Genomic DNA, 121,896 nt, shown 5'->3' on the forward strand with positions numbered 1-121,896 from the left:
GAAAATCTAAGTAAAACCTGCAATCCAGTATTTCTGTTCAAAGGGAAGGAATAATGTCTCCAACCTTGCTGGCTACACCCTTTACATTACCACCATTTACAAGGCTACCTTGCAACAGATCTGAATAAGCATTTCCTCCTTAATATCGAAGTAGTTTACCGATTATGAGAAGAACCCATTTTAGCAACTATGAGGGAAGAGACAGAACTGGCTGTTGCTGCTCCCTCTTCTCCTACTTGTTCACATGATGAAGCAGGATCTGAACAGTGCCTCTTCCTCCTGCACTGCAACCTGAACTTTCATCTTTTATTGGTATCAACAACATACATCTCTAAAAGAAACATTTCTGAGTATATTTTACAGAACAGTTTTCCACCACCACATCACACGCAATTACCGAAATGAAAGAAACTATTCACTTATATACTGAATGCTCGATTCCATCCAGTGACTGTACCTGTTGTCTGAGAGAATCTCCTCAGTTACTTTCTTCCCAGTGAACTTGTGCCTGTTTCCCATCTTGAAGTTAAGAGTTTTACGGAGCCGCCTTAGCCTGCGGGAGCAATAACCCCTAAAGAAAAGATGATCACAGTCAGTTTGCCCAAAGAACAACTTTGCTTCTGTTTGCTGCTTTCTCCCACCAGAAAAAAAAAGGACTAAAGGCTGTGACAGGCAATGTTTTAACAACTAAGAATGCCATATATGACATACAGGTAGTTTCTGAACTACCTCTTACTGTAAGCCAGCAGCTAACAGAATACAAGAAACATAATAAGACATGTAATAATTTTTAATCTGGAAAAATCTAATTGCTTTATGTATGTTTATTGAATGCTCAGTTCTGGAAGAGTATAGCGATTATCTGTGAGGAGTTAACAAACAAGCTCTTAAAAGGCAATAGAGAAACAAGAGCCAGCCTGTACCCTCCTAAATGGAACAGTCACAGCACATCACATCTAATGAAAAAAAGCATACATTGCTTCACACAACGCACCCTATGAAGGGGTATTTACTTGGCAGATCATTTTTGTTGCCTGCTACAGTGGATTTGCATTTTATATGAAGTTAGCCAAGACACACCAGTGACTCCAAGACACGCACACTGTTTACTAACCTGTACCTCTGGAAGTCTCCGTGTCTTAAACCGTGCTGCTGCTGAGACTCCTTCACAATCTGAAGGACTGCAATTTGTGTTAAGGCAGATAGACAGAACTGTAACCAGTTCTGTTATTTTGGCGTAGAATGAAGAAGGGAACCCTATAGGTTCCATTAAACAAATGTACTTCGGACAGAGCAGCACCCAAAAACATCATAAAAACAAAAAGTTGAGAGAACTGATGGTCCTAAAAGACCTCATGCCTTCACTGCTTACTTCAGAGCTTTATGACTGCCAAGGCCAGGACTAAAACATACCACAAGCACTTCATCTTACAAGCCACCATTAGAATCTTGCTGTTGCTAGAGCTCGTTTCAAGATAAGCTATGCCAACAGACACATCTAGGCTAACAGAACTGACTACCCTAGCTACACTATACCGCCTCCGCAATCACACTTGTGACACAGTTTTGTTGGCAAAATTGAAAGAGAGAACAGCTTTCCAGCCCTTAAACATCCCATCTCTCAGGAAAATAAGTACACCGAACAGAAACACTGCTGCCTTCCTGACGCAGCTTCCACAAACAAACTGCTTTCGGACAGAAAACCTCATAAAAGCTTATGGGAAGTATTCAGGGGGCTTATTTTCTACCCCATTTTTCAACACATTTCCAGTCTTCCTGCGTATTACTGTAACAAGTACCCTCTGACAGAATGCACTGCCCTGTGACTTGCAGTAGCATCCCTATCCATCCAGTATCTGCATGACTTTCATCCAGTCTCTACAGTCTTTAGCATATTTGCTGATTTCCGAGCATCCTGTACTTACTTTATTCACTTAGTTATGCTACCAAATAAAATCACGCTGTATTCTAGTAAGTCAGCTGATGTTTTTAACTCAGTTTACAAGGCAGATTATTTTGTAATACAAAATCTCCATCATAAACAAGAACTCTCTGTGCTGTATGCTTTATACCCGAGAATTTCCCCTTTACGCTTTACCAAGAAGCCTTAAGAAAACCCCACAAAACCAGAACCAGACTATACAATGACCCCACCAAAAGAAATACTATTTCTATACCTAGAGAAAAAGAAACTACCAGACTTAAAGTTTAGAAGAGCAGATGCCTATTAAAGTGTTTTCTTGGAATTACACCTAAAAGAAAGTCTCTTTAGTTTAAGTACTAAAAAACTGCATTCACAGTTATCATACTGAATTAGTTTGCACTTGTAGAAGAGAAGTCATACTGCAATGTCTCAACACAGCGATCCCTGTTCTTGCTGTCTACCTAAGGGTTTTTTTCAGACTGTTTTTTATCCTGTGCAACTACTCGCTGAATTCATATCCCCTATATTACTTAGTTTTTCATTGACCTAGGTGTTCCTAACATTATCAGGGCAAACGTCCACATCTCACTCAAGTTACTAACTTTACAACACCTGCTACACACTAAATGGAAAACTGCAACCTTATTTCATTTGGGTTTTCCTCTTACCCAGAAGATAAAACTCAGCTCAACCACAGCTGTGCAGCTGGACTAGTTTCACATGAAAGTTTCACATGCAAAAATGCCACTAGCTTTTACGTGCCGCATCAGATTCTAGAAGCGCTAAATCTGAAGGAGCCAGTTTGCCATCTCAGCATATTTGTTAAGATTTATTTTACCCATTGTTGCCCACTTCAGCCATTAATACTACCACCGGCAGACTGCTGACAGCCTACTCTCATCTAAAGCCCGCAGCCTAGCACAGAGTTCTGCTTTGAAGGCTGACGACAGCTGCCACACGGTTCGGAAGAAACTGCAGAGGTAAAGAACAAACCCACAGTTCGGAGATGGACAGCGGACTCCCCTGTTTCACCCAAACCAAACCCCCACCGCCAGGGCCGGCCGGGACCGCGGGGCTCACAGCCCGGCTCCGCCTGAGGCCCCGCGGCCTGCGCCCACCCGCCGCCCCGGCACAGGGCAGTGCAGTGCAGCCCCACCGCCCCCTCCCGCAGGGAAGCCGAGGGGGCCGTGCCCGCCCGCCCGCGGCCTGAGCCCCGCGCTCCCCACCGCGGCCGCCACATCCCGCCGCCCACGGGGCCGGGCCTGCCACGTCCCCCCTCCGCCGCCGCCGCGGCACAGGATACTCTCCAGGCCCAGGCTGTCGCCGAAGTTACCGGCCTGCGGCCCGGTCGGCCTCTCGTTCTCCTTGTTCTCCTCCGCGCCGCCGCTGCCGGCGCCGCCGCCACCTCCCGCCCCGCCGCGACCCCCGCCGGCGCCCTGCCGCTCCGCCGCCATCTTGAGCGCGAGCCGCCGCCGCCGCGCTGCATCATGGGCCGGGGGAGGGGAGGCGCGCGCCGAGGCCATGACGAGCGCGGCCGCCGCGGGGGCGGATGGGATAGGGGAGGATGGCCGGGGGGGGGATGGCTCCCGGGGGGGGTGATCCGGGGGCGTGCTCGCCCCTCGGGATCGCACAGGGTTTAGTGACATTCCTCGGGATCGAGCCCTCCTGCCCCTGCCCCCCTCACGCGCTCCGGGGCTGCCCCCCCGCCCCCCCCCCCCCCAGGATTGGGGTCCCCAGCCCTGTCCCCCTCCTCTACCTCAAGGCTGAGTCACCAGGATAAACCCCCCAGCCCTGACCCCCTCACCCACCCGGAGCTGACCCCCCCAGGGTCACCACCGGCCCCATGACCACCCCCCCCAACCCTGACACCCTCACCCACCCTGAGGAAACCACCTCCCAGCCCCCTCCTCTGCCCCAGTGCTGAGCCCCCAGCCCAAACCCATTGCCCACCCTGGGCTGACCCCCCCAGGCTTCCCCTTATCCCTGCTGAACCCCTGGCTGAAAGGGCCGGCTCTGCCCTGCTCAGCATCAGCCAGGCAGCTGAAACTCGGTGAAACTGTCTTTCTCAGTAAAATAAGCGTATTTTGGGGTGTGGGCTTGGAGGCCCTCAGGAAAGCTGCTCTGCAGGGCTGGCTCTGAGGCGTTCACCTCCCTTGAGCTGGCTGAGCCACTGCAGGAGGCTCAAGCAAATGGCGGCACCATCATTAGCCAAAGCATCCCAGGAAAGGGCCGAGGACGCGCCCGTGGCTGTGGGCTCAGCATCAACCAGCATCAACCCTGGCAGCTGGGGGTCCCTGCAAACCCAGAAACGGTGGGTCCCACCAGGCTGCTGTGGGGTAAGGGGGGACATGCACACCCCGGTCCCCAGCCACCCCAGGCACCTGTTTCTGGGAGCAGGGACTCGGTCTGGTCCCTGCGGAGGGATGCTGTGCGTGGCCGGTGCTGAGCCACCCGCACTGCTGCAGCAGTCCCAGGGGAGCCTCTGCTGCCCTGGGCACCTTCCCAGGGCACCGGGGGAGCCTCTGCTGCCCTGGGCACCTTCCCAGGGCACCGGGGGAGCCTCTGCTGCCCTGGGCACCTTCCCAGGGCACCGGGGGAGCCTCTGCTGCCCTGGGCACCTCTGCTGGTCCGGGCAGCCCTTTCAGAGAGGGGTTAAACGCCCACAGGCCAAGCATTAGCCAAAATCTCCCACCTTCAGCCACAGTACCTGCAGGGCAGCAGGGAACATCTTCACCCCTGTATGACTGTAAAAGAAGAGACCCTCTGTTGTTATTTAAAAGCACCTCCCTGCAGCTATTTAAAGGTATAAACCTGAGCAAAACAGTTAAGACCAGCGTTTAAATATTAAATATTTGAACCAAGCTTTGAGATACTTCTTTAGGGACAAACACCAAACTGTGGGGTTTTTTAATACCTGCTATCCTAAATACTTAAATTGTTGCTCTTCTGCCCTTCAGAGGGCTCAGCTATGACCTCTTATTTCTGATTTCAAAGCTCTCCTTCCCTCTCGCGGACCTGAAAGCTCAAAGGCGAAAAAGAAAACCCGAGACCTCAAGCCATGGCTTTCCACTGCAAACCTTTTAAGCCGTTTCTGCCTGCTCTGGGTTTCCACCGCATCTCCCAGGGATCCCATCTAAACCAAACCGTGTTCCAGAACGATGCTTGAACCCAGCAGAGACATTTCAACTGAAGCATGTTTTACAAACAACAGCTCCTCTCTCATGGCCGTGGTGGTTCGGACAGGCTTGATTTAGGTTGGCACTGCAGCACCCACGTTCAGATGCCCCAGCGCAAAGACGTGGGCAGCACACACTAAGGGACCCGCTCCAACAGCAGGACAGCCGTCAGGCTTCACTGAAGGCACGTTGCTGCTGTGCCACCTTCCTCACATGCTGGCACGAAGCTTTGCTGTTCCTCTGGAGTTTGTAAGTGGGAGGATAAAACTGTCAGCTGCTGGCTCGGTGCAGATTGCTGCTGCAGAGCTGGCTCTGCTCTTCTCCCAGGGCAGAGAGAGAGGAGGACAGCACAAACTCGTGGCACCACGTCGAGCAGAGCCTTGCAGCAGGGCGGTGGGTCTGAGTTGCCTTTGGTGTCACACGGAAAGCTGCGGGGAATAAATCCACTGAGGGTTACCAGCTCCAGAGACTCACACCATACAGACCGTCCCTGTGCCACCAGCCCCTGCAGCTTGGGACCGTTGGTAGCCTTCCAGTGTGCCTTTTCCTTTTGCTTTCAGCCACCCTTGGATGCCAGACCCCCAGCCTGCCGCAGCCCTGCCCAAATAACCCATCTGCATCTCAGGCAGCAAATTTATTTTGTGGTTTCTGGATGAGGGGGGTCCTGCTGCTGATCGTTGTGTATGACACTGGGAGTTGCACGTTGCACTGGTGTTTGGAGAGAAACTGGGTGTTTTCCCTCATCTTTACTAAAAGCCTCAACTCTGCAGTGTAAAGGTAGACCTGTCCTCTCTGAGCTGATGGCAGCTCAAGGGAGACCAAAGATACCACCAGCATGGATCAACCCAAACACTAATGCCACGCTGCGAGTATCTGAGGGCACAGGGAGCTGAGGCAGCTCCCGCAGGGTGAAAGCTCCCTGGGGCTGGGCTTTCCCCACAAGCTGGCTCTGCAACCTCCGTGGCCATGGCTGGGGATGATGCCCCTTGCCAAGGGCAGGAGTGAGTCCCTGATGGTGTGTGGCTGGGCTGGGATCAGGAGAGGAAGGCAGAGCGGTGCTGCTGTGGCTCAGCACCTCCTTGTGCCCTGCAGGATAGCCGGCTTTCCCCTGGGCTGCTCCCAATTGCCTTACACCAAGGTGGGGTGCTTGCTTCCCCCCATACCTCGGCTGCATAACTGAAGAGGAGCCGGTTTGGTGGGGGGTGCTGTGGGCTGCCAAGGGGGAAAAGGGCTCTGTATCCTGTGGCAGCAATGTGACAGGGCTGTGACTGTCCCCAGACCTCCCAGCACTGCCAGCAGGCTTAGATCTGAACATCCATTAAGACGATTGCGAAGCTGTGCAGTGGGTTAGTTATAGGAGTAATCAATACATTAAATATTTCTCTCTCCACAGGAACAAAGCGAGGCAGCCTGGGGGCTGGATGAAGTGGCCTTGGAAAGCTGATTGCACCGGCTAGTCCCGAGACTTCCATCTGCAAAGGCTCTGAAGGAACAAAACAGGCAATTTTGCAGGCAAGAAAAGAAGACGGATGGGGAAAAGATTTGTTCTTGCTGCAGTGAATGACCCTGATGCCCTCACCCCTGGGGGAAAATACAGATTCTCCTACAAAGCTGAGCTCACTTCCAGGGTGTTTGGGTGCAAGGATTGAGCTGTGTGCTGGGTAATTTGGCCACATTCGCAGTCCGAGTGGACCCCCATTCCTAAAAAAATACAGCCCCGAAGCCCCTGGGATTAGACGAGCCCTCTCCCGGTGCTGCTGCAGGGGGAGCAATCAGAAAACCACCCGAACACCCCACTTTGGGTGCCCAGCTCCCTGCGGGTGCCCAGCCCAGCTCCCCCAGCCCCTTCCCAGCGGGTCACGGCACCGAAGACCATTTCACGCCGCCGGATTTATCCCCCCCACCCCCGAGCAAACCGGCCCCGGCCCCTCCGCCCGGGGGGCTCCTGCGGCGGTCGCTGGGGGGGCCGGCATCGACCCGCGGCGCCGCCGCCCCCAGCCCCCCCGCCGCGGCGGCAGGGGGAGCGCCCAGCCGCGCCGCGCCGGAGCCGCCCCGCAGGAGGCGAAGGGCGCCCGGCTGCCGTGCGTCCCCGCACCCCGGCCGGCTCCCCGTGCCCCCCGGCGGGGCCCCTGCACCCCCTTTCCCGCGCACCCCTTTTCCCGTGCAGCCCCGGTACCTTCCCCGACCTCCCTCTTCCTTTGCATCCCTGCCGCGCTCCCACTGACCCCCCCGTGCACACCCTTTCCCGGGCAGCCCTGCTGTGCTCCCACTGACCCCCCCGTGCACCCCCTTTCCCGGCCTCTCCATGCACCCCCTTTCCCGGGCATCCCTGCCGCTCTCCCACTGACCCCCCCGTGCACCCCCTTTCCCGGGCATCCCTGCCGCGCTCCCACTGACCCCCCCGCGCACCCCCTTTCCCGGGCAGCCCTGCTGTGCTCCCCACTGACCCCTCCATGCACCCCCTTTCCCAGGCATCCCTGCCGCGCTTTCTGTGCACCCTCTGTGCATCTCCCCAGCACATACTCCCCGGTCCATCCCTGCTGTGTGCTCCGTGCGCTCCCGGCCATGAACGGCTCGGCGGCAGGCTCCGAGGCGGGCTGGCAGCCCGAGTCGGTGATCATCCCGCTGGTGTACCTCCTCATCTTTCTCGTGGGCACGGTGGGCAACTGCCTGGTCCTGGCCGTGCTGCTGCGCAATGGGCAGGTGAAGAACACCACCAACCTCTTCATCCTCAACCTGGGGGTGGCCGACCTCTGCTTCATCCTCTTCTGCGTCCCCTTCCAAGCCACCATCTACACGCTGGAGGGCTGGGTATTTGGGCCCTTCATGTGCAAGGCTGTCCACTTCTTCATCTACCTCACCATGTATGCCAGCAGCTTCACCCTGGCCACCGTCTCCCTCGACAGGTAGGAAAATGGTTGGGAGGGGCTCCCTGCACCCTGAGGCTCCCCCTTCTCGGGATCACACCCCGGGCAGGAGAGAGGACAGAAGCCCCTGGAGCCAAACCCTGATTGCTGCAACCTCCCAGGGGAATCCAGGAATATTTCCCAGTTCAGGTGTTCAAGGAAATGCAGCCACTGAGGATGGGGTCCAAGCAGCGAGGGTTGGGTTGGGACCCCTGTCCCCAGTGCCCAGCTGGAGGAAGCTTTCAGACCCTGAAGCTGTAGGACTGGGGTTTATCCAGTCATGCCAATTTATCCAGAGGCTCTGGCAGCTGAAGGGGGGATAGAAAACCAGAGAGAAACGAAGCTCAGTCCCAGATCTTCCTGGGAAGCATGGAGAGAGCCCCTACCCCAGCAGCCCACAGCAAAGCCAGCAAACCTCAAGGAGGAAAAGACATGGATCCGTTTGGTCTGGGACACTGCTCTTCCTACTCTCCCCTTTTATTAGCAAGAAGCCCCTTTATGTCCCAGTGCTGTTCCTTGTCCCAGCGCCCGTCCCAGGCTGGCCCAGGGTGGGTTTTGGCTGGGAAGCTCTGTAAAGGCAGCCGGTTGCTCCTGCCTCGACTTTACCCCATGCTAGGTCAGCCCCTGCCTCTGCAAGGGCTAGTGAGTTACCAACCTGCAGCGAGAGGCAGGGAGCTCCCAGTACTGCTTTGCTTAGTGCCCAAAACCTGTGAGATGGGATGTGGAAAGTCCCCATGAAAGTTCCCTGGGAAGGGCCACGGCAGCCCCAGAGCAGGGTTGGACGTGTCCTGCCACCCTGGCACGACACCACCCTGGCTGCTGCGAGCCCCCCGGGAGCTAAAACACAGCCGGGGGCTGCCTCCCCTCCTGCATCCCACACAGCTGGGAGGAACAGCGGTGTTGAGTAAATAGGGGCTTGCACAAGCCCCCAGGTCTGGGCATAATTAAGGAACCAGCTAATTGCAGAACTGAAAATGGGTGATGTGCTTTCACGGGTGCCAGCATGAGGAACACTGTGGCTGGGAATCCTGGGGACTTGCTCCTGCCTTCGTATCCTCACTGCTGTTATCATTTGTGCCAGCCAGACTGATGATCAAGTAAGGATTTGCTGGATTAGGGAGAGGGACAGAAGGGGACCATCCTCATCTTCCCTACAAGCACTGCTGGGAACAGAGAGGGTGACGGGACAGGTCAGGGGAGAGGATCTTCTTCACTCCACTGTGCTGCACAGGGATCCCGAGAAGCATGAGGGAATCAGCTGTGTGACTAATTGCCCTGGGAAGCTCAAATCCATCACTTTTTCCCTTTCTCCAGTCTGCCCCTGGAGCTGCTCTCCATGCCCTCAGGACTGCAGTCATATCCCTCTCCTTTTCCCATGCAGGTATTTGGCCATACGATACCCCCTGCACTCAAGGGAGCTGAGGACGCCCAGGAATGCCCTCATGGCCATCTGCTTCATCTGGGGGCTTTCCTTCATCTTCTCGGGCCCTTACCTCAGCTACTATAAGGAGTTCCAGTTGGCCAACCTGACTGTCTGCCATCCCATCTGGGAGATCTCCCAGCGCAAGGTCATGGACATCTGCACCTTCGTCTTCAGCTACATCATCCCAGTGCTGATCCTGAGCCTCACTTACATGCTGACTATTCGCTACCTGTGGAGGTCTGTGGACCCTCTCCAAGATATGTCAGAGTCCAAGAAGGCCAAGCGGAAGGTCACCAGGATGATCATCATTGTAGCCGTCCTGTTCTGCCTCTGTTGGCTGCCCCATCACCTGGTCATCCTCTGTGTCTGGTTTGGGTACTTCCCCCTCAATCACACTACATATGTGCTCCGCATCCTCTCGCATCTCCTCTCCTACGCCAACTCCTGTGTGAACCCCATCGTCTATGCCCTGGTCTCCAAACATTTCCGCCAGGGCTTCAAGAAGATCTTCATCTGCCTCTTGCACAAGAAGGCAGCCAACAAAGTGCACATGGTCCAAGTGACAAACACCGTCAGCGCACTGGAGGCGGAGCTCAGCGAGGTGACCCACACCAGCGCAGCCCTGCCCAGCTGCTCCTCCGTGCGCTGCAAGGTCCCAGCCCAACCCTGGGGGGAGGCAGAGCTGGTGGGACATCAGCAGAAGGCAGATGGTGGCTCCATCACCTTCAACATCACCTAGCAGAGCTTCTTCCCACCCCATGGCTTTGCAGTCTCCCATAGCATCGCAGGCCTGGGGACGGGCTACCTTTTGGGTTGAAATGCTTCAAATCGTACCCTTTTTCATTCAAATGCACCCAGATAGCATAACTGCAATGCCGTGAGCTACAGACTCAACCAAGCAACTGACCCAGGATCGAAGGGCAGGAAGGACTTACTTCCATCAAGCACTGGCTGAGAGCAGAGAGATCAAGCCACTAAATCATCTCTCATGCGTCATCACCTGTTCCTCTGTCACGGATGGACTTACACCCTGTTGCATCTATGTCTGGAGCCTATTGGAAAACTCTGGTCCCTCCAACCAACGCAGCACCTGGCTGGAGTTAGCTGGGTGCACTTTTAGGGACATCTGGGAAGCCTTGGGTTGTTCTGTGTCTCCGTTCAGGAGCTGTGTCCCAGGGCAGTGCTGGCCACAGCCATGGGGGTGCAAGCTCAGCTCAGGTAGGAAAACGCAGGAGAAAAGCGTAGAAATCAGGAGACAAACCTCCCTGGTGCAGCTGGTGCTGGCTGGGCTTTCCTGTCTCCCTGGGGCTTGTGGCTTGCGGGAGGTTTCCCCAAGATGGAGCACCGCTGGAAGCAGCATCCATAGCTGAGGCAAGTGCTGTGGCCCGAGTACGGGACTGCCAAGGGCATGGGGCACCATCCTGCGCTGCTGACTGTGGCTCGTGCTGCCGTTTTGGTGCGTGCGAGGCTTTGCAGAGCATCCAGATGTCACCAAGGCCTGGCGGGGAGGGAGACTATTTGCCAGGGGACCACAGCCGTGACCTCACCGGAGAGGGTGTGCTGCCAGGGGAAGCAGAGCGGGACATCAGCAGGTCAGTGCTGGGGGAGGATTTAAATGCTTCCAGACCGCTTGGGCATGGCTCAGCATCTCAGACCCGGCGAGGTGCCCGTGGAGGAGAGCAAAGCGGAGCACTGGCACCGCTTTCCTGCAGCTGCAGCATGGGGCTGGACAGTCGGGGCTGTGCGAGTGCTGGGGGACCCCAGGCAGCTGGGGAAGCCTCAATAAAGCCCTTCTCCATCCCGTGTCCCGTGTCCTGCTCCCTTGAAACACCCCACAGTCTGCAGCGGAAGAGAGGTGGGTGCTGGAGGGGTGGTGGGACCCGCTGGTGTGAGGGAAGCCGTGGCAGCGGAGGGGGTGGGTTATCAAGATGGTGCGAGGAGCAGCACTGCGCTCCCCTTCATGCACAGGAGAGGCTGACGTGGCTTGTGCACCCCCACTCAGCACTGCAAAGGGTCCACAAGCAGCTGAGCCCTGCAGCCGCCAGCGGTCCGGGGCTTTATTTAAAGACCCGTCATTTTCTGTACGAGAAGAGCATCACTGGAATAGGATCAATTAACTCTCTTGAAAACCCTGTGGCAAAGCACAGCCAGAGGAGCTGGTGAAAGTGCACGGGAGCTGTGCCAGGCTGTGCTGAGCACCCCTGCAATTCCCAGCTCTGTACCCTGACAGCACCAAGCACCTGTGAAGATCAGATTTCTATAAATTACCATTACAAAGGGTATAAGTCTGTCTGCACAGATTTCCCTCCTTGTGAATCCCCGTGGCAGAGCTCCCCAGGACCGCCACGCGTTCCAGGAGGCTATTTCTGTCCAGGACACTGGCTCTTCCCAGGGGTCTGCTCCGGGGCCCAGGTCCCAACACAGCCCTCCTCCGCACTGCGCTGCCCTCCACCCACCCCCAGCACTTGGCCTTCCTTCCCAGGAAGCTTTTGGCTGTAAAACGTTTGTTTTCCCCTGCTGAGTGTTATTATAACCAGGTCTTCCTGTCCCCACACAGAGGGTCATAAATCAGCCACTGCCTCCTATCAATAACCATTATATTTAGTCTAGGCGCGCTCACCCATAAGTCACAAAGAGCGAGTGTATAAACAGCTCCATTACTTACATCTGTATTTATCTCCCCTGCTCAATCCTTCCCAGCCAGGGAGAACATTGAATCAGTCATGCAGACATGGCCAAAACCTTATCTTCCTCCTGCCCCCATCCCCCTCTGCTTGGAGGGCCGCAGGATCTGGCTCTGATGGGTCCCCCCACACCAAGGGGTTCAACCCCCTCTCCCGGACACAGTTACCACCTTGCCTTAGGGATGGAGCTGTTGTCCCACCACCTCTGCACTGCCCAAGCACGGGGGTCCCTGTGCTGCCATGGCTGGAGGCGCAATGTCCCCTGTCCCTTTGTGCATCAAAGAGGAGACACCCACCAACCCTGCTCCTGTTCTTGTCCCCCCCAGACCTGGTTTCCCATCACACCTGCCTGTACCCACGTATCTCAGCCCGAGATGCTGCAGGGCATCACAGCGCCAGCACTGGGGCCGCACCACAGGAAGCCCCACGGAGTCGGTGCTCATTTTTCAAGCCCAGGTTTTTCCCTTCATACAGGGCTGAATTCCCAGAAAGGACAGGAGTTGCTCCCAAGTTCATCTTTTTATAGCATTCACAAGAAAATAAAAATAACTAGCTCACAGATGTCCAAACCAGCCAGCAAATCTCAATCCATGCATCATGCCCCTGCAAGGGGCTTGAAACCCCCCAGAAAGAGGGAGACTTTGCTTTGAGCCCTGAAGGGTGGGGGGGAAGGAACTAGGCTGGTACCCATGTATCTCATCTCACCGAAGGACCCAAGAGGAGAAGCAACCCCCCAAGGCTGTACTGGGGCTGCTGCTGCTCTTGCTACCGATGCCCACAGTGTGACCCAGCACACAGTGCCTGGCCCCAGGGGACACACAGGGAGCAAGGCCAGGCGGAGAGGGGCTGGCTGTGCCCCAGGCTCCTCACCCAGCCCCAGGGAGGCTCCTGGTGCCCCCCCCCGAGCTGGCCGTGGGAAAAGCTGGGGCCACAGACCTCTCAATCCCCCAGTGCCAAGCTGTCCCCCAGCTGGGGGATGACTGAGCGGCAAAGCTGGGTCTCTGGGGACGCACTTCTTACAGCCATGTTGGAGCCTTTGGCAGCAGCGTGGCCACCATGAAACAGCCAAAGAAGAGGGTGATGACTGACGGGTAGCTCTGACTCTGGGTGACGGCACTTGGGCTGAATCCTGCAATCTCACCTGGCGAAAGCAAGCTCACAGCAACTTACCAGGAGAAAAGTGCTAAACTACCGTGGATTTTGTAAACTCGGTTTGTTTCCCAAGTATGCTGGCATTGCATGGGAAAGGAGGCTCAAAACAGCATCAGCAGCTTAGAGCTGTGACTATCAGCCAGATGAGAAAAGGGAACAGGTCACCTCTTCAAAGCATCTCATCAAAACCATACCCACTGCAGCAACCCCGCTGCTCCCTCTCGGCTCGGCTTTGCCGCAGGTCGCTGCTCAGTTCGCAGCTTTGGGTCTTTCCAAGGAGCCTTGACCTTGCCAGAACACCAGCACAGCAGGTGCCGTGGGATGCAGGCACTCTCACACCACTGCAAGGCTCGCATCCAGCCCTAGCAGAAATGGATTTAGAAGCAAATAATAAAAAAGAAACAATGGGAAAAGGGGTGGGGGGTGTTGCAAATTGCAGGGTCAGGGGTGCAGGCGGTGGGGCACCGGGGCAGCTTTGCAAACAAGATGCTGACTGCTGCAGGTACGACACGGCTGGAGCATCCCACAGCCCCTGCCACCCGTATCCGACAGCGGCAGCCTGGATGCTGGGAGAAAGTGCCAAGGACAAATAACTGCGTGTAAGAACAAACTAACACCTATGCAACAGCCTGCCCGTGGTGCCTCCTGCCCTAAATTACACAGGGGCCATGTCCTGCACCACCCCAGGGGACACCCAGCCCTGGGCATTCTCCTAAGTACACCAGCCATGCATCCACCACTGTATGCCATGGAAGCAAGGGCAAGGCAAGAGGGCCAAATGAGAAGGCAGCAATGTGATAATGAAGCAAAGCCTTTGCCAAAGCTTGGCAGAGCTGCTCCCCCAAAGGAGAGGCTCAGAACTGTCTTTCTGGACAGTTGGAGACACACAAAAGCAGTGCTGTGATGCTGCAGTCGAACATGTAGAATCGATGGGAGCGTGTGTGTGGACATGCAAAAAAGCCTGGCAAAGAAAGGACAAGCAATTTTCTTTTAAGCATCACAAGGAGTAATTTTATGTGAACAATAACAATGGTTTGCAGAAGCTTCCAGCACATCCACTAATTATATTTAGTACAACCCCTGCAAAAATTGACTTTACTGACTCTGCCACCCGTCTCCCTCTCACTGCCGGGTGCCGGGTGGGCACTAACAGAGTTGGGAGCAGCACTCCAGAGACACAACAGATCCCTGGGGAGTGACACCCTGAGAGGGTCTGCAAGACAGAGCCTGGGAGGACACTGCTGCCCTCCACCCACAGACATTTTCCAGGGTGCTGCTCATGCTGGGGCTCAGCAGGGTCTGGGCACCGAATGGGGACAGCTTCAGAGAATGGTACAAAACCAACATGCAAAGAAAGGAGTTTGGAAGCACAGTTCTGCTCTGCACAAAGCTGTCCCCAGCCTCTCCGACAGCCTCCCAAGCCCATGGCTGAGCCCTGCCCTACCTGGCTCTAGACCTGCCCAGCCACCCCCACGATCGCTTTGAAGACGCGTCCTGGGACACCCCTAACGCAGCTCTCCCAGCCCAAAGCATCACTGTGCCCCCTCTCCCTGGGCACCACCGACACCAGCTCGTTTCTAGTCACCCTTCAGCAGCAAGAGCCCAGAGGGTGACAGTGAGCTGGTGGCAGGCTCTGCACAGCACCTAGCCTGGGGGGTCTGCACCTTATTCCTGCCTCCAGCACCCCTGAATCCCCTCTGGCACGGCCCACGGCTCGCGTGACTGCTCTCACCCTCATACAGGAGCAGCAAGGTCCAGGCTTTCCCAGCTCTCTACGGTGTGACACATCCAACCTGCCCTCCTCGTTTATGGATCCTCACCCATCAATTGGTACTTACTTACTCATTCCAGGCAACAAAAATGAAGCCTAGGCCAGCTGCTGGGTCATTACGCCATTTACAGGATACTACAGAAATAGAGGGGGAAAAAAAGCACCCTCCAGCTCACCTACCATCACCCCTGCTTGTCTGGGGATGGAACCATCACCCGCCCACCCACCCCGTGCCTCAACGCACCCTTCAAGGGCAAGCATGAGGCTTTGCTGCCAGCACAAAACCACAGTGGGAAGCGATTTTCCCCTAAAAAAAAAAAACCAACCAAAAAAACCCCCCAAAAAACCATATCAGGCCCAGATGGAAAACACAAGAGCATCACAACCTGCTGCCACTCAGCACCCTCCCAGCTGAGCAGGGACAGGCTCACAGTCTGTTGGCTTGGGAGGTTTTATCTTAAGCTTAGGGAGTTGCAGTGGTGTTCATTTATTACAAGCAGATTCAACTGGAAGTGGAAAATAAATAGGCTGAACTCAGCTCCCATCAGACCCAACAGTGGGCAGGGAGGCGAGGGGCGCTTGGCTGAAACATCAGGTTGGTGCGAGCTTTCCACCACGTGGATTCATCACTGGTGTTGAAGAAGCTGTTTTGATTCATGGTTTTGTTTTGTTTTCAAACGCTTAATCTGCCAAGTTTGCAGTCTAGTAAGAGGCAGCAGCCAAGGGGGTGGGGGCTGAAGCTTTTGAGCCTCCCACCCTTGTCTCTGCTGGACACAGCTCCCAGCTGCAAACCGCACCAGTAGTGACCCTGGGCGGCTGCAGGGACCCCAGAGCCAGTCCCTGTGCCAGCAGGGTTTGGCAAAAAAACCTTTTGCTGCCCCAAAATAACCGTCAGTGCCAAGGAAGCCATGAGAGCAAGTAGCACACCCAGACTCTGGCACCTCCCTGCAGCCCAGGCCATCTCAAGGGGTAAAAAAAAAATGAAAAATAAAAAGGCAAAAAGCTAAACCCCACCCACAAAAAAAAAAAAAAAAAACCACAAAACAAAACCAAAAAAAAACCCACCACGGAGAAATGGGGCTTTAGCCCCAAAGCAATGAGAAGCGGACACACATCCCCCAGCCTGTCCCCGTCTGTGGCAGAGCAGAACGGGAGGCGAGGGGAGCACGCTGAACGCCACAGGAACCTTGGGAGAAGCAGAGGGGGGCAGCCCCGGCGCCGGGTGGCAGCCCCAGGTCAGGTCTGTGGTCCCTTCCCAGGTCTCAGCATCACCCGTGGCTCCATACTCAGCTCTTGAGGGGGATGTGAAGTGCTGAGAGTGTGGGGACGGTGCTGGCTGCCACGATCGCTCTTAATTAACATCTTGCGAAGACATTCCTTACCATAAAAAGCCAAGGAGCATGCGGAGCCATTCCCCAGCACTAGTGTCGGACACAGCTCAGACACTGAGGTCAGCCCGGAGGGAACGAGCAGCTCCCCCCACTCCCAGCCCAAGGAAGGGTGGCCCTGGCCAAAGCTGCTGCTGCTCCTGGAGCAGCTGTGGCCGCTGCAGCAGGTGCCCAGTGAGGCTGAGAGGCTGTCCACCTCCCCATGGTCATTCCCTGCACAGGGGAGAGGCAGTGTGGGAAGGGTTAGCGCCAGGGCAAGTGGGAGGGTGGATTTAGGAAACTGGGACTGGGTGGCTTTGCTTTCCCTCTAGCTCAGGGGAAATGAGTCTTGGACTCCCACCCAAAAGCCATACACCTGGGAGCAGCAGAAGCTACCTCTGCCCTGCATGCTCACCAACTCCAGCTCCTCCTTGCTGCACAGTGGCCACCACGCTAGGCTCTCAGCCCACACCAGCCTCTTGCCCTCCTTCAGATGTGGCCAGGGCATCCCCGGGGTAGAAAACAACCCAGCCAACTTCTGGTGCTGGTAACTGAGAGACCAGGGTATTTTGCACCCCATCTCTGACTGCATCTCTCCAACTCTGAGCCAAGCTGGACCAGCTCTTCACCATCCCCAGACCGATACCACTTTCCCAGAGGAACGGGCTGACAGCAAAGCCCAGGAATGCCTCTTTCAGCATAGGCCATGCAGAGGCACCCAGAGCCTTTGGAGAAGAGAACATGACCCCATCCCAGACCCTGAAGAATCTCATTCATTTCCTTTGGGCTCCGGTTAGCACAAGAGCATCAGCACAGGGAGGGTACCAGCTCCTGCACACTAAAGCTCAGACGCTCCAGAAATGCTGCAGACAAAGCTCCCCCTTCCCTCCCCTGGCTTTGCCTGCAACTGTTCCAGGTGAATGGCCTCATCCTCAGAGTGGCTGCAATAAAAAAAATATTTTACAGACTCAGCCCGAGTGCACCAACAAATTCCACCCACTGTCCTGGAGAAAGGAATTTAGATCAGACTGCTGTGGTGGCAGAAACGGATCCAGAACGGTGAAAAAATCCATCTCCTTCTGGTGAGTGTCTGCACGCGTATCCACCAGGCTCGACACTGCATGTAATGCAAGCCAGCAGTGCTTTGCTTATGCTTAAAAACACTCCGTCCAGTGCCTGCCAGCCTTCAGAGACTCTTGGAGCTGGCAGAGGGACAGCCAGCCAACACTGATGTCTCAGGTTTCCTCAAGCCTTTGAGGTTTGAAAGCAGGAGAGAAGGTCCCTACAGGAGAGTTCTCCGGTCAGTGCTGTAGCCTGCGTGGCCAGACACATGAAAGACAGCCAGGCAGGTGTGATCAAGACTTGAACCCACAAGCCTGTCCAACCTGCTGCGTTTCAGGCATTTGCCACATCGCTGAGAGCAGGTGGTGTTTCAGAGCATGCTCAGGTCCAGGCTGAGGAGGAAGGTCAGGGGTTCAGAATAACCAGGAGCTACCTGAAAAAAAGCTGTCTGTGGAGACAGCAGCCCAAGCAAGCGGCTGGGTCTGCCACAGCAGGACCTGCTTTTGCATCCAGGCTCTAACATCCAGCTCCCGTGTGACATGGGGCAAGACAGGTTGTCACCTCTCTGCCCTTTGCTACTCTGTCTCTCTTATCCACTGGCATTGTAACTGCCGGGGGCAGACCTTCCCCTGGATGTGCAACCCTGACTGCCCCAGGGAAACAGCCCATCTCACAGCTGTGACACTGCACAAAGCAGCCTCCCCTGCTAGGACAAGGCAGGGTCGGTGGACACACAACAGCAGAAGGGTTAGAACACAGCTCTCCACCCTTCTGCCGTTCCTTCTCACCCTCCTTTTCGTGCCAAGGTCTGCCTGGCCCTCTGCACCTCCCAGCAGAGGTGCACACAACAGCTCTTCCACTGCTGGGCTAATCAGACACCAGCGTACATTCACTCCTGTAAACACAGGCTCAGGTGAATAATGGATTTGTTCCAGATTGCAACGTAGCACCTACTGCGAGCACTCCTAGCTCTAAATCCTGTATTTCAAGTGCTACCATGGGCAAATAACGCAGAAGATCCCACAACAGAGCAAGCAGCAGGACTAAGTGAGGTGGGGGCAGGAGGTGCCTTGCTAGAGACCACAGAAACAACATACGAGCGCCAAAGCTCTGAAAGGTGTTGCTGTGAAGATGGCAGAGTCCCGCTCCTGCAAAGCCTGCTGGCATCACCCCAAGGCATGCGGGAGAGCAGCACTTGTTTCTCATGCGATGCCCATGGGTTAAGTGAAGGGAATGGACTTGGCTTGCAGGAAAGAGATGCAAGACAAGACAGGAGACAAAGAAAAACAGGGAAGGAAGAAGGTGCTCTGCAGAAATCAGCATGGGAACACTTCTACACATGCTCTGCCCCAGGTCAATGAGGAACAGCACCTAGTGAGGACGCCACCCGATTCTCACTGCTCTTGTCATGACTCCAGCTTGCCATCACCCTGTCTGCTGTTGCCTCATGCAGGCCAGAGAACTGCTACTAGGATAGCTGGTGAAATTTTGGGGTAAAACATTCCCAGTACACAACTAGACTGCAGATCTGCCAGGCACCACCACATCACAGAACCTGCATCTCGCCCTATCATTGAACTAAAGGACAGTTACAAGTAACTCTGTGTGACAATCCTTTGGGATCCTACAGGACTGAGATTCCCAAAACCCATCAGGGAAGCAGGCACCACCATTTGGAACTGACAGCCTCCTGCCCTTAACAGGAGAACCGTGCTCATAACAGGGTTTTGTTTGTTTGTTGTTTTTTCCCCACACTCACCATTGTCTGCCGCACATCAAAGCATCAATATTTATACCCGCGCCTGAAGATTTGCAAACCTAAGAGCCCACACAGCAGCCTTTGCTCCAGATCCAAAGGAGGAGGCAAAACCAGCCAGGAGGTAGTGTTTCCACAGGTTTATAAATCTGATAAATACAAGTATAACACCCTGCCCACCACAATGGGGCAGGGGAGAAGGGAAGGGAGTTCCAAAGGTTGCTGAGAGAGTTCTGACTTGTACTTGGCAGCTGGAGAGTACACAACAGCTGGAGATTTATGCCGATGTGTCAAACAGCTTCTCAATCATCTCCCCCACCTGGTCGACCTGGTATTTGATGTACTTCTCTGGGTTCTTGGTGAAGGGCACGTTGCCATATCTGCAAAAGAGGACAACCCACAGGTGACGAACAACAGGAACACAACAAAGAGACCCACTGACCCCTCCTCTGTCACAGATCAGCTCCACTCCAGCACGTCCCACTTGAACCTGAGAGGGTATCTTGTAGAGAGCAAGTGACCTAGTTACAGCTGGTCTCCCGAGTTCTACATGAATAGCCCAGGGTGGCTCAGAGCTTTGCGCTAGCTAGAACATCTGCACTCACCTTGACCAAGGAACCAGGGTGACAGCAGATGTCTGCAACTAGTGGAGTTCAGCTTGGGGATAGTTTCTCTACCTTGCATGGTAAAACAAGACAAGACAACAGAAAAGTGCCCCAGCTCAGGCTACTCTAGGCCCCAAAGACCTCAGTAAATCCAAAGAAGAGAGCACAACGCTGCAAGAGGTTCTCACCTGTTCAAGAAGGCACCATAGGTCTCTTTCACAATGGTTTTCTGTGCCCGGCGGATTTTGTCCCGTTGCTCCATGTCTGGGATTGCCCAGGCCTTCTGAATCTTACATAGCTCCTCCAGCCCGTCGTTAAAACCCTGTCCGAAGTAAAACTCAGTGAGCGCGCTATCTGCAATCGTGTCTCTATACTGGGTCTGATGTTCTTCCCCTCCACTGCTGATCACCAACAGGCAGTCATCTCCTTCAGCAGATCTTTCATCTGACTGCCTGTCCCAATCAACCAGGGGATGTTCTTAGGCCATCCAACACCTCCTTACCTTAAACCGTTCCTTTATCATCTGCCTCTCCTTATCCTTGAGCTGCAAAAAGGAGGGAAAGGATTTTATTTAATCTCCAGAAATAAAATTTCCAACATCAATGTTTGCCCACAAATCCCCATCCAACCTAAGTAATATCCTACCTACTTGGCCTGAATTCCCTCTCCTAAAGGGAAGAGAGCTGCAGCGAGCAGCACACCCTACATTCAGCAATTGGCTTTTATCTGAAGTAGGTTTAACAAGGGTAATTTTCAGACAAAACAGACATAAAAATAGACCTCTTTTATGCTTCCAGCCCTTTCTAAGGGGAGGTTCTGAACATTCTGCAAATCCAAAATAGAAGCATCTGCTCAGGTGAAAATACAAGATTAGAGGCAGAGATTAAAAGACTTGTATGAATCTGGGGCAGGGAAGATTACAAGGCAGCGCTGCGCTCCATCTTGTTCCAGCCACAGTAGTCATTCTGCAGAGCAACACTGGCATGAGACAAAGGAGTTTTCTGGGATTATTTTTTTTTTTTTTTTTAATATGACAAAGGAAAAGTTTGTGGCAATTTCTATTATCTGAAAACCATCCTTGCCCATCCTCTCACCTTCACTCCTGGTTGAAAGACAGGTAGATTTCTCTCCAGGATGTAATCTGTCACCTTCAACCAGCTGCAGGTGAAATGAGACAGGAAAGAGGCAAAGAGGAGTTACTCATGCCTCACTGGAACATCAGTCTTCACCCATGACCCAAAGGCCACCCCAGACAATACACACCCCAAAACTTTCCACAGTAACCCCTTCAAGTCAGATTAATCACTTGGAAAGCAAAATACTTTGGGTTTAGACAAGTTTCTGGTTTAGGCTAATCTCTCCCACTGCTCCAGCAGCATTGGCTCCCAAGCTCTCAAACCAACAAAACTAAGGGAACTGGAGAGGATGTCACCTGACCTGCGCTGGTAGGTCTGGATCTGCTGTTCAATAAGCTCCCGGTAAGACCTCTCAGCTGTCTTCTGTGTCACAGCTACCAACTGGATCAGCTCAGATCTGAAAGAACAGAAAACCTGAGGAAGCACCTGAGCCAGCTGCTCTCAGAGCTGCTTGCAGGATGGAAACATTTCAAGCCCTTATAACAAATACTTTACTGCCCTTTACAATAAAATGGACCTTGAAATGCACAAACTGGGACAGAGAAGCTACTCTAAGTTACTTTCCAAAGCTACATCCTCAGTCCTCCCAAGATCAAAGGATGCTCTACAGCCTAAGGCATCTCTGATGCTTTTATCTTCTGCTCTTGTGCAATGTAATGGTTATAATAGTGCAAAGCTTTCAAAAGGGCAGTTTCAAGAATGGAAGAAACAGCAGAGGTGAGACAGGCCAGCAAATAAGTGCACTCAATGCAGAACTCTGCTCCAAAACCACGCTTAGAATTAGCCTGGACTTCAGGGAGATTTGCCCAGATACACACTTACTTTTCCAGAGATTTCAGAATGTAGTTGTAGTTGTTGTGCAGAAAAATAGCACTCAAAGCTGGGTCTTCATAAACCTTAGATTTACTAAGAAGGTTAAGCTGCAAGTTGCCCAGTACTTTGCCTTAAAGAGGGGAAAAACAAAGAACAAAAAGTTTTGCACTGAAACTTCTCATTCCTGACAATTCAAACTGAGAGCTCGGTAATGTTGCGGTGGGCCCACAGCAAAGTGAACAGCAAGCCCCAACTGCACGTGCAGACAAGGGTATAATTACGTGTACTTAAACCTGTAACGAGCATTACACTGATCTTTACTCAGCTAGTCACCAAAACTGGTGACAAAAGCTCTGCAGCACAGCAAGTTGCTGCACTGTGCTTTGTCTTATCTAACTGTAACAGTCTGAAACTTGCAGTTTGATGCTTTTTTTTTTTTTCATCCCTCCCATCAGACTCCAGCTCAAACATGGAAAGATCACATGGACTAAGAGACACAGCCTGTGCTCTTCACCCAGGAAGAAAACAAGGGAAAGACAGCCAATGGGGCAGAAATGGGAAGGTGTGCAGAGTACTCACAGATGTAGGTGCTCAGCAGACGCCTACTGAACTCCAAACTGTAGCTACTAGCTGAAGAGCTGGTCTCTGAAAAGAAGAGAGTTGTAGGACAGTTAACACAGCATGGGGAAAGGGGGTATGTGTGGTCAGCCTGCCTCTATTCAAACAAGCCTCATCCCCGTTGCTATGGAGTTAGTGCAGAGCTTCCGTTGACAGTGAAATTAGCTCCCTGCTTCAGTGCTACTTGTCAGCGGCTTATCCAGGGTGAGGGTGCAAGAGCTCTGCACCCCTCAATCCTTCTATCTGCATCCAGTGCTGAGCACCCCAGCAGAAATCTCTCCTTTCCTTCCTAGTGCTCAGACTACATCCTCTTGATCAGAAATAGAGTCATTAAACACATCTTCCCCATCCCTCCCCCACCACCTGAAAAGGGTTTGTAAGCACTAGAAACTGGCAATCAGAGAACAAACGAGCTGGAGCTGTTAACGGCAGGCACGCAACAGTAACTGAAACAAGCAGAAGGGCTCTGGAAAGCTTCAGCCATCCCCATGGTTGCTGACAGGCCCTGCTTGGCTCTCTATGAGGGACTGTGCCAGCATGGGAGCCTGCCCTTACAAGCAGCGACTCCATGCTGGCACATGTCCCTCTGTCTATGCATAAGGGATGGCTTTCTGCCCTCAAGGGCTTGTGGGCTTGGGTCCCACAGGACACATCGGGTAGCTATCTCCTCCTCCCCTCATCAGTTTGGCAGCCAGGCCTAGCTCGGGTGGTCCAAGTTCATAAGCACCCCATGGGAAAGGCCTCCAGGCTCCTGTTGCTGGGAGTTGGACAATAAGGAGCCAAGCACACATGGGATAAAGCACGATACCAGCTGGGCCAATTTGCTACCTGTGCCAAACGGATTCAGTGCCATGAGAGTGTCTTTAGCCTGTTTCAGCTCATGTGGCATCCCTCATTGTCTGCTGATGACAAGCCCTCCCTATTCTCTCCAGCCCGCTGGCAGGAGTTACTCACCCTCCCCTTTCTCCCTTTTCAATTATGTGTTAATTTATTTACCACTCCTGGAGGATAAAGAATTAACATACATCACCAGAGTCCGAGGCAATATGAACAGGTATGTGTGGGTAAGTCTGCTTACCTCTGGGATCTAAAGGAATATTGTATGTGTCCCCAAGAACTACAATTAGGCAGAGAGACAGGGGAGGGAGGAGAGAGAAAAAGAAACGCAAAGTGCAAAAAGACAGGTTAGAGACCACCATCCCTTTGAGAACAAAGCAGATATTAATACAGAGCAGCCACAGACAGCTACACAGGAGAGCAGGCAGGAGTCCCTCCAAGGCCACAAACAGAGTGCAGATCACAGAGGAAAGGCAGATTCTAACCTCCTTCCCCTGCTAGAGACATTTTTTGTATTTAGCAAGACACCTCATTCCAAATGAGTTCAAACTCACTTTCGAGGGAAAGCTTCCCCTCATGCCAGCAGCAGTTTACTGGTCCCTGAAATAAACTGCACAGCCATATATAACCTTCCCAAGAACCTCAACGAAGCCATCCCACCCTCACTCTGCACTTTAGCATCCCCCCATGGCTATACAGGGCCCTACAGAGCCATTCAGCGGACGGCAGCAAGGGATTGGCATCACTGCATTTAACTGATCAACTTTCCTTGCCTTCAGTGGTAGCAAAACCATTACAGAAAAAACTCCATGTATTTCCCACCACTTGGGATCACTGCAAGAGTTATCTAACCCAACTCCAGATACCCACACCTGAGCCAGTAACTGGAAGCTATCATTAGAGATAGTCACCCTTGGCACAAGTCAGCATCCCAGAGATGCCTCTGTTTGCAGAAGCAACTCCCCTCTTAAACTCTGCAGACATAATCACCTGTCATCTGATGATGCTTAGTGATGTTAGGTCCAGTGCCAGACAGGGACCACAACTTTACCAACATTCAGTAACCAGTGTCACTGAAAATGAGAACAGCTCTGCCCTGAGCAGGTGCCCTATGTTGGGTCAGGCCTAGCTCTCAGAGCAAGCGACAGAGCTGCTTCTGCACGAGAACAACATTGGCAGAAAGCAGGGAGCATCTGGCTGCAAATGGTCCCTCCGGCCCAACTGCAGATGGAGAGAACACAATTTACAGTACTTGAGTTGTGGGTCAAATCATGCATGGTTCTGAAGTACTACATGTCAGCCCAAGTTACCAGATCTGTTACAATTACACTGACTTCAAGCTTTAATAATTGAACAGACAGCAAAGAGGCATTTTTCTCAAGCTGTCTTTACACAGCAGGACCCCTCTATACTCAATGGGACACCCAGTCACAATTAAAAAGAAAACAGCTTGTGTCATGGATATGGTTACATTTTGTTATATGACCGATATAAAAAATAAAAAAGCCTATATGCTACCTTTTGAATCAGCTCCTATAACTGACCTCTATAGCATGACAATGTATCAACACTTTGAAACCACAGCGCTGACACCACCACACAGGGAAGCACGTGGGAAACAACTGGTTTCTCCACGAAAAAAACGAGACCACCTCTTTGACCAAGGAGAGGGAGTCAAGGCCTGGGAGGCAGACTCTGAGCGCACTGAGCTTGCAAGTGGAAAGGGCGCAAGACAGTGGCTAGAGGAGGTGTGGCAAGAAGCAGAGACATCCCAGCTTGAGTTAATTTAGAACTGGCAGAATTTTCCAATCAGGAACTGGAGATAACAGTCTGGAGGCAGCTGTAAGCTTCCCTCTTCCCCTGCTCCTAACAGGCTCCCTAACCCTCACCAAACACCAGCTAGTGGCCTGTGGCCCCTCAGGTCCCTGTGGCCCCTGAATCTCCAGTTCTCCACCTCTCCAGCCTGCTCTATTCCAACCTACTTGAAAGCAGGAGCTCTGCCAAGCCTGAGGGCTCACTACAGAGCTGGGAGCTGCTGCTCTTACGGAACAAAGAACCACACTCTAGCCAGTACGCAGCAGCATCCTGTTACATGAGGCAGCAGCTCTCAGCTTCCGATCTAGGTATTTCCTTCTGGAATCAGTCTCTTTAGCGTTCCGGAGAGCAGAACTAAAACTTGTCTCTCTGTTAGGGCATGTGGCACACTAATAACTCATGAGTCCCAGCTTGACCATGGCTAGATGCTGAGAATATTCTTGCTGCTGCTGTTATATGCTGACCAGAAGATGTGGCAGGGAATTGTTGCGACAATTCGTCAACACACAGCCTAACTAAAGGTAACTCAGCTGGATCAACCGCCCTCACTCCAGTAGAGTCACAGAGGACCAGCCCAGTGTCAGATCCAAAGCTAAATGACTAAGGTATCCTCTCTTGATACCACATAGCGGATCAACAATAAACATCATCCCAAGTACCTGACAGGAGCAAGGCCAGCAGGGAAGCTGTATCCCTTGGAGTTCTCCAGATAACCAACTACATGGTCATGGCAGGTTGGAGGACAAGACAAACCACAGGGTGAAGGACAGGAGGAAAACAAGCTCACAGTGCACATTAAGGTTTGATCTTTTTAGGGAAGATGTTCAGACGATTTGGGGAAGGAACTGCATGCCCAAACAAGCCCCATGCACGTGTGTACCTTGTGATGCCAGCATGGCACCCGCCGTCTCCTGGAAATCCAACAACTGCTGTAGGAAAAGGATAGCCTAGAAGCAACGGAGGGAAGTTACAAGCAACTGACGTTGTGTTTCCTATGGTCTGCTATTAAGAATCATGAGGGACCACTTGTCCCCCCAAACTTAAAAGCCTTAAAGAAACAAATCACTACATTCCTTTGAGTTCCTGGGTTTCACCCAAACAGTCACATCATGGCTTAGCAAGGACAGCTAGCTAAACTCTCCACGGAAGCCGGTTACTTGCCCTTCCAATACCAAGACAGCTTAACTTAAGAAATTTCCCCACTGCTCTTTATAAAGGTTCTTCAGAAACTGTTTTTCCACAAATAATGGTTTAACACATACGTTGCTGGTGAGTTCATGAACTGTCCCGTCTTTTGGCATGTTATACTCCTTGTCTGGATCATTCTAAGAGGGAAGAGTCAGATGTAAGGTAAGCACATGCGGAATTTGAAGGCACCTACAATATAACTGCTGCTGCAAGTGAGCCACATCCTCAGACCTGGCTCTTGCAGTGCCATCTCCTGGTGCTCAGAAACCACAGCTCCTATGCACCAGCAGCTCAGAACCATAGGGGTTTGTTCAGCATGCGACCATCAAACATTCAGCCCACCCACCAGGCAGTGCATTCGCCAAGCCAGTGATACACAGGGACAGTTTAACAAGAGTCCTTCAAAACTTTAAGTCAGCAATTTTCCTTTCTTTTTGAATAGGATTAAATTCAGAGATCGACTTGATATCTGCAGAGGGCTGGAAGTTTATGTCAAATCATTTGTTGTATGCCTGTTAAGGCTCTTAGGCAGACACCTCCTGTATCTGAAGTCAGTACCAAGCATTTGATACATGCAGCTGACCATCCAGATCAATCCAACAAGGTCCTGCTCTAGATTCAGAAACTATGTGTTCTCATGGAAAGCTGAAAGCTAAATTGGGGCTTCTGCTCAGAACCCCCACCTTCCAAGCCTGCTGGTCTTGCCAGAGAGAACATTGAGGAGAATCCTACCTTAATGTTGTCTGCAAACTCTTCCAGTGCCTTCGCACCAGTGGTCTCCATGGAAGTGATCAATCCTGGCAGTTTGTTCTTAGTGCCTGCTGCAGTTCCCTGGAATGGTTCCATAACAGATCAGAGAAGGAAAACAGTATGTGAACTTTCACCCAGCACCCATCCTCCCTGATGCCCCACCCCAGCATCTCATTCTCAGTTCTCTGTGTGTCAGGAGAATATTTACAGTGCTACCACCAACACATGAAATCCTGCATTCTTCTGCCAGCCAGAAAAGGAAGATGTTGTGACCCTAACGGTGACCAGGACTTGCTACCTCTCATGTTTCTTCTTACACAGTACCTGATATAGGAGGATGGTGCACCACAGTCACCAGCTGGAAGCAGATGGAAAGGAGCTTTGCTAAATCTGGATGCCATATCTGATACCTGGAGAACCTTGTGGCACAGTCCAAGCAGGCTTCCTTCAGAGCAGCCCATTGTCCAGGCATCAGCGAGCATAGTCTAAGCTAAGCTCAACAGTATCAGAGATGAAACACCTCAGAGGCTATGTACGCAGCAGAATAATGTAGACTGTCCATCACTGGATCATGACTTGAACTGAACAGAACTGCTGCTGAGATGCTGAGTTGCTGGCTGACCATCACAGAAACTAGAAAGCTGCATTTGTGTCACTTCCAGTCCATGCTGGAGAACAGAAGCAGCACAGCTTTGTTCAAAGCCACTGTGATAATCCCTTTCAAAAAGTTCTCCAGACAACCCAAGCCACAGGACCCTCTCCAATCCCGTCATGCTTACCTGCAAGACCTGGTCAAATTCTGGCTTCATCTGCTTAAGGTGCTTAAGGATGGGGAAGATTGTGAGCACAGCTGAATAGTCATGTCGGATGATGGCTTTCCGGGCAGCTGAGACAATGTTATCCCCCTCCATGATCAAGTTATCTAATGATTCCTGCAACAAAGCCAAAGTGTCAGAAGGAAGCAGCATGATTTTTGCCCAGGCAGCACAAGGGGCTTGATGCAGGATACCCACTAAGGATGCCAATTTAGCTGATTGGTCATTTGCAGTACCCAGTGACTGACTCTGAGCACAGGTTCTCCAGGGCCTGGTGCAGGCCCCAGTTCCTTAAACAGGTCCTGAAGGACAATTCTAGCAGAGGTGGTGCTCTTGGGCACCCACAGCAGGTGGTGGAATCTACATCCTCACAATGAGGGGAAAAAGACTTTGTGCATATTCTTCACAAGAAAAGCCAAGCAGAGGTGCTCAACTGACCTGGATGAGAGAGTCAAAGGTCTTCTTTTGGTGGTGCTCTGGGACAATTTCTGTCAGGAGCTGGTATTCACTCTGGGCCAGTTTGACAAAGGCACTAACGCAGTGAATGTACGCATCAATCTCAATGTCGAAGACATCATCCCTCCCTGTAAGGGCAAGATGGCTTTAAGAGAGAATTCACACTGAGCTTCCAGTAGCTCTGCTCACTCCAAGGCCTTGGTTTACACAAGGAGCACAAGGTTCTTCTGGAAAAGGTTCTGGCTTTGCAACCATCCTTGCGTGAGAACAAGAGTCATCTCACCAAACCTGCCCCTGGGTTTGTGCATGGGAAGCTACACATACCCTGCAAGAGGCATGCAAAATCATCTGCTGTTCAAGAAACAGACACATCAGGACACCAGCTCTTCCCAGCCTCATGACAGAAGGCAAGTCTGGAGCTCTTCTGGGATACTAAATTTAATGAAGGGCTTGAACACAGAGTACTAAACTCAGGAAGGTCTGAGGTAAATTCTTCAACATCTCTGCTTGTATTTTTAGAATTCTTTATCTCCATCCATCATGCAGATGAAGAACTGCCATTTTGCATCAACATTCCTGGGAAATCCAGGCTGTCCTAGAAAGCAGCCTCTTCCCACAGGCCAAAACAGAAGATAAACAGGCAGATGGACATTTAAATCCTATGAAGCAGGACTATCAGCACAGCTAGGTGAGCAATCTGCCACACAACGCTGCATACAAATGCAAATATTCGAATAAAGATCCCTCAAAGAACCTAAGTGGCAGGCATGAGAAGTGCCAGTACGATACAAGGGCCCACACCAACTCATGCCAACAATCATCTGGATGTGTCAGCAGGACAGACACAAGCAGACACACAGCATCCTGTATTACTCAGACCCCTGTAGTAACCACCGCAAGACAGTAAGATTACACAGAGAGGCCTTCTCTAAGCCACAGACTGCTGCTCCTCTCCTCCCAGCAGCATATGCAGCTTTTGATGGAGAAAGAACCAACTCTTCTCTGCACTGACAGGCCCCTTGGGTTGATCTTTTAAAAGGTTATGGTCAGCAGGGACACACAAATCTGACGTGGTTTTACAGGCCGCCTGCAGTGGGGAGTGGCCCACTGTATTACTGCATGTCGCACGTGGTCCCTTTCCCGTTTGCTTCACTTCAGCATCAAACAAGCCAGTAGCGACCTATAGGAAAGTGCCCCTCAGCATGGTGGCCACCAGTCTTTGGTTGGACAAAGTTGGGGTTCCCTGTTTGAGGGCTTGGGGTGTGTGTGATTAGTAGGAGTGAATTCTACTGAGAAGAGCCAGAGCTTCTTAGTCAGAGAAGGCCCATGCTCCAGGACTGCCCACACAGACGAACAGCCACTGGCTACAAAACTACTGTGAAACATGCTGAAAAGAAGGGATGTTAGCCAGCTTGTTATGAAGTGACAACATGGTACTTACCCGCAGCCGGCCCATGCTTGTCGCTCAGGGTATCGGAAAGGTGTTTAACTCGTAAATCATGCTCATGACCTAGTGAGATGTCAGCCGGCACAAACAGAAGGCGCAATTTATCCAGGGTGGTTACAGCACGGATGCTCACACTGGCTGGAAGCTGCTTCAAGCTTGGCTTATTTGATCTGATGGACACTTTTTTTCCCTATACAGTCCCAGGAATGCTACCTGACCAAATCCCTTTGTTGGGCTATGTAGCAGTAGCAACCCTTTGAAACCTGATGAGAAGTGAGAGTTATTTGTTGGGCCACAGGAGTCCCTTGAACCTCCTGCCATAAGTTCTGAACGGGACAGAAATCCAATTTTTACTCACAACCATTACAAATCCAAAAATCAAAGCCCATCTCCTGCTCAGCACAAGAATTTACACACACACACCCCCAAAAAAAATGAATTGTGTTGATCACCTTGGATTTAGTGGACTACAGTATAGGTGCTGAAGAGATCTACTTTGGGTACATATGTAGCAGGAGGCAAAAAGGTCTTACAGATGCTTTGAAGCAAGTGACCCCTTCTCCTTTATCTGGTACAACCTCTATAAGCAGAGGAGATTAGAATACGGAAGACAACCACTTAGGTAGGTCTCCACGAAGATGACACACAGGCACAATGCACCAAGCTAGTTGTGGTCTGACACTTCAGCATCAGGTTTGGAAAGGTCACTACGAAACTGAATGTCTCAAAGTCAAGAAAAGGGAACAGAAACACCACAAGCAGATGTCATCACAGGAGAGCTTCCATTAGCCAGGGGGCTGTGGTGGGTCAACTGCTTTAAGGTAACATCCTTTCCACCTGTATTCATGTTTACAAAGACTTTGAAATTCAGACACTAAATTCAGAAAAATAATTTGGCCCTCCAGCATCAATTTGGCTCCCCAAGAATAGCTGTACCTATCCAATGCTGTCCACCAAGCATGAGGCTAATGGAAGTCCCACCTGGAAAAGCAAGGCTGATACACAGAGAAAGTCAAGAGTGAAGTAGCCAGAGCTGTGATTACCTTCCATAGGTATGAGGTTAGAGGCCCCCTTTTTCCCATCTAGACCATGCTGAGAGTACTGTTTCAGAAGGTTCTGAGCCTTACGGATCGTGCCTGTCACCAGAGCCAGAGAGAAGAGACAAGAAGACCTAGAAAATGAGTGAAAGAAAACAAACCCAGAACACCAGCCCTCCACCAGCAAGTCACCTGGGCCCAACAAGAGGATGCTGGGCACCAACGGGCATGCTCAGTACAGGAAGGTGAACCCCAAACTCATGTCCAAGTGTGCAGATACAATGGCATTTCCAGACTGTTTCCCTGCTTTGAGGGTGAAGGCGTGAATTCCAGCCACCATTACAGAATCAGGGAGCGCTCAAATCAGTTTCATGAAACGGTATGGCTGGGTGAGAAAACGTGATCAGAGAAGGGAAGCAGTGAAGCACCCTTCCCTCTAATGAATTTATTTAAACCTGTACTCCGCATCCAAGCGCACAAGGTTTGTTGCTCTTCCTCAGCTGCGGAAGCAGGGCTTTGCAGTACAGACAATTCCTGTCCAGCAGTACGTTGCCTGCTCCCCAGAGCCACAATCACAGCCACTTGGTTAGAGCTGCAGAAAGAGGTGCCTTTCTGAGGGGTATTTTCAGAGCGTAATCAATACAGACCCATCAGGAGCCCCATAGCCAAGACAAGGAACGATCTCTGGAAGCAATAAAAGGGTGACAACCTCTGGGCTCGAGAAAGCAACTGCAGCAGCAATTCCCATCACAGCAATCACAGGATAATGAATGCTGCCCACCCATGTCTAACTTGCATTAAGTCACCCTAATCCCCAAGACACTTCTCTTCTAAGGAACTGCAAATCAATTAAAACCATGGAAAAAAAAATAACACTGGGTTAAAAGATTTATACTTAACACACACAAAAAACAGACAGAACTGAACAAAAGCCAACGCTGGATATAGAGCTAGAAAGCACAAAACAAAGCATTAATGTGACAACTGAAGACTAAGCAATGTTTCCACGTTAAAAGGTTAGTCGTCATGCAACAAGCTACAATTATCACAAGCACATGGACACCCTCTCACAGCAGAGCTTTGCTGTTGCCTGCACAACAGGGAACAAAGTTTTGGGAAGGTAGAAAGAGTTTCTATAGGAGATTCAGATGAAACAACTGGGCTGAGTAATTGAAGAAGATTCCAGGAAATAAAAATGCTGCTGGCAAAATTAAGAATTGTTCTTCTGCTTTAAAGCAACAAATACTTCAGACACACACAAAATCCCTACTTCAACCAGTAACTGTGAGCCACACTGCAGCCTGGAAATGAGTATTGGCTGCCCATATGCTGAGGATCGCTGTCCTGAGGGGAATCCTAAGTACACACTGCTGGAGAACAGCATCCCAGGGTGCAGGACAGCTTCATCCCATGAAGGGATATGCAGCAGAGGGAGGAAACTTCACACCTCCCAGACTGTGCATCTCTAATGGGGGAGAACAAGAGAGAGAAGTTCCCACTGAATTACCAAGCTGCCTTAACCTTGTGCGCTTAACAGAATGTGGTTCCTAAAGAATGTTTCACTGGCAACATTTTTCTTCTATCAGTTTGGAGCGTACTCAACCATTTAGTGGAGAAAAAAAAAATCATATCCATAAACCACATTCTTCTAGGGGGAAACTTCTCCCCTACACACCCACACCAGGGAAGGTGGGAAGACTTAAGACACCCTTGCTGTGCTGATGCATTTGCTCCTAGCTTCCATCACATGATCAAATGAGAGGACTATGCCTCTTTTTCTAAGTTTCCCAATACTCTTCACACCCAACACTTCACTTGATTCTTAGCTATTTTCAGAAACCATAAGAGCTTGGTCACAGCAGCAAGTTCCTCTGAGCAAACAGGGCTGTAGCAAGCTCTGGAGATACACACTAAACTCTTCTGGCTGTTACTGTGGCCCAGCTGATGTAGAGCAGCTCAGCCCAGGTACTGTTCTTATCAGTTCTTATCATCTTTCCCACTTTCAAGCACCCGGAGAGGGGGGATGGGGAGAACAAAAAAACCCCAAAAAAACCCAACCAAAAAAACCACAAAAAAACCCTGTAAATTGATGTGAAATCCAAGCAGACAGTAAACTGCTGCTGCTGTCAGTAGGACCTTGCTTCACAGGTATGCAGTGCACGTCTCCACAGCCCACCCTGACAGCTTCTTCTCAGAGAGCTGAAATGCCTCTGCTGTATTTTATTTGCACAAGCACAATTACCTGTGTTTACAGTAACACACACCGAGTATTCAGTGTTCATGGGCATCACTTCAGTGCTGCTCTATCCCTCTTACTTAGCATTGTAATTAGGCTTTAACGGATTCTAGTGGAAGCCAAATGCTTTTGTTCCATGATTGTTTTCCCCTATTAGGCAGCTCACGAACCAAATGGGACTGTGTTTCAACTGCTAATGAAAACATCACATTCAAGCTAGGCAGTGACCAATATGGGAAGCTGGAAACAGGAACCAGGAACAGGCTCTTTATTCTGCCACACAAAGCCTCCACAGCCTGCCTTCAGGTAGCACCTCACAGCTAGGTCAACTGGAGCATTAAGTAAACTGGAAAAGGGCTCTCCTATAGCTTGAGGAGAACCCCCAATACCCCCAAATGTCAAAAAACACCTGAAACTTTTGCTCCTGTTGCCCAATTGTTAAATAAAGCAGCTTTTGGGTATACATGTGGCAGTTTTCCAATTACACATTTTTCTCCTGTTTCTCTCTTCCATTAGGCAGTTTTTAACCAAGCAGAAGGGCAACACGTCCTTTTGTCTTAAGTATGAGCTGCAGGAGTTTCTGTAAAACTGGCTAAAGCTCGCTGGCTTTTGCTTGTAGGCAGCCAGGCTGGGTGCCACATCTTCTGGCCCTGTTCTTCCCTGGCAATGCAGAGCTTCTGAACTACCTGCTGCTCTCCCGTCAACAAAAGAGCACTGGGTCTATGGGCATCACAAACAAGTGGTATTTCACGTGCCTGTATTTGCAGCAGAATGATTTGGGAATCTGAACATGCTTGCCCTCTAAGACAGACTGCTGACATTTCAAACAGCAAACTGCATAAAACAAAAAAGACCACAGATTTGCTTCATCAGTTCAACTTGACAAGTTTCATTTAAGAGAAGACAACTCTCCTTTTTAAGCATCTCCAGCAGTCAGATTTTCAACTGCATGCTCTAACAGGAGACAGCACAGGGTACACCAACAAATGAAACAAATGAATTTAAACCCTCTGAAATGACATATGGGTATGGAGCATGTTCTCCAGAATCCAATACAGTACCCAAGGGAGAGGGGAGATCTCTGCCTTGTTACCCTATCCCTAATACCTCACCTTCCCTTTAGCCTCTCTTCCACTTTTCTTTGTGGGTAAACAAGTTTAGTACATCAGATTTAGTTTGTTATTTATCCCTTGCATCAGGTTAAAAGTGTACATTGGGGTGTGCACTGGGATATTCTTCCTTAAGGACTAAGGATATCAACACACTTGTGGGAGTTGTGAGAACCCCCTTGACTGAAACCCAAATTGGCAGAACTTGACTTATTGAAGCAACAGCACAGAAAAATATTTTTTGTCCATAATTGAACAAAGGTTAAAACCAGGGGAATCAAACACCACAAGAAGAGTATTGCTATGAAGAGGGCCACTGTGCCAGTGTGAAGAAGGTGTAAGACTTCCACCTCAAGAGCTGTCCTTGAAAGCTGATGGAATTGCAGAAAAAACAGTGAATACCTGCACAAAGACTATTTTTTCCCCTCCATTTTTAATTTCATTTAAGTACAATTTAGTAGCCATAAGAGATGGCTGGTGTATGAGGTTTAACCACCCTGTTCTTCAAGAGCTACAGTCTGATTCTCTGTCCTTGTTCACGGAAGACTGGAGACAAATTAGCCACCATTTTTTCTTGAGATCAACAATACCCCAATAGATCATCTGAAATGCTCTTTCCTTCATACACCGTCAGCTCCATAAGCGCATTCAGACTGTGCTCTGTGCCTTCTACCCGGCCCATCTCACAAACTCCAATTAAACTGGGCAAAAAGACATGAAAATCTCCTGGAAAATCCACAGCCAAGACATTAACGGTAAGTAATTTTGTACGCCCGTACGCATCCATTTTGGAGGATCACTGTTTGCTTGTGGTCTCAAATGTGTGGGCTCCTTTCCATACTCTCTATGGGAGCATCCAAGATCTCATCCAAGAGACTCATTAAAAAAAATCCTAATTATTTTTAATCTGCCCATGAAAAAAAAAAAATCTCGATCCCTGACTATTTACCTAGAGCATAGGGGAGATGTTATCATTTGGCAGGCTGCTCAGAAACGCCTGCTGACGGTGCTGACTTCACAGCAATCACAACCCACAGATCTTTTCAATATCAGGTAGTAAATGAGAACTGTGGGACAAATCTGAAGCACCCACAACCCCAGTTCCCTACAGCTCAACTACAGATCCCCAGCTGGCATCTTTCCAGTGGAGAGCCACTGAACCACACAATTTATTTTTACCTATTGTAAACATGCTGCTGGGCTGTTCAGGAGCTGAACACAAGTGACTGCCCGCATGCTTAGGAGCGATTTTAAACACTGTTTTTCTGCCATCTGCAGCATAGCTAGTTCTCCTTAGCAGAAGGATACTGTTCTGCAACTTGTACATCAGCTTTCAGAAACAGCTCCAGGGCACAGCAGCAGTGGCACAGACCGATTTTAAAAGACCAGAGGGGTGATCTCCAGATGTCAGAGCCTGACCCGGGCAGCCCTCCCTCTCCAAATATCCCAGGCACACCCTCTGCTTTAGCAAGAAGAGGCCCAGCAAAGCCTCTCCACAAAGAGAAGTGAAGAGAGTGAGCACCAGGGCCAGCACACGCACACATAGACACACATTACCTGGGATGAGGACTGCATTCACATCAGGATTATAAAAATAAACACAACACAATTAAAATGGGTATTTCTTTTCTTCCCTTTCCCCACCCCACCCATTCCCAGCCCCTACTCACATTTCTTATTATTCTCCTGAACCCAGTAAGAGTAATTGGACAACACAGGGAAAAATACTAGGGTGGGAGCATATCAGCCAGGTAAACCCGCAGAAATCTAAGCTTTTCTGGCTTTCATCGCTATTACAGATGAGACAACAGGGTGCTATGACACACAGAAGGACAATATTATTGCACTGCTGTGGGAGGTAAGTGGTAGCTCTTGCTGGCCCTCCTCCTGGCCCTGCTCCCACTAGATGGCACATTACAGAAATGGGAACTCCAGTCTGCACTCCGGTACACTGGAGTGACTGGACTCATCAGCTGCAGAAAATGCAGCAAAACTCAATTATGTGGAGAGGTGAAATAACCCACCAGCCACATTCATAGCTCTTCCAAAGACAGGCTGAGGCAAAAGCTTTAACAGCCCTTCCAAAATTCAGACAGCTTTGAATCTCATTTCTGTAGGCACCTGCCTAGTCCCTATCTTAACTCCTGACAAGTTCTTAGTTTCCTAGCACAGTAATAGTTTATTCATAACTAATGACTAAAGTGATGTGGCTTATGACATCTGAGTTTTCAGTTTTGCTGTGGCACAGTCTATATTCCATATGCCAAGGCTGAGGACAGGTGTTCTCAGATCATATCCTTTTATAGCATTCTCGGGTCTCTTTTATTCATTTCTTTGTTAAGGCAACAGCTTTTCCTCTCCCTCTCCTCCCAGAGAACAAACCTAATGACTTGACAAACAAGAGACATAGCATCTGTAATCTCAGTGCTGAATCCAGGGCAGAGAAGAGATGCTTATCTCCAAAATCTCACCCCTGTTCCTGTCCTAAAAGCACGTTTTAGACACAGAGGCTACCTCAGCAGTGACAAAGCCTGCAGATATGTATTCAATATGCAGGCAAGATGATACACAGTACAGTGATCCCCCCTTCAGGGACTCACCTGGTCTCTTGATTGGCTTCTTGGTGGGGGTATCCTTCCTTTTGTTCTGAATGGCAGGGGAATAAGGCACCCCTGTGGAGGAGCTGTTCTTACGAAAATGGTCTTTCAGCCCCTTTATGGAGCGGTCAAGCTGGACAGAGCGAATTTGGAAGTAAACAGTCATGAAATCTAACGAGACAAGATAGAAACAAGGTTATACGCAAACAGGGAACACTATACAGCAAAACAAACCTTTCCTGTAACACTCTGTGCCCCTAAGAGCACTTACTAGCTTTGATATGGGACCCCAGGTAAGTGTTTTTCCCTCCCAGAGCCTCTCCTGTTTTCTTCAAAAACTTTTTCTTCCTTCCCCTGCAGTATTCATTCCAGCCCTCCCACCACATACAACATTAAGTCTGTGCACCGCTAGGAAGAGCACATCAGCTGTGAAACTAATGGGAGACATTTGTGCAAGACATTGTCAATTTAAGTGCTCAGTTTCTAGCATGAGGGACTTTACACACTTCTCAGGATTCAGGGCACTCGGGAACCTCAGGAACGAGGTGTTCACCATTTGAAAGCAGAATACAAACTGACTAACAAAATACACTATATATGCTTAAGTCATCTTTGATCATGAAAAAATTCTTAAGAAGCTTTTAAAGATGTTCATCGTGCTTGGTCAGCACAGTAATTCCCACTCAGAAGTAAATCATTGAGGTGGAGGGGAGGGTGACTCTAGTAGCTATGTGTCTGTGAAAGCACGTTTCCTCTAACAAGTCCACAGTCATTCACTCCCAACAAGAAAGTTAAAGGAGTATAAGGCTGTAGGCACACAAAAAACACATGGACCTGTGGGAATGAGTCCAGAGGAGGGCCATGAAGACAATCGGAGGGCTGGAGCACCTCTCCTGTGAAGACAGGCTGAAAAAGTGGCATTGTTCAGCCTAGAGAAGAGAAAGCTCCAGGGAGACCTTACAGTAACTAAAGGGGCTGGCAAGAAAGCTGGAGAGGGGCTTTTTACAAGGATGTGTAGCAATAGGACAAGGGGGAATGGTTTTAAATAAAGGAGAGTAAATTTAGATTAGGTGTAAGGAAAAAATTCTGTACTGTGAGGGTGGTGAGACACTGGGCTACTGGAAGGTGTCCCTGCCCAGGGCAGAGGGGCTGGAACTAGACAATCTTTAAGGTCCCTTCAAACTCAAATCATTCTAGGATTTTGATGCTGCCGAACAGGAAAGAAGACACATGCAGACTAAAAGTATTCTGTGCTGCCTTCCCCCAACCCTTCATCACACTTAATGCAAAGTGTTCTGTTCATAAATAGTTCCCAAGTAGGAGTAAGTGACCACTGTCTTGCATATTTATAACACCTGAGCACTAGATAGTTGCAGCTCCATCAGAAGGCATTACAGATGGAAGTTAAATGGATTTCTGCTTAGGACAGACTATGCATTAAGATAATTTGTGCTTTATTTACAAAGCTCTTCTCTTCATCATATCCACCAGGAGATCATGCTGTTCAACTGACAAACCATCACTTCAGCCTCACTACAAACACTGTAAGAAAAGCAACATTTTAAGGTGACTGAAAGGAGACTGAACTACTCATCTAAAAGGTGCCACTAAAGCAGTCACTAGATCTGCTAGCGCTGCCGGCTACCAGCAGCAGTGTGACTCGCAGCCTGTTAGCCACAGCAGCACCTGAGCAGAGGCTTCGTGGCTGAAGGCGTGTGATCTACAAGGCAAGCTGTGCAGCGCTACATACAACCCTCAACACCCTACTTTTGGTCCCAAACACGTGTGAAGTAGCTGGAAAGCACTCACCCGATACAGAACTACAAGGGAGCAACACACAGCACTACCAACCTTGATTCCTGCCGTTTTCCACCAGCCAGCCAGAAATGCGGATTATATCATGCAGGACATTCTCCGGGAGGTGCTCCAGTGACATCTCCTCCTGCGTCTCCATTTCCTCATCCCCACTGATCAGGTCCAGGATGAGGATGGGTGGGACCGGCTTGGTGTGTCGTGTCATCAAGCTGCGGAACTCTGATTCCAGGGACTCCTTGCCCCTCTCAAAGAGGGATTTCTGGCACAACACAACAGAAGGACAGAACCAGCACAGGGCTTCTGTGATCAGTCATTCATGATTATTTCTGCATAAGAATGTACTTCCTGCAGCGTTTCCAATCACTGTCAAGTATCACATCCTTCAAACTCCAACAACACTTACAACTAAGAGACTTTTAAAGTGAATTAAACAAAAAAAATGCTTGGGAGTTGCTCAGTCTTCAAGTGGGATTTAAAGAGATCTCTCATTCTGCTCAAGCAGTTGAAGGACTGACAAGAGCTACTCTGGAAGAGGTTCTATGAACTCCATCACACATGCAACATATGCTTTCAGAAGTCCTACTGGCACAATGCATAGAGCGCACAAGACACCACAAGCAGAAATACTGCTGAGTGCACTTAAACGGAAGCCCAAACAATCACTTCTTCAGCTGTGTCCATCCTTCACCAGGCGGCAAGCCCGTCAGCCTCCCACAGCAAGAGAGCAAGCACCAGGGCTACATCTGTCCCTCTCTCACCCATATGAGGTTCTAGAGTTCTAGACCCACAACCTACCACACGGTTCAGCTCCGGGCTGTCTGGATTGTTGTCCTGGAAGTATTCCACTGCCTTCTGGATTTTGTCCATGCAATTCAAGTATTCCTCCAGCCTCCCAGTGGGGCTGAAAATAAAGACAAAAATAAAATGCAGTGCCCCAGAAGCTAAGAAAGAAGATATCAAAGCAAAAAGTAACAAGGAAAATTTCAATTCCCTTTTCTTCAACTAGGAGATCATAGGATTCCCTTTTGCCTCCACTGAGCGCCACAGCAGAATACCCAATCCACCAGCAAGTGCAGAAGTACTGATGACTGAGCAGCACACAACTCTCAGCCTTGCCCTCCTCTTCCAGTCAGGCCCTGATGGGAAGGTAGAGGAAGCTACACATTCTACCCCAGAGAATGGCCATCACAACACCCTCCCCGAGACTGAAAGCAGGGTCCAGAACAGTTCCAGTTCATCCTGGATGCACCGACAACATCAGCAGGACAGGAAGAACCTTTGGGAAAAGGGTGGATTAAGAAGAGAAGTCACCAAGGCTCACAGGATTCACATGGCAGCATGTCTGCAAAACCTGGAAGAGACACCAGTGTAGAGTCTGAGCAGACTTTGCCCTCTGGGGATTACTGAAGGTCAAGTCAAGCAGCTTTATTGTAGACTGGTGGTGGGCAAAGAGTGTGGGAAGGGTTATACATATGATGTTATGAGGTGTGTGGAGTCAGCTCTGTTCCAAAAGTTCAATAGGATGAAGCTCCCCAGCAGTATCTAGCTGCCTAACTCACCCTTCCTTTATGATCTTCTCTGTGTCCTTAGCCACATGGTAGTAACTGATGACGTGATCCAAGCAGGACAGGGTCTTCTCCACATTCTCCTGCAAGCGCTGAAGGTTCTCTGTCTGTTTATGGACAGGGATGATGGAGTTCTCCAGCTTCATCAAACGACTTTCAAAGGAGGAAAGGATAGAAACCTACAAGCCAAGAGAGGAACAGAGAGCTAAGGACATCCTTCCACACAGATCCATACAGTAGGGTAGTAGTCAGAACAGGGTAATCTGAGACCTTCAGTCTTGGCTTCTCTTTTTTGGCTCCGCTACTAATTTTCCTTGGTTCCTTAGGTGGGCTCTTTAATCCCTCTATGCCCTAATTTCTATGAACAATCACAGAACAGATCACATGCCATACAGGGATGGGCCAACCTTGAATTAAATGTTTGTAAAGCATGAACATAATATTCCAACAGTACTAAGGAGGAGCAAAATGTTATTTGACAGCAGAAAACAAATCCACAGAAACTGCCTGGAAGCACCCGGGGTAAAAAGAGCAACAAAAGCATAAACCAGCTGCCACTCAGCACCATACCACTAAGACCCAAACGTGAAACACACACATGAAGGCACAGGACCACCATAGTGAGAACCTTCTTTTCCATCATACGCTTTTCTTTTTTAAAAAAGGACTGTGATATTGCTTCTGAAAGGCAGAAAATCTTAGTAAGCTCATAAAGGGTGCCTTAATGTCATCTTTTTTAGACAAAAACATAATTCTTTCAAGACTGACTCCTATGTTATGCTTTTCACACTTCTCTGGCAGCGCTTCTATAACTTCCTCAAAGCACTGAGCCCAAAACTGGCGATAGTATACTATCCAAGGGCTCACAAACAATTAGAGCACAGTAATTGCTTTCTACCTCTTAAACAGAACATTACCCAAATAAAACTCCAAACAAGACCTGACTTTATGAAGCAACAACATGATGTTGTTACACAAATTGTCTGGGGTCTATTAACACCTCTTCCCAAGAGAGAGGACAGACTGTAAAGAGATGAGGCCAACAGCTCATTTGAGCCCTCATCAAACTGGGAGAGAAGCTTAGGACTGCAACATTCATCAGTTTTCCCCTTTGACCAGCCACTGAAGTAAAAAACACAGATGCAGAGCAAGTAGTTCATTACTCTGCATTCCTCCGATGGGCACAATGACAGCCCTGAAAAAGATTCTCCTAAGAAAGAGCAAACCAAGGCCCAACATTAGGGCTGAACTTCAAGGACCTTCTTACCATGTTCTTTGTAAGCTGGTCACTCTTCTCAAGGCTTTCTTTGATAAAGGACAGAGTTTCTTCTTCCTGCCAATATGATGAAAAAACAGTCTTGAATCCTGAACACTAAGCTTTTAAGTCACTAAACATTATGTGTAGGTTTTTACAAGTCCTGGTAAATAAACACTGCAGCAAACCATGTTTGGTCTGATGCTGAGGCCACATTTTAATACGCTACCCCTTAACAGATATCAGGGCAGCTGACCCATGATCAGAGACATATAAAATTAAGAGTGATGTTTTTATGCATTATTCACATCCCTTTGATACCATGACCCCAGGAGCCTTCGCACACTAAAATCACAGCCCAATATAAAATGAACACTTCTACCACAGAGGCACACTGACTCAGAACACATGTTGCCCTGCCACAGAACAACACAAGTGTTGCACTGACACCATCCAAATCCCATACACAGCCACAAATGCAAGCGGCCAACACAAAGCAACCACCAAGGCCTGTTTTCAAGTCGCCGAAGCCCAGAGATAAGGGACACGGCACCCTGCAAAGTCTAGCCAAACAGGCTGGACCTGAGGACCTGAAAGGCGAGTCCCCAAAAGCTACCAAGCCCTAAAGTCGGGGGGGGGGGGGGGGCAGGCCCGATGCGAAAGGCAGATCCTTGACCCTGAAAAATCAGGGCCCTAGGCCCTGAAGGGAACCCAGGGATGCTGCCAGGTCCTGAGCGGGATGCCCAGTCCCTTAGGGGGGGTCGCAGAACGCTCCCAGGCCCGGTGGGGACCTCCAGACCAGTTCCCAGCTCCATCTCCCAGGCAACACGCCGGGACTGCGGGCCCAGCCCAGCCCAGTTCCCAGCCCAGGCCCCAGCAGGGCCCGCAGCAGGGCCCGACCCCAGTCCCACCTGCTTGAGTTTGTCCTCGATCTCCCTCCTGCGGGCCGACACCTCCTCGGTGGGGATCATCCTGCCGCGGGGCGCCGGGCCCACGCTCCGCCGCTTGGTCCCGCTGCAGACGCCACCGCCCGCCGGCCCCGTCACCGCCGCGGCGCCATCTTGAGAGCGGCACGGCGCGCTGCGCACGCGCGGCACGGCCCGCCGCCGCCCCGGGAGGGGCCGCCACCGAGGGAGCGGCCGGGCTGGCCCCGCCCCCCAGGCCGAGGCGCGGCCGCAGCAGGCGGGAGCCGGCGCATGCGCACTGCCTGCCCCGATGGCTAGCGTGGGAGTGGCGGGAAGGCTCTGCTGCCATCTTGGAGGCGTTGGTGTGGGCTGCCGGCGTGGCACGCTTGTTTTATCCCGGGAGGCCTGGCATCCCAAGCCAGCTATCCCCGCTGCGGCCAGGCTGAGGTGAACCACCTCCAAGCCCAATAGCAGCGACTCCCCGCAGGACACGGGGTCCTGAGGGAGGTCCGAAGCGACTTTGCTTACCCCCCTTGCTGAGCTGCTGGGGCGGCGAAGCCCAGGCTCACTCTGCCACACATGTGGGGGGATAAACAAGATGTAGAGGAAGATTATAGGGGTTAGGGCTCTGGGAAATGAAATGACAGAAATTTGAATATAAATTATGGAAACAGGCATTTGTAGGAGTACAGGTCACTCTACTCATGTCCTGCATCTATTTTCCATAAAGAAAGGCTACCACAGCAGGGAAGTTGCCATCTTTTCTCTCCTGCAGCATAGGTGGGGATGGCTGGGTCTGACATGCACCAGGGCAGTTATGGCGCTCTGCATCCTCATAAATAATGTCCAGCCTGGCGCAGGGAGCTGGCTTTATCAGTACAGCCAGTCCCAGCTTCCTGCTGTGTTGTGTTACTCGGAGGCAAGGCTCCTGCCACACGAAGGCACCCGTGCGTTCCCATCCATCTTCCCCTTGTCAAACAACCCCAGGCTCTGGAAAGGAGCTGAAATAGCCCAAAGGGCCTCTTTTGTTCAACGACTTCAGCACGTTTCATAACCCACCTTATCATGCTGCAAACAGCTGTGCCCGGGCTCTGGCTGCTGCAAGAGGCAATGCACAGCCAGGGCGCTGTGTTTTCTATGTGTGACATTGCCCGGCCATGATTGCCTGCCCATGTTTTACGGGGACACCTGCTAGAGGGGACCTTGTCCTGTGGGTATGAGAGAAGATCTCAGTCGAGGGTCAGTGCCTGGCACCTCTTGTGCTGTTCCCCCCAGGCTGATGTGATTGGGAAGATTTTTTTGCCTGTAGAGCAGAGCTGTCTTTTTTTTTTTTTTTTTTTTTTTTTAATAGCAATCCATGCTCTTTCTGCCAGCACTCAAAGGGCAGCGAGAGCCGAAAGGAAATCTCCCCTTACAGAGCCTGGGGAACAATTGTGTGTTTTCCCCAGAATAGTGCTCAGTATCTCCTGAAAAGCCAGCGAAAAGCTCCCTCACCGCCTGAGGGGCTGGCGGAGACTTCAGAGCAAAGAGGGGGAGCAGGGGCAGAGACACCCAGCTCGCGTCCCAGCTCCCAGGTGGGGTGGCAAAGAATGAATAAACGTACAGAAAGTCAGTCTGCCAATAAGTCGTGTAAAAAATGCTGGAGGCTGGGCAAACGAGAGGTGCAACACCACATCCAAGGGGAGGCTGAAGGAAAAAAAAAAAAAAAAAAAAACAAAACAAAAAAACAAACCAACAAACCAAAACCGGCTTGCTGGTCAAATGCGAAGAGTCAAAGCACCCGGGGTTTATTTCTGGTAAAATGAAAAAGAAAGGGCAGAAGCGCTGCAGCTGGAATGTGTCTTAAAATACAGCGCGAAAGGGCACGAAGCACACCTGGGATCTCTAGGCTGTAAATACCCACGGCCGGCTCCTTGCCGGCCGCAGCTCCAGCAGCGAGGGCAGCTGGCACAGCGCAGGCGGCAGGTCCCGCTGCCTTCCCGCCGCAGCGCCGCAATTCCCGCCTCACCGACCGCCACCGCGGGGCCCGGCGGGCCCGGAGCCACCGCTTTCCGCGCTCCAACTGCCGCGGCAGATGAAAGGGGAACGTGGTGACTCAGCAGTGGACGCGGAGGAATGCAGAGGCACCCTTTGCTTCCCCTTCCAGGAGACAACAGGGAGAACACCACCCCCCCCCCCCTTTTTTTTTCTTCCCCAAGGAAAGGACTTCCATCCAGGTGACTGCACTCGCTGTCAGCGTGGGCACAAAAGGTGGAAAACGGCCAACACAGCTGAATAAAGATTGCATCCTCAGTGCAGCGAGGAGAGAGCTAACAAGGCTTTTGCAACATTTGCCGAGCAAAGCGTGTTCCAGTGCTCTGAAACCCAAGGCACAGGATCAGATCCGAGCCCAACACCTTTGGGGTGTGGAAGCTGCAGGGCTTGAACAATGTCATGGCCCCATTGTTCAGCAACGGCAGGTTTTGCTGCCACAGGCATGAGGAAACGGCTCCTGCTTGTGGGGACGTGACAGTCGCTTCACTGAGAGGACAAGGTGTTCAGGCATTGGTCACCCAAAACGCTGCAGAAAAGAGAACTGACCTGATTTGCACGTGGGGAAACTGAGGCAGAGAGGGGCTTTGCTTTGCCTGCTCAGGGCTTGGCTCCAAGTCACCGGAAAGACCCAGGTTTCCCTCAAATTCACATTTCTATTGACTGCCTTTATGGTGGCAAAGGTCCTTGCACAAAAGGTGTAATCTTGACAAGATTCGGATAAATTCAATTAATAGTAGCTCTCAAAGCAGCGACTTTCTGTCCCCTGCATTGTAGCTTGGTACTGCTCACCCCAGGAACAGTTCCTGCTTAAAAAAATAGCCATTTTACTGCAAAAAATGAATTATGCCTGCCCTTGCCTCCCACTGGCAGGGTTAATCCTGCTCCTGCACGGAGGGGACAGTGGGGACGCAATGGGGCAGTGGTGCTCCCTGAGCTGCAGGAGCTGCCTGCATGCAGCGGCAAGAGCAAAACAAGATTAATACAGTCAGGAGCCTCCAAAAGGGCTTTGCATTTGATGTGGGAGAGGAGAGAGATCAGAGTATGGAGGAGCCGGGATTAACATAAAATTACAAAACTTTCATTATGGGCTGAAGGGCTGTCCCAGGCTGCGTGCCCCCGCAGTGTGACCCGCTGGTGCCCTGGGCTGCAAGAACGCGTGGGAACACCGTTGCCGGTGGCACTGCCCTCGCCTCCATCCCAGACACAGCCTATTCTGTCTCCCCTTCGGTCAGCTGGATAGAAAAGGCGATTAATCTTTAGCCAGATTAATCTTCAGCCAGAAAAACCAGGAGCTCGGAACTGGCTGAGAAGTCCCCAACTTTCCCTTCCAGGTGGGATTAAAAGGGGAGAGCCCCTGAAAGAGGGAGCAAGCATGCACAGACAGGGCATGGGATGCGCCCAGGCTGTTATCATGCCCATGAACTTGAAGGGATGAGGCAGGAACCAAACCCACCAAAGGACTTTGCCTCCCTGGTAACATCTCCAAGCCCCACCGGCTTCACTTTGATCCTGACCTGGGTCCAGAGCATCGTGATGTGCTGTAGAGATGCGCAGGGCTCCTGGAAAACTGGGTCCATGTGGAACAAGAGTTGATGTTTGGGTTCCTGCAGCTTCCCAGTCCTTCCCGTGTGGCACTGAGGAGCATGCCAGCCTCACTGCTCCAGGGAAGGGATGCAGCATGGCAGCAATTGCACTGAAACAGTGTCCAAGCAATCACCTAATGGGGAATCCCTCCATGATCCTCTGCTCCTTGCAGGAAGGGGGTTCATGCGGATCAGCCCCTTGAAGGATGGCCCCCAAAGTCCCCCCCAGACTCATCCATTGCAGTCACAAGCTGTGCTTTCCCTCCCTCCAGCTTTATTTGTGAAGGGAATTAAGGTCCTGCTGGGAAAACCTCCCCTGTGCTCTGATAACTGCCTTCATAGGCAGCTCTAAATGTCTTTTTGTAAATGAATGACCAGGATTAACGAGGTTCTCCTTGTCACTGTTTACTTAGTGCTCTGCCAGAGTGGGGGGAACAGGCAAGAGACCCCCTCCTCCAGCCGAGCCTCTCAGGCCACCAAGGAGCTGGCACATACTGGGAACCAACATGGTGCCACCCAGCACGTGGCTGAGCCCTTCCTCTCCTCCCTAGAGCAGGAGCTGAAGTTCCCAGCTGGGTTTGGGCCGGGTGGGATGTGTGTGCATGCACCAGTAGGGTCAGTCCTTGGGACAGGACAGAGGAACTACACGGCACCGTGTTTTGTGAGCTGGGGGCCAGGCTGGGGACAATGCTCATTTTCTCTCTACGCTGCGTTGCTGGGGAAGGGGGGTGTTTGCCATGTGGGCTGGTGTTGGGCGTGCATCCCCCCACGTGATGGGAACAGAGAGGCCATGCAGGGCTGCAGCTGGCCCCATCCCCTCAGCAGGAATGCGCTTGGCGACCCCAGGGCCTGCCAAGGGGTGCAGGTCCAATGAGCACTGTGCAGAGGGGACCCTCCTCTGTCATCCCTCTCTGCCCACAGTAAGGTGTGGGGGTCCTGCCTTTTCCTGCTGCACTTGCAGGGTCTGGAGCCGTTGCTGCTGCCTTGCCACTGCCCAGTTCTGACCTTTGGATGTTTGCACATCGCTGCCTGTTAATGTGTCTTGTAACCAGAAGCTGTCAGGATGGAGCATTAGTCCTCCCAGCACCTGCAGGTCTGCTCCCCCCTGTTCCCCAGCTGGGAATCAGCACTGACCGTGTGCTGGGTGGGAGCATGCGCTCCTCAAAGGAGCAAAACCAAATCCTTAGCTCACACTCAGCCAGCAATGCCTCTTCTGGAAGCAGTGAGCACCCCACCTCTCAACACCAGTGAGCCCAAAATGCCCATGGAGCTCCCAGGGCAGACAGCAGTCACCTCTCTCGGCCAGGCATGGGGAAAAGAAGCGCCGTTTCGGAATGTAGCTGCACTTCCTTCGGCTGCCAGGCTGGCACGCTGCCTGCCAGCTCGATGCCAGGCCAAATTCTTTGCGATTTCTAGGTCAACACCCGCCTCTCGTAATGCTCCCAAGCCCTCCCGCTGCCTGTGCCAGCCTCCAGCCCAGCAGCCCCCATGGGCAGGATGGGAGCATCCCAGGGGATCAGCACCCAATGTCCCCATGCTGCTCAGCCAGGCTGGCCCCATCCGTAACCCCCAGATATTCAGGTCTTATGCCCACATTGCCCTAAATTGGGTCATTCCCCAAATGCACCTGCTCCCCCTCATGCTGCCTTTGGTGTCCAGCTCTGCCCACAGCAGCACCCATGGGTGAGCTGTATCTGCAGGGTGCAGAACCTGCAGCCTGCCGCTGCTTGCAACTTTTTTTTTTTGGGGGGGGGGTTTAAAGTGTTTCTCACCATCTTGATGGCAGTGAAAAAGAAAAAAACATATCTCAGGATGTGGGATGGCCCTAATGCTCCGAACCTGGAAATAAATCACCTGAAAAAACAGCCTTTGTAAAGAAATCCCTGTAGCCCCAGTGCTTGTTTGCAAACCAGCCAAGTTTCGACCTTGGTGTAACGTGGTTTCTCAAAGAAGGAGGTGATGCTGGCACTGCTCTGTTAGCTCAGCCCCTCCACTGCAGGGGCTGGATGTGTCCCCCCTGCCCACAGGGCCCACTTCCCATGGCATGGGCTGGGCTGGAGGAGCAGAAGCCCTGTGGGGTTGCAGCCCCATACTCAGGCGCATCTTAGGGGGATGGTGAGGAGGAGGAGGACGAGGGGGCAACATGCCGAGCACCTCCTTGTGACGGCATTTACGCAGGGGCTGTTCCATTGTGGCTTGGGCGAGCAGCCACCGGCACTCCTCCCGCCACAGGACAAGCCCTGGCCTGCCGGCACATTGTGCCAGCCACGCTGCCGGGAACGGCCACTGGCAACAGCCCACTGACCCATCCCAGGGCTTCCTGGGGCACAGAGGCAGGCAGGTGCTGGAGGAGAGCTTTGCTGGATGGGATCCCTGGTGCCAGCAAAGTGCGCCCCAAAAACACGAGCGTGCAGGCATGCTCCAGAAGTGCTGCCCAGATAATCAGGTTCTGGTCCACATCAAACCACCGCCTTGCCCTGCCTCGGTTTCCCCTTCAGGATGCTGTAAGCCATCCAAGCTATGCATTGCTGCAGGTCCCACTGACCTCTGCTAGCAGTGCAAGGTCACTGCTGAAAAAGCAGAAAAGGGGCTTTGGCCTCTCTCTGTTCTCAAAGCCACCTTTCCCAGAGCTCCTATGACTTCGCAGAAAGGTGTTTGCACTCAACCTGGTCCCTTCAGGCAGAGATATTGGGGTCCAGCCCTGGGGTCCATCTCAGCCTGTCTGGGGTTTGCTATGGCACTTCCATCCCATCAGATATAAAACCCTCTAAAAATCAGTGTTGCAGGAGCAGGGGGGCCCTGAGCTGTCCCCAAACTCTACCCTTCATTGCAGGCTGCCCCAATGCCATTGTGTGGTTCCCATGAGATTTCTCATCCATGTGAACTCCTGGGTGCAGTTTGGGAACATGTTTTTTCCCAAACTTTGGAGGTTCCTTCATTGCTATGCAAGGCAAGTCCATTCCCTACCCTCATCCATCCTGTCTCCCCCTTCTCCCCCCTCACCACTCCAGCCATCCCAGCCTGGGATGTTAAAATGGGCTGGATTTTTCACGATGAAGAGAGAAAAAACATAATAATAAAAAAAGAGAAAAATCTGGGGGTGGAGGGAGAACCCATGAGCTGTGACCTCCTCCAAACGCACAGCACCAAATCCACACAAGGGAAACAAAAGGCATTGAGATTAGCATTTCCAAACAGAGCAGAGATGGCCCCAATCTTTGAGCTGTTTATTCTAGGCGTTGATTTTCAATATTTAGGATGATTAGCAAGTGAAAGCCGGCTGTTGCCAGAATGGATCTGTGCCAGCCCCGCACTCAATGGAGGGGAAAGAAAGACAGGGCAAGAAAAGGAGAGAAAAGAAGGGCTTATGTGTATATTTCCCCCCCCCTCTGTGAACAGGAGATTGGTTAGAGGTGTCAGTGTTTGCCCATCAGAGAGGGATGATGGATGAGGGAACGGCTGGGGGAATAGAAATAAATAATAAAGGAATAATTGCCATGTGCTTCATAACCAGCTGGGGAAGGAACCTGTCTGGGGCTGCAAAGGCTGAGTTGCAGGGAATTTTTGGAACTGGATGCTTCCCAGACCCACTTTGGTGGGATGCCCCAAAATGCAGCCAGCTATGGGTGTAGTGACGTGTGTTTTCATTGCAGGAAGCTTTGCCTATGCATAGAGCAGGGGAACACTGCCAGCTTGGGGGTCCCTAACCCATCACTGCCCCTGTGCTGGGTGAGCTGGGGCAGCCTGCAGGGCTGGACCAGCCCCAGCCACAGGCTGCAAGCCTGCTGCCAACCGGCAAGCCCAGGCAAGCTGGGTGCTGCCAGGTCCTGACCTCCCTCCTGGCACTGTGCTTTGCCCCAATCACACACGGGCTTTGTGTGGGCAGCAGCGTCGTGTCCTGCCTGCCTCTGCGCTTGCGGGAAGCCATGCCCCCACCCCATGGAACCCCCAGTTATACACCTCCTGGCTGCTGCTTAAAAAATAGTACCTACCCCCCCGAACCATTTCATTGAAAGAAAAAAAAAATCACATCCAAGTAGGTTTTGTTGCTTTCAGAAGCTGAACAAAATGAGGTTGTTTCAGGCCTCGCCTGCTACCTCCTTTATATTCACCCTTTCCCGCTTTAAACCCCTCAGCTGGCTCCGACAGGCCGGAATACTTTTTCCTGGCCAGGTTGTTCTCTGCACTCCGCTCTCAGGGCTGGGGTGCTGGGGGCTCGTCCCTTTCCAGGGGGGGTAAAACCAGGACCTGCGCGGTTGTGCCTGGCAAAACAACGCAAATAAGTGGACTGAGGGACAAGGGGGCTGCCAGCTTTTTGCAGCCCTGCCAGTGGCACCGTTACCCGGGGGGAGCACAGAGCAGCTCCCGCAGTGCTACCACCAGGGTGCTGAGAGGAGGAGAAGCCAGGACCGGGAATTCCTTATTGCCTTTTGGGGTTCCTGGTCCCCAGCGTCCCCAAGAGGAGAGCCCAGATCTGCCTCCAAACTCCAGCCACTGCTCCTGCCAGAGCCCCGTGAAAGCTGCCACCGCCAAGGGATAACCCTACCTCATCCCAAGGGTCACATCCTGCTCTCCCGGCGCGAAGCACACACGAGCCGAGGCTAGGCTCTGCAGTGAGCTCAGCCCTTATTTTGTGTTGAGACTGGCCAGCCTGGGAAGAGCTGTGACCCCTGCAGAGCAACCAGGCAGCCCTGGGGCTGACTGCTGCAGTGCCTGGTGCCCATGGGATCCAGCAGATCCCTGGGGAGGTGACAGGGTGCTCCGGCATCTGCTGGGGAGGGCTGTGTCCCTAGGGCAAGAGGGACGGGACATCCCGGAGTGGGTCCATCTGAAGGATGAGCCCCAGGCAGGGCGCGGAGGGGGATCTCTGTCCCTGGAGATGCTCCAGCCTGACAGGGGGGATGAGCCGCCACGGTGCAGGGGCCAGACCGCCCTTCTCCGGAGTCCCCTTCCAGCCCCCTTCTCCCAGCATGCCGGGTGACAGCCCTGCCCCACAGCTGTGGGCACAGAGCCTGGCCCCGGCCTCCCTCGCACCCAGCCCCACAGCCCTGAGCCAACCTGCCCTCCCCATGGGGCTCCCCAAACCCGCTGCCCCCAGACCCAAACCCGCTGCCCTGTCTGCACCGGCTGCGCTGGCAGCTGGGTGTGCGCTGCTCTTCTTCCCCGCTTGAGCAGAGCCCAGCTCCTCCTGGGCGTAACTGGCCTCGCGAGGGCTCAGCTATTCCTGTGGCTTCTGTGCAGCTCCTCTCGCCACCCTGTACCCGGGAGGCTCCAAGCCACTTGTGTTTCCTTCCCAGGGGCATCTACAGAGCCGGGTGGGGACATGGCACAAGCAGAGGGGTAGTCCCGGGCGCTCCCACTGCCACCGTGTCACCCCCAGCAGCTCCCTGCAGAGGCAGGGAAGGATGCTCCAGGGGTTGGGAGCAGCTCCCAGGACTTGGGACACTGAGCGCGGCCACCCTTGTGCCGCACGGGCAGTGTGTAACCACTGCCACGCAGGTGCTGGCTTGTGCCTCGGTTTCCCCATGGGGAATTGCTGTGGCGCTGCAGAGGGGGAGTGGTAGCATCCCTGTACGGGGGCTGGCTGTACAGCCAGGGCCGGGCTGGTGAGATGTCCCCTACCTCCAGGTCGGGAGGGTCAGACGGAGCCAGGCGCTGCTGGAAGGAAACAAGGAGGCAGAAAGGAGTTTTCCTCAGGGTTTGTTTTGTTGGTTTTTTTTTTAATATTTACAATACTTTCCATGAAAAAGGTGAAATTGAACACGTATCTCTGCAATCCTACAGCATCACTATAGAGTCCCCAAAACAGGACAACATAACAAAACCAAGAGAAAGCCAACAAAACCAAAAAGAAGCATTGTCAATACAGATATAAACATCTACGCCGACCCCCAAAGCCCCCCCAGAGACATGGCCCTCATGCCCCGGCCCCAGGGACACCATCCCCAGCCATGTGGTGGCATCCCATGGCAAAGCATCCCGCCGGGGGAAGGCAGCGGCCCAGCCCCAGTGCGTGCTTTCATGCACTGAACGTGACGGTTCTCAGCCTGGCCCATGCTCATCTGCTAGTAGAGCGGCATCGTTGAGGTCAAATAACTGCTCCATGTTGGCACAGTTGGAGAGGTAATCATTTGTCCCTTCATCCCAGGCGTGCTGCAGGAAAGAAGTGGCCATGAAGGTTTCGTCCAAGTCCAGGATGTTCTTGTTGGACTCAGTGAGGACCTGCTCCTGCCCCTGGGGACAGTCGACGTGGTCCCCGTGCGCCGCCAGGTCCAGGTTGTGTGTTACGGGGCTGATGGCAGGCATGAGGTCCAGGTCCCCCAAAGCAGAGAAGTCTCCGTCCAGGCTGGTGTTGAAAATGGCTTCCCAGTCAAAGTCACCTTCCAGCGACCCCAGCTCGGTCTGCTCTTCCCGAGTCAGCAAGGCCGAGCTGGAAAGCCGAGGCACCTTGGCTGTTCTCTTGGGCGAGCTGTGCCTGCGCTTGTGCCCTGCCTTGCCGTCCGCCGCATTCGCGTTGTGGCCACCGGTGACTTCTTCAAACTCTTTCAGCAGCTGCTGCAACTGGGTGTTGACAGTGAGGATGCTGCTGGAGGTGCAAGCCGGAGCAGCTGGGCTGGTGGCAAACGGTGCTCCGGGCTGGGCCCCATTGGTGAAGGCCGGGTGGATCTGCACGGGGGGTGTCCTCCGCTTTTTGACGGCACCGTTCTCGAGCTGGCCGGCGTGTTGGGGGTCCAGCTTCCAGAAGCCGCCTTTCCCCGGCTCGCCTTTCTCCCGGGGCACCTTGATGAAGCACTTATTCAAGGAGAGGTTGTGCCGGATGGAGCTCTAGACCCAAAAGAGAAAAAGAACCCGTCTGAATGCTTGTGTGCTGCCGCAGCACCTACCTGCGTGCAAGGGAGACTGGTGGGAAAGCACATTTTCGGCAACCAGAAATGGGAACAAGCAAGCAGAAATGGCAACGTCAAAACATGCCGGGTGCGTGCCCAGCAGAGACACCCCCGCCCCGAGTCACTAGCCGTTTTCTTGCCTCCCGTCTACTGCAGCCAGCGATGGCAGGAGCCACGGCGCTCAGGCTAGGACTTGGCAACCAGCGGGAAGATTTTGGGCATCCCCATGGGACCTTGCCTCGGAAAGCCCTCCGTAGCCCTGTGGGGAGAAGGGAGAAGGCAAGAGGTCTCCAGATCTCCGTCCTACCTGCCAGGTGGGATCAGCGTGTCGGAAGTAGCAGAAGTTGTCCATGATCCACTTGTAGATGTCGGACACGCTGATTTTGGGCTTCTTGCTGGCCTCCATTGCCATGCGGATGAGGGTGGCATAGGAGTAGGGTGGCTTGACGTGCGGGTTGGTCTTGTAGTCAATGTCCCCCGCGAGCTGCGGGTGCACGGCCACGGGGTGGTTGGCTGTGCTCGAGGTGCAAGAGGAGCTGGCAGGGCAAGGGGTGTGTGATATGCCCATGCACGCCGTGTCAGAGGTCGTGGGTGAGCACGGTGGGGCAAAGCTGGGGACCTTGTGACCGTTGTGCGGGTCTGGGCCACTGGGGCAGCAGGAGGACTCGTCCAGGGCGATCCCAACGATGGAGAAGTCACACAGCCACATGAGGCTGGTCAGGCTGTCGTTGAGATCATGCGAGTCCCCCACGCTGCCCGTGTGCCCTCTGTCCTTGCCTGCCTGCAGGCTGTTCAGCCACCCCTCAGCCATGGCTCGGTGTGTCGGCAGCTCTTGCAGTCCCGGGGCGCACGTGAAGGGGAAGGAGGGCGCGGGGCAGGTCCTGCAATAACAGCAGAGAGGGGGTTGGGGCTCCCCGAGGCGCAGCTGCTCTCTGGCACGCGGGCAGGACCGGGTCTGGGTGCCCCCAGCACCACTGAGCGAGACCCACCCCGGGGTGCTGCGCACCAGAGCCGCAGTGCCTCCCCCGGGGTGCTTCGGCAGCCCCAGAGCTCGGGAGATGCCCTCAGGGCCCCGCGCCCCGGTGTCACCCACGCCCACCCCGGTGGGCTGGTGCTGCCCAGCAAGCCTTCGGCCGAAGGCAGAATTTTCCCAAACCGAGGGAAACCCCCGGGAAGAGCCAAAGCCCAGCCCCGGCAGCCCACGGAGCGGGGCCGTTTGTCGCACCTGCCGCTAGCAGGACTAAATGTCAGGGTCCGACACCTCGGGCAAAGCCCTTCGAGTCCCCCCCGCTGCCCACTCCCTGGGTTCGGGGCCGTTTCTGCTGCTGCCTTCACCTGGTCCGCCCGGGCCAGCCGGGGCCGGGGCGCGGAGCCCCTCTCAGCACCGCGCTCGCAGCGAGCCGGCAGTTCGGCTTTGGCTTCTTCCCGGGCCGGGGGTGCGGCGCCTGTTCGCTGGGGGCTGCAAACGCGCCCCCCGGCTCTGGGGCAGCGGCGGGGCTGCCGAGGCCGGCCGGGACCGGGGAGCCCCGCACCGGCCGCGCCGGGGCTGCGGGTTCCGCCCGCGTTTAAACGGTGCCGAGCCCAACAGTCGCGGGGGGCGCGTGGGGGGGCGCGTGGCGGGGCGCGTGGCGGGGGGCGGGCGGGGGCGCGTGGGGGGCGGGGCTCAACCACCTGCCCCGTTCCGCAGGACGGGCTTTCCCCGCGCCGGGGAGAAGCTGTAGAGAGCTCGATGGCGAGCGCCGGAGGGCACGGTGCCTGTGAAGGGCCTGGAAGGCTGCAGGGGAGGGAAAGGAGGAGCTGCAGGCCGGGAAGGCAAAGGGGACGTGGAGCGAGGCCGCAGCGGGTGCGCGGTGCCGCGTCTCGGCGGCTGGCTGAGAACGTGAAACTCACAGAAATGCACCGAGTGCGGGGGGGGTGTAGCTTAGGGCTTAACCCGTTGGCTGTAGCCAAGCAGAAAGCGCGGGATCAGTAGTGACTGACCAGGGATGTTTTAGTATGTTGCGCGTGGACAGTGACGAGGACAGATAAGGTGGGTTTGGGACTAATGAAGGGTCTTGTGGTCAGACTCGGGAGTCCGTGCCTCAGCCTCCTCCAGAAGCCTCGGGCAGTGACAGCTTGTTTGGGTACCCGGCCCCCCAGCATATTCACCCTTTCCTCGCTTTAAACCCCTCAGCTGGCTCCGACAGGCCGGAATACTTTTTCCTGGCCAGGTTGTTCTCTGCACTCCGCTCTCAGGGCTGGGGTGCTGGGGGCTCGTCCCTTTCCAGGCGGGGTAAAACCAGGACCTGCGCGGTTGTGCCTGGCAAAACAACGCAAATAAGTGGACTGAGGGACAAGGGGGCTGCCAGCTTTTTGCAGCCCTGCCAGTGGCACCGTTACCCGGGGGGTGCACAGAGCAGCTCCCGCAGTGCTACCACCAGGGTGCTGAGAGGAGGAGAAGCCAGGACCGGGAATTCCTTATTGCCTTTTGGGGTTCCTGGTCCCCAGCGTCCCCAAGAGGAGAGCCCAGATCTGCCTCCAAACTCCAGCCACTGCTCCTGCCAGAGCCCCGTGAAAGCTGCCACCGCCAAGGGATAACCCTACCTCATCCCAAGGGTCACATCCTGCTCTCCCGGCACGAAGCACACACGAGCCGAGGCTAGGCTCTGCAGTGAGCTCAGCCCTTATTTTGTGTTGAGACTGGCCAGCCTGGGAAGAGCTGTGACCCCTGCAGAGCAACCAGGCAGCCCTGGGGCTGACTGCTGCAGTGCCTGGTGCCCATGGGATCCAGCAGATCCCTGGGGAGGCGACAGGGTGCTCCTGACGTGCTGGGCATCTGCTGGGAGGGCTGTGTCCCTAGGGCAAGAGGGACGGGACATCCCGGAGTGGGTCCATCTGAAGGATGAGCCCCAGGCAGGGCGCGGAGGGGGATCTCTGTCCCTGGAGATGCTCCAGCCTGACAGGGGGGATGAGCCGCCACGGTGCAGGGGCCAGACCGCCCTTCTCCGGAGTCCCCTTCCAGCCCCCTTCTCCCAGCATGCCGGGTGACAGCCCTGCCCCACAGCTGTGGGCACAGAGCCTGGCCCCGGCCTCCCTCGCACCCAGCCCCACAGCCCTGAGCCAACCTGCCCTCCCCATGGGGCTCCCCAAACCCGCTGCCCCCAGACCCAAACCCGCTGCCCTGTCTGCACCGGCTGCGCTGGCAGCTGGGTGTGCGCTGCTCTTCTTCCCCGCTTGAGCAGAGCCCAGCTCCTCCTGGGCGTAACTGGCCTCGCGAGGGCTCAGCTATTCCTGTGGCTTCTGTGCAGCTCCTCTCGCCACCCTGTACCCGGGAGGCTCCAAAGCCACTTGTGTTTCCTTCCCAGGGGCATCTACAGAGCCGGGTGGGGACATGGCACAAGCAGAGGGGTAGTCCCGGGCGCTCCCACCGCCACCGTGTCACCCCCAGCAGCTCCCTGCAGAGGCAGGGAAGGATGCTCCAGGGGTTGGGAGCAGCTCCCAGGACTTGGGACACTGAGCGCGGCCACCCTTGTGCCGCACGGGCAGTGTGTAACCACTGCCACGCAGGTGCTGGCTTGTGCCTCGGTTTCCCCATGGGGAATTGCTGTGGCGCTGCAGAGGGGGAGTGGTAGCATCCCTGTACAGGGGCTGGCTGTACAGCCAGGGCCGGGCTGGTGAGATGTCCCCTACCTCCAGGTCGGGAGGGTCAGATGGAGCCAGGCGCTGCTGGAAGGAAACAAGGAGGCAGAAAGGAGTTTTCCTCAGGGTTTGTTTTGTTGGTTTTTTTTTTAATAGTTACAATACTTTCCATGAAAAAGGTGAAATTGAACACGTATCTCTGCAATCCTACAGCATCACTATAGAGTCCCCAAAACAGGACAACATAACAAAACCAAGAGAAAGCCAACAAAACCAAAAAGAAGCATTGTCAATACAGATATAAACACCTACGCCAACCCCCAAAGCCCCCCCAGAGACATGGCCCTCATGCCCCGGCCCCAGGGACACCATCCCCAGCCATGTGGTGGCATCCCATGGCAAAGCATCGCGCCGGGGGAAGGCAGCGGCCCAGCCCCAGTGCGTGCTTTCATGCACTGAACGTGACGGTTCTCAGCCTGGCCCATGCTCATCTGCTAGTAGAGCGGCATCGTTGAGGTCAAATAACTGCTCCATGTTGGCACAGTTGGAGAGGTAATCATTTGTCCCTTCATCCCAGGCGTGCTGCAGGAAAGAAGTGGCCATGAAGGTTTCGTCCAAGTCCAGGATGTTCTTGTTGGACTCAGTGAGGACCTGCTCCTGCCCCTGGGGACAGTCAACGTGGTCCCCGTGCGCCGCCAGGTCCAGGTTGTGTGTTACGGGGCTGATGGCAGGCATGAGGTCCAGGTCCCCCAAAGCAGAGAAGTCTCCGTCCAGGCTGGTGTTGAAAATGGCTTCCCAGTCAAAGTCACCTTCCAGCGACCCCAGCTCGGTCTGCTCTTCCCGAGTCAGCAAGGCCGAGCTGGAAAGCCGAGGCACCTTGGCTGTTCTCTTGGGCGAGCTGTGCCTGCGCTTGTGCCCTGCCTTGCCGTCCGCCGCATTCGCGTTGTGGCCACCGGTGACTTCTTCAAACTCTTTCAGCAGCTGCTGCAACTGGGTGTTGACAGTGAGGATGCTGCTGGAGGTGCAAGCCGGAGCAGCTGGGCTGGTGGCAAACGGTGCTCCGGGCTGGGCCCCGTTGGTGAAGGCCGGGTGGATCTGCACGGGGGGTGCCCTCCGCTTTTTGACGGCACCGTTCTCGAGCTGGCCGGCGTGTTGGGGGTCCAGCTTCCAGAAGCCGCCTTTCCCCGGCTCGCCTTTCTCCCGGGGCACCTTGATGAAGCACTTATTCAAGGAGAGGTTGTGCCGGATGGAGCTCTAGACCCAAAAGAGAAAAAGAACCCGTCTGAATGCTTGTGTGCTGCCGCAGCACCTACCTGCGTGCAAGGGAGACTGGTGGGAAAGCACATTTTCGGCAACCAGAAATGGGAACAAGCAAGCAGAAATGGCAACGTCAAAACATGCCGGGTGCGTGCCCAGCAGAGACACCCCCGCCCCGAGTCACTAGCCGTTTTCTTGCCTCCCGTCTACTGCAGCCAGCGATGGCAGGAGCCACGGCGCTCAGGCTAGGACTTGGCAACCAGCGGGAAGATTTTGGGCATCCCCATGGGACCTTGCCTCGGAAAGCCCTCCGTAGCCCTGTGGGGAGAAGGGAGAAGGCAAGAGGTCTCCAGATCTCCGTCCTACCTGCCAGGTGGGATCAGCGTGTCGGAAGTAGCAGAAGTTGTCCATGATCCACTTGTAGATGTCGGACACGCTGATTTTGGGCTTCTTGCTGGCCTCCATTGCCATGCGGATGAGGGTGGCATAGGAGTAGGGTGGCTTGACGTGCGGGTTGGTCTTGTAGTCAATGTCCCCCGCGAGCTGCGGGTGCACGGCCACGGGGTGGTTGGCTGTGCTCGAGGTGCAAGAGGAGCTGGCAGGGCAAGGGGTGTGTGATATGCCCATGCACGCCGTGTCAGAGGTCGTGGGTGAGCACGGTGGGGCAAAGCTGGGGACCTTGTGACCGTTGTGCGGGTCTGGGCCACTGGGGCAGCAGGAGGACTCGTCCAGGGCGATCCCAACGATGGAGAAGTCACACAGCCACATGAGGCTGGTCAGGCTGTCGTTGAGATCATGCGAGTCCCCCACGCTGCCCGTGTGCCCTCTGTCCTTGCCTGCCTGCAGGCTGTTCAGCCACCCCTCAGCCATGGCTCGGTGTGTCGGCAGCTCTTGCAGTCCCGGGGCGCACGTGAAGGGGAAGGAGGGCGCGGGGCAGGTCCTGCAATAACAGCAGAGAGGGGGTTGGGGCTCCCCGAGGCGCAGCTGCTCTCTGGCACGCGGGCAGGACCGGGTCTGGGTGCCCCCAGCACCACTGAGCGAGACCCACCCCGGGGTGCTGCGCACCAGAGCCGCAGTGCCTCCCCCGGGGTGCTTCGGCAGCCCCAGAGCTCGGGGAGATGCCCTCAGGGCCCCGCGCCCCGGTGTCACCCACGCCCACCCCGGTGGGCTGGTGCTGCCCAGCAAGCCTTCGGCCGAAGGCAGAATTTTCCCAAACCGAGGGAAACCCCCGGGAAGAGCCAAAGCCCAGCCCCGGCAGCCCACGGAGCGGGGCCGTTTGTCGCACCTGCCGCTAGCAGGACTAAATGTCAGGGTCCGACACCTCGGGCAAAGCCCTTCGAGTCCCCCCCGCTGCCCACTCCCTGGGTTCGGGGCCGTTTCTGCTGCTGCCTTCACCTGGTCCGCCCGGGCCAGCCGGGGCCGGGGCGCGGAGCCCCTCTCAGCACCGCGCTCGCAGCGAGCCGGCAGTTCGGCTTTGGCTTCTTCCCGGGCCGGGGGTGCGGCGCCTGTTCGCTGGGGGCTGCAAACGCGCCCCCCGGCTCTGGGGCAGCGGCGGGGCTGCCGAGGCCGGCCGGGACCGGGGAGCCCCGCACCGGCCGCGCCGGGGCTGCGGGTTCCGCCCGCGTTTAAACGGTGCCGAGCCCAACAGTCGCGGGGGGCGCGTGGGGGGGCGCGTGGCGGGGCGCGTGGCGGGGGGCGGGCGGGGGCGCGTGGGGGGCGGGGCTCAACCACCTGCCCCGTTCCGCAGGACGGGCTTTCCCCGCGCCGGGGAGAAGCTGTAGAGAGCTCGATGGCGAGCGCCGGAGGGCACGGTGCCTGTGAAGGGCCTGGAAGGCTGCAGGGGAGGGAAAGGAGGAGCTGCAGGCCGGGAAGGCAAAGGGGACGTGGAGCGAGGCCGCAGCGGGTGCGCGGTGCCGCGTCTCGGCGGCTGGCTGAGAACGTGAAACTCACAGAAATGCACCGAGTGCGGGGCGGGTGTAGCTTAGGGCTTAACCCGTTGGCTGTAGCCAAGCAGAAAGCGCGGGATCAGTAGTGACTGACCAGGGATGTTTTAGTATGTTGCGCGTGGACAGTGACGAGGACAGATAAGGTGGGTTTGGGACTAATGAAGGGTCTTGTGGTCAGACTCGGGAGTCCGTGCCTCAGCCTCCTCCAGAAGCCTCGGGCAGTGACAGCTTGTTTGGGTACCCGGCCCCCCAGCATATTCACCCTTTCTCGCTTTAAACCCCTCAGCTGGCTCCGACAGGCCGGAATACTTTTTCCTGGCCAGGTTGTTCTCTGCACTCCGCTCTCAGGGCTGGGGTGCTGGGGGCTCGTCCCTTTCCAGGCGGGGTAAAACCAGGACCTGCGCGGTTGTGCCTGGCAAAACAACGCAAATAAGTGGACTGAGGGACAAGGGGGCTGCCAGCTTTTTGCAGCCCTGCCAGTGGCACCGTTACCCGGGGGGTGCACAGAGCAGCTCCCGCAGTGCTACCACCAGGGTGCTGAGAGGAGGAGAAGCCAGGACCGGGAATTCCTTATTGCCTTTTGGGGTTCCTGGTCCCCAGCGTCCCCAAGAGGAGAGCCCAGATCTGCCTCCAAACTCCAGCCACTGCTCCTGCCAGAGCCCCGTGAAAGCTGCCACCGCCAAGGGATAACCCTACCTCATCCCAAGGGTCACATCCTGCTCTCCCGGCACGAAGCACACACGAGCCGAGGCTAGGCTCTGCAGTGAGCTCAGCCCTTATTTTGTGTTGAGACTGGCCAGCCTGGGAAGAGCTGTGACCCCTGCAGAGCAACCAGGCAGCCCTGGGGCTGACTGCTGCAGTGCCTGGTGCCCATGGGATCCAGCAGATCCCTGGGGAGGCGACAGGGTGCTCCTGACGTGCTGGGCATCTGCTGGGGAGGGCTGTGTCCCTAGGGCAAGAGGGACGGGACATCCCGGAGTGGGTCCATCTGAAGGATGAGCCCCAGGCAGGGCGCGGAGGGGGATCTCTGTCCCTGGAGATGCTCCAGCCTGACAGGGGGGATGAGCCGCCACGGTGCAGGGGCCAGACCGCCCTTCTCCGGAGTCCCCTTCCAGCCCCCTTCTCCCAGCATGCCGGGTGACAGCCCTGCCCCACAGCTGTGGGCACAGAGCCTGGCCCCGGCCTCCCTCGCACCCAGCCCCACAGCCCTGAGCCAACCTGCCCTCCCCATGGGGCTCCCCAAACCCGCTGCCCCCAGACCCAAACCCGCTGCCCTGTCTGCACCGGCTGCGCTGGCAGCTGGGTGTGCGCTGCTCTTCTTCCCCGCTTGAGCAGAGCCCAGCTCCTCCTGGGCGTAACTGGCCTCGCGAGGGCTCAGCTATTCCTGTGGCTTCTGTGCAGCTCCTCTCGCCACCCTGTACCCGGGAGGCTCCAAAGCCACTTGTGTTTCCTTCCCAGGGGCATCTACAGAGCCGGGTGGGGACATGGCACAAGCAGAGGGGTAGTCCCGGGCGCTCCCACCGCCACCGTGTCACCCCCAGCAGCTCCCTGCAGAGGCAGGGAAGGATGCTCCAGGGGTTGGGAGCAGCTCCCAGGACTTGGGACACTGAGCGCGGCCACCCTTGTGCCGCACGGGCAGTGTGTAACCACTGCCACGCAGGTGCTGGCTTGTGCCTCGGTTTCCCCATGGGGAATTGCTGTGGCGCTGCAGAGGGGGAGTGGTAGCATCCCTGTACAGGGGCTGGCTGTACAGCCAGGGCCGGGCTGGTGAGATGTCCCCTACCTCCAGGTCGGGAGGGTCAGATGGAGCCAGGCGCTGCTGGAAGGAAACAAGGAGGCAGAAAGGAGTTTTCCTCAGGGTTTGTTTTGTTGGTTTTTTTTTTAATAGTTACAATACTTTCCATGAAAAAGGTGAAATTGAACACGTATCTCTGCAATCCTACAGCATCACTATAGAGTCCCCAAAACAGGACAACATAACAAAACCAAGAGAAAGCCAACAAAACCAAAAAGAAGCATTGTCAATACAGATATAAACACCTACGCCAACCCCCAAAGCCCCCCCAGAGACATGGCCCTCATGCCCGGCCCCAGGGACACCATCCCCAGCCATGTGGTGGCATCCCATGGCAAAGCATCGCGCCGGGGGAAGGCAGCGGCCCAGCCCCAGTGCGTGCTTTCATGCACTGAACGTGACGGTTCTCAGCCTGGCCCATGCTCATCTGCTAGTAGAGCGGCATCGTTGAGGTCAAATAACTGCTCCATGTTGGCACAGTTGGAGAGGTAATCATTTGTCCCTTCATCCCAGGCGTGCTGCAGGAAAGAAGTGGCCATGAAGGTTTCGTCCAAGTCCAGGATGTTCTTGTTGGACTCAGTGAGGACCTGCTCCTGCCCCTGGGGACAGTCAACGTGGTCCCCGTGCGCCGCCAGGTCCAGGTTGTGTGTTACGGGGCTGATGGCAGGCATGAGGTCCAGGTCCCCCAAAGCAGAGAAGTCTCCGTCCAGGCTGGTGTTGAAAATGGCTTCCCAGTCAAAGTCACCTTCCAGCGACCCCAGCTCGGTCTGCTCTTCCCGAGTCAGCAAGGCCGAGCTGGAAAGCCGAGGCACCTTGGCTGTTCTCTTGGGCGAGCTGTGCCTGCGCTTGTGCCCTGCCTTGCCGTCCGCCGCATTCGCGTTGTGGCCACCGGTGACTTCTTCAAACTCTTTCAGCAGCTGCTGCAACTGGGTGTTGACAGTGAGGATGCTGCTGGAGGTGCAAGCCGGAGCAGCTGGGCTGGTGGCAAACGGTGCTCCGGGCTGGGCCCCGTTGGTGAAGGCCGGGTGGATCTGCACGGGGGGTGCCCTCCGCTTTTTGACGGCACCGTTCTCGAGCTGGCCGGCGTGTTGGGGGTCCAGCTTCCAGAAGCCGCCTTTCCCCGGCTCGCCTTTCTCCCGGGGCACCTTGATGAAGCACTTATTCAAGGAGAGGTTGTGCCGGATGGAGCTCTAGACCCAAAAGAGAAAAAGAACCCGTCTGAATGCTTGTGTGCTGCCGCAGCACCTACCTGCGTGCAAGGGAGACTGGTGGGAAAGCACATTTTCGGCAACCAGAAATGGGAACAAGCAAGCAGAAATGGCAACGTCAAAACATGCCGGGTGCGTGCCCAGCAGAGACACCCCCGCCCCGAGTCACTAGCCGTTTTCTTGCCTCCCGTCTACTGCAGCCAGCGATGGCAGGAGCCACGGCGCTCAGGCTAGGACTTGGCAACCAGCGGGAAGATTTTGGGCATCCCCATGGGACCTTGCCTCGGAAAGCCCTCCGTAGCCCTGTGGGGAGAAGGGAGAAGGCAAGAGGTCTCCAGATCTCCGTCCTACCTGCCAGGTGGGATCAGCGTGTCGGAAGTAGCAGAAGTTGTCCATGATCCACTTGTAGATGTCGGACACGCTGATTTTGGGCTTCTTGCTGGCCTCCATTGCCATGCGGATGAGGGTGGCATAGGAGTAGGGTGGCTTGACGTGCGGGTTGGTCTTGTAGTCAATGTCCCCCGCGAGCTGCGGGTGCACGGCCACGGGGTGGTTGGCTGTGCTCGAGGTGCAAGAGGAGCTGGCAGGGCAAGGGGTGTGTGATATGCCCATGCACGCCGTGTCAGAGGTCGTGGGTGAGCACGGTGGGGCAAAGCTGGGGACCTTGTGACCGTTGTGCGGGTCTGGGCCACTGGGGCAGCAGGAGGACTCGTCCAGGGCGATCCCAACGATGGAGAAGTCACACAGCCACATGAGGCTGGTCAGGCTGTCGTTGAGATCATGCGAGTCCCCCACGCTGCCCGTGTGCCCTCTGTCCTTGCCTGCCTGCAGGCTGTTCAGCCACCCCTCAGCCATGGCTCGGTGTGTCGGCAGCTCTTGCAGTCCCGGGGCGCACGTGAAGGGGAAGGAGGGCGCGGGGCAGGTCCTGCAATAACAGCAGAGAGGGGGTTGGGGCTCCCCGAGGCGCAGCTGCTCTCTGGCACGCGGGCAGGACCGGGTCTGGGTGCCCCCAGCACCACTGAGCGAGACCCACCCCGGGGTGCTGCGCACCAGAGCCGCAGTGCCTCCCCCGGGGTGCTTCGGCAGCCCCAGAGCTCGGGGAGATGCCCTCAGGGCCCCGCGCCCCGGTGTCACCCACGCCCACCCCGGTGGGCTGGTGCTGCCCAGCAAGCCTTCGGCCGAAGGCAGAATTTTCCCAAACCGAGGGAAACCCCCGGGAAGAGCCAAAGCCCAGCCCCGGCAGCCCACGGAGCGGGGCCGTTTGTCGCACCTGCCGCTAGCAGGACTAAATGTCAGGGTCCGACACCTCGGGCAAAGCCCTTCGAGTCCCCCCCGCTGCCCACTCCCTGGGTTCGGGGCCGTTTCTGCTGCTGCCTTCACCTGGTCCGCCCGGGCCAGCCGGGGCCGGGGCGCGGAGCCCCTCTCAGCACCGCGCTCGCAGCGAGCCGGCAGTTCGGCTTTGGCTTCTTCCCGGGCCGGGGGTGCGGCGCCTGTTCGCTGGGGCTGCAAACGCGCCCCCCGGCTCTGGGGCAGCGGCGGGGCTGCCGAGGCCGGCCGGGACCGGGGAGCCCCGCACCGGCCGCGCCGGGGCTGCGGGTTCCGCCCGCGTTTAAACGGTGCCGAGCCCAACAGTCGCGGGGGGCGCGTGGGGGGGCGCGTGGCGGGGCGCGTGGCGGGGGGCGGGCGGGGGCGCGTGGGGGGCGGGGCTCAACCACCTGCCCCGTTCCGCAGGACGGGCTTTCCCCGCGCCGGGGAGAAGCTGTAGAGAGCTCGATGGCGAGCGCCGGAGGGCACGGTGCCTGTGAAGGGCCTGGAAGGCTGCAGGGGAGGGAAAGGAGGAGCTGCAGGCCGGGAAGGCAAAGGGGACGTGGAGCGAGGCCGCAGCGGGTGCGCGGTGCCGCGTCTCGGCGGCTGGCTGAGAACGTGAAACTCACAGAAATGCACCGAGTGCGGGGCGGGTGTAGCTTAGGGCTTAACCCGTTGGCTGTAGCCAAGCAGAAAGCGCGGGATCAGTAGTGACTGACCAGGGATGTTTTAGTATGTTGCGCGTGGACAGTGACGAGGACAGATAAGGTGGGTTTGGGACTAATGAAGGGTCTTGTGGTCAGACTCGGGAGTCCGTGCCTCAGCCTCCTCCAGAAGCCTCGGGCAGTGACAGCTTGTTTGGGTACCCGGCCCCCCAGCATATTCACCCTTTCTCGCTTTAAACCCCTCAGCTGGCTCCGACAGGCCGGAATACTTTTTCCTGGCCAGGTTGTTCTCTGCACTCTGCTCTCAGGGCTGGGGTGCTGGGGGCTCGTCCCTTTCCAGGCGGGGTAAAACCAGGACCTGCGCGGTTGTGCCTGGCAAAACAACGCAAATAAGTGGACTGAGGGACAAGGGGGCTGCCAGCTTTTTGCAGCCCTGCCAGTGGCACCGTTACCCGGGGGGTGCACAGAGCAGCTCCCGCAGTGCTACCACCAGGGTGCTGAGAGGAGGAGAAGCCAGGACCGGGAATTCCTTATTGCCTTTTGGGGTTCCTGGTCCCCAGCGTCCCCAAGAGGAGAGCCCAGATCTGCCTCCAAACTCCAGCCACTGCTCCTGCCAGAGCCCCGTGAAAGCTGCCACCGCCAAGGGATAACCCTACCTCATCCCAAGGGTCACATCCTGCTCTCCCGGCACGAAGCACACACGAGCCGAGGCTAGGCTCTGCAGTGAGCTCAGCCCTTATTTTGTGTTGAGACTGGCCAGCCTGGGAAGAGCTGTGACCCCTGCAGAGCAACCAGGCAGCCCTGGGGCTGACTGCTGCAGTGCCTGGTGCCCATGGGATCCAGCAGATCCCTGGGGAGGTGACAGGGTGCTCCGGCATCTGCTGGGGAGGGCTGTGTCCCTAGGGCAAGAGGGACGGGACATCCCGGAGTGGGTCCATCTGAAGGATGAGCCCCAGGCAGGGCGCGGAGGGGGATCTCTGTCCCTGGAGATGCTCCAGCCTGACAGGGGGGATGAGCCGCCATGGTGCAGGGACCAGACCGCCCTTCTCCGGAGTCCCCTTCCAGCCCCCTTCTCCCAGCATGCCGGGTGACAGCCCTGCCCCACAGCTGTGGGCACAGAGCCTGGCCCCGGCCTCCCTCGCACCCAGCCCCACAGCCCTGAGCCAACCTGCCCTCCCCATGGGGATCCCCAAACCCGCTGCCCCCAGACCCAAACCCGCTGCCCTGTCTGCACCGGCTGCGCTGGCAGCTGGGTGTGCGCTGCTCTTCTTCCCCGCTTGAGCAGAGCCCAGCTCCTCCTGGGCGTAATTGGCCTCGCGAGGGCTCAGCTATTCCTGTGGCTTCTGTGCAGCTCCTCTCGCCACCCTGTACCCGGGAGGCTCCAAAGCCACTTGTGTTTCCTTCCCAGGGGCATCTACAGAGCCGGGTGGGGACATGGCACAAGCAGAGGGGTAGTCCCGGGTGCTCCCACCGCCACCGTGTCACCCCCAGCAGCTCCCTGCAGAGGCAGGGAAGGATGCTCCAGGGGTTGGGAGCAGCTCCCAGGACTTGGGACACTGAGCGCGGCCACCCTTGTGCCGCACGGGCAGTGTGTAACCACTGCCACGCAGGTGCTGGCTTGTGCCTCGGTTTCCCCATGGGGAATTGCTGTGGCGCTGCAGAGGGGGAGTGGTAGCATCCCTGTACAGGGGCTGGCTGTACAGCCAGGGCCGGGCTGGTGAGATGTCCCCTACCTCCAGGTCGGGAGGGTCAGACGGAGCCAGGCGCTGCTGGAAGGAAACAAGGAGGCAGAAAGGAGTTTTCTTCAGGGTGTTTTGTTGTTTTTTTTTAATATTTAAAATACTTTCCATGGAAAAGGTTAAATTGCACACGTGTCTCTGCAGTTCTTCAGCATCAGTATAGAGGCCCTAAACCAGGACAAAATAACAAAAGCAAGAAATACAAAGAAGCATTGTCAATACAGATATAAACATCTACACCGGCCCTCAAAGCCCCCCAGAGACATGGTCCTCACGCCCCAGCCCCAGGGACACCATCCCCAGCCATGTGGTGGCATCCCATGGCAAAGCATCTCACTGGGGGAAGGCAGCAGCCCAGCCCCAGCTCCGTTGCTTTCATGCACTAAACGTGACGGTTCTTATCCTGGCCCATGCTTTACTCGGGGGGAATGCGGGACTTGCGCTCCTACTTCCACGGCTCCAACACTCTCCCCAGATCTGGGTGCAAATTACTCTAAGTGTAATTTATATTTGTTTTTAAGGCTTTTTTATTGATACACTACAACTATTCTCTCAATTATATTGCTTACATGAAGGTCCGAAGTGCTCTTGTAGACAAAAAATGAACTATGTACAATCCTCCAATGTACCAATTTTCGGCAAGTCTAAGACACACCACTAAAACTACTGCTTCTACTTACTCCCACCTAATGGCTACTCTTACTTCTAATAACCTACAGCAAAGGAGAGGCAAAGAATGTAGTGCTTGAGAGCTCCACGTCATGTTTCTGCAGAGTTTGGCTCCACTCTCAGAATGCTTCTGAGCTACTTTGCTGAGACCCTGCCACGCTCTTGCTGCACCCCAAGTCAAAGGGCCAAAGCTTCTGTGTGTGTCCAGCCTGCGGCTCTGCCAGCTGATGAGCTGTTCCCAGCTGCACGGGACTTGATCTTCACTGCTGTCCCCAGAGCCCGTTGCACGCACAGTGTTTGGCCTGAGCTCTTGAGTGGAGCCTGAATGTGAATTTCTTTCCTTCTCAGTCCCACCTGGCAGCATTGGATGTGGTTTGACACATCAACACCAGCTGATGGCCATGCAACGGCAGTTCCCTTACAGCTCCCCCAAAAGTGTCTCCTTAATCAGGGTCCTGCATTGCCCTGGCAGCCACTTGGAGCCTGATGGATGAGCAAAGGTAGTGGAGGGCAACAGCATCAGTCCAAAAAAATGGAGAGGGTCTATGTCAGCTGGTGAAAGACAGGGAGGGCTTACGGTGGTCTTGGCCCTTTGGCAAGCACAGCAAGGATTTTGGTTACAAAAACTATGAAAGACAGTTCTGGGAGAGCCCTAGTCCCTGCTGCTCTTCCGCCAGGACCAATTGCTGGATCCTTATCAAAACCTGTTGTTGCTGCTGCTGCTGCTGCTGCAGGAATTATCCCTTGCGTAGTCTTGGTTTACAGAACAGTGAACACAAGCCTTTAAAGAGTGAAAATACAAAACAGCCCCCAAACTGTTTTTCCCCTATCCTCCCACTATTAAGAAAGTCTAGTGCTAAAAATATAGGTTTCTTTGAATATATAATATATAATAGATTATATAAAAACATCTAAAGAGGCAGGCTTGCTGAATTTATAAACCTTTTCTTCTTCTTCTTCCCTAGGCACAAGTCAGGAGGGAGGCTGAACTCAGAACAATCCAGAAGGGACCTCTATTTGCTTGCTGCTAATTAACACGCTGTACCTACCAGCTACCTCAGACAGAAAAAGGAATGAGAAACGGCAAGACGAAAGGGTGAGGAAATTGCACTTAGTCTATCAAGTCCTAAAGCCACCAGGAACCTCATGTCTTAGAAGGGATGTAGCAGGTGCTCTCCTTTAGCCCTGAAGGAACATATGCCGTGACCACCTCCATGGAAAAAGAAATATTGTAGTTCAAATTTCTTCCTCCAAAAGTAAAAAAATAAGTAGTGTTATATTTCTTGCCTTGAGGAAACTGGTGGACCAGAGAATTCTGATGTGTCCTTTAATGATCTATCAAGGAGTTCCTGTGGTGGTGTTTTTTTCTCCCCCCCGGTGTTTCTGTGAATAATCGTACAATGAAGCTGGTAAAAGTCACTGTGGAGGTCTCTGTCTCTAGAAAATCTTGTCCCTTGTAATTCCCAGCAGCATGGGGGGCACATCCTACTAAAGTCTGTGCGGGCTTTGAATGGTGACTGGCCACTTTATAAGAGGGACGCCAGACTGCTCCAGTCGCTCTCATCTGCTGGTAAAGAGGCATCGTTGAGGTCAAATAACTGCTCCATGTTGACACAGTTGGAGAGGTAATCATTTGTCCCTTCATCCCAGGGGTGCTGCAGGAAAGAAGTGGCCATGAAGGTTTCGTCAATGTCCAGGATGTTCTTGTTGGACTCAGTGAGGACCTGCTCCTGCCCCTGGGGACAGTCGACGTGGTGCCCATGTAACATCAAGTCCAGGTCACGTGTTACGATGCTGATGGCAGGCATGAGGTCCAGGTCCCCCAAAGCAGAGAAGTCTCCATTTAGGTTGGTGTTGAAAATGGCTTCCCAGTCAAAGTCACCTTTCAGCGACCCCAGCTCACTCTGCTCTTCCTGAGTCAGCAAGGCCGAGCTGGAAAGCCGAGGCACCTTGGCTGTTCTCTTGGGCGAGCTGTGCCTGCGCTTGTGCCCTGCCTTGCCGTCCGCCGCATTCCCGTTGTGGCCACCGGTGACTTCTTCAAACTCTTTCAGCAGTTGCTGTGACTGGGTGTTGACAGTGAGGATGCTGCTGGAGGTGCAAGCCGGAGCAGCTGAGCTGGTGGCAAACGGTGCTCCGGGCTGGGCCCCGTTGGTGAAGGCCGGGTGGATCTGCACGGGGGGTGTCCTCCGCTTTTTGAAGGCACCGTTCTTGAGCCGGTCAGCGTGTTGGGGGTCCAGCTTCCAGAAGCCGCCTTTCCCCGGCTCGCCTTTCTCCCGGGGCACCTTGATGAAGCACTTATTCAAGGAGAGGTTGTGCCGGATGGAGTTCTAGACCCAAAAGAGAAAAAGAACCCGTCTGAATGCTTGTGTGCTGCCGCAGCACCTACCTGCGTGCAAGGGAGACTGGTGGGAAAGCACATTTTCGGCAACCAGAAATGGGAAAAAGCAAGCAGAAATGGCAACGTCAAAACATGCCGGGTGCGTGCCCAGCAGAGACACCCCCGCCCCGAGTCACTAGCCGTTTTCTTGCCTCCCGTCTACTGCAGCCAGCGATGGCAGGAGCCACGGCGCTCAGGCTAGGACTTGGCAACCAGCAGGAAGATTTTGGGCAACTCTCCTTGGCTGTACACCAGGGCCATGGGGCCTTAGATCATGCAGTGCGCTGGAGGAAACCAGCCAGACTTTCTGTAGGCACGGAGGAGAAGTCATTACACCAGTGTGGCCACGGCCCCAGCACAAGTGGCCAGGGCTGGCGGCACCGTGTGGGATGGCATGATCAGGGCCCTCCTTGCATCCCCCAGTTCATCTGTGCCTATTGTGAGTGTTGGGGGGAAAATTTTTGGCCAAAAAGTAGCCCCCATGCCTCCCTACGGCCAGACTGACACAAACCAGGCGGGCAAAACTGGAGAGACACGCGGGCTGTTCCGCCGTAGCCGTGCGTGTCCCCAGAGGTGCCTTTTGGCCCGAGGAAGCTCAGTGTGAAATCACTGCATCTTCATCAGCCACCACCCAAACAAGCTGGGGGTGTAAAAAAGAAAATTATAAAAGGAAAAAAAAAAAAGAAAAAGTGAAGTTTCTGCCTCCATCACGCTGTTCTGAAACCCTGAATGTGCCTGGAGTGATGTGAATAATCAGAAAGGAAACTCAGTTATTGGGTAAATAACCCAGTGCTGGACTCCACAAAGCCAAGACTGTATTAAGAGATTGTATATGGTAGAGGGTTTGGGTTTTTTTTAATGTTGCCTGGATATCTTTATGCTTATTCATCCATAATCCGTAGTGCCGAATAGGAAAAACAAGGCTTGAATGCTTGGAGCTGTTGAAAAACACACACACGCGCGCGCGCACACACACACACACACACACAACAAAACCCTCCTCTGGGCTGAAGCTCCTTGGGTGTGTTGGCTCCCTTCCAAACCACTCAGCTCCCACAGGAATATATCCATCTCCCCCCAGAGTATGGGTGGCATGACCTTTCTAGGCTGTCTTCACATAAGAGAAAAAAAAAAAAAGTAAAAAAAGAAAAACAAAGGCAGAAAATGAAGGGAAAGAAAAGACAGACAATGGAAAAGAAGAAAGCAGCAGGAACACAGATATCCCTGCAAACAACCCAGGCTGTGGTAACTCCAAATTTACAGTTTAACAAAACTTTACAAGGGTCAGAGACTCACAAGCTGAATTCTCTGCTCCCCATCTCCCCTCCCCATCCCTGGGCTGCCCTCTGTTATTGCCTGGCCGATTAACGTATTTACCATTCCTGCCGGCTGCGGTCCCGTGAACCCCCTGCATCTCTGCGGAGAGGGATTGAAAACCTTTTGTTTTTTCATAAACACATTTGATTGAAAACGTGGTGATTACTCAGCCGTGATTTTTCAGGAGAAAGTCAACACGCTGGTGCACAGCTGGTCCTCCAGTGTCACTCCTCTGGGTCCCCCCAGCACAGGGAAGGCTGGGGACCCAGGGATTCCCTTTCCCATGGTGGGCTTCAGGAGCCACTGGAGACCCACCTGGCTGGGGAGAAGGTGGGCAACCCCTGGGCAGAGGCTTTGCAGCGGTTTTGCCCAGCCCTGCCTGGGTGAGCATGACCACCGGCATCGCCGGATTGCCAGAGTGCGGACTCATGCTGGGAATAACCCAAGTGGAGGGAAGAGCCACCCAGGTCCCTCCTGCCCTAGAAAGCCTCATGTAACAGAGCAGGGCAGCGAGCCAGGGTGCTGGGAGAAACCCCTGTGATTCAGGCTGTCCCCAAAGCTGGTGTGACTGGGGGCTGCCCCCTACCCTCTGGGGACACGCTCATGCTAGCTGGGGAGAGCAGCCCTCTTTGATCTCTCTTGGGCTTCGCTCTGAGGCCTCACCAGCTTGCCACAGTGATGGAGCCTCCTTTGCCCGGCCAAGGGGACAGGACACCTGCGCTCTGCCCTGCTTGGAAATCAGCTGCATTTCTGCTCTCAACCTCCCCAACAAGGCATTTGTCCAACAAGTGGCACCTCCCTGGGGCTTCTATCCACCCCTCTGCTACGCCTGGTCCTCAGCACCCACAGATACTCAACTTGGTGACTTCAGGTGTGCTCAGCGCTGAGGGACTCGGGACCTGACAAGAGCTCCAGAAAGGTGGAGCCAGGGTCAGAGATGCCTTTGCCCCAGAGCCAAGAGGAGCCTCAGGAGCCAGCAGCACAGCAGGTACCTCCCTGCTCCCAAAATGGCCCTGGGCTCATCCCCACAGTGGCTCCTTCCCTCTGTCACCCTCGTGGCCTTGGGATTTCCACCCATGAGATCTTTGCTGTTACAGCCCTTTACCACGGGCTGCCTGTGTGGCTGTCCTCCCAGTGGGATGCAGCATCCCCATGGGACCTTGCCTCGGAAAGCCCTCCGTAGCCCTGTGGGGAGAAGGGAGAAGGCAAGAGGTCTCCAGATCTCCGTCCTACCTGCCAGGTGGGATCAGCGTGTCGGAAGTAGCAGAAGTTGTCCGTAATCCACTTGTAGATGGCGGACAGGGTGATTTTGGGCTTCTTGCTGGCCTCCATTGCCATGCAGATGAGGGTGGCATAGGAGTAGGGTGGCTTGACGTGCGGGTTGGTCTTGTAGTCAATGTCCTCCACGAGCTGCGGGTGCACGGCCACGGGGTGGTTGGCTGTCCTTGAGGTGGAAGAGGAGATGGGATTGCAGGGGGTGTGTGGTATGCCCATGCACGCTGGGTCGGCAGCCAAAGGTGAGCATGGAGCAGCAAAGCTGGGGACCTTGTGACCGTCGTGCAGGTCTGGGCCACTGGGGCAGTAGGAGGACTTGCCCATGGTGGCGTCAACGATGGAGAAGTCACGCAGCCACATGAGGCTGGTCAGGCTGTCATCGAGATCATGCGAGCCCCCCACGCTGCCCGTGTGCCCTCTGTCCTTGCCTGCCTGCAGGCTGTTCAGCCACCCCTCAGCCATGGCTCGGTGTGTCGGCAGCTCTTGCAGTCCCGGGGCGCACGTGAAGGGGAAGGAGGGCGCGGGGCAGGTCCTGCAATAACAGCAGAGAGGGGGTTGGGGCTCCCCGAGGCGCAGCTGCTCTCTGGCACGCGGGCAGGACCGGGTCTGGGTGCCCCCAGCACCACTGAGCGAGACCCACCCCGGGGTGCTGCGCACCAGAGCCGCAGTGCCTCCCCCGGGGTGCTTCGGCAGCCCCAGAGCTCGGGGAGATGCCCTCAGGGCCCCGCGCCCCGGTGTCACCCACGCCCACCCCGGTGGGCTGGTGCTGCCCAGCAAGCCTTCGGCCGAAGGCAGAATTTTCCCAAACCGAGGGAAACCCCCGGGAAGAGCCAAAGCCCAGCCCCGGCAGCCCACGGAGCGGGGCCGTTTGTCGCACCTGCCGCTAGCAGGACTAAATGTCAGGGTCCGACACCTCGGGCAAAGCCCTTCGAGTCCCCCCCGCTGCCCACTCCCTGGGTTCGGGGCCGTTTCTGCTGCTGCCTTCACCTGGTCCGCCCGGGCCAGCCGGGGGGCTGCCGAGGCCAGCCAGGCACCGGCCGCGCCGGGGCTGGGGGTTCCGTGGGTTAGATGATACTGAGCCCATCCGCCGGGGGCAATAGGGCTCGGGGCAGCGGGGTCCTGTTTGTGTACCTGGTCCCCCAGTGCCACCACCCAGCCCCTGCCAGCCCCTGTGCCAGCAGTGGGGGAGGTCCCCATAATGCTCGCTGCAGTAGTTGGACGGGGTGGTGGGTGAGTGGGTGACGGGGGGAGGAATAAACCAAATTTAAATAAATACAAATAAAAGAGAAATTTAAAAAACAGGAATAAAAATAAGAATAAAAATAACAATAAGACACACCCCACACACCCCCCGCCGCACACTTCCCGCCCCTGTAGGCGGCTTCGCCCCAGCTGCCCTGCCGAGCCCCGCAGCGCCGTCCCGCTGCCCCATCCCAGCGCCCGCCCGCGACCCCCCCGCCCCCCGCCGCTGTCGCCCCCCGCCGCCGCCCCTCACCCCGTCCCGGCGACGTCCCGCAACTTCCAAAGTTCACGAGAGAGCAAGAAGCTTCTGGAAGAACAGGATTAAAAAAAAAAAAAAAAAAAAAAAAAAAAGATGGGGGGTGGGGGATGGAAGAGAAAAAAATCAACAAAATCCCCGGAGGCCCGGCGCTGGGCTAGGGGGTCCCGCTCCCCCCACCCCGGTGAGCGCTGGCCCCGCGCCGTGCCAGGCCCTGCCCGCCGTGATTTCCCGGCCGCCCGGGGGCTGCCATTAAGTAGCTGCTCCGAGAGGCTTCACGCGTTGCCACGGCGACGCTCCGCCCCGTAAACAGCTTCGGGCCTTGCCGTTGGTCCGCGCGTTGCCATGGGGAGGCGGAGGGTACCTGCCAGGTCTGGCTGAGACTCGGCTATTTAGGGACAGACCCCAGGATGGGGGTCCTTCAGGGCTGGGAATGGGCAGGGTTGTGGTACCCAGGGGATGCTGTGGGACCCCGCTCTACCCGGGGCCAAATCCAGCCCTGGCAGCACCAGCAAACCCCAAACCTGTGTGCTGGCCCCCACGGGCCTGGCCCAGGGGCAACCCCAGCCCTCCTCCCCCTACTTGTGCCCCCATCCCTCTTCTGACTTCTGAGGAGCCCACAGAAATGACGATAAAGCTGAAGGGGGCTTGGCATACCCCCCACATTAAAGAATAGGGCCTGCCTTTATTTAATATAAAAGCATTACAGCCATAGGCTTCTATGTAAGAAATCCCTGGTACCCCACCAGCCAGCCCAAAGGCTTTAACAGAGACCGGTGGAGGACCACCCCCGCCCTGGCCAAAGGGGCTGAGAGCAGCCGTGAAACCTGAGGGAAGCCTGTTTGCTTTCACCCTACAGCACAAGGCCTGCCCTGTGGGGGAGTGGGGGGCTTCGGGGTGCCTTGGGGAGGTTTAAATGCCAAGCACTCCTCTTGCACCTGCCCCACAGGGGAGAGGGCAGGTGAGCGGCCAGGCTCACTCCCAAGGGTTGCTGCTGCCTCAGGTGTTGTGTACAATAAGGGATTTTCCTGCCAGCATCCCTGAGCACTTGGACCAGACAAGGTGAGGGGTTCAGACCCTCCCTCCAGCACACAGGCAGATTCCTCTCTGCTTGTGCCTGTTCCCACTGGCCACAGGTCCAGAGGCAGTGGGTGCTGGGACTGGGTGCGGAGGAGGCAACTCCCAGGGCAGTGGAAATTTCTCTTTCACTTTTCAGCCAATCTGTATCTGCAAAACAACTCCAAACCCCAGTTTTCTGCTCTTCTAACAAGTCAGCTCCCTCTGGAGCAGGACTTGCCCTTGCAAAAACACACTTGAAGGCAGCGAGAGCTTGAGGGCTTTCCTGAGCAGCCTGGGGCAAAGCACTTCAGTCCTCGGTTCCCTCTCCCCATCCTCCCTCTTTGCAGGATCTGGCTGTCTGCAAGCCCTCCCCCTGCAGCTGCAAGGTGCTTCCCCCCACCATGCATCAGCCCCCTCCTAAAGCTAAATCGTAACCCCTCCTTGCAGCCCTCCTCACCTTCAAGGCATCATGTCCCAGCACAGAGTTTTCTTCCCCAACACTGGAGGGATTTCTCCTGCACGAGCACCCAGCTCCTTAGTGATCCTCTTCTCCAGGAAAGTCCCCTCTGGGTGTCCTTACCAGTTGCAGCAGTGCCAGGGGCCATGGAGCCTGTGCCATCTGCCTGGTCACACATACCCCACACTCCAGGAAGACACCACTACCCCAGGCCAGGCTCTTCCTGCAAAGGTTCTGTTTGCATTTGCACCTTCTCCATCCTGGAAGGGCTTGGAGGAGGCAGGATTTAGGATGGTTGGGTAATGCGAGTTGGAAGGGACCCTGGGAAGTGTTTTAGGGAGGTTTGAGGTAGCTGGGCTGGTTTTGGGGAGGTGCCTGGGTGATGGGTGGGTGGATGCTCCCAGCCAGAAAGGGTTTCCACCCGCCAGACCCCCAAGACCCTGACTGCCCTCACCTTGTAACCATGAAATAACTTGGGACACTTTATCGACATAAGATACCCTTTATTAAACATACTCTTAAAATCCAAAACATGCTCAAAGCAAAGTCATAAGCAGCAATCTGGTTTCCTTCCTTAAATCCCTGATGGGTGGATCGATGGAACAAAGGGCTGATGCCTTTCACCCCACACTGCCAGCACTGGCAGCTCCTGCCTGCCCCTTGTCCCTTCTGGGTGGCTGAGGATGACACCGGTGTCACCCACGCCCAGATCCCTGTGCCTCTCCTGTGCCACAGCAGAGGATGCTCATTTCTTTGCTCACACTCGGGCAGCAGCATGCTGCTTGGTCACAGCATCCTCCCAGCTCCTGACCATCACAGCTCCACAGTACCTCCGAGTGAGCATCAGGTGCCTGCACGCAGCTGCCCCAGCGTGCAGCTTGCCCTGTGAGCTTGCTTGGCAGCTCCTGCAGCCTTGGGGACAGATACACAGCTTGGAGCAGCCAGAAAACTCTCCCAGTCACTTCCCAGAACCCTCCTGAGCAAGGACCTGCCTGTTCTGGGCTGACCTGCCAGCAGCCACAAGGACTGTTGCAGCTCTACACCATGGTGCCTGGCCAAGCCCAGAGAGCTCTCGTTGTCCCCTCTGAAACCATGAGGAAGGTTGGGCTTTGGTAGACGAGCCATCCCTGGAGCACCAGCCTGGTTTTCCCTCCCCTGCCCATTCCAGAGGGTTAGGGAATAGCTGGCCTCCTGCAGACCCCCTGGTTTTCTTAGCACAGCAAAATGGTGAATGCCTAAAGCTCTCCCTGCGTCCAGCATGGCGCTGCTGGCTCCTCAGGGCTGGGACACCCAAACCCACAAGTTGCCCCACCACGGCACTGGGCAACATGTCCCCATGGGGGGGACACAGCATGTCGCCAAACAGGGTGCAAGGCTCGTCCCTGCTGCTGCAGCCTTCCCTGCTGTTAGCAGCTCCCATCCCATGGGGTGGCAGTTTGGAGATGTCACCCCCCGGCCATGAAGCATCCAGCCCTGGGTTCCCAGGGAGGAGTTGGAGAGCTGTTGAGCTTACAGGAGACATGGTGGAGTGCCAGCTCAGGGGAGGGAGCAGCGGGGTGGCCGCTGCTGACCCCACCTCTGGCAGGACCCACACTGGGGCCACAGGGCAAGCAGCTACCGTGACCCCAGCTGTGAGCCAGGCAGAAAACGCACTCCCCAGCCCCAAAAAGGGCTTTATCCCCCTTTAGGAGCCAGGGCTGTCAGCACAGCCCATGCTCCACCATGGGGACAGGTGGTTGGGACCTGCTCCCCGCATTCACCCTGCAGCTGCTGCAGGACACTGTGATCACTGGATGAACATCTCTGTCCCAACATAGCTTGAAATGCTGTTTCCTCCTGCAAAGAGAAGGTGGCCTTTGCTATCCCATCTGTGTGACAAAACCAGGTGGGGAAAAGGGGGGGGGGGGGGCTCAGCTTCCTACCCTAGGCTGGCCTAAACAGCTCCAGAACTTGCTAGATTGGGTTGCTGAGTCTAATGCTCCTGGAAGTGGCTTCTGACTGTCCCTGATGCTCTCTAAAGTGGAGCCTGGCCACTGCCAGTGCCACCATCAGGTCCCCAAGGCTGTGGTTGCATCCCTACCCCAACGGTGTACCTGTGTGCCTGTCCCCTGGAGCAAAACCCACTAACGCTGTCAGCCCAGTGCTGGCCAGAGGGATGGGGATGGAGGGGCGGGGAGTAGCTCCCACACCCGCATCCACCCCCTGCTACAAAGTGCAATGGAGAGGGCAAGACAGGTGGGACGGGGGAGTGACACTTTTGGCACTTGTTCCAGAGAGGGCACAGCCCCGAGCCCCAAGCTCACAGCGGGGCGGAAGACAGTGAGGTTAAATTAGCGATGCCCCAGAGGCTGGTGACCAGGGGGCCGGGGGGAGTACCAGATGCCCTACCCACCCCTGCCACCCTGCTCCGTCCCCTGGGGAAAAGCAGCCTCGCAGGCCAGGCTCAAGAGCCCACGTGCTGCCCAGGAGGAGCGTGGAGGGAGGGGGAGCTAGCAGGGCACCATCACCACCACGCATTAACGGGGACATCCCACGGCATGGCATGGGGACAGCCCATGGCATGGCAGGGGCACAAGCCAGCAAACCTGGGGGGGGGCCGGCCCCCTGTGAAGGTCACTGGCTCATGCACCAAGGATGCCGATGCCAATGCTTGTCCTTTAACCCACACCCTCCTGCCATTGTCCCCCTCCAGCCACATCCCAAGACCCACTTTGTGGGGTGACCCCGTCCCACCTGCTCCACACGTTGGAAGAGAGGAGCCCTGGGGTGTGAGATGGCCAGGGGCAGGAAGGGACCCCAGGCCGTCCCCATCGGGGCTGGAGGATGGGAAGGTGCTGATGAGGGGCTCCAAAGTGACATGGCTCTCGGCTCCCCTCTGCGTAGCGGGGCCAGGGAGGAAAAGTCAAGGTTACCATCTTTTCTTTCAAAATTCAGTCCTGCTACAGCCAAGGGGTGGAGGTGGCAACGCCGACGGTGCCCGGACACCAGGGTCCCTCTGGGTGGGCAGTGGGGTGCACGCCCCTGCCAAGGCTGAGCCCTCACACGGGCAGGGTGGCCGCTGCCTGCTCCAGGTCTCGGGTGCCGGGGGGGCGGCGGGGCCAGGGCGCCTGCTGCAGCCGCACGTTGTTGTTGGCTGCCTCTGGGCCTGCGGGGAGAAAACAGGGGGTTAGGGGCTCCTGAAGCCTGCTGGCACGCTCAGCTCATCTTCCCGTGGGGGATGCAAGTTACTCTCCCCAACGAACACCCACCTCCCCAGCCCCACTTTGGGTTTTAGCTGCAGCAAGGGCTGGTGAGTGCCTGCACTTACCTCTCTGGGTCAGGGGAGCCCCTTCAACCCCTCATTTCTCGGGAATGCCAAGGTGCAAACGGGAAGCACACTGCACCATGGCCAGGTTTTAACAGCCCAAATGGAAGGGGGCTGCCTCTGCCCCCACCGTGCCCAGCGAGAGGGCACAGGTAGATGCATGTGGGGGCTGCAGGTTAGGCACCGAGGGATGTCACCCTGGCCAGGGCAGTCAGGGGACTACCAGCAATACCAGGGCGAGGGGTGCCAACCCAGTGCCAACCCCCCCCAAGGTGACGGGGCGCGAGGCGGGTCAGGCTCTGGAGGTCTCATACCTATTCCTCAATGTTAATGGGGCAGGAGTCCGGCACGGCGGCTGCGTGGCAGGAGAGACCAGAAGGCACATGGTGAAGGTGGGAGCGGAGGCGGCGCAGGGGCATGCACGCGAACGAACAAACGGGGTGACTCAAGGGGGCCGGGGGGGCTCGCCACCTGCAAACGGGTCTGGGACGAGGACAGGGAGCCACCGCTGGGCACTGGGCGAGGAGGCTGTCATGCGTGGTGCCCCCTGGGGTTTCGTGCCAAGGAGAACTAAGGGGTGAACATGCTTGTGGCACGGGGGAGCCGGGTCCCCACATGCCTCCTCTCCGGCTGCAGGCTCCCGGTTCAGGCAGCACCCTCCAGCTGGGGCAGGGTGACGGGCCCGTGGCTTGCGTCCCACCACCTAAGTGACCAGAGGCTACACGGTGCCCTTAGGAAGGGGGTGCACCCCCAAAGCAGGGCGGCTGCTCCCACCAGCGAGGTTAAGCCCTGTGCCCAGGGGTGGGGGCAGCTCCGAGCCGGGGGGCCGTGCAAGGGCACCCCAAGGCCAAGGGCAAACGCTGAGGCTTTCCCAGAAAGGGAACAACGAAAACCCGCTGCCTGCTGATTTATGGGAGGTGACAGCTGCCGTTTCAACTGGATTTCATGGTGAACTCAGGCTGGAGAGCGAGGCACGTTAAGCCTGCAGATCCCGGAGGGAATGGATAATTAAACAGGACCACACATACACACGCACACCAAAATCCCATTAAGAGGTTGATATTGCATAAGTCGCTGCTGTGCTCCGATGCAGAGACCCAGCTCAGCTCAGTGCACCCTTGGGAGCCTGCCGAGGAGCAGGGCTGGGGGCAGCAGGACACAGTCTGGCCCTGCAGCGGGGACTCGGCCCCCTGCCCACCCGCCTTGTCTCCCCTTGGGCTGTGGGAGAGGGCTCCCCAGCACCATTAGCAGCCGCCAGACCTGCCCTGTGCACGCTGGCTCCCAAAGAGCACTCCAGCGAGACCCCAGCAGCTCGCCTGGCCCAGCTCGGATCAGCTGTGGGTTTAAACCAGCAAAAACCCTTGGGGGATTTCAGGTCCTCTGCTGCTTCCAACGCAGCAGCTCCCCAACCCTCCCCACCTCATTGCCAGCCTTTTCGGCAGGTGCCTCCCCCCAGTTTCTCTTTCCAGCACTGCCTCTGCCACCCTGTCCCATGCAGAGGCTGCGGCCATGGCTGGAGGATGCTCTGAGCCCTGGGAACAGCCCCTGCAACACACCGCACACCCCGGGGCTCTGCAGGATCCACTCAAGGACACAGGTCTGTGGGATTTGTTTAAACCTTGTGTCCTAAAATCCCCGGGATGTGGCCTTTTGACTCCTCCCAAGGCTCTTTCCCACCAGACTGAAATCTGCAGAGAATTCACAACAGCTTGGAGGAACCACACTCAGGGCTTCATTCAATATGGAGAGGGCAAAACCCAACCCATAGGTTTAATCGTGCCCAGATCTCCCTGCAAGAGTAACTGGGGGAGGAATAACAACAATATCATCATCATCTCTGGTCAAGGTGATTTTTCTTTTAAGCTTTCAAGAAAACAGCACCTGGCCCCAAAGTAAAAGTCCACCTCGTTCTTGCCGGCCTTGTGGATGCTGTTACATCCAAACCTGCAAGAAACCTCTGCCCAAAAGGACGTTTTCAGTGCATGCAAACCAGCCCCGCGACTGCAATCCAGCACCACCAGTATTACATCGTGCCTCAAATTATCTCCATCGCAAAGCGGCTCAGTCCTGACAGCAGGTGGCTGCTGGGTGAATGCCCCCGGGGCGGGCGGAGCAGAGGGGCTGGGGAAGGAAGGAGCTGCCCTGAGTCTAAGGAACAAAACCAACATTGCAAAACACCGATTGCAACCAGGAAGCAACCAACCGGCCATTACAGCCCCGCCGGTGGCTGCTCCCCTCCGCCGCTCCAGCTCCCCCAAGCTCTTCCCAGGGCAATCCCCCTCCAACCCCATTCAGGCAGAGCTCTGTGTCCCTGGTGTTATTCCCTCTGGCACCTCTGCCATCCCTAGGGGACCACAGCCAGCCCCAAAGCCCCCATTCTGCACCTCCTCTGCCCCGGCACGAGCAGCAGCCCCCCACTTTTCCCAGCAAACGCTGAGGCCAGATTGCCCCTCTCATGCGGGCGGCAGCGCGGCTCCCTGCGGAGGGCTCCAAGCAGCACGGCCGCCGGACGCATGGACAAACGTGGTGGCCAAAGGATGGAGAGTGCATCCTTAGCTGGGCTCAGCCCAGGGGCCAGATTCTGCACCCCAGCCCAGGCAGGGGACAAGGCCATTGCACTCCTTCCAGCAGAGCAAGAATCTGACCCCGTGCCAGGGCTGTTTGGGCTGCAAAGCTCCCCCTTCCTCATCCTCCCCCATCACAACCACAGGGGACACGGTCAGGGATGGCTTTGGTTGGTGCCACAGCTGGGGGATGCTTTGCCAGGATCCCCAGAAAAGGCAGGGGTGCTGCTGGGACCCCCCCAGCCCCTTCCCCAGCCCCCCCAGGCTGGTGAGGCTCAGCCAGCTGCTGCTGGAGGGTGATGGAGGGGACACAGAGCATTTGTGGCAGGCGCCTGTTCCTCCCCAAGAGCCTCAGCCATGTTTCTCCAGCACAGAAACCACCAGAAACAGGCGAGGCAGCAGGAGTGGAAGCTTTCCTGGAGGGGAAGAGGGGAAGGAAGGATTTCCCCTCCCTCCAGTAGGTTTCACCCACCTTCTTGGCTCTCCAGCACCCGCTGCGGGTCTGGGACCTGCCACAAATTTAGCTGAAGGGGCAAGGCAGGGCAGAGTTGCTTTCAGCTTGTCCACAAATGTATTGATGGAGACCTAGACCTCAGAGGGCTTTGTCTTAGCTTTTTGCCCCATCTCCCCCACACACAGGCTGATGAAGAGGAGCCTGTGGTGCTGGGCAGGGTCCCCAGCCCACTGCCCCCTTGGCCTATCTGGGGACCCGGGGTCACCAATACATTTGTCACCTTTGGGCAACTCTGGGCGGGGAGGGGACACAAGCGTGGGTTGAGAAAACAGTGTTGGCACAGAGCGAACATGAACTTTCACACGGACAGAGGAGCCTGGGAGGGAGGAAGAAGGAAAAAAAAGGGATGGAGACAAGGTGGGAGGAAACAGAAGTGAAAGGTGGGTGGGAGAGAAGGCATGAAGAAATGGAAAAGAGGGGTGAACTCTGGGGCTCTGCAGAAGGACAACCTGACTTTACGTGCCCTGTCTCCCCAGGCCTTGGAGGAAGAGGAGGGGGAGGCAGGCAGCCCCTGCAGTAAGGCTGGACTGGCTGTGGATCACATCCCAACCCAAAATACTGCTGCTTCCACCACAAGTCTGGACCAGGTTACAGCCGTGCAAGCAACCACCTTCACAGGTAGGGCTGGTGTCCCCAGGGTGCCAGCAGCCCCTGGCCAAGGGACAACGCATCCCAGAAAAGCAAGTCTGCAAGCCCCTGGGGACATCCCAATGGGGACAGGTCACCCTGACCTATGGCTGCTGGGTGGCGACATGCCTGGTGCTCAGCCCCATGCCAGGACGGGTGGTGGGGTGCAGTGAGGACAGTGGGGATGGTGGTGGTGGGGATGGCAGGGATGGGAGAGGAGGGATGGATGCAAAGGGCTGGCATGATGCAGGGAAGAGTGGAACTGTCCCCCCCACCCCAAGTTCATGTTCAGCAGACGGCCACTCACCAGGTAAGCAGGCCTCAGAGCACAGTTTATTGTCCAGCGCTTTCACGTGTGCGATGCCCAAGTCATTGTTATTGTCACACCTCAGACCGAGGAAAGCGCCTGTCCTCGGGCCTGGAAGGGAGTTAAGGCAGTTAACGCTGCGGCTCAGCGCTGGGGCTTGCCGTTGCCTTTTTAGTGGTGGGGTGTGGGATTTCTGGGTCTTTTCCTCTCCCCTCCCCACTCTCTTTCAAAAAAAAAAAAAAATGGATAAAAATGATGCATCTAGACAGGAGTGGGTGAAGAGCGGACAATAACGCCTGGGCACAGTCCGAGCTGCTCCTTTCCTTGCACCAGCCGCATCCAAGGGCAGCGCAACAGCCACGATGCGGCGATGGGCACCACGCGTGAACCTGCCCGAGGTTCAACCAAACCTTCCCCCCGGCACAGCCGAGCGGTCCCGGGTCGGTAGAGCCGGGCCACGGTGGGACCCGTTACTTCCCACCGGAGCCTCTCCGGCACCATCAGCGCGTGCATGAGAGCCGCGGGGATGCCAGGAGGAGGCAGCAACTGGATGCGTGGGGCAAGAGAAGCCGTAGCCAAGCTTTGCAGGGGGAATGGAGGCTTTCGGGGCTGAGGGAGGTAACTGCTTCTTAGCATCACCTGTACGAGAGATCAGCACCCAGGTTCTTACCTGCATCCATCAGATGCAGGCGACTAAACCTCAGGAGGGATGTTCCCAAATAAGCCAGTAGCCCTGCTGATAATGGGCACAGGACCGTGTCCTAAAGAGAAAGGCCATCCTGCTCCTGGAATTGTTGGAATGCCCATGGATGTCCACCACAAGCCCCAGCTGCTCCTCAGTTGTCCTGTTTGAGTCTCCCCATCAGCAAGAGCCTCCCCGCAGGGCAGCGGTCACGTTCTGGGGATGGGTGTTCCTGCCTTCCAGTTTGGCCGAGTGTCCGGGTTGGATGGGGGAACAGTTTTGGCATATTTTTGCTAACCAGAGACTTGCAGACATGAGAGGGGGCACACTGGGGGCCTCCCTACTGCCCAAATGTACAGGGGTGACCACGTCTTTCCTTGGCTATCTGAGCACAAGGGAGGAGGCGAGAGGAACCCTCAATGTGCGTGTGTTGGCTTGCAAAAGCACACTGAGGACAGGCTAAAAAGAAATGAGGAAAGCATCCCAAAGGGAACAGTTTTGCAGCCCCTTCCTATGGGAACCAGCCCAGACAGGGGTCCTTAAGGGGGAGACTTCCAGAGATGTGAGGAAAGACCTTTTTGGCAAGGGGGAAAACACAGAGAAGCCTCTTTCCCACTTGGCCCATCAGAAACACCATCAGTTCCTGCACGCCAGCCGTCCCCTGCTCCGCGTCCTGCACTGCGCTCACCGGGGTCCCTGTGGCCAGCTGACTTCCCCCACCCACCGGTGTTCAACCCCCCCGTGGGTGGCTCTGCTGTGACAGATGCTTTCCCAGCCCCAGTGCCCACGGAGTCACCCAGAGCTCTCCCCAACACGGCAGCTGGCAGGCAGGGGAGCTGGGGGCAGCACAGCACCTGCCACTCGCTTGGCTGCCCACCGGTGACAGTGAACTGAAAGTAAGGGGACAACAACCGGGGGCCTTTTACCGTCTTCCTGCGTGGGAGAGGCGTCCTCGTCCTCCAGCACGTCATTGCCCTGCAGCACAGGCAAGAGGCAGCCAGCGTTAGCAGCCCTACAGCGTCCCAGCACCACGCCGGGGGCTGTCCCTGGGTCCCTTTGGGGGAACGTCCCTGGCCCCGGGGGTTCCCATGGACCAGGAAGATGATCCTGGACAGGGGACAGCCCCACTGCCCCATCCATCCCCAGGGCAGCCTCACAGGGACATGGGGGCAGCCCCTTCCCCAGCCCAGCCGTGGGGGAATGTGGTGCCAGCCGTGCAGCTTCCCCCTCCATGGGCACCCAGAGCTGGGCACGGCCGGGGTCCCCGCGCTGTGCTGGGTGGCACCACGGCTCCCAGCCCCACCGGGCAGTTACAGTTACCTCGGCATCGCGCTCCTCCGCCGAGATGCTGACGAAGTTCATATCTGGTGACTCCACAGGCGTCGACTGCAGGAAGACAGTGAGAGAGATGGAAGGGGAAAAAAATAAAAAATAAAGTCTGGTGCCAGTGGGCTTGGAGAAGTTACATCCCATGGGGAAGTTCTTGAACCTGGGGGCAACGGCCACCCATCAACAGCCCCCCAGCCCCTACCTCTCCGTCGGAGGCTGTGGCGCTGGCGGCCGCAGGTGAGGGGAGCATGTCCCCCTCCTCCTCCTCCTCCTCCTCCGTGCCAGGAGCAACATAGGAGCCGGACATGGAGGACACTGTGTCGGTGCTGAGCTGGGAGTGCTGGCTCTGGGAGGAGGCCATGGACATGACGGACTGAGCCAGGCTGCTGCTGACGGGCTCTGGGGGAGAGCGGGGGCTGAGCGGGGCTGCTGGATCCCCCCAGCCCACCAGTGCGAGTCACGGCACAGCACCAGCTAATTGAAAAGGGGGCTAACGGGGAGGAGCGGGGTGCAGAGCCGAGGACTTGCTGCATGCCATGGAGGTGTGATGGGTGAAAAGCTGCCAGCAGCGGGTCCCTGGGGCTCACAGCCCCCGTCTGTGGGTCTATGGAGCGACAAAGCAGGGGCAATCGGTCCCCCCATCTCCAGGTCTATGGGGTGATGAAGCAGAGGTGATTGGTGCCCCCGTGCCCCCACCTCTGGGTCTGTGGGGTGATGAAGCAGGGACAATCAGTGCCCTCATGCCCCCCATCTTCAGGTCTATGGGTGATGACGCAGAAGTGACACCCTGGGGCTTCGTGCAGCGTCTATGGCAGGGTAGGAAGAGGGCCATGCAAGCCCACCCTGCATCCCCCCGCAGCGGAACAGACCCAAGACTACAATGCTGCTCTCCTGCCTTGCCAACACTGGTGAGTCCCACTGTGCCGTACCTTCTGGGGACGAGATGGTGGAGGACAGGGGTGTCCCAGTGCACGAGGACTGGTCGATGGCTCCCGACGATGACAGGGTGAGATTTTCGCTGTCTGGTGTCGCACCACATTCCTGGAAGAAGAAGAGCCCATGGGGAGGTGAGGATGGGGAATATTTGGCAGGGGTGGATCAGCCTCTCCCGGGCATCCTTAGGGATGGAGGAAGACCCAGGAGGGGCAAACCCCAGCCAGCCCTGCTGGTCCCAAGTCTCCCCTGAACATGCCACCCCCACCCCAGTGCCTCGGCTCAGCACCAGCGTGTTTTGGTGTTCCGGAGAGTGCTCACCTCCTCGCGCCGGGCAGGGGATCTCCTCCTGGAGACCCTCAGCTCTGACTCGGTACATGACTTCTCATCCTCCTCCTCGGGCAGGATGGAGGAGTTCTGCGAGATGGACCTGCCCGGAGGGGGCACAGCAGAGGACTTCATCCCTGTCCACAGCCCCCAGAACCCCAGAGCCCCCGGACGCTGTGCTCACCCCAGTACTCACTTGGAGAGGCTCTTCTTCAGCTTGAGCCCTGGAGGACCACAGTCAGGGAGACGCTCTAGGGGTGAGAGGGCCCGCAGGGGGGGCAGGGGGCCATCGCTGCCGTAGGAGGGCAGGGTCCCCGTGCCCGGGGAGTCCCCCAGTGCTCGCAGTGGCAGGGCGGCTGGCGAGGGAGTCAGTGGCCCATTGAGGGCCTCCAGCAGTGACACCACCTCGTAGCCCGGGGGGATGTTCTCCGAGGACTGGGGAGAGGGGGAAGATGGGGTGAGGGTCCTCCCCAGGCCATATCCCTGCCTCCCTCCCTGACTCCCGCTGGGATCAGGATGCCCCGAGAAGCTAAAAGGTACAGAACAGACAAACTCCCTGCGCAAATGAAAGCCCCAAACCTGTGGTCTTTCCACCCAACCAAAAGCCCTTTCCCTGCAATATCAACCTTGCATTTTTTCTAAGATCAATTTGCATTAAATAAATTAACCTTGGCTGCAGGAAACACGTGCACCCCCAAACCTCCCACCTCAGCAGGGTGAAGGGGGTCAGGGATCCCACAGCTGCTGGGGTGGGGGTCGGGGGGGGTACAGGCTCAGCCAGGCACTGACCGAGTGCTCCTCGGAGTCAGAGGTCTGCGAGGCGATGATGGGGTTGAAGCTGGTAGGTGAGAGGGGACCCAGCTTTTTCCTCATGGCTCGGATTTGAAGCAAAGCTCGGAAAGCTATGACAGCAGGGATAGAGGGTGGGGTGAAAACCAGGTGCTGAAAGGAGACACACACCCCCACGCACCCCTGCAAAATGCCACCCCATTTCCTAGGAGGGGCATCCCTGCACTGCACAGCATCGCTGCATGTGGGGCTGGAGGGACACCGGGACCCAAGGACGGGAGATGCCAGCCCATTCCCAGAGATGCCAGCCCACTCCCAGAGATGCCATCCACCCCATCCCAGCTGCCAGCTGCCCCCCCAGCCCTTACGCAGCCTGCAGATGGGGCAGTTGTTGGCCTGGTAGCGCAGGGTGTCAGCGCAGGTGTTGCAGAGGCAGAGGTGGCGGCAGGGCAGGATGAGGGTGTCACGGACGTCTGAGAGGCAGACGACACACTCGGCGCTGTTATCGCTCACCTCGTCCTCGGCCACCTGCCCCACGGGAGAGATGGGAACCGCTTGACCCTGGGGTCCCCAGCCCATGTAGCACGAGGGTGAATGCCCTAAAATGCTGGCTGGGTGCCCCAAGAGCTCGCTGTGGGGTCCTGCCTCTGTCCCTGGGCTGTCTGCTCTTGAAATACAACCCTGGGACCTTATCCCTCCCCTCCTGAAGGCTGGGAAATGGGGCCAGAGGTATCAGGCACCCCACGGAGGGATGTAACCTCCACCCCAACTTTTATACCTACAGCACAGAGCATGAGGCACATCCCATGCTTTGAGCTGCACAGTGCCCTCCTAAGCCATCCCTAAGATCCAGCCATCAGTTCCCCCATAAGGGACCACAAAGCATGGGGCTAAAAAAAAAAAAAAAAAAAGCTCAATCCTTCAGCTTTCTGCCTCCAGCAGCTTCAATGCCAGCGCAAAGTGTCCCCAAACACCCGCACACCCCAGGCAGCTCCGTGCCATGCTGCAAACTCTCGCCCTGAGCATGTTTTAGTGGCCAGACCCGTGCTAGGGGAAGGGAAGAGGGAAGACCGGCGGGATGCAGGTGCGTACCTTGGAGTCCTGTGTGTTGTACTTGTTCTCGATGCCATAGATCTCCTGCAGGAGGTAACTCACACCATCCACCTGCAACCCCAGGGGGAAGGGGTGAGGAGCAGAGACATGCCCACCGCAGCCCCCACGGCTCCTGGCCCCCTCCTTGGGCCAGCCCTCCTCACCCCAACACCTGCAGTTTCTCTTTGCATTGATGTACTTGACATTGCACTCGAGAAGCTCCCTGGGAGGCAGGAGCAGGGCAGGGGCACACTGATGCCCGCACTGGGGTTTGCTGCTCCCCAGAAGCCCCTCGTCACCTTTTCCAGAAGCATGTGCAGAGCAGTAGCTGCCACCACCCTGGGGACACCCAAACACTCACCACTTGCTTCTGCTTGAGGGGCTTCACGCAGAAGGTGCCGTCGCTGTGCTGGAGGGGAGGAGAGCACACAGGTGGGCACCGGGGCCGAGCACCCCAGGGACCCCGGTGCTGCAGCACCCACCCGCCCCATAGCTGTTGCCACTCCCTCCTTGCTCCCATCCAGCCCATTCTGCTGCAATTCTGGCTTTTCCTGACACCCCAGTACCAGGCAGCTGTGGGCTGTCATGCACGTTGCAAGGCTGGAGACTTGTGGGAGGAAGGAAGAAGATGGAGTTGAGACCAAATGCCTCAAAAATGGGCGCTTAAAATTAGGGGATGGTCCCAGAATTTCAGGAGCAGCCCCAAAAGAGCCCCAGCCCAGCAGCACCAGCCCAAGCCCCGCAGGGTTTCTCCAGGTTCTCATACCCGGTGGGCATGGGGCTAGCAGGGGCAGGACGGCCCCATCTTGGCACTTACCTTCTCAAAGGTGGCCAGCAGCACGTGGCAGTGCCCAGTGTGCTCTGCAAGACACAAAGGGATGGGCTCAGGGGACACGCAGGGCTCAGGGGATGGGGCAGAGCCGCAGGTGACAGCGAGGAAAAGCAGGAGGCTCTGCCCAGTTGGTGCAAGGGTGGGCATCACAATGCCAGCAACTGGGAAATCTCAACCCAGCAAGGAACCCACTCCTCACCCTCTCCTTCATCCACCACCGCGTGCACCACCATGGGGTACACCTCCCGGTCCAGGTCAAAGCCCAGCTGGAGAGAAACAGGAGGAGAGGCTTGGTGAGATGGAGCAGTGACGAAGACTTCATCCCACATCCATAACCATACCCAACCCCACGGCTGATGCCACAAGCTGGTGGGACCCACCTCCTCCTCGCTCCACTCAGAGGGGTCAACAGTGTGGGAGGGCACGCAGAACTGCTGGCACACCCCTCGCTTGTAGTGCACCGTCTCCGACTGCAGGCTGTTGTCCCTGGGAATGTAGCTGTCCCGTGGGGAGAGGACAGAGTCAGGGACATGTGGGTGTCCCCGTGCTCCTCCTGGTCCCTTGGCTCATGGGGATGCCAGGAAGATGGAAGAGATAAGGTGTCACTCCTGTCCCCTGCTCCTGGATGCCTTCTTGGGGCTGAGGTGAGAAGTCCTAAAAAGGGCTAAAATAATCCACAAGGCTAAAAATAACCCCAGGGCAGCCAACGCGGGACAGGAGGGGACAGGGACAACTCCACAGCCAACCTGGTGGGGACCAGCAGGAGCAAGGATTTCTCCTGGTCTCAGCCCTGACCTGGAGGTAAAAAGGGAGCAGGATGGGATGGGGAAGGAGTGGTGGGGGCTGGCAGGGACCTGGCGGAGGTGAGGAGCACCCTCCATCCTCAGCACCATCAGCAGCTGCCTTGTGCCCTGAGGAGGGGAGATGCTCCAGCGAGGAGAAGGCTCCGTGTCCATCAGCAGAGCCCCACACCCTAGCTGGGGGGGACACAGCAGGCTGAGGCTCCTCACCTTGCCACCCCATTGTGAAACTCTTCAGTCGCCTGGTAGTAGATAGTTATGGCCACACGGGCGTCCGTGTCGAAGGTGAACTCCACGTTGTAGTGCACCTTGGCTTTACTGACTTCTTCCCCCGGGGTCTTCACCTCCTCTGAGCACCTGGGGAGTACAGAGGGCCCGGGAGGCAGGCACCCCTCAGGGATGGCTCGGGGTGCTCCAAGACTGATTCCTTGCCATGAGGCTGCCCTCGGCACCGATGGCCCCAAAAGGGGCTGCCCCCCTCCATCAGGGGAAACCGAGGCACGCCAGGAGGGCCCAGCATGGCCAAGGTCAAGCCTGCAGACTGGGAAGCGCTGCAGGCAGATTTCAGCTGTAATCCCAAATCTCCCAGCCTGGCTGCAATCCCCAGCCTCCCCCCAACAAAGCCTTTGCAAGGCGGGGGAGGAAGAAAAAGCAAAGCACTTCAAAGGTAGCACTAAGCTCCTTTAATCCCGCAGCACAGCCAGTGCCCGTGTGCGGAAAGCTCGCCGTGCCAGGAGGGGAAGGGGCACATGTGTACAGCAATGGCTTGTCCCCTGCATCCGCCTGCGCCACGATGAGAGCATCCCCGTGCTCAGCATCCCCTGGGAGCATCCAGCCAGACCCTTCCCTCCCCAGGGCTCATGTTCATGTGGTGCCCGGCCCCATCTTCCCCCTGCAGGGCTCACTTGACAAGGCGCAGGGTGTCCTTGCGGATGTTGATTAAGCTCCTGAGGGTCTTCACGGGTTCCTGAGGAGGTGGAGCAGCATAAGGGAACTAGGACAAGAGAGACACCGGTGAAGGCAGACACACGTGGCAGGACTACAGTGGCCACGGACCTTAGCCCCAGACTCCCCAGTGACCCAGCCCCGACCCATCACCCTGTATACAGGGACCCAGGGTGGCCTGCGTATCCCGATGGGTGCTGAGCACTCACAGCTCCCACTGGCACCTGGGTACCAGGCAGCATGATGGCACGGCCTTCCCTCCGCGAAGAGCAAGCCCAGACTTTGCAGGTGACAGCTTCACCGGGGTGGAGGCACACACATAGAGGGGTTGTTCCTCGACCCTTCAGCTGGAGGGCGAGGGGGACACGGGGCACGGGGCAGGCAGGCAGCTGCTGATGTATTTTTAGGCTGCTGATGCAGCGCAGAGCTGCTGGATGAGGCTGGTCAGGGGGAGGACGAAGCTCCCTCTCTGCCTGCAGCCAAGGAACAGGCACAAGTGTCCTTGTCTTCTCCCTGGGATGGATTCCCAAAGCAAGGAGCCAACAGGGCAGCCAGCAGCACTACAAGGGAAAGGTGTCACACCATCCTCCAAGGTGACCTTGTCCTTCCCGGTCCTCCCTGTCTACCTGCACAGAGGCTACAGGACTTGCTGGGGAGAGGGGACATGGTGGCAGCCAGTGGACACCCTCCCCTTGGCACTGCAGCCACCCAAAGGGAGCTGGGGTGTTGGGGAAGGGACGCCAGACCCACCGCCCCACTGTCTCCCAGGCAGGCTGAGCCGCAGGGAGGGATCAGCCTCCCCGGGGGGACAACGCAAGCACACGTGGGAGTGACAGAGGCTTACACGGGGATTAACACCCGGCTTGTTGGTGAGCTGTCACCGTGTGCCAGGGGACAGCCGGAGCATGAGGTGCCATCGGGGATGGCAGACGCTCACAAGAGCCTAAGGGCTCCATTGCTGCCTTGGGAGAGGGAAGAGCTAACCAAGCCTGGGTCCCTCGTGCGCCCCGCCCCCCCCAGCCCAGTGGTGGGAGGTCAGGGACAGCCAGGCACCCCCTGCACCCCAATACTGAGGGGACAAGACTAAACTGCACGTGGCCCTGGGGACCCCCACAGAGAGCCAAGTGCCCATTTGCCATGTCCCTGGCGCCCTCACATGGGAAAGCCATTGCCAACCTTCCCCGTCCCCAAAGCCATTGCCAACCCTCCCCGTCCCCAAAGCCATTGCCAACCTTCCCCGTCCCCAAAGCCATTGCCAACCCTCCCCGTCCCCAAAGCCATTGCCAACCTTCCCCGTCCCCAAAGCCATTGCCAACCCTCCCCGTCCCCAAAGCCATTGCCAACCTTCCCCGTCCCCAAAGCCATTGCCAACCTTCCCCGTCCCCAAAGCCATTGCCAACCCTCCCCCTCCCCAAAGCCATTGCCAACCCTCCCCCTCCCCAAAGCCATTGCCAACCCTCCCCCTCCCCAAAGCCATTGCCAACCCTCCCCCTCCCCAAAGCCATTGCCAACCCTCCCCCTCCCCAAAGCCATTGCCAACCCTCCCCCTCCCCAAAGCCATTGCCAACCCTCCCCGTCCCCAAAGCCATTGCCAACCCTCCCCGTCCCCAAAGCCATTGCCAACCCTCCCCGTCCCCAAAGCCATTGCCAACCCTCCCCGTCCCCAAAGCCATTGCCAACCCTCCCCGGACCCAAAGCCTGTAGAGCAGGATGGATGGGGCTGGGGGACCCATGCTGGGCTCAGAGTGATGGGATGGGACAGGCTGCTCACAGGATCAGGCAGCGCAGGCACAGACCTGCCCCATCCCTCCTCCACCATCCCAGCATCACCTCCTGTGTCCCACCACCCCACGTCTCTGGTCCCACTGGTGGCATAGAAAGGCTAAAGCCTGGGCTGGCCCCAGTGTGGCTGATGGCACCAGAATCTTTGAAGATGAGCCCAGAGCACCCTGGAACTGCTGCCCCCTCGCTTCCCTCTGGGAGGGGAAAAGGGTGGCTGAGTCATTAATCTGGTGTTAATGTGCTTTTTAACGAGTCACTAAGTGTGCACCTGCAGAATCACCCCTTGCAGCTGGAAGGGAGCAAGTCAGAAAAGGCATGTCACAACGCACTGTGCCCTGTCACGATACATCCTCTGCTATTCAAATTAATGAAGTAATCCAATCTTGCTCATTTGCACCTTAGACAGCTGAGCCATACCCAAACCATCCCGCAGTTAGTGGCAGAGCTCGCCCTGGCAGGGAGAGCACCCGTGGGTGCAAGCCCCCTCCCGCCGCAGCACCCAGGGGTGGGTGACAGAGGAGGAAAGGGGCAGCCAGGTCCCCTGGGTGCAGCCCTGCAGGGGCTGGGCAGGATGGGGAAGTGCCGCAGGCAAATTTCATGCTGCAGAAACCACTTTGCCATCACAGTTGGGCCTTTTCACACCCACGTGCAGGCTCTTTTTTTTTTTTTTTTGGAGGGGTTGGGTTGGGTGTTTTTTTTTTTAAACGAAATTTTGCAACTTGGATTTGCACAGCATAAAGGGGCTGTTTAAAGGACTTTGCACATCTCCTCGATGTAAACCAAGATGAAAAACAACAGGGAAAAAAACCCCTCACTGCAACCGTTACTCATCTAAGAACATTGCCCATGTGCCTACAGCAACATTTGGTCCAGGCTGGCTTCTGTTAGAGTGAAAAAAAAACCCAAAAAGCACCCTCAAAAATCTTTCACGGGGTTTTTCTAGAAGCAGACCCAGGTGGGTTTGTATGGGCAGGGAAACCCAGGGGCACATTTCAACAGTCCCCAGCTTCCCCTGTGCTCTCCACAAGCAGCTTCTCTGCTCCTCAGCCCCTGCAGGGGTGTTGCAGCACAGCAGCAGCTACTTAAACCTGTAACACCCTTCCCAGCCCCTTGGGAACCTGTTCCGAGCTGGAAAATCCAGATTATCACGTATCTGTGGAGGGGAAAGTCTGCACAGCCTCTGGGTGCTCTGCACATCCCCACGGCAGCAGCGCTGTTAGTAGCTCAGACAAGGTGCTCAGCTCAGAGAGGACCTGGCCCACAACTTTTCCAAGACCTCCTGGTCTTTGATACTCAAGGATCCCAAAATAAATCCCCCACCAAAAAGCACTGGCCAGCTCTGATCTTTCCAGCCCAGCCAGGGCTCTCACAGCAGGCCAGAAGATGAAGGCATCACAGCCAAGAAGCATCAGGACAGGTCTTGAAGGCAGCATCAGAGATGCCCAAACGGTGCCTAGATACAGGCTCAGACCAGAAACAACACAGGTCCTCCCCGACCCCTCCCTGAGCCCCCAAAACTGGCCTGACCCAAGAGCCCAGCCCCAAAACACCCCTGATCCCCAGGGAGACAGGACCTCAGCCACCGCTCTGCAGCCCAGGGCCGTCAGTAATTAAGCCGAAGCAATGCAATTTAGTTTGCAACGCTATATTAATTCTCTCTGCTGTTTCCAAGCTGTTCCTTTACCTTCCCCGCTGCTTCTGCTGTCAGGGCATTTGACTTGGGAACTGCTCACTGGGCAGTTTAGAGGCTTTTACTGTAATCAAGAGGATTTCTCAGCGCTCACTGACAACCCGAGTGCTGACTTTACATTTTCTGGGGAAGCACAGAGGATGGAGAGAAAGGCGCTGGCTTCGCCCACCCAGCACTCACAGGTTCTGGGGGGTGCTCCTGCCCTTGGCTCTCTTGGGATCCCTGTTCTGGCACAGCCCAGGGCTGGGTGCTTCCCCACTGAAGGACCGTACGATGCTGCCAAAACGCTGCCAAAGCTGATTTGAAGGAGGAAACACAAACCAGGACAGCAGCAGCCTTACCAGCACAACACAGAGCAGGCAGCGGTTTAGAGCCGGGCCACTAGCACCAAGCAAGTTAATCTTGACACAGTAAAAAAAGCTTTGGTGCCTTTTAATTTCTCACTTTGATTTTTTATTTTTTTTTAATGCGTGACCCCCGCACTGCTCTAGCTGCCACTGGCAAGCTGCCCCGCTGAGATGCACCCACAGGAGCAGAGGACGTTACCCCCATGGCTGAAACCCCGCTGTGCGGACGGCTCCACTCTTACGTCCTCCCTTTCCAAAGGCAGTGAACAGAAAAAACACCTCCAGGACCACAGGGTCCCAGGACCTCCCCTGTAGCCGTGTTTCCTCGTGCCCTGGGACCAGCTGGAGCCACAGCACCCAGCACCACAAAACCCATCAGTGCTGCCCACAGCCTCCCCCAGCCCCTTTTAATTTTTTTCTCCCCTTTTTTGCTAGAGTTTGGGGAACACTTTCACCTGCTCCTGTTCAAGCTACTCTACCCCACACCACTGGCACGTCCCCCACCACATGCTCCCTTGTGGGCTGGGAGATGGCTCCTGGCTGAGCTGGGAAAGGCAGCGAGAGGGAAGGACTTGTGCTAAATCAGCCCATTACCCCTCGCCACCTTCTTTACCAGCTCATGTTTTTAAGCTGGTGGGTTTGTGCACCCAAGCAGCCTTTGCAGGTCAGAAAACACAAGCAGGTCCGCTGACCCACCACAGGGGTTCTGCAGAGAGCTGCACCCAAAGGCAGATGTCACACAATCGGCATTCAGTCACCATCAGGGCCACATCAGTCCATTCCCAACCACCTGCAAACCTGTTCACCCCTTGCAACCCAAGCTTGGCAGCGAGGCGAGAGACACAGCAGTAACGTGGCATTGCTGTGGAGCGCACGGATGCGGGCGGACAGGCTGAGACCCGGGTCAGTCCCTAGCAGAGCGAGTAGCCAGCCCTTGTATTAGACATCAGAGAATCCACTCGGGCTACCCCAGGCATGCTTGGCTGGCTCTGCCCCAGGGGGGTGACAGCCAGCAGCCTTACACCATGCACCCCCATGACACACAGAGTCACTAGCATGGGAAGAAGGGGCATGGCTGGGCCCCAGCGATCCCCCCAGCCCCAATCCCCCCGGTGCCCACCACCACAGGCCGGTTCCCCAGGAAGTTGAGGTCGCTGTTCTCGCCGAAGAGGTAACCCTCGGGGTGTGTGGAGTCAAACTTCTCGCCGCCCATGATGAAGTGGTTGGCAAAGTAGCTCCCTGGAAAGAAAACGGAGACCACCTGAGTGTGAGGGGGGGGGGGGGCGAGGCCGGGGCTTCAATCAGGTGATGGAGCGACATGAAGCCACTGAACTGGTGGCTCAGAGGTGGCTTCGCTCCCAGGGACACCTTGCTGGGAGCCTTTTGGGTTGAGCTGACACTGCCGGCCCCCAGGCAGGCAGAGGAGGAAGGGGAGCTTGTCCTGCCCTCCCCTCTCCCTGCCCACATCCCCCTGCTGCCAGCAATCCCTGCCCGGCCATCAGAGCTGGGATGGGGAGAGGCTGGGGGCAGGGGTCCAGCCCCACAGCAACGCCCAGCACGGGGGCTGCTCCATCCCATGGGATTTAATGGGTGCAGATTCATACCCCAGGACGTCGGCTGCATCCCCCCGGAGCGCGGCGCCTGCTCCCCTTTCCCTGCCTGGAAAATCCCTGCGAGCCCCAGCCTGGCCTGAGCCTCCCAAGGTCACCCCGACCTTCAGCCATCCCCGCGCTGGCAGGGGCGGCCGAATCCAGGTCTGCGAGCGGGAAGGGGAGATGGCTCCCGGGAGGGCAGAGCAGCCCTAATCCTCTGCATAAACACCAGCAAAATTCCCGAGGAGGCAGGGGAGGCAGCGGCCGCAGCCTGTCCTGCCCGAGCACTGCAAGCCAGGATGGCTCCCACATCTTCACGGACGCTGCCGGGAACGGGGGGCTCAGGCCAGGCACGGAGCCCTCAAAACAGGCAGGGCTGCTGCCACCCAAAGCCCGGTGCTGCAGACCCCCTGGGCCATCTGAGGCCAGACACCTTCCCAGGTTTGCTGCAGCCACCACCAGAAAGGTGGGCAAAGCACACCTGAACTGAGTTGTGTCAGTTCTTAGCCTGCAGCCTTCCCCAGGAAGGGCTCACCTGCAGGAGGGAGGATTCTGAGGGGCTGTAGACCCTCCAGGAGGTCAGCAACCCCTCTGCAAAGCGCTGCACGTTGCCCTGGTGAATGCCAGACAACAACCAGCATCCCTTCTTCCCTCACAGGGTGAAGCACAGAGCCAAAACACCAGCGTGTCCTGTCCCCTGAGCTGGAAGCAGCCCCCAGGTCAGGCAGTTCTTCACAAGAAGAGATTTTTTATTTTTTTTTCCTTCCAGCCTGGCCAGGAGCTGACTGGTGCCAGCTCCTTGTCTGTAAGATCGGGGCTGTGGCTGCCTGGGGAAAGCACGCCATGGCACAGGATCCAGCCTGGGCAGGACGGTTGGGACTTCTTGCGTTGGGAAAAGGAATGGAAATGGGGAGGTGAAGAGGGATGGGGCAGCAGAGTGGGGCGAGCAGAAGCACCGGGGGTCAGGAGAGGCAACAGATGTAGGACAGACACAGCCCCCTGCATCCCACCAGCCACAGGGACAGGGTCTGGCTTACAAAAACCCAAGAGCACAGAGCCACCTACACCCCCCCGCCCCTGGGACACCCCAAAACTAAACCTTTGGGGTCTGCAGATAAAGGAGTTCAAGCCTGGGCTGTTGGCTTTGCTTGTGCAGACTGAAGTCAGAGCTTGCAGTCGGTTTCCAGCAGATGCAACGACTGCCCAGGGGTGGATCAGGCCTTAATACTGCATTTAAAAACTAAAACTGAGCCCAAACCCAAAGGGTAGGAGGAGACAGGACCTAACGCCGGGGCGGGAGGGATGAGAGGGGCCATACAGCTTCACTCAAAGGCCCTGTGGCACAGGGATGCCCGGATGCAGGGCGCCCGTTAGCAAACGTCAACCATCAATTATTGATGCCTGCTGCTTTCTGGTCCCATTTTCCATGTACATAATTTATAGGCAGCTCCCCAGGGAAGGATGCAGCCACGTGAAAAATAAACCCAAGAGCAAAGAATCTTCAGAGCTGCCTGCAATGGCACGGCCGGGGAGAACAGGGTCATCCAGAGCTTTTCCTGGCACTGACCTGGGGCAAGAGCTGGAGATGGGGAGGGGTGAAAATAATAATAAAAAATATTTTTAAAACCTGCAGAAAAGCTACCCCAGCACTGGAGAAAAGCTGGAAAATGGAGCTCAGGCTCTCTGTGATGGCCCCAGGCATGGTTTGGTGGATGCTGGGGGCTCCCATAGGATGGGCAGAGCAGGTGAGGACCACGCTGGCATCACCCAACACTTTCTGCCAGGGGTTGGGAGCACCCCTGGGCGCTGCAGGCTCCCCAGCACACCCCGTAAGTGGCCCAGGGGCTTCACCTCCCCCTTTGCAGCAGACAGCAGGGCCCTGTGCTCCCTCCCAGGGAAAGTCCTCTAAACACTTTGCCATTAAATGAGAGCCTGGAGTGATGGTGGGAAAAGCCCAGGGCATCGGCAGAAGCCTGCCAGCCCCACTGGGTGCCGGTGACCCCATGGGCACAGCTGGGTGACAGAGGAGGGAAGAACCTTTCCAGCCACAGCCACCTTATTATCAGCTGATTATAAATCCTTAACCAACGCCTACTCCCAGGGAAGGAAAGCCCGTCAAGGACAGTCACATTGCAGAGGGAAAGCCAGGTTTTAATGAGATCTTAAACTTCAGAGGCCTGGCGAGTGTGCAGGAAGGGCTGAACAGAGCAGCTGCTAGAAAGAAGGAATAAACCAAAACTGCATGATGTTCCTGGCAAACAAAGTGTGTCCTGCATGCCTGCCGACACCACCATGTGGGACATATCTGGCACCAGCCAGTGCCGTAAGGCTGTCAGCCCTTTGTCTCCGTGAGTGCCAGGGATGCCACCTTGCCCAGATGTCCCAGACAGGTGAGGACCCCACAGGCGCAGACTTGGCTGTGCCCATGGCTCTGGCACACATGGGCACACATCCTGCGTCGTCCCCCAAGCCATCGCTGCCCTGCTGGGGTCTGGCTTGGCTCTGGCAACGCAGCCTCTGGCTCCTGAGTGTCAGAGCCTGGATGTTTCGGCAGGGTCACAGCCCTGCTCTCCAAAAGGGTTAAAATAGAAAAGCTCATTTTCAGCCCATCTGCACACTCCCAGCAAGGGAAGCGCAGGGTTTTGCACAGCCTGCAGTCACCCCAGCCAGGTGGCCATGGCATGGTGCTGGCACAAGGACACCCCGTGGCAGCACGTGCCAGCACGGGGTGCTGTGATGGGCACAGCACCATCTGGGTGATGCCCTGGCCAGTTAAAAGGCACTGGGTGCTTCTGCCCCGGGGCGTCCCATCACCGCCTGGTGAGCTGGCATGCTGCAGCTTATTTAATTCAGCACTCTAAAGCAGGCAGCCAGAGCCAGCAGCAGCCGGAGGCAAAGCCAAACCCTGACCACAGCACTGCTGCGTCAGCCATCACCCACCACAGCCCCCCAGAGCCCCCAGACCGCTCCCTGTGCCATGGCAGTGGCACCACCCCGGGGCTGGGCCCCCAGATCTGGGGGTGTCACTGCCTGGGTAACCCCTTCGCTCCTGTTCCCAGCCAAGGTCCCACTTACTGTCCCCCCTCCCTTGGAGCTCGATGCTGGCCTTGGCCAGGGTCAGGGCCTGAAAGCCGAGGACTTGCCCCGGTAGCCATCCCACTAGCCAGGCAGCGGGCTCCACACACAGCCCCTGCCTGCTCCCCCTCCCATCGCCTTTGCTGACGTGACATTAGAGCCACTGAAGTAAATCTCAGCCTTTGCCTTAAAATACTGGTTTAACTAATGCCATTTGCACCCTGCCTGGAGGGGACGGGACCCCCAGGATGGGAAGGGGAGATGCTTGATGGGGACTAGATGTGGCTGCCCTGTTCCCACGGGTGGCACTGGCCATCCCCAGTGAGCCTGCAACCAAACAGCCAAAGCCATGTCTCACAGAGGGAAATGCCCTGGCGTCCTGTGAGACACCCCCCCCGGCCCCATCTGGGCCACGTTTCCAAAGCCAGTGGCTGTTTCCAGGGAGCATCTGAGGCGAGAGATGCGCTGCCGCCACAGAGGAATCAGCTCCGCTGCCTGGCACATCTTCCCTCACGGCTGCTGGCAGCGCTGAAGGCAAATCCCCTCACAGATTAAAAGCAAACCAGCCATAATCTCCTGCGGCCACCAGCCCACCCCTCATTCCAGCACAGATGGCCATGGCACCTGGGCACCTCCTGCCCTGCTCCCCGAGGACCCCAGGCAGCACCAGGACTGTCCCCACCAGCTCTGCCCAGGCCCATCCGTAGGGCCCAGCTGAGCACACTTGGGAGCCCCAGTTTCTCCCTGAAAGCCAGAGTTAAGCATCAGCCAGGTGTTCTCTGCCAGCTGAGATGAGTTTGGAAGTGCTCAGCTGGGTGCACTTGCTCCCCCTGAGCAGGGCACGGTACAGGCTCCTTCATGCCCGGGTATCTCAAGAGCCCCTAACTAAGGTGTTCCAAGCCAAAATCCCTTGATGCACAGAGCCACAGCCCCTGCAAGGAGCAAACCCACGATGGGTTGGTCCAGCTTCACCTGGCATCAAGGTGACAGAGGCCTTGAAACCATGAAAAAGGGGGAGCAGGGGGAGCCCTCAGAAGGGCAGGCTGCCGCCTCGGGCCCGCAGCGCCCCAGTTAACCCGCACTACCGCAGATGTGCTGGCCAACCGTACAACCCAGTTTAGATTAAAATTTAAAAAGAAAAGCTAAGCACAGCTTTTCAAGACAAGAGTAGGGGTTTGTGTTGGCTGTAATTCTTCCTAAGGAGGTCTTTATTTGTAATTAGCAAGTAATTTGTCACAGCACTAACGATCCAAGCGTTTACCTTATCCTATTAACTACCAAAATAGTTACCTATTAATAATATTCAGTGCCACAAGGATCCTGTGGCAATCCCTACATGCACACACCGTGCTCCAGGGCATCATCCACCGATATCAGTATTTCTGCAGCTCTGAAGCACTACCCACCCAAGGAGCAGACTCCATCCCCTCTCCCCACCGCGACCCCTGCATGCCCCCCCCGGACACCCGCTCAGAGCGGTCCTTTGCAGGGAAAAGCGAGACAAGGAGGGGAGGGCCGGATTTTCCAAGGTCACGCACAAGGTTTGAGACAGAGCCGGCCTTGGGAGCGGGAGAGACATGACCGCCAAGCCTCCAAGCGAGGAGCCGGGGAAGGAGAAGTCTCCCCACGGCAGGGACTAGGGTGCTTCTATGGGGCAGAGCCCTGGCAAAGGGGCCCCCCCTCCGACCCTTCCCACCCCAGCCTCCATCAACCCTCCTGGGAACATAAATCCAGGCTTTTCCCCAGCAGCCAGCACCAGCTGTAAAAAGAGCTCCAGCTTTCCCACCCGAACGCCACGGGCCACGCATACAAATAATAATAATATCATTAAAGTCGCATCAACTCAGCCAAGTTTGGAGCCGGGTTTGGCTGGCAAAGGGGTACCCGGAGAGGGGGCACCCCGCGGGTGGGTCCAGGGGTGCCCCCTCCTTGCCGCGCCCCACAGAGCCAAGGTGCTCAGCACCAGCCCTGTATTTTTAGGGTGCCCCCCCCCAGCTGCATGCAGTCAGGGTTTGCTTTGGGGTGCGCAGGGGCATTCCCGACCGCAGCAAGGTCGTTCCCGGTGCCTGCCTTGCTCGCTCCCCCCCCCCACCGCCCAGCAGCGGCACCGGGACGCGGGACCCCCCCGGGGGCTCACCGGATTTCGGGGGGTATCTGTAGACGGAATTAGCGGGGATATCCACTTCCTCCACCCCTGCGTTTTGCCGGCTGGTCAGAGCCCCCATGGCCGGGCCGGGGGGGCTCAGCGGGCGGGATGCGGCGGGGCGCCCTCCCGCCCGGGACCGGCACCGGGGCTGGCGGCGGCGGCCCCCGCCCGCAGCATCCTGCGCTCTGCGCCGCGCCCGGCACCGCCTCCGCGCTAGCGCCGGGGCTGCGCCAATGCGGGGCCGGGCCGCGCCGGGCGGGGCTTGCCCTGCCCCGCCCCGCCCCGCCGCGGCTCGGGGGACAAGGACCCTGCTCCCGTGCTCCCCCGCCGCCGGTGGCACACGCGAGCCCCCAGTGCCGCCAGTTGCTCCAGTACCGCTCGCTGGTGCCCCCTGCACCATTCACCTGCCCCACCCCACACACCCCCCAGTCGAAAACTCCAGTGACCCGCCCCCCCCCCCCCCCAGCATCACCCTCCTCCCACCCTCACCCCTGGGTGAGACTGAGCGGCAGCCCCGAGACCCCCAGGGGCTGCCTGCCCCCCCCGGGCTGGCTCAGAGCACGGCCCCTCTGGCCCTGTGCCCCCCAGCCGCCCGGGAGAAGGCCAAGCCCCCCGTTTTTCCCAGCAGCTCGCCTGGCTCAGGGGGAAGGAGACAGAGCAGGGGCTGGCACGGGGGCTGAGCCGCTCCCGCAGCACCCCAGGGCTGCATAGTGCTGGAGAGGGGGGTCAGATTAAAGCCCCCCCAGTACACACCTCCATCTCCTCCATCCTGCCTTCCCAGCTCCGCTCCGCACCAGGAGCAGCTGCGTTTGCCGGGCGCTGCCTCTGGAGGCAGGGAGCTGCCTGTCTGCTCCAGCGCGCCCCAACACTCCCCCAACCAGCTTCCCCCAGTTCCCTCAGTGTTAAGCTACTGGGAAGCATGGGCCACCTTCGCATTTCCCCCTTGGAGATAAAGGTGAAGGATGGACCCTTCGACCGCTCACTTAAAAACATGGGTAATTAATTAGTCCTGCAGCGCAAGTTAGTGGAGCATCACATGATTTTGATTTGAGTTGATAACACGAGTGCTATAAATATCAAACGGGAGATGTGCAGGGAGGTGGATCAGCTGCCCCAATGTCTTCGGCTACTCAGCGGTGACGTGCCAAGGCCATCCCCGGGGGTCCCCCCCTCACACCTCCCCGCAGAGGGACACAGCTTCTCCCTCCCTGACGGCTTCCTACTTGCACAGTCCCAACAGCGGCTGAGAAAAGCCAAACCGAAGAGCAGCCACCACCGAGGCAAGCCCAGGGGCAGCTCTGTACCCCATCTGTCAGCCTGCCACTGTCACACCGGGACCCCCAACCCCAGCAGTGACACCGTGTCGGTGCCACTGGATGTCACACCCGGGCTGGGTGCTAAGGGGAGCATCGGCCAAAGAGGAGCCGAGGGCGACATCAGTGCCGGGAGCCTGCTCCAGCTCCTGGTGCTGGCACCCAGCTGGGAGCCCCGAGACCCCAGGGGCTGATCCCTGCTCACCCCAGTGCATGTTGTGGGGACCCTGTTCTGCGCATGGATTGTTTAAAAATCCAGTGCAGCCCAGAACTGCTGAATGCTGGTGCGGCCCCGCTCCCCTGCCTTGCTCCAGCCAGCAACAACAGGGAGAAACACGAGCCTAGGAGAGGGAGCCAGCACATTTCATTACCGGCACACAACAGACTGCAGGGTTTTAGTGCAGATAATAATTCAAAGTTATCCCCGTGCAGATCCATAACCCAGCAGTCATTACACGCAGAGCTGCTGTGTGCATGCACGGCTTGTGGGTTTTTTTTTTTCAGTGATTACTGCAGCAGAGGATTTTGTAGGACAGTGCCGCAGTGGAGTGCGGGAGCGCTGGCAGGAGCTGGGTGACGATACGGCTTCGAGGGCAGGTTCCCTCCCAAGCCTGCCTGGCTGCATACATGCTGCGCCCCAGCGCACGTAAAGCCAGGGCAAACCCCAGTGGGGCTGACCCAGCAGGGCCATGGGGAGGGGGAATCCAGTGCACAGAGAAAAAGCAACGTTTAAGTCCAAAATGCACTTGCTGCTGGGCAAGATGCAAGTCTGACGCGCTCATGCTGCCCAGCTGTGGGATTTGGTGTGTGCGTGTTTGGCAGGGAAAGAGGATCCTGCTCCTGCCTCCTCGTGCTGAAAGGGAAACCGAGTCACGGGAGGGCACAGCGGTTTGCTCACAGGTTTAACAGGAGAGTGAGAGGCTCACCTGTTGCAGCAAATGTTTGTCCATATTCCCAGTCCACTCCCAGTCCCTCCAGCAGTCACTTGCACAAGCTGCAGAGCCAACAATGCAGTCCTGGGCTGGCTCTGATGCCAGCGCTTGCAGCCCTGCAGGGTGACGATGGCTGGGGAGACAATGGCCCCTTCATTCGTGGGTGCTGAGCCCTGACGGGGGCTGCCACATCGTTGTTACCCCCAAAGGCTGGTTCCCAGAGCAGCTCCTGGCTGGGAAGGTGGAGCAGGGTGCTGGGAGCCCACACCCTGCCCGGAGGGGTGACCCCACACCCCTTGTGGGTCCCAGCGCCTGCCAGGGAGGATGGAAGAGCATCTCATGCAGAATCAGGCCAGGGAGAGTTGACAGTGAAGCCTCGCTGCAAACCCTGCCCCAAAACGGGGCTTCTCCACCAGCTGTTTTGTTTGGTGGGAACAGCTGAGGTGTCTGCAGCAGGCCGGCTGGGTACAGGGTCTCATCCTGAAGGACTGAAGGTCCTGCTGCTTTTCCAAATGTCACTAACGCTGCGTTGTATCACAGCCTCGGATGCCCGCTGCCCACGTGAACCCCGCGGGTTCGTGAGCCAGGGCTCACAAGCAGCTTTTCCCTGGTTTTTACAGGCAGGTGCTCCCCGAGGCCGGCTGCTCACAGCTTTGCGAACTCAGCTAGAAGCCGCGCTGTGCAGGCAAGTGGGTGTTTTTGGCAGGCAGGAGGCCCTGAGCACTCTCCAGGGCTGTGCGTAAAGGGGCTACATGCAGGAGGCAGGCAGGGATGGGATCCCAGCTTCCGGAATTGCTCCTCTTACACCTCGACCTGCCTCAGGACTGGTTTTGCTCCAGGAGGATGAAGCTGCCAAAATCTCAGCTGGGCAAGCGGGACCCTCCAGGCTCATCACTGCATCCCGGCAAGTGGGATCCCCTGAAAACCCCAGGGTGATGCCCAGCTTGGGGAAACGATACGCTGGCATTGCTCCCGTCACACTGCTGCCTGCTGAACCCCACCACCCACGGGACATCGGGACTTTGCAGAAGCCCCAGGTGGGCCCTCGCCCACCAGCTGCCGAGGTAACCAGCTACAGATGGCACTTCAAGTCTCCATCCCTTGGCTGGCTGGTCACCACTGCCACAGCCAAACCTCCAGGGGCTCTTTTCAGCTCGACCTATTTCCACGCCATCCATTTGCAAAGTCCCCGATTTATTCGTTTGGGTTTTAAACTCCACTTTTCCCTTTTTCATTAAAGGCTTCCAGGCGTGCATCGTGCCCGTGCTGCTCAGTCCCCAAACTCAGGAGGGCAGGTGGGCCTGGGGTGGGGGAGGGGGGGGGAAGCTCACCCTCGCAGGTTGCTGTTGAAGCTCCGAGTCACCAGAATTTTAAATATTCTATTACAAAAAAATCCCAAACAGAACAACCAAAACCCACCACCCAAAGCTCCAGACCCAGGGGCTCTGCCTGAGCCCCCAGCCGAGCCCCCAGCCCAGGCTTTCCTAGGGCAAGGCCAGGTGGGTGAGCTCGGGCCGGGGCTCACTCCCGGGTGGGGGTGGGGCCGCTGCCCCGGGGGCAGGGGGTCTCCGGGAAGGGGGAGCCGTGCCGGGGGGAGCCCCAGCCCGGAGCAGCCCCAGCCCCGGGGTGCCACCCCCACCCTCCCGCGCTTCTCAATGAACCTCCTCAATGAACGTGACGTCACCAACGCCGTCTGAAAAAAACCCTCGCAACCAATCAGCGGTCCGGCCGCTCCTTCCACCGGCCGCCCCGCCCTCCCGGGGGTTCAGCGACCAATAGCGATGCCTCCTGCAGCCAAAACACAAGCATCGACCAATGGGAAGGCAGAAGGGCGGGGCGCGGCGCCGGGGCAGCTGGAAGATTCGAACTGAACGCCCGTCGGGGCTGGCGGCGCGTCGGCGGCCAATCAGGGCGCGGGGGCGGGGCCTCCCCGGTGTGCCCCCCCCACCCCCCCCGCCGGTGCCCCCCCTCCCTCCGCCGCCCCCCGGTGTCGGCGCGGCGCGGGGCGGCGGGCGCGCTCCGGGCAGCGCTCGGCGGGGCCGCCCCCGCCATGTCGGTGAACATGGAGGAGCTGCGGCACCAGGTGATGATCAACCAGTTCGTGCTGGCGGCCGGCTGCGCCGCCGACCAGGCCAAGCAGCTGCTGCAGGCGGCCCACTGGCAGTTCGAGGTACGGGCCGGGCCCCCCCCAAACACACACAACCCCCCCACCCCCGAACCGGGGTGCCCCGCACCGGGAGCCCCCGCCACCCCGCAGGGCCTCGGGGCGGAAGGCCGGCCCAGTTGCGGCCCACCGACACGCGTGGCCGGGCCGGCACGGCTGCCCCCCCCCCCTCCCCCAGCACCCACGCGGTGGGGGGACCGGCTCCGCGATCGCCGCGTCTATTTATATTCGGGCCGTGACCTGAGCTGCGACTCCCCCCCCACCCCTGAGCTGGGGGCGGGGGTGCCGGGTAAACAAGGGGAGGGGGGTGGGCTGCACCCCCCCCGGCGTGGGGAGCCCCCGGGTGGGGGTGGGCGCGATGCCCCGTGGGTCGGGTGAAGGGCAGCGCCAGGCTCCCCCCGCCCCGGGCCTGCCTCGGCGGGGAGGGGGTCGCGGGTGCCCCTCGGGGCGGTCCCACGGGGGTGGGGGCTGCGGGGCGGGTTTGGGGGGGGGGGGGCGTGTTCCCCTTCCCCCTTTGTCTGGGGTGGGCTGGGGCTAACAGCTTGTCCCCACAGACGGCCCTCAGCGCCTTCTTCCAGGAGACCAACATCCCCAGCAGCCACCACCCCCCCCAGATGGTAAGTGAGACCCTCACCCCCTGACCCCCCTCCATCCCCTCCCCACCCCCCATCCCCAAAACCACCTTTACACCCACCCCCGGCAACTACCAACCCCCCGCACACACCCCCCACCACCACCACCTACAGCCACCCCCAGCTCAGGCCCCCCCGCCCCCCTGGGGGTCCGCAGCCCCCCCCCCGGGCCGTGGAGCTGTCAGCTCCCCTGCCAGCCATATTGCTCTGCGCCCGGAGGAACACGCAGCCGGCGAATGTAAACACGAGCTAAAATGTCTGCCAGGAAATAGTTGGTCTCGGCGAGCATCGCGCTGCCACTTGGGCTCCCCGGGCCGGGGCTGGGGGTCCGCTGCGACCCCCCCCCCTTCCCCAAAGGCTACTTGACCTTGGCCGAGGGCACGTCCCCTTGGGTCCAGGGGAGGAAGTTACCCCCCTCGGGGTGGGTTTTGTTGTGTTTCTTTGGGGTTTTTTCACCTTTTTGTTGGTTTTTTTTTTTTTTTTTTTTTTTTTGTCCTGCCGAGCGGTGCCGTGCGGGGGGAAGGAGCGGATCTGGACTCAGCCGATTTTTGCCCCTTTTTTCCTGCTGTCGGGAGATGGCCAGCCCACCCGGCATCGCTGGCAGCCACCGCTCGCTCTTGGAGAAAGTAATTTTGCCGGCCGGCTCCTGCTTAAACCCTTTTTATTGTAATTCCTTTTTCCCCTGCACATTTCCCTGCTGCCTCAGGGAGCTGGCAAAGGGTCACCTCGCGGAAAACCTTCTTTCCCAGTGGGATAGGGGACGGGAGAGGTGTTGGGAGCTGCCAGCCAGCTCCAGGCCTCGCTGTGTTTTCACACCAAAAGCCTCATTGGGGTGATTCCCATTGGGCAGCTGCTGGAAGCGGGATGCAGAGCAGCTCCCACGAAACCCATCCTGCAGCCCGTCCCTGTGCTCCCAAGTGGGACCCACTGATGACTGCAGCCACCCTGTCACCCCCACCCTGGGACCCACTGAGGACCGTGGCCACCTGGGGCAGCTCTCCCCCTTCCCCGCCGTGTTTTTCTAACACCGTGTGCTCCACGTGGTGACAAAATACCTTTCCACCCTCTCCCTAAATACTACTGCCTTGCATTTTTAGCATTTTTTTTTTTCCTACCACCCCAACCCCCCCAGCATCCTGATTCCTGCAGTTTAAAATAACCCGCACGGCTCCGGGCTGGGGGTGAGATGAGGGGCTTTACAGTTGCGGTTTCTATTTCTTTTTCAAGTGACAGAGAACAAAGCTGTGAGCACAGCAGCACTCACAGCATTACAGCGTGGGGCGGCACGATGCCTTCACCCCATGGAGGGGGGGCTCCCGCACCCAGCAAAACCCCCGGGGGTCCAGGCTGCAGGGAAGGGACCCACCAGAGCTGTGCAGTGTGTTGGTGCGGCAGCTCATGGTGGGACCGACCCTCTGACAGCTGAGTGGCTCCTGAACAAAAAGTGTTGGAGGAGGAAGGCAATAATTGCCTGGGAATGCTTACGGGGTTTTTTAAACTGATGTTTGAAATTAACCTGGCAAACACCACCCCAGAAGCTCAGAGCTGTGTCCCCCCCCTCCAGCACCGTGTCCGATCTCAGCCCAGGGTGGTGGTTGGTGCGTGGCTGTGGTGGTGTTTTTTTGAAAACACCGTTGCTTGAAGTTTTTTGGGGTTTTGTTTTTTTTTCAACAAGTATCTTTTCAGATACTGCCAAATTTATAGGCTGTATAAAACAAACAAAAAAATGATCTGGTTTACCACCACTTTGAGGTGAGCTCTGAAATAAGTTTTCCAAAAGTCTCTGTGCAGCAAGGGAGGAATGGCCGTGCTTGCCACCAACCCGTTCAGTGGCAGCCTGGCTCTGATGGCATTTTTGGGGTGCCCCAGCTCCTCACACTGATGGGAGCCCATCCATCCCGTTGCCAGCGCCAGTCTGCTGGCTGCTGCTTCCTCGAGGTGGGGAAGCACCCTTTGAACGGGTGCAGCTGGGACCCCCCTGGCCGGGGCTTGCCTGCAGCCGGGGGGGAGCAGGGAGCAGCTACAGTGTGCCCGGCTCCTTCCTCCTTGCATCCCGGGGTGGCCGGGATGGGGGTGAGGAGGAACCTTGAAGAGGGATTGGGGTGTTTGCGTGTGCTGGGGCTGCTGACCACCAGCCAGGGGCAAATTCTGGGATAAACCCTGGGAAGGGGGAGTGTTGCCGGTCAGATGTGTCCCCCTGCTCCCCAGTGCTGAAGGCAGCAGGTGCTGCCCTCGCCCCTTGGCACTGCTCTGCATCCCCACAGCTGGCGAGATGCTCCGCTGTGCTCCGAGCTCCAATGGGAGCTGCGGCTCCGCAAGGGGGACAGGGATTTGGGATGGATTTAACCCAGAGGGGTGAAGCCCCCTGCACATGCACCACTTCTGTGTCCACGCATCCCCTCCCAGTGCATTCCCCCTGCCCACACGTGCTGCCCATACACAGATCCCTTCCCCGTGCAACACCATGGAGTTTTTGATCTAGCTGGGAGGAGGGGGGTGGGGAGTGCCCCCCCAAGACTGTACCTCGCCAGGGACCTGGCTGGACAAAACGCTGCTATTTCTAACCCCCCGTGCATGTTCAGAGCAGCCTGTGGCACAACGCTCCCTGCCAGCAACCCCGCTCTGGAGATAGAAGAGGCAGCAGAGGTGTTCCGGCCGGCACCCACCCTATTTTTCACTACTGGGGTGAAGCCCCCTCCCCATCCCCTTTGGGGGGCTTTAACATCCCCCACACTCAGAGCGTAGCACATGCTTTGGTGAATTGGGGCCCTCAGTGCTGCCAGCCCCTGAGCCCCAGCGCAGGACCGGGACCCCCACCAGATTTTCCTCTGCCAGCGAGGTTGGCTGGGCAGGGGCCGGATCCGTTCCTGGCTGGGCGCTGTATTTAGCTGGGTGCGCAGCAGGGGCTGTACCGGGAACCGCATGGGGCCCACCCACTGTTATAGAGTGCAAAGGGGAGGGGGGCCAGGGGGGACCCCAACACCCTCCTCACACATCAGGCTTTGAGCACCCTGGATGGTCCAAATTGTCCTGCCCGAGGCTGGGCTGGAGACCCTCCTCAGGCAGCCCCCACGCCTCTGGGGGAGCCCCCTGCACCCTTGGAGTCTGCATGGCAGCGCCGGATACCCCAGGACTGGCCAGACCCAGGTTCTGAGCATCCCCTGGGGCTCGAGGGTCCCAGGGGTGGGATGCAATTGGGAACCTGTGATGGGTCTGGCTCCTGCGGGTGGCTTGGGACCCCAAAACTATCCATGACCGATCTGATGCCCATTCTCTCCTCTCTTCCCGCAGATGTGCACCCCCAGCAACACGCCGGCCACGCCACCCAACTTCCCGGATGCCCTGGCCATGTTCTCCAAGCTGCGGACCTCCGAGAGCCTGCAGAGCAGCAACAGCCCCATCACCTCCATGGCCTGCTCCCCTCCGGGGAGCTTCAGCCCCTTCTGGGCCTCCTCGCCCCCCAGCCACCAGCCCGCCTGGCTGCCTCCCTCCTCGCCCACCGCCCACGGCCTCCACCACCATCTGCACCACCCGCAGCCCGCCTGGCCCCCTGCCCCCCCACCTGCCACCCCCCCACAGAAAGCCGTGGCCACCATGGATGGCCAGAGATAAGACTGGGTTGGCAGAGGCAGGGGGGAATTGAGGAGGGGGCTGGGCCAGGGCGTTGGGAGCAGGGGCTCCCTGACAAACGCACTGGAATAATTTTCTAGGTTTTATTATTATTTTGTGGGGTTGGGGGAGGATACTGCCAGGGAGGGCACTGGCCCACAAGAGCCTCTGCAAGAGTTGCTAGCTGGTCTTTTCTCCCCCCATTTATTTTTTTTTTAAATATATAACTATAATATATAAATATATCTTAACATATATAAATCCAGAGAGGAGGAGCAGCAGCATGGAGGCAGCTGCCTGGTTGGGGGTGGGGGGGGTTGTCCCTACAGCTACTCCCCTGCCCTCAGCATCCCTGCAGCAGGGCAGGAGAGGGAAAGCAGGGAGTAATAAAAATATCAATGGACTGAGGTGGCAGTCAGCACCCTGGCTTGTGGCCACGGTGGTACCCTGGATCGTGGCCACATGGCATGGAGCTGCTGGACCCCCCACCAACCCCCGCTCTGGACTGCCCAGGTGCTTTTGGCAGTGCCCAGAGCAAACACGCCTCTCCTCTGATTTCCAAAATTCAGCCTGGCTTCTTGCACAGACTCCCCCTCCCCTCACCCCAGCAGCCCCTGCCCTGTCCTCCCTTGGCACCCCCAGGGCTGAGGGGGATTTATCTAGGTGATGCCCCTCCTGTCCCTGTGATAGCTGTTCATGGCCCTTCCCCATAAAGGGGGAACTGGGAGTTTTTTTAGTTTTCAAATCAATCTTGCTTAAAAAACAAAAACAAAAAAACCCACAAAAACAGGTTGAAGGTTTTTTATTAATTTAAAAATAATAATAAAAAAATCACTTTTTTAACAGCAGCTGTCCCCGCCTTTTCTCTTTGCTGGGAGGATGATCCCTGGCAGGGCACCAAGAATGGGGGCGAGCCCCCCCATGCCACCCCACTGAAGCCCCCCCATGCCACCCCCTGAAACCCCCCACTGAAGCCCCCCCATGCCACCCCCTGAAACCCCCCACTGAAGCCCCCCCATGCCACCCCCCAGCCAGTGCCCTCAGGCGCCACAGGCACCCTGCTATCTGTCCTCCTTTAGTGCTGTTGCCTGTGACTGCTCGCGCTCCTGCTCGAGGGGGTGGGTTTGCCCAGGAACCCCAAGTCCCACTCAGCTGGCATGCTGCTGGACTTGTGGTGAAGGGGCTGGATGAAGATTCCCGGTGCTGCCTGGCCCGGCTGGCTGTAGGGTATTGCTGGCTTCTGCTCAGGTGAGGTGGCGGTGCCTGGGGGTGAAGAGCAGGGCTTAGTCCCCTTGCAGCCCCCAGGGGGTGGGCGCCAGCTGCGGGCAGCAGGGGCAGCGGCTCGGCCAGAGACAGCCCGAAACAGGGTCCTGGCCCCCACCCTGAAGCACACAGGCCGTAGTCCTACACTGGCCAGGGCTGCCCCACCATGGCCCCCCACCTCACTCCAGCTCCAATGTGGGGACCAGTCACCCCATGTGCCAGCCCTCCCCCTCCCTCCTACTTCCCCCCCCAGACCCCCTCCCACCCTGCCCAGCTGGGGGCACAGACCCCTGCTTGCCCCCAGTAGCAGGAGATGGCAGTGGGAGACAGGGGAAACACCGGCACCCCACGGACACCCTGCCCACCCACCATCCGCTTGGCATGCGCTGGATCCCCTCCCCACACATGCCCCGGCCGTACCCTCCTTGTCCACGAGTAGAGGCCGCCGGCCCTTGTAGATGCGGCCATCCCGGCCCACCAGCTCCACTTCGTCACCGAGCTGGGAGGGAGAGAGCAGGCTGGCTGAATTCAGCATCCCCAGGCAACCCTCCCACCCCCAGCTCTCCCTGGGGAAACAGGCACACAGCCCTCCCCGTGCTCAGCATCCCCCTCCCAGCCTTGGTCACCCCCACCATGTCCTTACCTTTGTCATCCCTACCTGGATGGGGAGCTGGGTGTGGGACTTGTGCAGCCGCAGGGTGCTGGGCGGGTGAGGCTGGAGCGTGGAGCTGCGCTGCAGCGGGGCACCGAGGGTGTGCTGGCCACCATGCTGCCGCGGCACAGTGGGGTACTGGCGTTCAGGCTTCTGCTCTCTGTGGGATGGCGCACAGGGATGCTCAGCACCTGGCACTGTGGCACCCCATGCTCCACCCTACCGCACCAGGGAGGGGGTCCAGGAGGTGCCCCCCAGCGGGCTGTGTCCCTCCTGGCTCCTTTCCCCCTGCCGCAGGAGATCCGCGCCCACCCAGCCGCACCAGTTCTGCTCTTTGCCCGGGGAGCCGGCCGTGGCCAGGGCAGGTGCCTGCACCCCGCGCACGGGGCACCGGCAGGCAGGAGCCGGGCTGCCCCAGCTGCGGGGCTGAACCTTGGCGACTTGTCTCACAGGAGGCACCTGATGCCCCACCAAGCCCGAGGGCAGGCTGAGACCAGGCACGGCTCATCACACCTGGCTTCAGCACCACGGAGGCAGAGAGCTGGGCTCCATGGGCAGCGCAGGGCAGGGCTGTCAAACCCCACAGACCCGGGGCAAGCACAGCTGACCCTCCCCCAGCACATCCCTGCTCCCCTGCCCTGCCCGGGCACCTCCAGACCCCGCTGTCCACACCCGGGGAAGAGCCCTCCCTCACTGGGGCAGGGACACCTCGCACCCCAAGGGCCAGGGATGGGTCCCCATGTCCCCTACCTGTGTTTCTGCTGTTGAGTTCCCTCTGCCTTGACAGCGGTATGGGGGTACGCAGCGGGGCAGGGGGGCAGTGGTGGCAGCAGTGGCAGCGTAGGGTTCGTTCTGGGGAGAACAGGAGCCACGTGTGAGTGACTGGGACAAACAACCCACCCTGGATTAAAGCCAGCAGCCCCAAACTCGCAGGCTTGTACCCCACGGCATCACCCTGCCTGCCACCCTCAGACAGGGGTCCCCATCCCCCCACAGGTGGGCAGAGGCCTCGGCAGGGTCAGCCCCTGCGAGGCAGACACCCTCACACCTGTGCCTGGCGCAGCAGGGCAGCACCAGCACCCATCTCCCCCTGTCCCACCCACACAGCCCGCCGATGCACCGCTGCTGAGCGATACTCACAGGCCAGGCACGAGCATGCTGAGGGGCCGGTCACAGGACAGGCAGCTAAACGGGACCAGCAGCTGCCTGTGGGGACACAAAAGGGATGGTGAGAGCTCCTGGGGGGGGCACAGCCTTGCCGACACACAAGCAGGCAGCTGGCGGGCAGCAGCAGGGTGCTGGGCACTTGGCTGTAGTGAGTTACAGTGTCTGGCAGGGGACAGCAGCTTCTGAGCCTGCTGGGTCCCCTACCAGCCCAGTAAGGTCCCAGCCCGCTGGCTGCTTACAAAAGAAAGGGGCTACGGTGGGGAGAGCAGCTGGTTGTGGGCTCCTGCCTGGGAAAAAGCTCCACCTCATACTGGGCACCGGAGGATCTGCCCGAGGGAACAGGGCAAGTGCTGTCCCCAAAGCCATCGCCGGCCCCATCGCACTCACTTCTTAATCCCAGCTCCGCTGTCAGGCATCGCCAGTAGCCTCTCCTTGAACTGCTTCAGGCTTCTCTTCCAGTTCTCTAGCTCCTGCTGGAAAGGCCCCAGCTCCAGGCAGTCCAGCTGTGGGGACACACACACCCTCAGCCAGCTGCCCTGGCACGGGACATCATGGTCCCCAGAGAAAAGGCAGCAGCAGGGATCCTCACAGGGATGCTGCCTTCGGCTGCCAAACCCTGGAAGTGACAGCTTTGCACCACAAAGATGAGCCACCCCTCACCTTGGAGTCCATCTCTTCACGGAGCTCACTGAGCTGCTGCTGGACCTGCTGCCAGCCCTGCCCCTGGCCCGTCACCTGGCTCCGCATCTCCTCTATGGTCTCGTACAGTCGCTCTATGTTGGACTCAAACTGTGTGCAGTTGACTTTGCCGGCCAGGGCAGCTTTGTCTGCTTTCTGGCAACAGAAAGAGGCAGGAGTGGGGTGGGGAAAGGATGGAGGTCAACAGGCAGGGCCAGCCTGTGTCAGGGGAAAGGGAGAAGTGCTCCTGTGGGGCCCTCCCTGCTCACCCCATCACCCCCGTGGGGTCAGACCCACCGGCCAAAGGGACCCACGGAGAGACAGAGGGACCTGCAGCTGCTCTGGAAATCCTCCCTCCCCCAGGCCAGTTCTAATGCCCCCACCCCAAGTGATAAGGAGCATCTATCACCCTGCCCAGGACCCCCTCAAGACCATACCACTTCCAGTTCCAGCGCCAGGTCTTCCTTCGCAGCTTTGTCCCTCTGCAGTCTTTCCACAGACTGGAACAGAACCTTCCAACACAGAAAGCACCCCATGACACCATGGCCGGGTTGGAACTGCCTCCCGGCCAGCCCAGCACTCCCGACTCCTCCCCATCCCTCAAAAACCTCTGGCAAAGGTACTTTGCCCCTCCACAGGGCTGCCAGCAGGCTGGCAGGGACACATCCTTTGTGGGCCCCAGCTGGGGGTCTGCCTGGAGGATGCTCTGACCCCTCAGGGGTTGCAGCCACCTACCTCTAGGTCTCCCTGCTTCCGCTGACAGTCAGCTACGAGATTCCCTGTGACATGGCTCAGTCTGTCACAGTCCTCTTGCGTCTGTCTGACATTGGCCTGGATGTGCTCCAGCAGCCCCTTGTCCTGCTTCAGGGAGCAAGACAACAAGGTGGTGCTGTACTGGGGGGCGGGGCAGGGGGGGGTCTAGCTGCCCGCAGGGACTAGAGCCAGGGTACTCGGCCGGTGGCCACAGGCTCTCAGTGCCAGCAGGACATTTGCATCAAGCCTTTCATTTCCTTCCACGCTGCTGACTCATCCATGCCAATTTGAGGGGCAGCAAGGGGCCCCCCCACATTACAGCAAAGCACAACCAGCCGGGGGTGTCCCAGCAGCCCCCTCCCAAGCCCGCCATGCCAGCAATCTCCCTACCTGGCTCCTCCCCGGCAGCTGCTGCGCCACCTTGCCCACTGCCTGCTGTGACATGGAGTTCACCTGCTCCTGGAGCTTCTTGTAGCACTGCAGGAGCTGCCCCAGCTGCCCACTGGCGTTCATGTTGCAGTCGGGGCACACTGCCTGCTCCTGCCCCACGCCCCTCTCCATCGCCTTCAGCTTGTCCAGCTGCAGCAAAGGGAGAAGGAACTGGCTCTGAGGTGGGATGGATGCAGCCAACAAACCCAGGTGCCGCGCAGACATGTTGGCCCCATCCTGCCAGGGGATACAGCCGGCAGCCATGCCAGGACCACCCCACGGAGCCAGCGGGCAGTGGGAATGCTCCCCCTGGACCTCACCTGCTCCTGCAGCTGGGCAGCCACCTCTGTCACCCTCTGCTCCAACGTGGCCTTGCTTGTGAGCTGCTGCTCCCTCAGCTCCCTCATTTCCTGCTGTAGCTCCCGCACCATGGTCCTGGCCAGCGAGACAGGGGCACGGGCAGGGTTAGCGTCCATGGGGCTGCTTGGGGGGTGGCCCTTGCCCCCAAACCGGGATGTTCCCAGCCCCCAGGATCCCTTGCAGCCCCCACCCACACACCACCCCCCCGAGGCACAAAACCCTCTCCCATCCTTTTACTCCAGGTGCAGTGTAGTCTCCTTGTCATCCTCTTGGCAGGCAGATCCAGCCTCCTGCAGCTTTTGAAGCACATCCTCCAGCTGCCTGATCTGGGAATGGCAGCGGTACCAGAGTCAGAGCACAGCCCCCCATGTTGTCCCAGCACGCAGGCCCTTCGGCTGCCCCTTCCCTACCCCCCATCCCCACAGCCCCATCAGGGACTGCTGCAGGCTCACCTTCCCCTTCTCGCCCTGCAGGTCACCAGCCAGCCCCTGCAGGGAGGACTTCTGGTCCTGGAGGTCCGCCAGGACGCTGCTGATACTCTCCTTGCCTAGAGGGATGTGATCCAAGGGGACATGCTCTCAGTGAGTGGGGTCTTGCCCTTGGGGCCAGCCTGGCCCCACAACAAGCCCCTGAGCCAGGCCGGCCCCATGCCAAATGCTCCCCACCAGCCCTCCCAGGGCTCCCACCTTCCTTCAGGAAGAGCAGGCTCAGCTTCTCAACCTCTCCATGTCCTGCCTTGGTGGCTTCTAGCTGGGCCACCTGCTCCTTCAGGCTTGTGTAGAGGAGGCCCAGCTGTCCAACCTGGCGTAGAGCCTCTGCTGTGTCCGCAGAGTGGTCAGAGTGTGAACCCATCGCTGGCTCTTGCAAGGGGGACACAATGTTGAGGGGCATCTCTAAGCCCTGGGCTGTTGCCCAGGAGGTCTCTGGGGCTGGCTGTCCGGCCCTGGCAGGCTGCATGCTGGGTGCAGCCACAGGACCTGCAGCATCAACTTGCATCCCCTGAGCAGGGCCAGTGGCCTCAGGGGACACCTCCTTTGCACTCTGAGGGCTGGGGTCCGTGCAGAGGGGGCCTGGCTGAACCTCTGCTCCTCTGCCCTGGGTCCCTTGAAGTGCTGGCTGCATCTCCAAGGAGGCGGTCTGGGTGCTGGAGGCCTCTGGTTGCACCCCTGCAAGAGTGGCCTGGATCCCAGGGGACTCTGGCTGTGTCCCCGGGGAGGTGGTGCTCCCATCAGAAGTCCTTGCTTGATCAGAGCGAGCGCCTGCCCACTTCTGAGGGCTCCCCTTGGTGGTGCTGGGGGCAGGCTGTGTCCGGGGCTCCTTCGGCCCCAGCGCTGAGCTCGCTCCATGCAGCGTGTCCACAGCTGAAGCCTGGGGCTCAGCAGGGGCAGACTGGCCCCCAGTGCCCTCCTGGGAAGAGGCAGGAATGGGGAGCAGGTTTATGGGCAGAAATGCAGCAGCACGGGCAGACCCACAGCCCCCCTGCCCTGTCCCCAACCCCTCCCCCCCTTCACCAAGCCAAACCCAAGTACTCCACGAGAGCCCAAAGGCAAAGTGCACACCCCACGGACACCCCTCGAGCTCCCACAACCACAGCCCCTCCCCAGCCGTTTCAGGAGCAGCAGCCCCAGTCCAGATTTGGGAGCCAGGGGCTGTTGGGGGACATGGGTGCAGCCGGCCCCTCAAGGAGGTACCAGCACCCACTGGTTTTCCCCACCAGCCTAAACACAGCCCTTTGCTGAGGAGAACATGCTCAGAAAGTGCACGTCGGGCCAGCCAAGGAGCTGCCCACACTCTGCCGATGCCAGGTCCTGCCTGACAAGGGATGCGCAGGGCAGACAAGTGCTGGGCAGACCTCTGCAGAGGCCCTGGGGGTGCAGCAGCTGGAGGCGCTGGGGACCGCGCTCCTGCAGAGAGGATGCCCCAGCACTTGCCACCAGCAGACCTCGGCCACCTCCTCCTCCTCCTCTCTCTCCTGCTTTGCTGCCCACCAGGCAACCCTCCAACACCTCCCAGCACACCATGGTGCTCACCTCCTCCGGGGCCAGGCAGAGGCTCCGCTCTTCCTTCAGACCTTCCTGGGGAAGGAAGGATCAAGGGGTCAGCCCAGCCACATAGCCAGGGCTGGGGCAGGAGCAGCAGGAGTGCCAAGCCCCACAGCATCACTGCCCAGCACTGCTGGGGACCCGACACGGAGGGACCAGGTGCACTGGTCCCCCGGGGATGCAGCTACCCCCTGTCCTTCAGAGGGATCCACATGCGCTTGTGGCCGTGCCACACCACTTTCAGGTATTGTCTGCCCACGGTGGCCTGGCAGCTGGCTGGCAGCATCGCCGAGGTTCCCCTGGGGGAGGTAGAGGAGAGGGACAGCTGTAAGATTGGAATGAAGGATCCACAAAGGAGCTTGGGTGCAAGGCAGAGGGACGCTGGGCAGGGCTCTGCCTGGGGGCCGGGGCTGTGTTGCACAGGTAGATCTTGATCTCCCCTCCTTCCCAGCACCCACATGACTCTTTCTATGGCCCTTTAGTTAAGAAGCGCCTCAGTACCACATTGCTTGACACCTGCAGTTACCTCTACCAGCAGCCTGTGCCGCAGGCAGTGGTGCCCGTTCCTACCCTCCCCAGGACAGCCCTGGCAGGAGAAGGGTGGGGGGCTGCAGCTGGGGTGGGCTGAGCCCCAACGCGCCCCTCTGGGACACCCTTCCCACGCACTCTTCCCCCCAGGGGCCCTTCATGCTGTGTGACACCCAGGGCCGCAGGGAGGGGCATGGAGGGGGGTGAGGGACCAGTGCCCCTCCTGGGGACACCAGCAGCAGCAGCTCACCAAGCCGAGTGCCTTCTGGATCATCCTGATGTCCTCCGCCACCTTCACCCTGCTGATCTCCTCCAGGAGATTCAAGAAGAGCACCAGGACCTAGAAGGGGAGGGGGGGTTGAGCCCCAGGGGAGGGTGCCTGGAGACCAGGCCCCCGGCTCTGGTCTGTCCAGAGCAGGGGGGGCAGCGCAGGGTCCGGCCCAGCCAAGCGGGCAGGGCACTGTGGCCAGCGCTTTCCATTCACCGTGTCTTCGACAGCCAAGAAGGGGCAGCAGCCCCCAGGGACCCTCACCCCTGCCCTGGGCCCATTGCACAACTCGCGTCAGCAGGGACGGATCTGGCCCTGCCTGCCCGCTCCAGGCTCTGTGCCAGCGCTGGAGCGGATCCAAAGGGCAAGGAGCTGCTGCCACCCCTCGAGGGCAGCCTGGCCAGGGAGGGCACTGGTGGCCGCCACTAACGAAGCCGGAGCCACCGAGCAGAGGCCAGACCCACCCCGCAGAGGGCGAGTGCTCCCTGCCCACCCCCCAGGGGACATCCTCCCGAATTGTGCCAGCCCCGGCAGGATCCGGCCCTGTAGTGCTGGGGCAGCTCTTTCCTTGGCCCTGAGCGCCTCTCTTCCCGCTGGGGATGCTCGGGAAAAGCAGGGCCATGAGCAGCTCTGTGCCAGGCAGCTCAGTGCCCCCCTGCAGCGCCCACCCAAGTCGGGCTGAGCGCTTGGGTGAGCCCGGGGGCCTTTCGGTGGGAGATGAGGCCCACAAGGTGCTGAGGGAACCTCATCTGCCCAAGGAGCAGGTGCCATCCCTGGCTTTTCAGGAGCGCAGAAGAGAGGGAGGGAGGGAGAGGGTGGTGGGGCTGGAAGCCGGGGGGCTGAACCTGCGGCCAGGGGGCACCGGGTGCTCTGTCGCACCCGCCGCTCATGGATGGCAACGGCGGGAGGGCCCAGAGCCACCCGAGCAGCATCTCAGCTCTTCCTGGCCCAAACTCCATCCCCACCGTGAGCAGGGGCTTCAAGCAGGCCTTGCTCTATGGGGCAGTGCACAGCCCCCGGAGGGGGGGGCACCTCGGAGTGGGGGGCACCCAGGGCACTGGGAGGAGCCTCTACCTTGGAGACGCCGCTCACACCGCCTTCCTCCACCTCCTTCACATCAGCGGCTGCAGAGGCGACCCGGGGGCTGCTGGTGGTCTTCTGCAGCAGGTGCTCCGGCAACTCCTGGCCCTTGGACCGGGCCTGGGTCCCACCTGCCGCCTCCTCCAGCCCGGGGGGGGCCTCGGCAGGCTGGGCCCCCTCCGGCTGCGTTGGGCTGAGCCCCTGCTGCTGCCCAGGCAGCTCACACAGGCCCAGGCCCCTGAGGATGCCCTCCAGCAGCCTGTGCAGTGCATCGTAGTTCACGGTCGTGCCTTTGGAGTTCACAACGGCGAGCTCCAGCAGCTGGGGCAGGCTGAGCGAGGCCATCTCCGCTAGCAGCGTCTACGATCTCGCCATAGCGCCTGGCCTGGGGGGAATCTGGCAGAGGCAGCAGCCTTCCCCCCACTCCCACTCCCCCCTAGCCCGCAAAGCAACCGACCCCCAGCAAAAGTGAGGCAGATAGGGGCGGGAGGGAGGGGAGGGGAGGGGAGGGGAAGGGGCTACGGGTGCTCCCCCAGAGGTCAGCGCCTGCTGGCCGCCAGCCCGCCTCCCCGCCAGCCCGCACCCGCCGCACCTCAGCCGGCCCCGCGCCGTGGCCCTGGCTTTTCAAGGCTCCCGCCGCCGCCCATTGGCCGAGCCCGCTGCCCGTCAAAGTGGCGCTGCTATGGCGTCCCCCGTTGTTAGGCGACGGCGCGGCGCCAGCCCCGCCCCCTGCCGCCAGCGCCGGGCGGCAGCTCCCCCGGGGCCAGCAGCCGCCTCCCCTCGGCGGTCGCCGTCGGGCCCCGGCGGCTGTCACCCGCTCCCTCCGGCGGGGGCAGGCCGCACGGCTCGCTGCCAGCGCGCTCTGCAGCAAAAGGCTGGGCAGCAGCGACAAGAAACGCCGGGAAACGCGCGCTTCCACGCAGCCCTGCCCAGGCCCCTGCTCCCACGCGCGGGACAAATCCTGCACCCAGAGGCATCATCCATCAGACGGGTCCTGAGCAAAAGAACCAACTTCTCTTTCTCAAGAGGGAGGTCAATGTGGGGGTTGCTTGGAAGGGAACGTGTATATGCTCAGAACTTTCTCCTGCTAGGTGAGCACCTCTGCCAGCTCCCTCAGTACTCTCGTGTGGATCCCCTACAGCCCCAGAGACCTGTGCATGCCAGAGCGGAGCAGCAGGTCGCTACCCATTTCCCCTGGACATCATTCTGCTCCTCCTCCTCCCTCTCTTCCAGCTCAAGGAGCTGAGTACCTAGAGGGAAACGGGGCTTGCTATTAACGACAGAGCCAAAAAAAGGCATGAAGTACCTCAGCATTTTCCTTGTCCTTTGTGGCCACGTTGCCTGCCGCACCCAGTAAAGGATGAAGATTATCTTTCACCCTCCTTCTGTTTCTCATGTAGTTGTAAGAACATTTTTTGTTACCTTTTATGGCAGTGGCCAGCCTCAGTTCTTCCTGGGATTTCTGCTGTCTGATCTTCGCCCTGCGTAACCCCACAACATCCTTATAGTCCTCCAGAGCTGCCTGCCCTTTCTTCCAAGGGTGGTCGACTCTCCTTTCCCCCCCTGAGGTCCAGCCAAAGCTCTCTGTTCAGCCAGGTCAATCTTCTTCCCTACCTGCTCATCCTTCAGCACATAGGGACCGCCTGCTTTTGTACCTTTAAGACTATCTTCCTGAGGAATGCCCAGCCTTCCTGGACCTTGTGGCCCTTCAGAACTATCTCCCAAGGGATTCTGTTGACCAGGCTCCTAAGCAAGCCAAAGTCGGTCCTCTGGAAGTCCAAGCTAGCGGTTCTGCTGACTGCCCTCCTTACACCCCTGAGACTCAAAAATTATCATCTCATGATCACTATGCCCAAGACATTCTTCCGACCACCACATCACTCACTGGTTTTTCCCTGTTTGTAAACAACAGGTCCAGTGGGGCATCTCCCCTGGTTGGTTCGCTGACCAGCTGTGTCAGGAAGGTCTCTTGCACACGCTCCAGGAACCTCCTAGGCTGTTTCACCTCTGCTGTGTTGTACTGCCAGTGGACATCCCATAGGGCTGAAGTCCACCGCAAGAAGAAGGGCTAGCAAACACGAGGCTTCTTCCAAGTGCTTGTAGTATGTTTCATCTAGCCACAGCTCCCCCTGAAAATGAAACGGGAAGTCATTCTCTCACTGGGTCTCACAGTCCCCTAGTAGCCTGCTGCTAACAAAAGAAAACCTTGAGTTCCCTGTTTCCTGGGCCAAGAATGTATCATCTCTCTTTTCCACTCTTCAAGTGCCCGGTTGGCACGTTGGGAAAGTCCAGGACTGTTTCCACACTAACAGTGCTGGGAAGGAATTCTCTTGGTGGTTCTCCCTTTGCCCTGGTAGCCCATTGAGGGGACATCATGAAAGTTCTGCTACCTGCTTTCTGGGGTGAGAAAAGTAACTGCCAAGTTTTGTACTCGTACAGAGCCCACATGCTCCATGGAACCACCCAGCCACAGCCCCACCAGAGAAGGTGCCAGAAAAGAATTCTCTTGGTGGTTCTCACCCTGTCCTGGTAGCCATGTGGAGGACAGCACAAAAGTTCTGCTACCTGCTTTCTGGGGTGAGAAAATTCACTGCTTACTTTTGCATTCCAACAGAGCCCAAAAAACTCACCTTGGGGAAGTGCAGCACTGCTCCCCTGGAGAAGGTGCCAGGAAGGAATTCTCATTGGAAGAAGGGTTCGCCGGAGTCAAGAAGACGCTCAATATGAGTTATGCATCTTGCTCAACTTCATTAGTTTCTAACACTACTTACATAGAACCCATACACGTGCATATTCGTAAAGCAGAAATATAATTGGTTAGTAGTCTCTAAACACGCGCGGTTCTCACACCCCTAATTATCATGACTAAAATAAGCATTCTATCCATGTAGCTAATTGTGTTGCTGTGCTTCAGCCTTGTAGTTTGTTACTCCCTCTTTTCCCATACCGCTCCCTGTCTTTCTTGGCCCTGCACCTGCTTTCCCAGCAGCTGTAGCTTGTTACAGCCACGGCCTGTTGGCACAACATAATTGCTTGGTCTCAGGATTCAAGAATAGCTCAAGGCTGCCTTTCCTGTTAACTTCAGCACAGCGACTTCAGGACAATTCTGATTACAGGCCTATTCTAATACCAGGCCTGGATTGTGCAGATCTCCAGAGATTCTAAGGCCATGCTTCTGCAGCCATTCTTCTACAATTCCCCCTTTTTCCTTTGCACAAGCCAGGCCTGATTGGTTATGTTAAAAACTACTCTCTTTAAACAAGAAAAAACACAGCTGAAAACTAAAAGCCTTACAAGAATGATTATAACAAAGCGTATTCCTTCCATCAATAACGTCTTTAACCAACCTGTTACGCCCAATCCTCTCAACCATTCATCAAAGGGATTATCATCAACAAGAATATGCTTCATGTTTCCCTGCAGCTGTGACAACTTCTTGT

At 57.0% G+C, this 121,896-nt stretch overlaps 10 protein-coding genes across 27 annotated transcripts in view; 2 read left to right on the top strand and 8 right to left on the bottom strand.

Moving 5' to 3' along the window:
* SRP68 (signal recognition particle 68) overlaps nucleotides 1–3,389 on the bottom strand; it is a 15,695-nt gene extending 12,306 nt beyond the window's left edge. Inside the window, exons 1-3 of the mRNA XM_037408726.1 lie at nucleotides 3,228–3,389; nucleotides 1,115–1,181; nucleotides 458–571 (exon numbers count right to left, since the gene is read on the bottom strand). Coding sequence (XP_037264623.1) covers nucleotides 458–571; nucleotides 1,115–1,181; nucleotides 3,228–3,378 — 332 coding nt within the window. The 5' untranslated portion in view covers nucleotides 3,379–3,389. The remainder of the gene's footprint in view (nucleotides 1–457; nucleotides 572–1,114; nucleotides 1,182–3,227) is intronic.
* A 3,741-nt stretch (nucleotides 3,390–7,130) lies between these two features.
* GALR2 (galanin receptor 2) lies at nucleotides 7,131–11,187 on the top strand. Its single transcript, XM_037400480.1, has 2 exons — nucleotides 7,131–8,006; nucleotides 9,388–11,187. The coding sequence occupies exons 1-2, from the start codon at nucleotides 7,666–7,668 to the stop codon at nucleotides 10,166–10,168; spliced, it is 1,122 nt and encodes a 373-aa protein (XP_037256377.1). The 5' UTR covers nucleotides 7,131–7,665; the 3' UTR covers nucleotides 10,169–11,187.
* Nucleotides 11,188–19,346: 8,159 nt separating this feature from the next.
* EXOC7 (exocyst complex component 7) lies at nucleotides 19,347–42,397 on the bottom strand. 13 transcript variants are annotated; one of them, XM_037408736.1, is made up of 22 exons: nucleotides 42,227–42,397; nucleotides 41,328–41,393; nucleotides 40,055–40,239; nucleotides 39,291–39,396; nucleotides 38,532–38,754; nucleotides 36,684–36,851; nucleotides 35,641–35,652; nucleotides 30,745–30,837; nucleotides 29,696–29,764; nucleotides 28,237–28,382; nucleotides 27,763–27,915; nucleotides 26,966–27,064; nucleotides 26,308–26,370; nucleotides 25,926–25,992; nucleotides 23,472–23,510; nucleotides 22,355–22,420; nucleotides 21,785–21,905; nucleotides 21,264–21,359; nucleotides 20,921–20,984; nucleotides 20,329–20,370; nucleotides 20,015–20,148; nucleotides 19,347–19,601 (listed from the first exon to the last, which is right to left on the bottom strand). In XM_037408736.1, exons 1-22 carry the CDS (start codon nucleotides 42,284–42,286, stop codon nucleotides 19,499–19,501), a joined length of 2,175 nt encoding a protein of 724 aa, XP_037264633.1. In that variant the 5' UTR covers nucleotides 42,287–42,397; the 3' UTR covers nucleotides 19,347–19,498. The 13 variants fall into 13 exon arrangements, with proteins under 13 accessions (XP_037264633.1, XP_037264643.1, XP_037264686.1 ...); XM_037408746.1 differs by lacking the exon at nucleotides 35,641–35,652; XM_037408789.1 differs by lacking the exon at nucleotides 30,745–30,837.
* Nucleotides 42,398–51,879: 9,482 nt separating this feature from the next.
* On the bottom strand, nucleotides 51,880–53,535 carry LOC119153748 (forkhead box protein J1-like). The gene is made up of 2 exons (XM_037400571.1): nucleotides 53,032–53,535; nucleotides 51,880–52,662 (listed from the first exon to the last, which is right to left on the bottom strand). The coding sequence occupies exons 1-2, from the start codon at nucleotides 53,533–53,535 to the stop codon at nucleotides 51,880–51,882; spliced, it is 1,287 nt and encodes a 428-aa protein (XP_037256468.1).
* A 3,278-nt stretch (nucleotides 53,536–56,813) lies between these two features.
* LOC119153767 (forkhead box protein J1-like) lies at nucleotides 56,814–58,469 on the bottom strand. The gene is made up of 2 exons (XM_037400604.1): nucleotides 57,966–58,469; nucleotides 56,814–57,596 (listed from the first exon to the last, which is right to left on the bottom strand). Exons 1-2 carry the CDS (start codon nucleotides 58,467–58,469, stop codon nucleotides 56,814–56,816), a joined length of 1,287 nt encoding a protein of 428 aa, XP_037256501.1.
* A 3,278-nt stretch (nucleotides 58,470–61,747) lies between these two features.
* On the bottom strand, nucleotides 61,748–63,403 carry LOC119153776 (forkhead box protein J1-like). The gene is made up of 2 exons (XM_037400626.1): nucleotides 62,900–63,403; nucleotides 61,748–62,530 (listed from the first exon to the last, which is right to left on the bottom strand). Exons 1-2 carry the CDS (start codon nucleotides 63,401–63,403, stop codon nucleotides 61,748–61,750), a joined length of 1,287 nt encoding a protein of 428 aa, XP_037256523.1.
* A 2,930-nt stretch (nucleotides 63,404–66,333) lies between these two features.
* Nucleotides 66,334–75,292, bottom strand: LOC119157727 (forkhead box protein J1-like). Its single transcript, XM_037408906.1, has 4 exons — nucleotides 74,910–75,292; nucleotides 73,391–73,444; nucleotides 71,854–72,427; nucleotides 66,334–69,253 (listed from the first exon to the last, which is right to left on the bottom strand). The coding sequence occupies exons 3-4, from the start codon at nucleotides 72,355–72,357 to the stop codon at nucleotides 68,453–68,455; spliced, it is 1,305 nt and encodes a 434-aa protein (XP_037264803.1). The 5' UTR covers nucleotides 72,358–72,427; nucleotides 73,391–73,444; nucleotides 74,910–75,292; the 3' UTR covers nucleotides 66,334–68,452.
* Nucleotides 75,293–75,397: 105 nt separating this feature from the next.
* RNF157 (ring finger protein 157) lies at nucleotides 75,398–100,821 on the bottom strand. Of its 6 annotated transcripts, none has more exons than XM_037408876.1 (20): nucleotides 100,578–100,820; nucleotides 94,894–95,012; nucleotides 89,915–90,003; nucleotides 89,220–89,366; nucleotides 88,590–88,707; nucleotides 88,409–88,475; nucleotides 88,195–88,238; nucleotides 87,739–87,786; nucleotides 87,378–87,449; nucleotides 86,654–86,813; nucleotides 86,286–86,398; nucleotides 85,693–85,931; nucleotides 85,491–85,599; nucleotides 85,166–85,277; nucleotides 84,439–84,635; nucleotides 84,228–84,293; nucleotides 83,834–83,882; nucleotides 82,226–82,336; nucleotides 78,528–78,568; nucleotides 77,945–78,054 (listed from the first exon to the last, which is right to left on the bottom strand). In XM_037408876.1, the coding sequence occupies exons 1-19, from the start codon at nucleotides 100,663–100,665 to the stop codon at nucleotides 78,528–78,530; spliced, it is 1,989 nt and encodes a 662-aa protein (XP_037264773.1). In that variant the 5' UTR covers nucleotides 100,666–100,820; the 3' UTR covers nucleotides 77,945–78,054. The 6 variants fall into 6 exon arrangements, 4 of the variants coding, with proteins under 4 accessions (XP_037264760.1, XP_037264773.1, XP_037264782.1 ...); XR_005107628.1 differs by having other exon boundaries at nucleotides 77,970–78,054; nucleotides 78,528–80,334; nucleotides 100,578–100,821; XR_005107629.1 differs by having other exon boundaries at nucleotides 77,974–78,054; nucleotides 84,439–84,582; nucleotides 100,578–100,821.
* A 3,967-nt stretch (nucleotides 100,822–104,788) lies between these two features.
* UBALD2 (UBA like domain containing 2) lies at nucleotides 104,789–109,999 on the top strand. The gene is made up of 3 exons (XM_037408917.1): nucleotides 104,789–105,001; nucleotides 105,550–105,612; nucleotides 108,919–109,999. Exons 1-3 carry the CDS (start codon nucleotides 104,882–104,884, stop codon nucleotides 109,237–109,239), a joined length of 504 nt encoding a protein of 167 aa, XP_037264814.1. The 5' UTR covers nucleotides 104,789–104,881; the 3' UTR covers nucleotides 109,240–109,999.
* A 256-nt stretch (nucleotides 110,000–110,255) lies between these two features.
* Nucleotides 110,256–121,511, bottom strand: QRICH2 (glutamine rich 2). Its single transcript, XM_037400639.1, has 16 exons — nucleotides 118,451–121,511; nucleotides 117,359–117,448; nucleotides 115,225–115,945; nucleotides 114,991–115,085; nucleotides 114,776–114,864; nucleotides 114,499–114,613; nucleotides 114,140–114,328; nucleotides 113,732–113,857; nucleotides 113,434–113,508; nucleotides 112,979–113,152; nucleotides 112,706–112,821; nucleotides 112,292–112,357; nucleotides 111,902–112,003; nucleotides 111,143–111,311; nucleotides 110,920–110,998; nucleotides 110,256–110,499 (listed from the first exon to the last, which is right to left on the bottom strand). The coding sequence occupies exons 1-16, from the start codon at nucleotides 118,799–118,801 to the stop codon at nucleotides 110,312–110,314; spliced, it is 2,745 nt and encodes a 914-aa protein (XP_037256536.1). The 5' UTR covers nucleotides 118,802–121,511; the 3' UTR covers nucleotides 110,256–110,311.
* Nucleotides 121,512–121,896: the final 385 nt, after the last annotated feature.

The sequence above is a fragment of the Falco rusticolus genome, chromosome 1, assembly GCF_015220075.1.
Source record: "Falco rusticolus isolate bFalRus1 chromosome 1, bFalRus1.pri, whole genome shotgun sequence".
Classification (NCBI taxonomy): domain Eukaryota; kingdom Metazoa; phylum Chordata; class Aves; order Falconiformes; family Falconidae; genus Falco; species Falco rusticolus.

What these genes read in the sequence shown, in the direction of transcription:
- GALR2 (XM_037400480.1), top strand. Translation starts at nt 7,666, where the DNA reads ATGAACGGCTCGGCGGCAGGCTCCGAGGCGGGCTGGCAGCCCGAGTCG. An exon ending in GCCACCGTCTCCCTCGACAG is followed by an intron (nt 8,007 to 9,387) that starts GTAGGAAAATGG and finishes TTTCCCATGCAG; the next exon opens with GTATTTGGCCATACGATACC.
- EXOC7 (XM_037408736.1), bottom strand. Translation starts at nt 42,286, where the DNA reads ATGATCCCCACCGAGGAGGTGTCGGCCCGCAGGAGGGAGATCGAGGAC. An exon ending in TAACCTCATACCTATGGAAG is followed by an intron (nt 29,765 to 30,744) that starts GTAATCACAGCT and finishes ACATCTCACTAG; the next exon opens with GTCATGAGCATGATTTACGA. An exon ending in TTCATGAACTCACCAGCAAC is followed by an intron (nt 25,993 to 26,307) that starts GTATGTGTTAAA and finishes CGTTGCTTCTAG; the next exon opens with GCTATCCTTTTCCTACAGCA.
- LOC119153748 (XM_037400571.1), bottom strand. Translation starts at nt 53,535, where the DNA reads ATGGCTGAGGGGTGGCTGAACAGCCTGCAGGCAGGCAAGGACAGAGGG. An exon ending in ACGCTGATCCCACCTGGCAG is followed by an intron (nt 52,663 to 53,031) that starts GTAGGACGGAGA and finishes TTTTGGGTCTAG; the next exon opens with AGCTCCATCCGGCACAACCT.
- LOC119153767 (XM_037400604.1), bottom strand. Translation starts at nt 58,469, where the DNA reads ATGGCTGAGGGGTGGCTGAACAGCCTGCAGGCAGGCAAGGACAGAGGG. An exon ending in ACGCTGATCCCACCTGGCAG is followed by an intron (nt 57,597 to 57,965) that starts GTAGGACGGAGA and finishes TTTTGGGTCTAG; the next exon opens with AGCTCCATCCGGCACAACCT.
- LOC119153776 (XM_037400626.1), bottom strand. Translation starts at nt 63,403, where the DNA reads ATGGCTGAGGGGTGGCTGAACAGCCTGCAGGCAGGCAAGGACAGAGGG. An exon ending in ACGCTGATCCCACCTGGCAG is followed by an intron (nt 62,531 to 62,899) that starts GTAGGACGGAGA and finishes TTTTGGGTCTAG; the next exon opens with AGCTCCATCCGGCACAACCT.
- LOC119157727 (XM_037408906.1), bottom strand. Translation starts at nt 72,357, where the DNA reads ATGGCTGAGGGGTGGCTGAACAGCCTGCAGGCAGGCAAGGACAGAGGG. An exon ending in ACGCTGATCCCACCTGGCAG is followed by an intron (nt 69,254 to 71,853) that starts GTAGGACGGAGA and finishes TTTTGGGTCTAG; the next exon opens with AACTCCATCCGGCACAACCT.
- RNF157 (XM_037408863.1), bottom strand. Translation starts at nt 100,665, where the DNA reads ATGGGGGCTCTGACCAGCCGGCAAAACGCAGGGGTGGAGGAAGTGGAT. An exon ending in GACACCCTGCGCCTTGTCAA is followed by an intron (nt 89,367 to 89,914) that starts GTGAGCCCTGCA and finishes TGTACTCCCCAG; the next exon opens with GTGCTCAGAGGAGGTGAAGA. An exon ending in CTGAGTGGAGCGAGGAGGAG is followed by an intron (nt 88,476 to 88,589) that starts GTGGGTCCCACC and finishes GTTTCTCTCCAG; the next exon opens with CTGGGCTTTGACCTGGACCG.
- UBALD2 (XM_037408917.1), top strand. Translation starts at nt 104,882, where the DNA reads ATGTCGGTGAACATGGAGGAGCTGCGGCACCAGGTGATGATCAACCAG. An exon ending in CGGCCCACTGGCAGTTCGAG is followed by an intron (nt 105,002 to 105,549) that starts GTACGGGCCGGG and finishes TTGTCCCCACAG; the next exon opens with ACGGCCCTCAGCGCCTTCTT. An exon ending in GCCACCACCCCCCCCAGATG is followed by an intron (nt 105,613 to 108,918) that starts GTAAGTGAGACC and finishes CTCTTCCCGCAG; the next exon opens with ATGTGCACCCCCAGCAACAC.
- QRICH2 (XM_037400639.1), bottom strand. Translation starts at nt 118,801, where the DNA reads ATGGCCTCGCTCAGCCTGCCCCAGCTGCTGGAGCTCGCCGTTGTGAAC. An exon ending in CCTGCTCTTCCTGAAGGAAG is followed by an intron (nt 115,086 to 115,224) that starts GTGGGAGCCCTG and finishes ACATCCCTCTAG; the next exon opens with GCAAGGAGAGTATCAGCAGC. An exon ending in CTGCCCAGCTGCAGGAGCAG is followed by an intron (nt 114,329 to 114,498) that starts GTGAGGTCCAGG and finishes CCTTTGCTGCAG; the next exon opens with CTGGACAAGCTGAAGGCGAT.